At 41.5% G+C, this 144,179-nt stretch overlaps 3 protein-coding genes across 5 annotated transcripts in view; 1 reads left to right on the top strand and 2 right to left on the bottom strand.

Moving 5' to 3' along the window:
• smap1 (small ArfGAP 1) overlaps positions 1 to 32,367 on the bottom strand; it is a 78,121-nt gene extending 45,754 nt beyond the window's left edge. Inside the window, 4 exon segments of the mRNA XM_046358648.1 lie at positions 17,267 to 17,342; positions 26,391 to 26,476; positions 27,136 to 27,269; positions 32,071 to 32,367. Coding sequence (XP_046214604.1) covers positions 17,267 to 17,342; positions 26,391 to 26,476; positions 27,136 to 27,269; positions 32,071 to 32,188 — 414 coding nt within the window. The 5' untranslated portion in view covers positions 32,189 to 32,367.
• Positions 32,368 to 46,947: 14,580 nt separating this feature from the next.
• On the top strand, positions 46,948 to 100,951 carry LOC124041264 (apoptosis-stimulating of p53 protein 2-like). Its single transcript, XM_046358646.1, is given in 21 exon segments — positions 46,948 to 47,477; positions 71,597 to 71,744; positions 73,601 to 73,714; positions 75,464 to 75,534; positions 76,116 to 76,217; positions 82,040 to 82,238; positions 82,393 to 82,574; positions 82,885 to 83,049; positions 83,335 to 83,376; positions 85,571 to 85,618; positions 86,564 to 86,753; positions 91,889 to 91,999; positions 92,215 to 92,339; positions 94,483 to 94,606; positions 94,609 to 94,887; positions 95,946 to 96,784; positions 97,979 to 98,116; positions 98,430 to 98,563; positions 98,850 to 99,016; positions 99,155 to 99,354; positions 99,489 to 100,951. Coding segments are annotated over 21 exon segments (3,447 nt in total). The 5' UTR covers positions 46,948 to 47,450; the 3' UTR covers positions 99,531 to 100,951.
• Positions 100,952 to 102,594: 1,643 nt separating this feature from the next.
• LOC124041263 (polymeric immunoglobulin receptor-like) lies at positions 102,595 to 115,604 on the bottom strand. Of its 3 annotated transcripts, none has more exons than XM_046358644.1 (10): positions 115,474 to 115,604; positions 107,665 to 107,976; positions 107,112 to 107,441; positions 106,171 to 106,219; positions 104,381 to 104,469; positions 104,181 to 104,221; positions 103,747 to 103,815; positions 103,488 to 103,559; positions 103,057 to 103,110; positions 102,595 to 102,900 (listed from the first exon to the last, which is right to left on the bottom strand). In XM_046358644.1, the coding sequence occupies exons 1-9, from the start codon at positions 115,529 to 115,531 to the stop codon at positions 103,057 to 103,059; spliced, it is 1,074 nt and encodes a 357-aa protein (XP_046214600.1). In that variant the 5' UTR covers positions 115,532 to 115,604; the 3' UTR covers positions 102,595 to 102,900. The 3 variants fall into 3 exon arrangements, with proteins under 3 accessions (XP_046214600.1, XP_046214599.1, XP_046214601.1); XM_046358643.1 differs by having other exon boundaries at positions 102,595 to 102,897; XM_046358645.1 differs by having other exon boundaries at positions 103,777 to 103,815.
• Positions 115,605 to 144,179: the final 28,575 nt, after the last annotated feature.

Raw genomic sequence — 144,179 nt, 5'->3', positions numbered from 1 at the left:
GATCAGAGTACTCCTGCTGGCAGAGCCAGAGAGAGAGACAGACCCTAGATCAGAGTACTCCTGCTGGAAGAGCCTGAGACAGACCCTAGATCAGAGTACTCCTGCTGGCAGAGCCTGAGAGAGAGACAGACCCTAGATCAGAGTACTCCTGCTGGCAGAGCCAGGGAGAGAGACAGACCCTAGATCAGAGTACTCCTGCTGGAAGAGCCTGAGACAGAGACAGACCCTAGATCAGAGTACTCCTGCTGGCAGAGCCTGAGAGAGAGAGAGACAGAGCGAGAGACAGAGCCAGAGCCAGACATTGAGAGAGAAGCACGAGACAGAGAGAGGCGCGAGACAGAGAGAGGCGCGAGACAGAGAGAGGCGCGAGACAGAGAGAGGCGCGAGACAGAGAGAGGCGCGAGACAGAGAGAGGCGCGAGACAGAGAGAGGCGCGAGACAGAGAGAGGCGCGAGACAGAGAGAGGCGCGAGACAGAGAGAGGCGTGAGACAGAGAGAGGCGCGAGACAGAGAGAGTACATGACTACTAGTGGTGGTATTATATTTACTGTTATATTAACACATGACTACTAGTGGTGGTATTAAATTTACTGTTAGATTAATACATGACTACTAGTGGTGGTATTATATTTACTGTTAGATTAATACATGACTACTAGTGGTGGTATTATATTTACTGTTAGATTAATACATGACTACTAGTGGTGGTATTATATTTACTGTTAGATTAATACATGACTACTAGTGGTGGTATTATATTTACTGTTAGATTAATACATGACTACTAGTGGTGGTATTATATTTACTGTTAGATTAATACATGACTACTAGTGGTGGTATTATATTTACTCTTAGATTAATACATGACTACTAGTGGTGGTATTAAATTTACTGTTAGATTAATACATGACTACTAGTGGTGGTATTATATTTACTGTTAGATTAATACATGACTACTAGTGGTGATATTATATTTACTGTTAGATTAATACATGACTACTAGTGGTGGTATTATATTTACTGTTAGATTAATACATGACTACTAGTGGTGGTATTTACTGTTAGATTAATACATGACTACTAGTGGTAGTATTTACTGTTAGATTAATACATGACTACTAGTGGTGGTATTTACTGTTAGATTAATACATGACTACTAGTGGTGGTATTATATTTACTGTTAGATTAATACATGACTACTAGTGGTGGTATTATATTTACTGTTAGATTAATACATGACTACTAGTGGTGGTATTATATTTACTGTTAGATTAATACATGACTACTAGTGGTGGTATTATATTTACTGTTAGATTAATACATGACTACTAGTGGTGGGTGGTATTATATTTACTGTTAGATTAATACATGACTACTAGTGGTGGGTGGTATTATATTTACTGTTAGATTAATACATGACTAGTAGTGGTGGTTATTATATTTACTGTTAGATTAATACATGACTACTAGTGGTGGTATTATATTTACTGTTAGATTAATACATGACTACTAGTGGTGGTATTATATTTACTGTTAGATTAATACATGACTACTAGTGGTGGGTGGTATTATATTTACTGTTAGATTAATACATGACTACTAGTGGTGGGTGGTATTATATTTACTGTTAGATTAATACATGACTACTAGTGGTGGTATTATATTTACTGTTAGATTAATACATGACTACTAGTGGTGGTATTATATTTACTGTTAGATTAATACATGACTACTAGTGGTGGTATTATATTTACTGTTAGATTAATACATGACTACTAGTGGTGGGTATTATATTTACTGTTAGATTAATACATGACTACTAGTGGTGGTATTATATTTACTGTTAGATTAATACATGACTACTAGTGGTGGTATTATATTTACTGTTAGATTAATACATGACTACTAGTGGTGGTATTATATTTACTGTTAGATTAATACATGACTACTAGTGGTGGTATTATATTTACTGTTAGATTAATACATGACTACTAGTGGTGGTATTATATTTACTGTTAGATTAATACATGACTACTAGTGGTGGTATTATATTTACTGTTAGATTAATACATGACTACTAGTGGTGGTATTATATTTACTGTTAGATTAATACATGACTACTAGTGGTGGTATTATATTTACTGTTAGATTAATACATGACTACTAGTGGTGGTGGTGGTATTATATTTACTGTTAGATTAATACATGACTACTAGTGGTGGGTGGTATTATATTTACTGTTAGATTAATACATGACTACTAGTGGTGGTATTATATTTACTGTTAGATTAATACATGACTACTAGTGGTGGTATTATATTTACTGTTAGATTAATACATGACTACTAGTGGTGGTATTATATTTACTGTTAGATTAATACATGACTACTAGTGGTGGGTGGTATTATATTTACTGTTAGATTAATACATGACTACTAGTGGTGGTATTATATTTACTGTTAGATTAATACATGACTACTAGTGGTGGGTGGTATTATATTTACTGTTAGATTAATACATGACTACTAGTGGTGGTATTATATTTACTGTTAGATTAATACATGACTACTAGTGGTGGTATTATATTTACTGTTAGATTAATACATGACTACTAGTGGTGGTATTATATTTACTGTTAGATTAATACATGACTACTAGTGGTGGTATTATATTTACTGTTAGATTAATACATGACTACTAGTGGTGGTATTATATTTACTGTTAGATTAATACATGACTACTAGTGGTGGTATTATATTTACTGTTAGATTAATACATGACTACTAGTGGTGGTATTATATTTACTGTTAGATTAATACATGACTACTAGTGGTGGGTGGTATTATATTTACTGTTAGATTAATACATGACTACTAGTGGTGGTATTATATTTACTGTTAGATTAATACATGACTACTAGTGGTGGTATTATATTTACTGTTAGATTAATACATGACTACTAGTGGTGGTATTATATTTACTGTTAGATTAATACATGACTACTAGTGGTGGTATTATATTTACTGTTAGATTAATACATGACTACTAGTGGTGGTATTATATTTACTGTTAGATTAATACATGACTACTAGTGGTGGTATTATATTTACTGTTAGATTAATACATGACTACTAGTGGTGGTATTATATTTACTGTTAGATTAATACATGACTACTAGTGGTGGTATTATATTTACTGTTAGATTAATACATGACTACTAGTGGTGGTATTATATTTACTGTTAGATTAATACATGACTACTAGTGGTGGTATTATATTTACTGTTAGATTAATACATGACTACTAGTGGTGGTATTTACTGTTAGATTAATACATGACTACTAGTGGTGGTATTATATTTACTGTTAGATTAATACATGACTACTAGTGGTGGTATTATATTTACTGTTAGATTAATACATGACTACTAGTGGTGGTATTATATTTACTGTTAGATTAATACATGACTACTAGTGGTGGTATTATATTTACTGTTAGATTAATACATGACTACTAGTGGTGGTATTATATTTACTGTTAGATTAATACATGATTAATTACATGACTACTAGTGGTGGTATTATATTTACTGTTAGATTAATACATGACTACTAGTGGTGGTATTATATTTACTGTTAGATTAATACATGACTACTAGTGGTGGTATTATATTTACTGTTAGATTAATACATGACTACTAGTGGTGGGTATTATATTTACTGTTAGATTAATACATGACTACTAGTGGTGGGTATTATATTTACTGTTAGATTAATACATGACTACTAGTGGTGGTATTATATTTACTGTTAGATTAATACATGACTACTAGTGGTGGTATTATATTTACTGTTAGATTAATACATGACTACTAGTGGTGGTATTATATTTACTGTTATATTAATACATGACTACTAGTGGTGGGTGGTATTATATTTACTGTTAGATTAATACATGACTACTAGTGGTGGGTGGTATTATATTTACTGTTAGATTAATACATGACTACTAGTGGTGGTATTATATTTACTGTTAGATTAATACATGACTACTAGTGGTGGTATTATATTTACTGTTAGATTAATACATGACTACTAGTGGTGGTATTATATTTACTGTTAGATTAATACATGACTACTAGTGGTGGTATTATATTTACTGTTAGATTAATACATGACTACTAGTGGTGGTATTATATTTACTGTTAGATTAATACATGACTACTAGTGGTGGTATTATATTTACTGTTAGATTAATACATGACTACTAGTGGTGGTATTTTATATTTACTGTACTAGTGGTGGTATTATATTTACTGTTAGATTAATACATGACTACTAGTGGTGGTATTATATTTACTGTTAGATTAATACATGACTACTAGTGGTGGTATTATATTTACTGTTAGATTAATACATGACTACTAGTGGTGGTATTATATTTACTGTTAGATTAATACATGACTACTAGTGGTGGTATTATATTTACTGTTAGATTAATACATGACTACTAGTGGTGGTATTATATTTACTGTTAGATTAATACATGACTACTAGTGGTGGTATTATATTTACTGTTAGATTAATACATGACTACTAGTGGTGGTATTATATTTACTGTTAGATTAATACATGACTACTAGTGGTGGTATTATATTTACTGTTAGATTAATACATGACTACTAGTGGTGGTATTATATTTACTGTTAGATTAATACATGACTACTAGTGGTGGTATTATATTTACTGTTAGATTAATACATGACTACTAGTGGTGGTATTATATTTACTGTTAGATTAATACATGACTACTAGTGGTGGTATTATATTTACTGTTAGATTAATACATGACTACTAGTGGTGGTATTATATTTACTGTTAGATTAATACATGACTACTAGTGGTGGTATTATATTTACTGTTATATTAATACATGACTACTAGTGGTGGTATTATATTTACTGTTAGATTAATACATGACTACTAGTGGTGGGTGGTATTATATTTACTGTTAGATTAATACATGACTACTAGTGGTGGTATTATATTTACTGTTAGATTAATACATGACTACTAGTGGTGGGTGGTATTATATTTACTGTTATATTAATACATGACTAGTAGTGGTGGTTATTATATTTACTGTTAGATTAATACATGACTACTAGTGGTGGTATTATATTTACTGTTATATTAATACATGACTACTAGTGGTGGGTGGTATTATATTTACTGTTAGATTAATACATGACTACTAGTGGTGGGTGGTATTATATTTACTGTTAGATTAATACATGACTACTAGTGGTGGTATTATATTTACTGTTAGATTAATACATGACTACTAGTGGTGGTTATTATATTTACTGTTAGATTAATACATGACTACTAGTGGTGGTATTATATTTACTGTTAGATTAATACATGACTACTAGTGGTGGTATTATATTTACTGTTAGATTAATACATGACTACTAGTGGTGGTATTATATTTACTGTTAGATTAATACATGACTACTAGTGGTGGTATTATATTTACTGTTAGATTAATACATGACTACTAGTGGTGGTATTATATTTACTGTTAGATTAATACATGACTACTAGTGGTGGGTGGTATTATATTTACTGTTAGATTAATACATGACTACTAGTGGTGGTATTATATTTACTGTTAGATTAATACATGACTACTAGTGGTGGTATTTACTGTTAGATTAATACATGACTACTAGTGGTGGGTTAGATTAATACATGACTATTATATTTACTGTTAGATTAATACATGACTACTAGTGGTGGTATTATATTTACTGTTAGATTAATACATGACTACTAGTGGTGGTATTATATTTACTGTTAGATTAATACATGACTACTAGTGGTGGTATTATATTTACTGTTAGGTATTATATTTACTGTTAGATTAATACATGACTACTAGTGGTGGTATTATATTTACTGTTAGATTAATACATGACTACTAGTGGTGGTATTATATTTACTGTTAGATTAATACATGACTACTAGTGGTGGGTGGTATTATATTTACTGTTATATTAATACATGACTACTAGTGGTGGTATTATATTTACTGTTAGATTAATACATGACTACTAGTGGTGGTATTATATTTACTGTTAGATTAATACATGACTACTAGTGGTGGGTGGTATTATATTTACTGTTAGATTAATACATGACTACTAGTGGTGGTATTATATTTACTGTTAGATTAATACATGACTACTAGTGGTGGTATTATATTTACTGTTATTATATTAATACATGACTACTAGTGGTGGGTATTATATTTACTGTTAGATTAATACATGACTACTAGTGGTGGTATTATATTTACTGTTAGATTAATACATGACTACTAGTGGTGGTATTATTATATTTACTGTTAGATTAATACATGACTACTAGTGGTGGTATTATATTTACTGTTAGATTAATACATGACTACTAGTGGTGGTATTATATTTACTGTTAGATTAATACATGACTACTAGTGGTGGTATTATATTTACTGTTAGATTAATACATGACTACTAGTGGTGGTATTATATTTACTGTTAGATTAATACATGACTACTAGTGGTGGTATTATATTTACTGTTAGATTAATACATGACTACTAGTGGTGGTATTATATTTACTGTTAGATTAATACATGACTACTAGTGGTGGTATTATATTTACTGTTAGATTAATACATGACTACTAGTGGTGGTATTATATTTACTGTTAGATTAATACATGACTACTAGTGGTGGTATTATATTTACTGTTAGATTAATACATGACTACTAGTGGTGGTATTATATTTACTGTTAGATTAATACATGACTACTAGTGGTGGTATTATATTTACTGTTAGATTAATACATGACTACTAGTGGTGGTATTATATTTACTGTTAGATTAATACATGACTACTAGTGGTGGTATTATATTTACTGTTAGATTAATACATGACTACTAGTGGTGGTATTATATTTACTGTTAGATTAATACATGACTACTAGTGGTGGTATTATATTTACTGTTAGATTAATACATGACTACTAGTGGTGGTATTATATTTACTGTTAGATTAATACATGACTACTAGTGGTGGTATTATATTTACTGTTAGATTAATACATGACTACTAGTGGTGGTATTATATTTACTGTTAGATTAATACATGACTACTAGTGGTGGTATTATATTTACTGTTAGATTAATACATGACTACTAGTGGTGGTATTATATTTACTGTTAGATTAATACATGACTACTAGTGGTGGTATTATATTTACTGTTAGATTAATACATGACTACTAGTGGTGGTATTATATTTACTGTTAGATTAATACATGACTACTAGTGGTGGTATTATATTTACTGTTAGATTAATACATGACTACTAGTGGTGGGTGGTATTATATTTACTGTTAGATTAATACATGACTACTAGTGGTGGGTTAGATTAATACATGGTATTATATTTACTGTTAGATTAATACATGACTACTAGTGGTGGTTAGATTAATACATGACTACTAGTGGTGGTTATTATATTTACTGTTAGATTAATACATGACTACTAGTGGTGGTATTATATTTACTGTTAGATTAATACATGACTACTAGTGGTGGGTGGTATTATATTTACTGTTAGATTAATACATGACTACTAGTGGTGGTATTATATTTACTGTTAGATTAATACATGACTACTAGTGGTGGTATTATATTTACTGTTAGATTAATACATGACTACTAGTGGTGGTATTATATTTACTGTTATATTAATACATGACTACTAGTGGTGGTATTATATTTACTGTTAGATTAATACATGACTACTAGTGGTGGTATTATATTTACTGTTAGATTAATACATGACTACTAGTGGTGGTTATTATATTTACTGTTAGATTAATACATGACTACTAGTGGTGGTATTATATTTACTGTTAGATTAATACATGACTACTAGTGGTGGTATTATATTTACTGTTAGATTAATACATGACTACTAGTGGTGGTTAGATTAATACATGACTATTATATTTTACTGTTAGATTAATACATGACTACTAGTGGTGGTATTATATTTACTGTTAGATTAATACATGACTACTAGTGGTGGTATTATATTTACTGTTAGATTAATACATGACTACTAGTGGTGGTATTATATTTACTGTTAGATTAATACATGACTACTAGTGGTGGTATTATATTTACTGTTAGATTAATACATGACTACTAGTGGTGGTATTATATTTACTGTTAGATTAATACATGACTACTAGTGGTGGTATTATATTTACTGTTAGATTAATACATGACTACTAGTGGTGGTATTATATTTACTGTTAGATTAATACATGACTACTAGTGGTGGTATTATATTTACTGTTAGATTAATACATGACTACTAGTGGTGGTATTATATTTACTGTTAGATTAATACATGACTACTAGTGGTGGTATTATATTTACTGTTAGATTAATACATGACTACTAGTGGTGGTATTATATTTACTGTTAGATTAATACATGACTACTAGTGGTGGTATAATTTACTGTTAGATTAATACATGACTACTAGTGGTGGTATTATATTTACTGTTAGATTAATACATGACTACTAGTGGTGGTATTATATTTACTGTTAGATTAATACATGACTACTAGTGGTGGTATTTACTGTTAGATTAATACATGACTACTAGTGGTAGTATTTACTGTTAGATTAATACATGACTACTAGTGGTGGTATTTACTGTTAGATTAATACATGACTACTAGTGGTGGTATTATATTTACTGTTAGATTAATACATGACTACTAGTGGTGGTATTATATTTACTGTTAGATTAATACATGACTACTAGTGGTGGTATTATATTTACTGTTAGATTAATACATGACTACTAGTGGTGGTATTATATTTACTGTTAGATTAATACATGACTACTAGTGGTGGTATTATATTTACTGTTAGATTAATACATGACTACTACTAGTGGTGGGTTAGGACTATTATATTTACTGTTAGATTAATACATGACTACTAGTGGTGGTATTATATTTACTGTTAGATTAATACATGACTACTAGTGGTGGTATTATATTTACTGTTAGATTAATACATGACTACTAGTGGTGGTATTATATTTACTGTTAGATTAATACATGACTACTAGTGGTGGTATTATATTTACTGTTAGATTAATACATGACTGTGGTGGTATTATATTTACTGTTAGATTAATACATGACTACTAGTGGTGGTATTATATTTACTGTTAGATTAATACATGACTACTAGTGGTGGTATTATATTTACTGTTAGATTAATACATGACTACTAGTGGTGGTATTATATTTACTGTTAGGTATTATATTTATTTACTGTTAGATTAATACATGACTACTAGTGGTGGTATTATATTTACTGTTAGATTAATACATGACTACTAGTGGTGGGTTAGGACTATTATATTTACTGTTAGATTAATACATGACTACTAGTGGTGGTATTATATTTACTAGATTAATACATGACTACTAGTGGTGGTATTATATTTACTGTTAGATTAATACATGACTACTAGTGGTGGTATTATATTTACTGTTAGATTAATACATGACTACTAGTGGTGGTATTATATTTACTGTTAGATTAATACATGACTACTAGTGGTGGTATTATATTTACTGTTAGATTATTATATTTACTGTTAGATTAATACATGACTACTAGTGGTGGTATTATATTTACTGTTAGATTAATACATGACTACTAGTGGTGGTATTATATTTACTGTTAGATTAATACATGACTACTAGTGGTGGTATTATATTTACTGTTAGATTAATACATGACTACTAGTGGTGGTATTATATTTACTGTTAGATTAATACATGACTACTAGTGGTGGTATTATATTTACTGTTAGATTAATACATGACTACTAGTGGTGGGTATTTATTTACTGTTAGATTAATTATATTTACTGTTAGATTAATACATGACTACTAGTGGTGTTAGATTAATACATGACTACTAGTGGTGGTATTATATTTACTGTTAGATTAATACATGACTACTAGTGGTGGTATTATATTTACTGTTAGATTAATACATGACTACTAGTGGTGGTGGTATTATATTTACTGTTAGATTAATACATGACTACTAGTGGTGGTATTATATTTACTGTTAGATTAATACATGACTACTAGTGGTGGTATTATATTTACTGTTAGATTAATACATGACTACTAGTGGTGGTATTATATTTACTGTTAGATTAATACATGACTACTAGTGGTGGTATTATATTTACTGTTAGATTAATACATGACTACTAGTGGTGGGTGGTATTATATTTACTGTTAGATTAATACATGACTACTAGTGGTGGTATTATATTTACTGTTAGATTAATACATGACTACTAGTGGTGGTATTATATTTACTGTTAGATTAATACATGACTACTAGTGGTGGGTGGTATTATATTTACTGTTAGATTAATACATGACTACTAGTGGTGGTATTATATTTACTGTTAGATTAATACATGACTACTAGTGGTGGGTTAGATTAATACATGACTACTAGTATTATATTTACTGTTAGATTAATACATGACTACTAGTGGTGGGTGGTATTATATTTACTGTTAGATTAATACATGACTACTAGTGGTGGTATTATATTTACTGTTAGATTAATACATGACTACTAGTGGTGGTATTATATTTACTGTTAGATTAATACATGACTACTAGTGGTGGTTATATTTACTGTTATTATATTTACTGTTAGATTAATACATGACTACTAGTGGTGGGTGGTATTATATTTACTGTTAGATTAATACATGACTACTAGTGGTGGTATTATATTTACTGTTAGATTAATACATGACTACTAGTGGTGGTATTATATTTACTGTTAGATTAATACATGACTACTAGTGGTGGTATTATATTTACTGTTAGATTAATACATGACTATTATATTTACTGTTAGATTAATACATGACTACTAGTGGTGGTATTATATTTACTGTTAGATTAATACATGACTACTAGTGGTGGTATTATATTTACTGTTAGATTAATACATGACTACTAGTGGTGGTATTATATTTACTGTTAGATTAATACATGACTACTAGTATTATTTTACTGTTAGATTAATACATGACTACTAGTGGTGGGTTAGATTAATACATGACTATTATATTTACTGTTAGATTAATACATGACTACTAGTGGTGGGTGGTATTATATTTACTGTTAGATTAATACATGACTACTAGTGGTGGTATTATATTTACTGTTAGATTAATACATGACTACTAGTGGTGGTATTATATTTACTGTTAGATTAATACATGACTACTAGTGGTGGTATTATATTTACTGTTAGATTAATACATGACTACTAGTGGTGGGTGGTATTATATTTACTGTTAGATTAATACATGACTACTAGTGGTGGGACTACTAGGTATTATATTTACTGTTAGATTAATACATGACTACTAGTGGTGTTAGATTAATACATGACTACTAGTGGTGGTATTATATTTACTGTTAGATTAATACATGACTACTAGTGGTGGGTGGTATTATATTTACTGTTAGATTAATACATGACTACTAGTGGTGGTATTATATTTACTGTTAGATTAATACATGACTACTAGTGGTGGTATTATATTTACTGTTAGATTAATACATGACTACTAGTGGTGGTATTATATTTACTGTTATGACTACTAGTGGTGGTATTATATTTACTGTTAGATTAATACATGACTACTAGTGGTGGTGGTATTATATTTACTGTTAGATTAATACATGACTACTAGTGGTGGTGGTATTATATTTACTGTTAGATTAATACATGACTACTAGTGGTGGTATTATATTTACTGTTAGATTAATACATGACTACTAGTGGTGGTATTATATTTACTGTTAGATTAATACATGACTACTAGTGGTGGTATTATATTTACTGTTAGATTAATACATGACTACTAGTGGTGGTATTATATTTACTGTTAGATTAATACATGACTACTAGTGGTGGTGGTATTATATTTACTGTTAGATTAATACATGACTACTAGTGGTGGTATTATATTTACTGTTAGATTAATACATGACTACTAGTGGTGGTATTATATTTACTGTTAGATTAATACATGACTACTAGTGGTGGTATTATATTTACTGTTAGATTAATACATGACTACTAGTGGTGGTATTATATTTACTGTTAGATTAATACATGACTACTAGTGGTGGTATTATATTTACTGTTAGATTAATACATGACTACTAGTGGTGGTATTATATTTACTGTTAGATTAATACATGACTACTAGTGGTGGTTAGATTATTATATTTACTGTTAGATTAATACATGACTACTAGTGGTGGGTGGTATTATATTTACTGTTAGATTAATACATGACTACTAGTGGTGGTATTATATTTACTGTTAGATTAATACATGACTACTAGTGGTGGGTGGTATTATATTTACTGTTAGATTAATACATGACTACTAGTGACTACTAGTGGTGGTATTATATTTACTGTTAGTGGGTGGTATTATATTTACTGTTAGATTAATACATGACTACTAGTGGTGGTATTATATTTACTGTTAGATTAATACATGACTACTAGTGGTGGTGGTATTATATTTACTGTTAGATTAATACATGACTACTAGTGGTGGTATTATATTTACTGTTAGATTAATACATGACTACTAGTGGTGGGTGGTATTAAATTTACTGTTAGATTAATACATGACTACTAGTGGTGGTATTATATTTACTGTTATATTAATACATGACTACTAGTGGTGGTATTATATTTACTGTTATATTAATACATGACTACTAGTGGTGGGTGGTATTATATTTACTGTTAGATTAATACATGACTACTAGTGGTGGTATTATATTTACTGTTAGATTAATACATGACTACTAGTGGTGGTATTATATTTACTGTTATATTAATACATGACTACTAGTGGTGGTATTATATTTACTGTTAGATTAATACATGACTACTAGTGGTGGTATTATATTTACTGTTAGATTAATACATGACTACTAGTGGTGGTGGTATTATATTTACTGTTAGATTAATACATGACTACTAGTGGTGGTGGTATTATATTTACTGTTAGATTAATACATGACTACTAGTGGTGGTATTATATTTACTGTTAGATTAATACATGACTACTAGTGGTGGTATTATATTTACTGTTATATTAATACATGACTACTAGTGGTGGGTGGTATTATATTTACTGTTAGATTAATACATGACTACTAGTGGTGGTATTATATTTACTGTTAGATTAATACATGACTACTAGTGGTGGTATTATATTTACTGTTAGATTAATACATGACTACTAGTGGTGGTATTATATTTACTGTTAGATTAATACATGACTACTAGTGGTGGTATTATATTTACTGTTAGATTAATACATGACTACTAGTGGTGGTATTATATTTACTGTTAGATTAATACATGACTACTAGTGGTGGTATTATATTTACTGTTAGATTAATACATGACTACTAGTGGTGGTATTATATTTACTGTTAGATTAATACATGACTACTAGTGGTGGTATTATATTTACTGTTAGATTAATACATGACTACTAGTGGTGGTATTATATTTACTGTTAGATTAATACATGACTACTAGTGGTGGTATTATATTTACTGTTAGATTAATACATGACTACTAGTGGTGGTATTATATTTACTGTTAGATTAATACATGACTACTAGTGGTGGTATTATATTTACTGTTAGATTAATACATGACTACTAGTGGTGGTATTATATTTACTGTTAGATTAATACATGACTACTAGTGGTGGTATTATATTTACTGTTAGATTAATACATGACTACTAGTGGTGGGTGGTATTATATTTACTGTTAGATTAATACATGACTACTAGTGGTGGGTGGTATTATATTTACTGTTAGATTAATACATGACTACTAGTGGTGGGTGGTATTATATTTACTGTTAGATTAATACATGACTACTAGTGGTGGTATTATATTTACTGTTAGATTAATACATGACTACTAGTGGTGGTATTATATTTACTGTTAGATTAATACATGACTACTAGTGGTGGTATTATATTTACTGTTAGATTAATACATGACTACTAGTGGTGGTATTATATTTACTGTTAGATTAATACATGACTACTAGTGGTGGTATTATATTTACTGTTATATTAATACATGACTACTAGTGGTGGTATTATATTTACTGTTAGATTAATACATGACTACTAGTGGTGGTATTATATTTACTGTTAGATTAATACATGACTACTAGTGGTGGGTGGTATTATATTTACTGTTATATTAATACATGACTACTAGTGGTGGTATTATATTTACTGTTAGATTAATACATGACTACTAGTGGTGGGTGGTATTATATTTACTGTTATATTAATACATGACTACTAGTGGTGGGTGGTATTAAATTTACTGTTAGATTAATACATGACTACTAGTGGTGGTATTATATTTACTGTTATATTAATACATGACTACTAGTGGTGGTATTATATTTACTGTTAGATTAATACATGACTACTAGTGGTGGTATTATATTTACTGTTAGATTAATACATGACTACTAGTGGTGGTATTATATTTACTGTTATATTAATACATGACTACTAGTGGTGGGTGGTATTATATTTACTGTTATATTAATACATGACTACTAGTGGTGGTATTATATTTACTGTTAGATTAATACATGACTACTAGTGGTGGTATTATATTTACTGTTAGATTAATACATGACTACTAGTGGTGGTATTATATTTACTGTTATATTAATACATGACTACTAGTGGTGGGTGGTATTATATTTACTGTTATATTAATACATGACTACTAGTGGTGGTATTATATTTACTGTTAGATTAATACATGACTACTAGTGGTGGTATTATATTTACTGTTAGATTAATACATGACTACTAGTGGTGGTATTATATTTACTGTTAGATTAATACATGACTACTAGTGGTGGTATTATATTTACTGTTAGATTAATACATGACTACTAGTGGTATTATATTTACTGTTATATTAATACATGACTACTAGTGGTGGGTGGTATTATATTTACTGTTATATTAATACATGACTACTAGTGGTGGTATTATATTTACTGTTATATTAATACATGACTACTAGTGGTGGGTGGTATTATATTTACTGTTAGATTAATACATGACTACTAGTGGTGGTATTATATTTACTGTTAGATTAATACATGACTACTAGTGGTGGTATTATATTTACTGTTAGATTAATACATGACTACTAGTGGTGGGTGGTATTATATTTACTGTTAGATTAATACATGACTACTAGTGGTGGTATTATATTTACTGTTAGATTAATACATGACTACTAGTGGTGGTATTATATTTACTGTTAGATTAATACATGACTACTAGTGGTGGTATTATATTTACTGTTAGATTAATACATGACTACTAGTGGTGTGGTGGTATTATATTTACTGTTAGATTAATACATGACTACTAGTGGTGGTATTATATTTACTGTTATATTAATACATGACTACTAGTGGTGGTATTATATTTACTGTTAGATTAATACATGACTACTAGTGGTGGTATTATATTTACTGTTAGATTAATACATGACTACTAGTGGTGGGTGGTATTATATTTACTGTTAGATTAATACATGACTACTAGTGGTGGTATTATATTTACTGTTAGATTAATACATGACTACTAGTGGTGGGTGGTATTATATTTACTGTTATATTAATACATGACTACTAGTGGTGGTATTATATTTACTGTTATATTAATACATGACTACTAGTGGTGGGTGGTATTATATTTACTGTTAGATTAATACATGACTACTAGTGGTGGTATTATATTTACTGTTAGATTAATACATGACTACTAGTGGTGGTATTATATTTACTGTTATATTAATACATGACTACTAGTGGTGGGTGGTATTATATTTACTGTTATATTAATACATGACTACTAGTGGTGGTATTATATTTACTGTTAGATTAATACATGACTACTAGTGGTGGTATTATATTTACTGTTATATTAATACATGACTACTAGTGGTGGTATTATATTTACTGTTAGATTAATACATGACTACTAGTGGTGGTATTATATTTACTGTTAGATTAATACATGACTACTAGTGGTGGGCGGTATTATATTTACTGTTATATTAATACATGACTACTAGTGGTGGGTGGTATTATATTTACTGTTATATTAATACATGACTACTAGTGGTGGTATTATATTTACTGTTAGATTAATACATGACTACTAGTGGTGGTATTATATTTACTGTTAGATTAATACATGACTACTAGTGGACAAAAGACAAATCACTGGATTAGGTTGCACATCAAATGATCTTGAACCATCCATTCCTACATGGACATGTTAGATGAAACAATTTATTTTTGTATTGTTTTTTTAAATAGCCTACAATCTCAATAGTCTATTACACACAGTCTAAAGCACTGCAGATTACTTTCCAAGTTGAATGACAAATGTTTTCCATTGCGTGGTGCCGCTTCGTTTTCTACTGGTGCGACAAAATCATGGGCTGGAGCCACGGAAACCGTTGGAGCCCTGTTAAGAGGTCAGATTTATGTGTTCTTCTGCCAATTTGGCTGTTGGGGAGAAAATCGTGCGATAGGAAGTCATGCAGAAAAAGATGTTGGTAGGACAAGGCTGTGTATGTTTGTGCACAAAGACTACAGATTCATGGGGCAATACAAATGTGACGTGACTAATATGTTACTAGTTGACTAAAATGGCCCGTTTGTCATTTTGACAATAACTACACGAAATCAAAACGACAAAAATGTGATTTCATTCTAATTTTAGACAAAATGACTAAGATTTGTTTTTAAAGGGTGCCAAAATGAACACTGCTGTATATGCAGCCAGCCACACAAACATGCCTCTCACAAAGAACTCCCATTCACATACAAACCCCACACAAATAATGTTATGTACACAGACACACACCAATTATTTGTGCCAATTGCTGTGTAACAGATCAGTGTGTGTGTGTGTGTGTGTGTGTGTGTGTGTGTGTGTGTGTGTACACACTTACTGAAGCTGTTTTGAGGCCATTATGGTCGTAGTATTTCTTCCTTTCGTACTTATCCCGGATGAAGAACTCTACTGCTCTGAGGTCAGGGGTTAAGGAATGACACTGTAGTACACACACACACACACACAATCCCAGTCACACACTGCTATGTCTTACTATACTTGACCTTTTTCTACATTTTGTAGACTGATTTAATTGAGATTGTGTGTCACTGGCCTCCACACATTACCCCATAATATCGAAGTGGAACTATGTCTAAAGACAGTCAATAAGTATTCCTGTGTTACAGCACGCCTAAATAAGTTCAGGAGTAAAAATGTGCTGAACAAGTCACACAAGAAGTTGCATGGACTCACTCTGTGTGCAATAGTGTTTAACATGAGTTTTGAATGACTACCTCATCTGTGTACCCCACCACATACAATTATCCGTAAGTTCCCTCAGTCAAGCAGTGAATTTCAAACACAAAGACCGGAGACGTTTCCAATGCCTAGCAAAGAAGGACGTTATTGGTAGATGGGTAAAGAAAAAGACAGAAGAATATCCCTTTGAGCATGGTGAAGTTATTAATGACACTTTGGATGGTATGAAAGTTCCAGACGTCCTTCCTTAGTCAGTTGCCGGAGAGGACGATAACCGCTCAGGGATTTCATCACGACGGCAATTGTGATCAACAGTAGTTCGTCCACAACACTAACCAAAATGAGAGACTGAAAGAAAGGAAACCTGTACCGATTTCTCTTTTCTTTTCCAAAACATGCATCCTTTTTGCAATAAAGTGACAAAGAAATTTACTGTGTGTCCTCAATAAAGTGTTATGTTTGGTACAAATCCAACGACACATCACTCTTCATATTTTCAAGCATGGTGGTGGCTGCATCATGTTATGGGTATGCTTGTAATCAGCAAGGACTAGGAAGTTTTCCAGGATTAACAGAACTGGAATACAGCTAAGCACAGGCATAATCCGAAACAAAAACCTGGTTCAGTCTGCTTTCCAACAGACACTGGGAGACAAATTCACTTTTCAGCAGGACAAGAACCTAAAACAAGGCCAAATATACACTGGAGTTGCTTACCAAGATGGCATTGAATGTTTCTGAATGGCCTAATTACAGAGGCAGGGGAGGAAAGAAAGGGAAAGACTGAAATTCACAATGCAGAAAAACAAGCGAAGGAAGGGAGGTCGCTGTCGAAGCAGGCCCAAATACCCTCAAGAAAAAGTGGTGTGTGAATATATTCGGATGCTGCTCCTGTAGGCACATCTTTATTCATGCTGGAATTTACATGGAGACGAGTCAGAGGCCAGAGCTGAAGGGGGAGGGGGAAAGAAAGACTGCAATGTCAGTAATATTTGCCAATATGTTTTGGCTTTCATACCATGCCATGAGGCCTTTCAGTCATATTGAGAGTTCCCTACTACTAATGATTTAGTTTATTATTATTATTCACATTGTTGTTGCTGTTAGTGGTAATACTATTTCCACAACTACGATTATTACTGATGTCTTATTGCGGTTAGTGGTAATACTATTTCCACAACTACAATTATTACTGATATCTTATTGCTGTTAGTGGTAATACTATTTCCACAACTACGATTATTACTGATGTCTTATTGCGGTTAGTGGTAATACTATTTCCACAACTACAATTATTACTGATATCTTATTGCTGTTAGTGGTAATACTATTTCCACAACTACAATTATTACTGATATCTTATTGCTGTTAGTGGTAATACTATTTCCACAACTACAATTATTACTGATATCTTATTGCTATTAGTGGTAATACTATTTCCACAACTACAATTATTACTGATATCTTATTGCTGTTGCTGTTAGTGGTAATATTACTGATATCTTATTACTGATATCTTATTGCTGTTAGTGGTAATACTATTTCCACAACTACAATTATTACTGATATCTTATTGCTGTTAGTGGTATTACTATTTCCACAACTACAATTATTACTGATATCTTATTGCTGTTAGTGGTAATACTATTTCCACAACTACAATTATTACTGATATCTTATTGCTGTTAGTGGTAATACTATTTCCACAACTACAATTATTACTGATATCTTATTGCTATTAGTGGTAATACTATTTCCACAACTACAATTATTACTGATATCTTATTGCTGTTGCTGTTAGTGGTAATACTATTTCCACAACTACAATTATTACTGATATCTTATTGCTGTTAGTGGTAATACTATTTCCACAACTACAATTATTACTGATATCTTATTGCTGTTAGTGGTAATACTATTTCCACAACTACAATTATTACTGATATCTTATTGCTGTTAGTGGTAATACTATTTCCACAACTACAATTATTACTGAGGTCTTATTGCTGTTAGTGGTAATACTATTTCCACAACTACGATTATTACTGATGTCTTATTGCTGTTAGTGGTAATACTATTTCCACAACTACAATTATTACTGATATCTTATTGCTGTTAGTGGTAATACTATTTCCACAACTACAATTATTACTGATATCTTATTGCTGTTAGTGGTAATACTATTTCCACAACTACAATTATTACTGATGTCTTATTGCTGTTAGTGGTAATACTATTTCCACAACTACAATTATTACTGATTCTTATTGCTGTTAGTGGTACTATTTCCACAACTACGATTATTACTGATGCCTTATTACTGATGCCTTATTGCTGTTAGTGGTAATACTATTTCCACAACTACGATTATTACTATTTCCACAACTACGATTATTACTGATGCCTTATTGCTGTTAGTGGTGATACTATTTCCACGACTACAATTAATACTGATGTCTTATTGCTGTTGCTGTTAGTGGTATTACTATTTCCACAACTACGATTATTACTGATGTCTTATTGCTGTTAGTGGTAATACTATTTCCACAACTACAATTATTACTGATATCTTATTGCTGTTAGTGGTAATACTATTTCCACAACTACAATTATTACTGATATCTTATTGCTGTTAGTGGTAATACTATTTCCACAACTACAATTATTACTGATATCTTATTGCTGTTAGTGGTAATACTATTTCCACAACTACGATTATTCCTGATGTCTTATTGCTGTTAGTGGTAATACTATTTCCACAACTACGATTATTACTATTTCCACAACTACGATTATTACTGATGCCTTATTGCTGTTAGTGGTAATACTATTTCCACAACTACGATTATTACTATTTCCACAACTACGATTATTACTGATGCCTTATTGCTGTTAGTGGTAATACTATTTCCACAACTACGATTATTACTATTTCCACAACTACGATTATTACTGATGCCTTATTGCTGTTAGTGGTGATACTATTTCCACGACTACAATTAATACTGATGTCTTATTGCTGTTGCTGTTAGTGGTATTACTATTTCCACAACTACGATTATTACTGATGTCTTATTGCTGTTGCTGTTAGTGGTATTACTATTTCCACAACTACAATTATTACTGATGTCTTATTGCTGTTAGTGGTAATACTATTTCCACAACTACGATTATTACTGATGTCTTATTGCTGTTAGTGGTAATACTATTTCTACAACTACGATTATTACTGATGTCTTATTGCTGTTGCTGTTAGTGGTATTACTATTTCCACAACTACAATTATTACTGATGTCTTATTGCTGTTAGTGGTAATACTATTTCCACAACTACGATTATTACTGATATCTTATTGCTGTTAGTGGTATTACTATTTCCACAACTACAATTATTACTATTTCCACAACTACGATTATTACTGATGTCTTATTGCTGTTAGTGGTAATACTATATCCACAACGACGATTATTACTGATGCCTTATTGCTGTTAGTGGTGATACTATTTCCACGACTACAATTAATACTGATGTCTTATTGCTGTTGCTGTTAGTGGTATTACTATTTCCACAACTACGATTATTACTGATGTCTTATTGCTGTTAGTGGTAATACTATTTCCACAACTACGATTAGTACTGATGCCTTATTGCTGTTTGTGGTAATACTATTTCCACAACTACGATTATTACTGATGCCTTATTGCCGTTTGTCCCACCATTGTTGTGTGTGTACTTTGACAACGTACAGTACCAGTCAAAAGTTGACAACTACTCCTTCAATGGTTTTTCTTTATTTTTACTATTTTGTAGAATAGTGAAGACATCAAATCTATGAACACATATGGAAACAAGTAGTAAAAAAGAAAAAGTAGTAAAACAAATCTAAATACATTTTAGACTTTAGATTATTCAAAGTAGCCACCCGTTGCCTTGATGACAGCGTTGCTCACTCTTAGCGTTCTCTCAACCAGCTTCACTCAACCCATCTCAAATGGGTTGAGGTCAGGTGATTGTGGAGGCCAGGTCATCTGATGTAGCACTCCATCACTCTCCTTCTTGGTCAAATAACCCTCACACAGCCTGGAGGTGTGTTGGGTATTTGTCCTTTTGAAAAACAAATGATAGTGGGACTAAGCGCAAACCAGATGGGATGGTGTATTGCTGCAGAAAGACACGGCGGTTGGAACCAACAATCTCAAATTTAGACACCAAAGACCAAAGGACGCACTTCCACCGGTCTAATGTCCATTACTTGTGTTTCTTGGCCCAAGCAAGTCTCTTCTTTTTATTGGTGTCCTTTAGTAGTGGTTTCTTTGCAGCAATTCGACCATGAAGGCCTGATTCACAGTCTCCTCTGAACAGTTGATGTTGAGATGTGTCTGTTACTTGAACTCTGTGAAGCATTTATTTGGGCTGCAATTTCTGAGGCTGGTAACTCTAATGAACTTATCCTCTGCAGCAGAGGTAACTCTGGGTCTTCCTTTCCTGTTGCGGTCCTCATGAGAGCCAGTTTCATCATAGCGCTTGATGGGTTTTGCGACTGCACTTGAAGAAACTTTTAAAAAGGTCTTGAAATTTTCCAGATTACTTTAAGACATGAAGGTCAGTCAATGATACTGTCATTTCTCTTTGCTTATTTGAACTGTTCATGCCATAATGTGGACGTGGTCTTTTACCAAATAGGGCTATCTTCTGTATACCACCCCTACCTTGTCACAACACAACTGATTGGCTCAGACGCATTAAGGAAAGAAAGAATTTCGACAAATGAACTTAAGGCACACATGTTAATTGAAATGCATTCCAGGTGACTACCTCATGAAGCTGGTTGAGAGACTGCCAAGAGTGTGCAAAGCTGTCATCAAGGCAAAGGGTGGCTACTTTGAAGAATCTCAAATATATTTTGATTTGTTTACTACATGATTACATGTGTTATTTCATATTTTCGATGTCACTATTATTCTACAATGTAGAAAATAAAGAAAAACCATAGAATGAGTGTCAAGCCTTGGTCTTAGTATTTTGTGTTTTCTTGAATTATTTGTTCAGGCCAGGGTGTGACATGGGTTTATTGTATTGTCGTATTGAGGTTTTTGTAGGCATTGGGATTGTGGTTGATTAGGGGTGTGTCTAGTATAGGCTTGGCTGCCTGAGGCGGTTCTCAATCAGAGTCAGGTGATTCTTGTTGTCTCTGATGGGGAATCGTATTTAGGTAGCCTGGGTTTCACTGTGTATTTTGTGGGTGATTGTTCCTGTCTCTGTGTAGTTTCACCAGATAGGCTGTAATTAGGTTTCACGTTCCGTTTGGTTGTTTTTGTATATTACGTTATTTTCATGTATCGCGATCTCTTCATTAAAGACATGAGTAACCACCACGCTGCATTTCGGTCCGACTCTTTGACAAACGAAGAAAGCCGTGACAGAATCACCCACCACACACGGACCGAGCGGCGTGGTTACAGGCAGCGACAGCAGGAGCAGCGAAAGGAGGATGAATTATTCGGAGAATGGACATGGGAAGACGTGTTGGATGGCAAAGGAGGAGATACTGGCCAGAAGAGATCGCCTCCCATGGGAACAGGTGGAGGCACTTAGGAGAGCAGAGGCAGCAGGAGATAGGAGCCGACGATACGAGGGAACACGGTTGGCAAGGAAGCCCGAAAAGCAGCCCAAAAAAAATATTGGGGGGCTTAAAGGGAGTATGGCTATGCCAGGTATGAGACCTGCGCAAACTCCCTGTGCTTACCGGGGGGCTAGAGAGACCGGGCAGGCACTGTGTTATGCTATGGAGCACACAGTGTTTCCAGTGCGGGTGCATAGCACGGTGCGGTTCATACCAGCCCTTCGTATTGGCCGGGCTAGAGTGGGCATCGAGCCAGGTAAGGTTGGGCAGGCTCGGTGCTCAAGAGCTCCTGTGCGCCTGCACGGTCCGGTCTATCCAGAGCCAACTCTCCTTGTTTATCGTGAGGAGCCAAGGAGGAGACCAGAACCAGAGCCGGTGTTAGAGGTGAGCGAAGCAGAGACTGAAGGAGTTAATGGGGAAAGTGGAGGAGAGAGTAATGAGGGAGTTGCTAGTATGGCGCTATAGGTACGATATTCGTCCGACGGAGCATGTCGGGGATTTAATGGCACCTGGGTCAGCGCTCCATACTCGTCCTAAGGTGCGTGTTAGTCGGCTGGTGAAAAATGTGCCAGCCTCACGCACTAGGCCTCCTGTGTACCTACCTAGCCTTGCACGTCCTGTGCCAGTCCTGCTCTCAGGCTCTCCAGTACACCTTCACGGTCCAGTCCATCCTGTGCCACCTTCACACACCAGTCCTCCGGTAGCAGCTCCCCAAACCAGGCTTCCTGTGCGTGTCCTCGATCCTGTAGCACCAGTTCCAGCACCACACACCAGGCCGTCAGTGCGCCTCGCCTGTTCAGCACAGCCAGAGCCTTCCTTCCCTCCTGCGCTGTTGGAGTCTCCCGCCTGTTCAGCGCTATCAGAGCCTTCCTCCTCTACAGCGCTGCCGGAGCCTCCTGGAATGGAGCAGTCAGAGCTGTCAGCCTGCATGGAGCAGCCAGAGCTGTCAGTCTGCATGAAGCAGCCAGAGCTGCCAGTCTGCAAGGAGCTGCCAGTCTGCAAGGAGCTGCCAGTCTGCAAGGTGCTGCCAGCCTGCATGGAGCAGCCAGAGCTGTCAGTCTGCATGAAGCAGCCAGAGCTGTCAGTCTGCATGAAGCAGCCAGAGCTGTCAGTCTGCATGAAGCAGCCAGAGCTGTCAGTCTGCATGAAGCAGCCAGAGCTGTCAGTCTGCATGAAGCAGCCAGAGCTGTCAGTCTGCAAGGAGCTGTCAGTCTGCATGGAGCAGCCAGAGCTGTCAGTCTGCATAGAGCAGCTAGATCCGCCAGTCAGCCATGATCTTCTAGATCTGCCAGACAACCAGATTCTTCCAGATCTACCAGTTAACCAGATTCTTCCAGATCTACCAGTTAACCAGTCTCTTCCAGATCTGCCAGTCAACCAGAATCTTCCAGATCTGCTAGTCAACCAGAATCTTCCAGATCCGCCAGCCAGCCAGGATCTACCGGAGCCGACTACCTACCTGAGCTTCATCTCAGTCCCGAGCTGCCCCTCAGTCCCGAGCTGCCCCTCAGTCCCGAGCTGCCCCTCAGTCCCGAGCTGCCCCTCAGTCCCGAGCTGCCCCTCAGTCCCGAGCTGCCCCTCAGTTCAGTGGGGTTCTGGGTGAGGACTATTAGGCTATGGTCGGCGGCGAGGGTGGATTATCCCAGGACGCGAAGGGGAGGAACTAGGACATTTGTTCAGGCCAGGGTGTGACATGGGTTTATTGTATTGTCGTATTGGGGTTTTTGTAGGCATTGGGATTGTGGTTGATTAGGGGTGTGTCTAGTATAGGCTTGGCTGCCTGAGGCGGTTCTCAATCAGAGTCAGGTGATTCTTGTTGTCTCTGATGGGGAACCGTATTTAGGTAGCCTGGGTTTCACTGTGTATTTCGTGGGTGATTGTTCCAATCTCAGTGTAGTGTTCACCAGATAGGCTGTAATTAGGTTTCACGTTCCGTTTTGTTGTTTTTGTATATTACATTATTTTCATGTATCGCGATCTCTTCATTAAAGACATGAGTAACCACCACGCTGCATTTCGGTCCAACTCTCTTTTGACAAACGAAGAACGCCGTTACAATGAGTAGGTTTTTGACTAGTACTGCAAGTCATTTAACTTGCCATGTCAATAAAGTCGACTGAATTGAATTTGAAAAGAGAGACAGAGAGACGAGTCAACCTGACAACGGAGAAGAAACAGAAAAGAAGAGACAGACAGACAAAAGGAACCATGAAAAAGGAAAGGCACTTTAACAAAAAAGGTGAGGGGGAGAAGGACAACATGAAAGCAAAGAAGCACACCGCCTTATTTAAAATACGCCAACTCCCCACACAATGAATACGTAGCCCTACACATTTGACCTACCTACCAATTAGTCGAGCTAGCTCGACCCCTACTGCTGTGAACTACTGTGAGTACTAGCAGGAGCCATCAAAAAGGCTAAACTGATGCCCATCCCCCGAAAAGGCTAGATACTAGATGATTTATTAGACTTGAACCAGGCAGACCGTGTGAATTCAGTCAGAGTTTGAACAGGAACAGCTGTTATTAAGAACACACAGCTGTCCTGTCAGAACAGCAGGCAGCCCAGCTCCCATGCTGCCTTGCACTCTCCAATACAACCCAGGCACGCAACGGTGCCGTGTTCAAATGTGTGTCTCATCACAACTGGGTCCAAAGTGACATGGGAAGAGGAACTGTGTTGTGATGGGTGCTGGTCAAATGCAGATGCACACAGTGGTTCATTATTACTGAACACACACACACACAGGGAGAAGAGAGGATACTGGTCGGTCTGTGGACGTCTGAAGGTGTCTGGGAGGTGGGCTTCATACAGCTGTTTGGCCTTGTTGTTCCCCATGTCTACCATACTCTACACACACACGCACACACACACAGGGAGAAGAGAGGATACTGGTCGGTCTGTGGACGTCTGAAGCTGTCTGGGAGGTGGGCTTCATACAGCTGTTTGGCCTTGTTGTTCCCCATGTCTACCATACTCTACACACACACACAGGGAGAAGAGAGGATACTGGTCGGTCTGTGGACGTCTGAAGCTGTCTGGGAGGTGGGTTTCATACAGCTGTTTGGCCTTGTTGTTCCCCATGTCTACCATACTCTACACACACACGCACACACACACAGGGAGAAGAGAGGATACTGGTCGGTCTGTGGACGTCTGAAGGTGTCTGGGAGGTGGGCTTCATACAGTTGTTTGGCCTTGTTGTTCCCCATGTCTACCATACTCTACACACACAGGGGAGAGAGATAACAGCCTTCAATATATCATTAGACATCTCTAGCTTCATAATGCATCACATATTCAAGCAGAGGGCAAGGTCTTCAAAACAAATGGAATTTAAAGGAAATGAGAAAGTGTCACCACAACTGCTTTGAAATGTTAGATTTACATTCCATTCAGTTTGTATTTGGTAATGACACACATACACAAACAGGCAGGCAGGCAGGCAGGCAGGCAAGCAGGCAGCCCCCCCCCCCCACACACACTGAAGGTAAATGCCACAGGGAGATGAGGAGAAAGATGGATTTGATAGGAGGAATGAATGAATGATCTAAAGTTGGAATAATTACCCATTGGGAATTAATTAGCCATTAAAACAGTAATTAACATTCAGAGAGAGACGCAAGCTCCTACCCTGACAGACAAGTCCTCAACAAACCAGACAGACAGACCTACACTTTGGGTTTAATTTAACCCCCCCCAATCACACAATTTTTTTCTTCATCTGTCTAATTCTCACACACACACACACACACCACACACACACACACACACACACACACACACACACACACACACACACACAAACACACACAACAACCAAAACACAACACCCCAAAAACCACCCACAGACCTCATTGCCCATCACACACCCCCATGGTACCTGGATTTGCTCTTGGGTCCATTGGTCCAGGTTGACAGATTTGACTCTGGAGATGTGGACGCCCAGGTTCCTGTGGATGCCAGCACAGCGGATACACATGAAGACCCCCAGGTTCCACGACGCCCATCTCGGTCCTACACAGAGGCAGACACACACACCGTTATTATTCTGCTACTGTACCAACTCCAGGAGTGTAATAGTTTTTGTTACAGCCCAGCACTAAAACACTGATTCATTCAATTAGGCTAAGCGTGGTCCAGACTAAAGAGCATTGATTAGCTGATTAGTCAGAACCCCCTGCCAAAGATCAGCCACTGACTGACTATAGACCTGCCCTGCCAACCCTACAACCCCCCCCCCCAACCCCCCACCCCCTGGAGCCTCGGTGAGTGACAGTGTAGCTTTCAAACTAGTGGAGACAAGCAGCCAAGCTTGAAATTAAGGCCACTGCCGTCAAACTGAGGACAGGGCTTGGTGTGTGTGTGTGTGTGTGTGTGTGTGTGTGTGTGTGTGTGTGTGTGTGTGTGTGTGTGTGTGTGTGTGTGTGTGTGTGTGTGTGTGTGTGTGTGTAGAACAGGGAAGCTGGTGGCTGTAGAAGACAGCTCTCCAGAAGACACTGACAGGTCATCTCAGCAACTTCCTGGACTTGTCTGTGTCACCATTGTTCAAAGCTGTAAAATTAAATCCACCCAATCAATGACAAAAGTGCTTGAGGAACAAGTTGCAGTAGATCAAGTTGCACTCAACCACTGATTTGTTTTATTTTACCTTTATTTTAACTAGGCAAGTCAGTTAAGAACAAATTCTTATTTTCAATGACAGCCTAGGAACAGTGGGTTAACTGCCTGTTCAGGGGCAGAACGACAGATTTGTACCTTGTCAGCTCGGGGATTTGAACTTGCAACCTCCCGGTTACTAGTCCAACGCTCTAACCACTAGGCTACCCTGCCGCCCCAACAGAGTTAGGCTAGATATTTGTCACCCCCCTGACCTGATCTAAGATCAGATAGGCCTAATACTAACCTTTAGGCCCTATCTGATCTTAGATTTGTGGGTAGGGGGACAACTTCTACCTCTAGCACTGGAGAACAGCACTCTGCTGCTCCCTGGTGGTGGCTGGATGCAGTGCAGTCCAGATTAGATTGCTAGGCTGTGGCACTAGTCCCCAGAGAAGGCCAGCCGTGTTCAGAGAAGGACTGCAGCTACTCACACAGCATACACATATTCTACAAGCATGAATGGAACATGGGTAAACACTAGGGGTGAGCATCCTCCGTTTCAAGGGTTATTCCATACGCATCTAGATAGATGGCCTCTGATATGATACAGGAACGATACGTTTTATTTCGAAAGGGTTTCATTGGAGGAATGAAAAAATGCATTTTGGTTCGATGTATTAACATTTGTTGCATAAAGACATTCACTTAATCCATTGCTGACGGGCCTCAGAGCTGGATCTGTCGGAGCCGACTGAGCTGTGTGTGTGTCAATGAGGTCTATGTTGAACGCAGGCACCTGGTCCTGTATCCACAAAGCATCTCAGAGTACCAGAGCTGATCTAGGATCTGTCTATATTAGTCTTATTCATTATGATCTAAAAGGTAAGACTCATCCTAGATCAGCACTGCTACTCAGATGCTTTGTAGATACTGGCTCTGAGCCATAGGGCCGACTGGGCATCTACCACCCCGTTATCAGATAACATTCAAATTACTAGGTTACTTCTGTCCTCTGAAGAAAATGAAGTAACACAAAGTATTGGGTTGAGAGATCATAAAATGAGGCTTCCTCTCCATCGATTCCCTGACTTTCACCCACTGAGTTATTGGGATTCTGGCACCACCTATTGGTGATAAGAGGAACAGCCGACAAATTCTTATTTTCAATGACGGCCTAGGAACAGATTTGTACCTTGTCAGCTCGGGGGGTTTGAACTCACAACCTTCCGGTTACTAGTCCAACGCTCTAACCACTAGGCTACCCTGCCGCCCCACAGCGAAGATGGGAGAAGTTTATATATTTATGGAGCACTTTCTCACAAATGTTGAGAAATGTTGCTAATCCCTCTTGCAGAAACACTGGATTTCCTGAATAGTGGCTCACAAACAGGTGCTTCACAAAAACATGCAGGATATCAAATCAAATGTATTTATATAGCGCTTCTTACATCAGCTGTTATCTCAAAGTGTTGTACAGAAACCCAACCTAAAACCCCAAACAGCAAGCAATGCAGGTGTAGAAGCAGACTAGGCGTCATCGTGTGAGGCTAACATACAATATATGGGCTTTGGCTCCCACAGGCACGCAGAGAGGGGTATCCGGGGGGGGGTCAGAACAACCCTCTGTGCCCATCTGGCCTTCCTGCCATGCCAACACAGAGAAAATCAAGCCAGCGCAGAGACAGTGCCTCTGCCATGCCAGATGATAGCCTACCAATAAACACATGCTACGGTCCCAGCACAAGTAGGCAAGTCTAATGATCGAAAAGGAAAGCACTCTGTTCTAGCCGAGGTTTATGTGCCTTGAGACACAGCAACGGTAGAGGTATACACTAACATTTGTTCACACACACCCTGAGAATTTAGGGCAGTGTGCACACAGTGTTTACAGGCACAGACACACAGGCGGGCAGGGTGGAATTACAGCTGAGCAGCTCAGGTGAGTCACTCGTCACACGGCAGTAGTCAAAGCTACGGGCCAACACCCCACCTATTCACCATTATTGCAGGTCTGTCACACATAGTCCTGGCTGTCTAGGAACACACACAACCTAGGCCCCCTCTACCCGTTTCACTGCAGAGGTGGAAATGAAACAAGAGGTATTCTTCCTGTGAGGTCTGGGTTTAGTAGGCTAGGCACAACAAAGCCAACTGATAGTGTGTGATCAGATGGAGCTTGATGATGTAACCTATGAGCCGCACCCACCCGGCCTGGGCCAGCCTATCAGAGGGCTGCTCTACCAGTCATGGGTTAACATGCCTCTGGGGTGTGTGTTGAGAGAGATGCCATCTCCCTCTTGCTAATACTAACTTCAGCACTAGCACAAAGGGCAGATACGTGGTATTGAGAGACATATTGACAGAAAGAGAGACAGTGCAACACGTCTGTGCCAGCTTGCGTATTTGACTAAATAGTGAGTGAAGCGAGAGCGCCTCAGGCCCTTGTTACTCAGTGACGTCTGAAGTCAAATGACTATCAACCCTTACTGCAGCATGACAACACGGAGGAAGAAAGCAGCTGGAAATATCTTCCTCTGATTGCAGAGAAGAGTTGACCCCTAAGCCTGATGAAGGTCTTACCACTAATTCCCAAGTGTATAGTCCAGACTCCAAACAACCCCAGCTCTGATCTCAAAGGCATGGATATTGGTAAAGCAACATGGTGGAGACTGTCCTGAAACCTGAGTTGTAGGTGGGAAGCCATTAAAACAGAAACACACTTCTTTGCCCCATCTTGTAGGCCAAGGAAGGAGAAGCAGTGAAGGGTGCTGGGTAATTTTCCATTCCCATTGTGTGGACACTGGAGAGATAGAAACCAGAGCTTAGGCAATGAGAAGGTAGAGAGAGAGACAGAGGCAGTATGGGGAGAGGAGATAAGCAACACCCGAGTATGGAGCGAGCCCTCTCTCTCTCTCTCTCCCACTTTCCTTCCATTTTCTCAAACACAGTGCTAACAAATGAGCTGACAGCATCATCTCATAACCCATAGGCTATGCACACGCACAATTTACAGGAACAAATGCCTCACACACATACACACACACACAAACTCAGTCACATATAAAGCACCCAAGGATGCAGCTTGAGTGGAGCCTTCACTTAATAAACAAACACTGACACTTCCTTTTACCTGACTGAGCTATAATGCAGTGTTACATAAAGCAGGATTACATAGGCTAAGAATAGAAAACAAATAGAACCATTCTACAGATTAGAGCCTGTCCAGGATATTTAGCAATGGGTGGGTGTATAGTGTACAAATTGGACAACACACTCCTGGGATAATACCCATGTAGGCTATACAATATATTGTATTCAGATGGAGGTGAATCTGGAATTTGAAAGAGCAATGTGTAGTGTGTGCCAGGTCAACGTTTGTGTCTGACAAAGGATAGTGCAAAGTTGTTGTCAGTTGTAATCCTGTCCTCTTCCTGGATGTATCCCTCATTTTACAGCATCATCCATAAACTCTGCTGTTCATTGGCCCTATTTGTCAATCAAACAACCAGCATCCCCCAACCACGTGAGGACCAGTCTGGACTCTCTCGGAGCTATGGCAACTAGTCACATCTCAAAAGCCTAACAGACCAACCAGAGAAACTCTCGAGGGCAAAGCAGATAAGGACCCAGTGGTATGAAATATGGACACGTCATGCTGTTGACTGATCAATGCTCGCATGGTCATGGTCAACACACTTGTAGCTGATAGTGAAATGGAAATAGGGACTGTCCATAAACGAAAGGTAAATGTTAGCAAAACACGTCATCATGACGCAAGAGGCATTCATTAATCACAGATGGGTGGTTCGCTGAACTGAATCAAAACCTGCTTGACAGTCACTGCTACATCAGGATTGTATGATCCGCCCTTATTGACTTGTGTGCTGGCAATACTGGAGACTGATTACCCTCCGTTATCGTAGACTGGTCTCCGACATTGTTTTTCCGCTCATAAATAAATTGGAGAGAAGGACATCGGAGCCAATACCTGCTTTTTGTGTTGCTTCCATCGTGCTAGGCTAGCAAGCTATCAACCCTGTCAAATGGAATGACCGGTGTACCTTGGCTAGCTAGCCAATGTCTGTTAGCTTGCTCATCCACACTCAGGCAGAAGTCAAACTCCCATGTGTGGCTGGGTGGGATGGCGTATATGAAACCACAACCACTTGGTGGGTTAACCTAGCTTCGCTGTCTGTATTTCAGCAGCTGAGATTACCTTTAGCCTCGCAGTCAGCGCAGTGCTTGTTGTCGTCCTCTCGGAGCATTTTGGACAGAATGGCCTGATGCTGCTCATTCAGTTTCTGGGCTTTCTCTCTCTCCGACCGCGTCGACATCTCTCAACAAGTTATGGTGCACTGTTCCTAAATAAAAACACCTACTGTACCCTTACCATCTGTGTCTAATTTACATGCATTAAAGGAAGACCATCCCTGGGTATGTGCAGCTTACTACAACCGTACTGCTCACAGACAAGCTCAATATGGGGGCTTGTGTTCCGCTAGCAATACCACTGAGTCGTCACTAGTTACCCCAGCCATAAATGTATAAACCACGCCCATTTCTACAATTTATATTCTTAAAACACTGATTTGAAACAAACATAACATTAACCCTAGCCTTCAACAAATTGCTAACATTGTACCGAACCTTAAATGAAGACCGAAAGGCAAATTGTTTTGTATTCATGAATGTTTACGATACAGACAATTTTACTTTGTGGCTGTGTTAACTGATGGCAACCGTACAGACGTGGGAACATCCGGCTTTGAATCTTTCAACTCCATTGACTTTTATTTGCAATAAAGTGTAACTGCAGACATTGGCTGTGTTCGAGAACATTAAAACCGTGATATATCATGGGTACATTGTGATTGACTGACTCATCTACAAATAATATTGAATAGTTATTTATGATGCAAGGTGATTTGTAGCTCAGTCAGTCTCACCTCTCGAACGCGCCCATCATCTCTCAGGCTCCTCACTATACTGCCACCTACTGGTGGGATAAGTTTAGACCTCATCCCTCAGGCCCCTCTCCACACTGCAAGCTACTGGTGGGTAAGTTTTAGACCATCTCTCAGGCCTATTTCTCAGGCCTCTCCAACGGCAAGACCCCTCAATGATATGACTATACTGCCACCTATTGGAGGAATGAGTTTTCGGTTTTGAATAAAATGGTCTGAATGAAACTTATCACAGGGTAAATCCATTTGAATTAGATCCCTTTTTGACAGAAACCCTTTTGATTTAAACAAAACGTTCCATACATGTCTGCCCATGAAAGAAGTGGTCAGAAAGTGACTTTTTGAACCTGAATGACAAAACATTCAGGAGATAAAGGGGCTCAGTTGACCCATTTTGAATACTCCACCATACCCATAAGGCATCCATTTCTTCATCACCTGAAAAGATAAACGGTTGAGTTTAATATCATTTAAAAGCTTACAAACAGTGTTGTCTCGTGATTGATAGGGTTAATTGTGCAATGTTTTATCTTAAAATTGATGTGTAATCTGTTGACGTTGGAACTGTGGGAAAACAATGCTCTGCGATAAAACAGTGGCGGGGGTGAAGGACACTGTGTACCGATGTCCTAGCCGAGCTAGCTAGCTCCTTCCCTCGTTGTAACATTAACAGATCTGACGGAAAACAGTGCTCGGCAGGTGGGGGCGAAGGACACTGTGTACCGATGTCCTAGCTGAGCTAGCTAGCTCCTTCCCTCGTTGTAACATTAACAGACCTGGCGGTAAACAGTGCTCGGCAGGCGGGGGCGAAGGACACTGTGTACCGAGCTAGCTAGCTCCTTCCCTCGTTGTAACATTAACAGACCTGACGGAAAACAGTGCTCGGCAGGCGGGGGCGAAGGACACTGTGTACCGATGTCCTAGCCGAGCTAGCTAGCTCCTTCCCTCGTTGTAACATTAACAGACCTGACGGAAAACAGTGCTCGGCAGGCGGGGGCGAAGGACACTGTGTACCGATGTCCTAGCCGAGCTAGCTAGCTCCTTCCCTCATTGTAACATTAACAGACCTGACGGAAAACAGTGCTCGGCAGGCGGGGGCGAAGGACACTGTGTACCGATGTCCTTGCCGAGCTAGCTAGCTCCTTCCCTCGTTGTAACATTAACAGACCTGACGGAAAACAGTGCTCGGCAGACGGGGGCGAAGGACACTGTGTACCGATGTCCTAGCCGAGCTAGCTAGCTCCTTCCCTCGTTGTAACATTAACAGACCTGACGGAAAACAGTGCTCGGCAGGCGGGGGCGAAGGACACTGTGTACCGATGTCCTAGCCGAGCTAGCTAGCTCCTTCCCTCGTTGTAACATTAACAGACCTGACGGAAAACAGTGCTCGGCAGGCGGGGGCGAAGGACACTGTGCACCGGTCATGGGTTCATTGTGTATTAGTTTAGATCTTGTGTGTTGTCAGTCGTTTGGACACCATCCTCTCTGAGGTAAAGAGAAAAACGTATCCGCTTCATGTGTCAGGCCCAGAAGTGACGATCCTGGCTTTGGAGAGGGGCCTCAGAGATGATGGGCCATAGAGTGGTCTGCATACATAGAAGTATTCAGACCACTTGACTTTTTCCAGATTTTGTTACGTCACAGCCTTACTCCTTACTCCGAATTGTTTGCCCCCCCTCGTAAATCTACACACAATAACCCTATAATGACAAAGCAAAAACAGGTTTTTAGACATTTTTGCAAATTTATATTAAAACAAAAACGGAAATATCACATTTACATAATTATTCAGACCCTTTCCTCAGTACTTTGTTGAAGCACCTTTGGCAGCGATTAAAGCATGGATTCTTCTTCGGTATGACGCTACAAGCTTGGCACACCTGTATTTGGGGAGTTGGTCCCATTCTTCTCTGCAGATCCTCTCAAGCGCTGCTCCACAGCTATTTACAGGTTTCTCCAGAGATGTTCGATCGGGTCCAGGCTCTGGCTGTGCCACTCAAGGACATTGAGACTTTTCCCAAAACCACTCCTGCATTCTGTTGTCCAAATGCTTAGGGGTGTTGTCCTGTTGGAAGGTGAACCTTTGCCCCAGTCTGAGGTCCTGAGCACTCTGGAGCAGGATTCCATTAAGGATCTCTCTGTACTTTGCTCCATTAATCTTTGCCTCGATCCTGACTAGTCTCCCAGTTCCTGCCGCTGAACAACATCCCAACAGCATGATGTTACCACCACCATGCTTCACCGTAGGGATAGTGCAAGGTTTCCTCCAGACGTGATGCTTGGCATTCAGGCCAAAGAGTTTAATCTTGGTTTCATCAGACCAGGAAATCTGGTTTCTCATGGTCTGAGAGTCTTTGGGTGCCTTTTGGCAAACTCCAAGCTGGCTGTCATGTACCTTTTACTGAGGAGTGGTTTCCATCTGGCCACTCTACCATAAAGGCCTGATTGGTGGAGTTCTGTAGAGAGGGTTGTCCTTCTGGAAGGTTCTCCCATCTCCACAGAGGAACTCTAGAGCTCAATCAGAGTGACCATCAGGTTCTTGGTCACCTCCCTGAGCAAGGCCATTCTCCCCCGATTGCTCAGTTTGGGCAGGCGACCAGGTCTAGGAAGAGTTTTGGTGGTTCCAAACATCTTCCATTTAAGAATGATGGAGGGCACTGTGCACTTGGCAACCTACAATATTGCAGAAATGTTTTTGTACCCTTCCTCAGATCTGTGCCTCGACACAATCCTGTCTCGGAGCTCTACGGACAATTCCTTCTTCCTCATGGCTTGGTTTTTTCTCTGACATGCACTTTCAACTGTGGGACCTTATATAGACAGTTCTGTGCCTTTCCAAATCATGTCCAATCAATAGAATTTACCACAGGTGGACTCCAATCAAGTTGTAGAAACATCTCAAGGATGATCAATGGAAACAGGATGCACCTAAGCTAAATTTCGAGTCTCATTGCAAAGGGGCTGAATACTTATATAAATAAGGTATTTCTGTTTTTAATTTGTAATACATTTGCAAAAAATCTAAAAAAAACTGTTTTTTGCTTTGTCATTATGGGTTGTTGTGTGTAGATTGCTGAGGATTTTCATTTATTTAATCCATTTTAGAATAAGGCTGCAATGTAACAACATTTGTAAAAAGTCAAGGGGTCTGAATACTTTCCGAAGGCACCGTATGCAGCTGGACCCCTCTCCTTTTCTTGAGATAGCCAGTGCTCCCAAATGCTGCTTGCAAAACACAGCAGCAAAGGACCGTTTCCAACTATAGGACCCAATCACAGTAATGGTTCCGAGACAGCTGACAAGAGCCCTGTTCAATAACATAAAAATCTTTCCTCTCCAGGAATTAAGATAATTGATAAGATGACAGCAAAGGAACCATCCTCCAGGTTTCGCCAATTCAAACTTTGAGATATTCATATTTATTATTTTGAATAAATGAATGTGCCATTTTATTTCAGAATCTATATACATAGTCCATATTTAAAGCACAATATAAAGAGTATAATGACACCAAGATATTGTCTATGTCACAGATCATATCAGAATACATTTTTTATTTTATTCTATTGAGCCATTTACTTCATGTTCGTATTCTCATCTTTTATTATTTCCTGTGGTTGTTTTCATTGTCGAGAAGGAACCTGCAAGTAGAGCATTTCGTTGGACAGTGTATACCATGTGTATATTCTGTAGGCTATATAAGTCTAATAAAAACTTTAAACGTAACTATAAGTCTACAAAGGGCCTAAAATGAGCAAGATCTACTCAGGGTTTTCTAAAGCTAGGCGGCTTCAGTTCGCATTCCAGCTCAGGCTTCATCCGTACGACGACGGTGGACATGACTCGCTTAGCAGGTTTGTAACTGTGCATGAATGTCGCACATGGCTCGTCGAATGCGGAACTTTTTTATTGAGACAGTGATGAAACGTGAATCCGTGGGCAAGTCAGTGACACATTTGTGCCTAAATTAAAGTTATCTTGAAAATGTAGCGATGCTATCGTGTGAAGTAGACTTTTAGAAGTGCCATCTTCATTTTATTACTTTGGTGTGCTTTGACGTGGTATCAATGCACAAGCACCCTTTTTCCCACTCCTATGTATCCATAAAGTCGTACAGAAGTTTTACTGTGCGTGAAGTTTCAAATGCATTTGTAATCACTAAATGATTCATGTGATAGATATTTGATCATGACTATTATTTAACACACAAAACACATTTGATTAATACAATATTTAATCATTTGTCTTACTCAAATGAAGTAGAGGATGACAATCTGATTTTAAGGCAGGGAATCTGATTTCATTGGTCCTCAACTGGTGGCACAGACACTTCATAGAGCCCCACAGTGGAGGTGTCACAATGTTCATGAAACCTAGTGGTCAAACAGGGACATTTTCCCAATTGTTTTTCCACCTTTCATTTTTCCCATAGGGGATTCTGGAAACACCTCAAATAAGGGCTCTGTTTCATTTAGGCTTACCCTGGCGTGGTATGTACATCTCTCTCGGACAATGTAACTTTTATAATATATTCGGCTCTATTTACTTGAAAACGCTAATTAGCATCAAAGTAGACATCATGCAAGACTACAAATCCCTGCAAGCTCCTGAATGTCATCTCTAGCTGACACCTTTGCTAACAGGTACTGTGTCAATATAAAACTTCCACAAGACAGTTCACAGAATTGTCCATTTAAAGACATTTAGCCAATTTATTCATTACTACATTTAGCCAACATTCGATAGTTAAACCAGAGATTCTTACCTTTTGCCTCGATTTGGCAGTCTCATCCAGATCATCATGGCATTTGTAGCTCTGGAGATTCTTACCTTTTCCTCGATTCGGCAGTCTCGTCCAGATCATCATGGCATTTGTAGTTCTAGAGATGGGGGGGTAAATTTAGGCGACTATATTGATAAGTCACCTTGTCCGAGAGAGATTTACACGGTTATCAAAACCTCATGCCAGGGTAAACCTACACAAACACAGCCCTTATTTTAAGTGTTTTCTAAACATTTATGGTGAAAAAACAATAGGAACCATTTCCCTGTTCGACCACTAGGTTTTATGGGTATTATGACTACTATTATTCAGCATAAATGTACTAATGCTGCCTTCAAAACAACTGGGACCTCGGAAATCTCCGGTCATCCAACCCGGAATTCCACTCAGGCCTCTTTCTAGAGCTTCGACATTCAGTCCTGAAGATCACGGATGTCATGATTTGACCTCATCTTGAAAGCACCATAAGCCCTGAGTTAGCCTGCCCTGGAGCAGGTTAGATCTGAAGGATTCGTTGCCATATAAATGTACCCGGCTCAAAGGTGAGCCACTTTCGTGGGACCGGTTATCCCAAGTTGAACTCAGTCGACCAAGGTTACTTTGCCTACTCTTCAAACTACATTCGTAGAATATGGCTCAGGATGCATCGGTTTCCAAAATAGCACATACTGACAGATATACTGTAGGGTAAACACAGAGATACTGTAGGGTATAAATATTACCAGGGCAAGCCTATGCCACATACACACAGGGTAATAATACACTGCTCAAAAACATAAAGGGAACACTAAAATAACACATCCTAGATCTGAATGAATGAAATATTCTTATTAAATACTTTTTTCTTTACATAGTTTAATGTGCTGACAACAAAATCACACAAAAATTATCAATGGAAATCAAATTTATCAACCCATGGAGGTCTGGATTTGGAGTCACACTCAAAATTAAAGTGGAAAACCACACTACAGGCTGATTCAACTTTAATGTTATGTCCTTAAAACAAGTCAAAATGAGGCTCAGTAGTGTGTGTGGCCTCCACGTGCCTGTATGATCTCCCTACAATGCCTGGGCATGCTCCTGATGAGGTGGTGGAAGGTCTCCTGAGGGATCTCCTCCCAGACCAGGACTAAAGCATCCGTCAACTCTGGACAATCTGTGGTGCAACGTGGCGTTGGTGGATGGAGCGAGACATGATGTCCCAGATGTGCTCAATCGGATTCAGGTCTGGGGAACGGGCGGGCCAGTCCATAGCATCAATGCCTTCCTCTTGCAGGAACTGCTGACACTCTAGCCACAAGAGGTCTAGCATTGTCTTGCATTAGGAGGAACCCAGGGCCAACCGCACCAGCATATGGTCTCACAGGGGTCTGAGGTTCTCATCTCGGTACCTAATGGCAGTCAGGTTACCTCTGGCGAGCACATGGAGGGCTGTGCGGCCCCCCAAATAAATGCCACCCCACACCATGACTGACCCACCGCCAAACTGGTCATGCTGGAGGATGTTGCAGGCAGCAGAACATTCTCCACTGCATCTCCAGACTCTGTCACGTCTGTCATGTGCTCAGTGTGAACCTGCTTTCATCTGTGAAGAGCACAGGGCGCCAGTGGCGAATTTGCCAATCTTGGTGTTCTCTGGCAAATGCCAAAGGTCCTGCACGGTGTTGGGTTGTAAGCACAACCCCCACCTGTGGACATCGGGCCCTCATACCACACTCAGTCTGTTTCTGACTGTTTGAGCAGACGTGTGTGGCCTGCTGGAGGTCATTTTGCAGGGCTCTGGCAGTGCACCTCCTTGCACAAAGGCGGAGGTAGCGGTCCTGCTGCTGGGTTGTTGCCCTCCTACGGCCTCCTCCACGTCTCCTGATGTACTGGCCTGTCTCCTGGTAGCGCCTCCATGCTCTGGACACTATGCTGACAGACACAGCAAACCTTCTTGCCACAGCTCGCATTGATGTGCCATCCTGGATGAGCTGCACTACCTGAGCCACTTGTGTGGGTTGTAGACTCCGTCTCATGCTACCACTAGAGTGAAAGCACCGCCAGCATTCAAAAGTGACCAAAACATCAGCCAGGAAGCATAGGAACTGAGAAGTGGTCTGTGGTCCCCACCTGCAGAACCACTCCTTTATTGGGGGTGTCTTGCTAATTGGCTATAATTTCCACCTGTTGTCTATTCCATTTGCACAACAGCATGTGAAATTTATTGTCAATCAGTGTTGCTTCCTAAGTGGACAGTTTGATTTCACAGAAGTGTGATTGACTTGGAGTTACATTGTGTTGTTTAAGTGTTCCCTTTGTATATACCCTCTCTGTTCGATAGGCAGTGGCGAGGTACAATAAAGAAAATAATAATGACCAAACTGGTTCCTATTTATTTCATGACAATGAATGCAATTTTTTTCTTAACATTACAGCTGAAAGTGTCAGGTAAACTCTTGTCAAGTCGGGATCAACTTCAGCACATTATTAACACTAAATGGGACCACAAACTCTTCCCTGTCAATCAATTCTTGACAATTAAAACAGCTGAGGAATGGGGCTGGAGAAACATTCCCACTTTCAAATTCATCGGCATAGCTATGGATGCAAGGACTGACCAGCCATAAGATGAAAAGCCTATACAGAGTTCGTAAACAAGCATTGGTATAAAAACAGGTTTCTGATGGGTCACGACAGTTGAACTAAGCTCATTAGGCATTTATAAGTTATATTTAAGCAAAAAGGCACAAGAGGGTGTGGTATATGGCCAATCCGTTCTCGTTGTCTGTGCCGTTCTCCAGGGGTAATCCTAAAACTCAGGTCCTAAACCAAACCGGTTTAGTAGACAGTGGGGGTAAGCAGACAGTCCAGGTCACAACAGGAAATCACACAGATATTTCTCTCACTCGTCACGACTCACTCTCTGCCCCTTTGTGCAGGCCGCTTCCTCTTTTATCCCCAAGTATTCCCTGGCTTAAAGACCCACAGGCTCGCCTCGTTGGGGTAGGAAGTCCATATAAGGCTCGAGGGTGGAGCCAGCGGGCTGAAGACATCTCCCTTCAATAACCACTCCCCTCACCTCTCCCTGCCATCTGCCACAATATATTTCATATTTTAGATTCTTCAAAGTAGCCACCCTTTGCCTTGATGACAGATTTGCACACTCTTGGCATTCTCTCAACCAGCTTCATGAGTAATGTATTTCCAACAGTCTTGAAGGAGCACTTGTTGGCTGCTTTTCCTTCATTCTGCGGTCCAACTCATTTCAAACCATCTCAATTGGGTTGAGGTCGGGTGATTGTGGAGGCCAGGTGATCTGATTGAGCACTCCATCACTCTCCTTCCTGTTCAAATAGCCCTTACACAGCCTGGAGGTTTGTTAGGTCATTGCCCTGTTGACAAACAAATTATAGTCCCACTAAGTGCAAACCAGATGGGATGGCGCATCGCTGCAGAATGCTGTGGTAGCCATGCTGGTTAAGTTCTCCTTGAATTCTAAATAAATCATTGACAGTGTCCCCAACAAAGCACCATCACACCTCCTCCTCCATGCTTTACGGTGGGAACCACACATGCAGAGATCATCCGTTCACCTACTTTGTGTCTCACAAAGACACGGCGGTTGGAACTAAATTCTCATATTTGGACTCATTAGAACAAAGTACAGACTTACACTGGTCTAATGTCCATTGCTTGTGTTTCTTGGCCCAATCAAGTCTTCTTATTGCTGTCAAATAGTAGTGGTTTCTTTGCAGCAATTCGACCATGAAGGCCTGATGCAACCGATCTCAACTGAACAGTTGATGTTGAGATGAGTCTGTTACTTGAACTCTGAAAAGGATTTGTTTTAGCTGCCATTTCTGAGGCTGGTAACTCTAATGAACTTATCCTCTGCAGCAGAGGTAACTCTGGGTCTTCCTTTCCTGTGGCGGTCCTCATGAGAGTCAGATGGTTTTTGCGATTGCACTTGAAGAAATTTTCAAAGTTCTTGAAATTTTCCGAATTGACTGACCTTCATGTCTTAAAGTAACAATGGAATGTTGTTTCTCTTTGCTTCCTTGAGCTGTTCTTGTCATAATATGGACTTGGCATTATACCAAATAGGGCTATCTTCTGTAGACAACTCCTGCCTTGTCCACAACACAACTGATTAGCTCAAATGCATTAAGAAGGAAAGAAATTCCACAAATGAATTTTTAACAAGGCACACCTGATAATTGAAATGCATTACAGATGACTACCACATGAAGCTGCCAAGAATGTGCAAAGCTGTCATCAAGGCTAAAATCGAATCAAATGTAATTTGCCACATGCGCTGAATACAACCTTACAGTGAAATGCTTCCTTACAAGCCCTTAACCAAAAATGTGGTTTTAAGAAAATACAAAAATATATGTATTTAAAAAAAAGAGATAAGAATAACAAATAATTAAAGAGCAGCAGTAAATTACAATAGCAAAGCTAGCAGAGCTATATACCAGTACCGAGTCAATGAGTGGGGGTACCGGTGTCGAGGTAATTGAGGAAATATGTGCATGTAGGTAGAGTTATTAAAGTGACTATGCATAGATAATAACAGAGAGTAGCAGCAGCGTAGAAGGGGGGGGGGGCAATGCAATTAGTCTGGGTAGCCATTTGATTAGCTGTTCAGGAGTTTTATGGCTTTGGGGTAGAAGCTGTTTAGAAGCCTCTTGGACCTAGACTTGGCGCTCCGGTACCGCTTGCCATTCGGTAGCAGTGAGAACAGTCTATGACTCGGGTTGCTGGAGTCTTTGACAATTTTTTGGGCCTTCCTCTGACATAGCCTGGTATAGTGGTCCTGGATGGCAGGTAGCTTGGCCCCGGTGATGTACTGGGGCATACGCACTACCCTCTGTAGTGCCTTGTGATAGGAGGCCGAGCAGTCGCCATACCAGACAGTGATGCAACCCGTCAGGATGCTCTCGATGCTGCAGCTGTAAAACATGTTCAGGATCTGAGGACCCATGCCAAATATTTTCAGTCTCCTGAGGGGGAATAGGTTTTGCCGTGCCCTCTTCACGACTGTCTTGGTGTGCTTGGACCATGTTAGTTCGTTGGTGATGTGGACACCAAGGAACTTGAAGCTCTCAACCTGCTCCACTACAGCCCCGTCGATGAGAATGGGGGCATGCTCGGTCCCCCTTTTCCTGTAGTCCACAATCATCTCCAATGTCTTGATCATGTTGAGGGAGAGGTTGTTGTCCTTGCACCACACGGTAAGGTCTCTGTCTCATCGATGTCGGTGATCAGGCCTACCACTGTTGTGTCATCAGCAAACTAAATGATGGTGTTGGAGCCGTGCCTGGCCATGCATTAATGAGTGAACAGAGTACAGGAGGGGACTGAGCACGCACCCCTGAGTGGCCCCCGTGTTGAGGATCGGCGTGGCAGATGTGTTGTTACCTACCCTTACCACCTGGGGGCGGCCCGTCAGGAAGTCCAGAATCCAGTTGCAGAGGGAGGTGTTTAGTCCCAGGGTCCTTAGCTTAGTGATGAGCTTTGAGGGCACTATAGTGTTGAACGCTGAGCTGTAGTCAATGAATAGCATTCTCACGTAGGTGTTCATTTTGTCCAGGTGTGAAAGGGCAGTGTGGAGTGCAATAGAGACTGCATAATCTGTGGATCTGTTTGGGCAGTATGCAAATTGGAGTGGGTCTAGGGTTTCTGGGATAATGGTGTTGATATGAGCCATGACCAGCCTTTCAAAGAATATCATTGCTACAGACGTGACTGCTACGGGTTGGGCAGGTTACCTTAGTGTTCTTGGGCACAGGGACTAAGATGGTCTGCTTGAAACATGTTGGTATTATAGACTCAGACAGCAAGAGGTTGAAAATGTCACTTACCAGTTGGTCAGCGCATGCATGGAACTGCTGATGCTTTCATGCATGTTTCAGTGTTTCTTGCCTTGAAGCGAGCATAGAAGTAATTTAGCTTGTCTGGTACGCTCGTGTCACTGAGCAGCTCTCGGCTGTGCTTCACTTAGTAGTCTGTAATAATTTGTGAGACCTGCCACATCCGATGAGCATCAGAGCTGGTGTAGTACGATTCGATCTTGGACCTGTATTGACACTTTGCCTGTTTGATCGTTCGTTGGAGGGCATAGCGGGATTTCTTATAAGCTTCCAAGTTAGAGCCTTGAAAGCGGCAGCTCTACCCTTTAGCTCAGTGCGAATGTTGCCTGTAATCCATGGCTTTTGGTTGGGGTATGTACGCACAGTCACTTTTGGGGGGACGTCCTCGATGCACTTATTGATAAAGCCAGTGACTGATGTGGTGTACTCCTCAATGCCATCAGAAGAATCCCAGAACATATTCCAGTCTGGGATAGCAAAACAGTCCTGTAGTTTAGCATCTGCTTTATCTGACCACTTTTTTATAGACTGAGTTACTGGTGCTACCTGCTTTAATTTGTGCTTGTACGCACGAATCAGGAGGATAGGATTATAGTCAGATTTGCCAAATGGAGGGCGAGGGAGAGCTTTGTATGTGTCTCTGTGTGTGGTGTGAAGGTGGTCTAGAATGATTTTCTCTCTGGTTGCACATTTAACATGCTGATAGAAATGAGGTAAAACTGATTTAAGTTTCCCTGCACTAAAGTCCCCAGACACTAGGAGCCCCGCCACTTTGAATAATCTCAAATATAAAATATATTTTGATTTGTTTAACACTTTTTTGGTTACTACATGATTCCATATATGTTATTTCATTATTCTACAATGTAAAAAAATGTTTAAAAAAATAAAGAAAAGCCATTGAATAAGTAGGTGTGTCCAAACTTTTTACCAGTACTGTAATTAAAGCAGTAAAAATAAATATTTTGTCATTCCTGTGGTATACGGTCTAATATACCACGGCTCTCAGCCAATCAGCATTCAGGGATCGAACCACCCAGTTTATAATCTTTAAGAAACAATGGGTATATATCATTAATTCAATAATATATACTGCTATCTCTGGCTGCAAATGATAGACAACAGTTTGAGGTCTGAAAAAGCTCTATGTTGAAAATTGGTCAAAGATGAGGTTAGAGATACCTCTCTGATAATCAGTGATTGGTATGCCATGCTTATGCTATGCAGGATGTTTAACTTGTGTGGATATATCCAACTCTCCATAGATGGCTTGACAACATCACGGACACGATGTTCTTGGGGCAGAAGTCAGTGTGTTGTTGTGATTCTGGATGGCCAGATTGCTAGCAATGACTAGAATAACAAGAAACTGCCATGTGGGCATCGTAAATGGCTAGTTTTATCTTGTTATTGATAACATGTCTTGTTTTGAGGTGTTTTGACTGATTTCCCGTCAATGCTAATATGGCTAAATTTCGCTAGCTTACCAACAACTTGTAATGATGTATTTTCAAAGTTTAATTCATGTATGTTTTCAATAAACATACAAGACGGAATACAGCTTTCATGTTGTCAACAATCTAAGCCAACCCCATCTCTTTTGCCCCATGTTAGCATGCTACTCGTTTTGGTTGCTAAACAACCAACCCGTCTAATATACAAGTCATATTTTTTCTCACCACTAGGCGTCTCTCTTTATGATGACACTAGCTATTCCTATTCCACTCCTTTCAACAGTTTCTATCTGATGTGTCAATGTAAAAAAATCCGTTTCCATTCATTTATACTGCAAATTCAAACAAATGCAGTAGCCTCCTTTTGTAATTAGGCATACTCCATTAAAAACATTCCACGGCACAATCTGAAATATTTCTTGACATTCACTGTCCATCAGTGATACATGTATAATGGATTATTGAAGAATTATTATTATTGAAGCCTCATGACCATAGTACAACAATATAGAGCGTGCCAACTTGAAGTCTTAAAAGCCGGGAAATGACCTCTGGTTCGTTCAGCCATTTCTATGGGGAAAATTAATGGGAAAATAATAGGGTTTTGAGATAAACACTGAAAATAAGGTATGAGGTTAATACAAGCTTAGGAGATCTAATACGTTTTGTTCTATGAGATAATATCAGTCAGTTAACATGATCTTATGTTATAAAGCCTTTATGTGCTTTTTAAAATTACGTAAATACTTCAAAATGTTTACAAAAAGTGATGTTAGCTGATGAAGATGATCTCATAGAACAAAACGTATAAGATTTCATAAGCCTGTGTTTACCACAGACCTTGTTTTCGGTGATTATCCTAAAATCCTCCAAAACCCCCATTAATTCCTACATAGGCTTTGTCCAACGAACCATGGCGGAGTTAGCGAATGGAACGAGCTGCAACAAACACTCAAACTCAACAGTTTTATCTCAATTTCTCAATCATGGACACTCTTACTGACAGTTGTGGCTGCTTTGCGTGATGTATTGTTGTCTCTACCTTCTTGCCCTTTGTTCTGTTGTCTGTGCCCAATAATGTTTGTACAATGTTTTGTGCTGCTTCCATGTTGTACTGCTGCCATGTTATGTTGCTACCATGTTGTTGTCATGTTGTGTTGCTACCATGCTGTGTTGTCATGTGTTGCTGTCATGCTATGTTGTCTTAGGTCTCGCTTTATGTAGTGTTGTGTTGTCTCTCTTGTTGTGATGTGCGTTTTGTCCTATATTTATTTATTTATTTTTTAATTTTTAAATTGCTGGCCCTGTCCCCACAGGAGGCTTTTTGCCTTTTAGTAGGCCGTCATTGTAAATACGAATTTGTTCTTAACTGAATTGCCTGGTTAAATAAAATAACATTAAAAAAAGTTACATTAAAACATTTTAAAAAGTAATTTAACTAGGCAAGTCAAAACAAATGTTTATTTACAATGACGGCCTAGGAACAACGGGTTAACTGCCTTGTTCAGGGGCAGAATGACAGATTTTACCTTACTGGCCCAACACTCTAACCACTAGGCTACCTGCCACCACAGGTAGCACGTACTATTTGTCTATTACCACAACACAATCCAAAATAACATTTTAGAAATATTACATAGGCCTATTTTGAAGCTACTGATTTGTTTTAATGACAAAAACATACATTATGAGGTTGTATAGTTTATGTTTTTGTCATTTAAAAACATCAGTAGCTTCAAAATAGGCCTACGCAATATAATTTAAATCTCTGTCTGGCTATCTGTGAAACAGGTGGACAAAGGAAGGTTCTGTTCGGCAGGAATGATCAAGCGGGGAGGTCAAGGTGGTCCAACCATAGAGGTCCAACTCAGCTGACTCCTGGGCTGAGAAGATGTCATGTCATGTTGACTGGCCATGGAAAGGTGAGATTCATTACACTCTCAACCCAGTAGGTGGGGATAGATTCACAGTCCGAAACCAGGCGGAGTTTACATTCCAATGGGATGAGTTACATCCCCCTACGTCACTCCTGGGAAAACTGCGATCACTCATTCGAACTACGCTGTTAGCGGTGTTTCAGGGCTGATAGGCACCTACAGCTTCAGGAAACTATCGCAAAAAAAATCAAAAATCAAATACATCGTACATTATCGTGTTATTTGATCGGTTTGGGTAATGGCAATAATTTAATAGAGTTTTGAACGCAACGCGTTTCCGAATGCGACTACCAACTTCCAAGCGATGCAATCGCCACTGAAAACTTTCATTTCAAGGAGGCCTTGTATATTTTTTTTTACAACAGGTCCACGGCATATGCCGAGAGGAGACTGATTAGGCTATACAGCCTACGAAATACATGTAGTTATCTTTGGTTTATTTTACAGCCAAAGTTACTTAAGTTACTTTCAATAACAAGAAGAGACAACTCATCGACTGATTTATCGGACAGGCTACCGGACAGGATTAGGATTAAAAAGCAATCGAACGCCTTCAGTTTTCCTCGATACTACGAGCCAGGGAATTCCATATCTGGTTAAATGCGGTACGAGGCTAAAATGATGCCGGTGAGACTTTCTGCTTTTAATTGCTTGAAGAAAAAAAGCCGTGACACTGTAGTATTACAGGGATATTTGCTTGTCATAGGTTGAGTTTCTACAGCAACATAGGCTAGTTGATAGACTACGCAACGTCGTAGCGCACTCCAGTTGCAGGTATTACATTGATGTACTTGCTGGTTACTTTTTTGCGATATCCATTTTCAATAAATGTGTTTTCAGCCATAAAGGAATACTCAAGTTACACTACACATTACAATATACACTTGGGGATGATGCAACCTAAGGTTTGGCTACCAAAGACTCATGAAGGAAACTATAGAATTTCAACAGATTATCAAATATGGTTTCATCTCTAAGAAACGGATAATTTTTTTTTTTGTATAGCCTCTTATAAGCTAAAATATTTTATGCCGGAAACCTTTTTAAATGTTGTATTCACTAGGTAGTAGTTGTTGTTGTTCGCATTGAATAACCCATCCTACACAGCTCTGAGGATTTGCATAGTAGTCTAATTTGATGCCCAATCACCCCAGTGTCTACATGTATATGTCCATGTGCAAAATAATTTTTTTCAAAATATCATTATATCCTAAAATCAGATAGTTTTGACACAGAATTTGAATATTGTGGTTACTGTTTTTCCTTAAACAAGTCACCCAGCAGCTTTGAACCTGGACCCCTGCCAACATAATGAGAGGTCTAGTCCTTTTGCTGCAGTGCTGAGCTCATCTCTCAGTATTTCTTTTAAATCTAGAGAAAAAAGAGGTGCAGAGCTAGGAGCAGGAGGCGTTATAAAAAACATCTTGACATTATGTCGGGGACTGTTGTATATTTAAATGCCAGGCTCAGTTCTGAACTGACACTGACTGTATATGTACCTAGGTTCTGGTGCCAAGTCCACGCGTGTCTGTGACCACTCTGGATGGCACCAGCAGGTAAAAATTCAGGATGAAAGGAAAGTTCTTAAGGTTGTGCTTGATTGTCCCCCAGGAGTTGTCAGGACCTGTAGTCTTAGGAATGCTTCTTTTCTGATGGGAGTTCCCTGAAATCCACTGCAAAACTACGTACGTGGATGTCAATGCCAGAAGTAAAATGTTACTGTGATTAAGATGTTTCACCGAATCACTTTGTCATCATTTGTGTGTAATCATGTGAGTGTGGATCCGTGCGTGTGTGTACCTAACACGCGTACAAATACTACTGTGTTTATCTTAGTATGACTGTACATATTGGGAGCCTACAGTGTGTGTTTCTCTCCCCCTCATTTTCCAGTAACGTATCTGGATAACTGGATGAGTCATGTTCTCAGGCGGCAGTGACCGAGTGCTCTCAGAATGACTCCTGTCTGCGAAGATATGACCTAGCTCCACTATTCACACCCAGCCATTTGTTATCGCCAACCTCCATTCACATGGACATCAATATAAATCCTTATCCTTACCATGCCATGTTTCCATGGCGGAGACCTTTGCCCTGTTGCTGTGTGTGCGCAAGCGTGTGTGGTGTGTTACCTAGTCCTTTAACGTGTCTACTCCGTGCTATCACCTCTTCCACCTGCACATCGACTCGGCACCGGTACCCTGTGTACAGTCACAGTCAGAAGTTTGGACACACCTACTCTTTCAAGGTTTTTTTTTGTGTGTGTGTATTTTCTACATTGTAGAATAATAACATAGATGTAACAACTGTGAAAATACACATGGGATCATGTAGTAACCGACAACTGTTTGAGAATCTTGAAATTAGCCACCCTTTGCCTTTGATAGATTTGCACAATCTTAGCATTCCCAGGAATGAGCGGGTGTGTCCAAACTTTTTACTGGTACTGTATATAGCCAAGTAATCGTTACTCATTGTGTATTTTCTTCCTCGTGTTATTATCATGTTTCTATTCTTTTTTTATATATTTTTTTCTCTGCATTGTTGAGAAGGGCCTGTAAGTAAGCATTTCACAGTTAGTCGAGCATTTGTCAAATAACATCTGATTTTATCAGTACGTTTAGCACAATCGGCACAATCCCCATCACAATAGAACCACATTGGAACAAGAAGTATTGTCTGTGCTTGCACAATGAATGTCCCCTGGACCTGTATGTACTGTTCAGTGCTCTGTTGTAGATATAATGTAGCAGCGTCATGGGTGGCTGGGGATGGGGGGAGGGCGGTAAAGAAGGCTCCCTGTTTTCGGAGGACAATGGGCCCAGGGACTCTTTATGACACGGTGTAGAAGAGGACTTGGTGTCCTGTCTCTCTATGATAAGAGATGCTCTCTGTTTTTTTTCTTGTACCATTGTGGATGCAGGCTAGTTGTAGACGACGGTTTTACTATGATGTTTCTTTATCTCCTGTCCAGCCAAGCTCTGTGTACAGCTAGCAGTGATTTACACATTTGGTCTTGAGCCGATGTTTACATTTACATTACATTACATTTAAGTCATTTAGCAGACGCTCTTATCCAGAGCGACTTACAAATTGGTGCATTCACCTTATGACATCCAGTGGGACAGTCACTTAACAATAGTGCATCTAAAACTTAGGGGGGGTGGGGTGAGAGGGATTACTTAACCTATCCTAGGTATTCCTTAAAGAGGTGGGGTTTCAGGTGTCTCCGGAAGGTGGTGATTGACTCCGCTGTCCTGGCGTCGTGAGGGAGTTTGTTCCACCATTGGGGGGCCAGGGCAGCGAACAGTTTTGACTGGGCTGAGCGGGAGCTGTACTTCCTCAGTGGTAGGGAGGCGAGCAGGCCAGAGGTGGATGAACGCAGTGCCCTTGTTTGGGTGTAGGGCCTGATCAGAGCCTGGAGGTACTGAGGTGCCGTTCCCCTCACAGCTCCGTAGGCAAGCACCATGGTCTTGTAGCGGATGCGAGCTTCAACTGGAAGCCAGTGGAGAGAACGGAGGAGCGGGGTGACGTGAGAGAACTTGGGAAGGTTGAACACCAGACGGGCTGCGGCGTTCTGGATGAGTTGAAGGGTTTAATGGCACAGGCAGGGAGCCCAGCCAACAGCGAGTTGCAGTAATCCAGACGGGAGATGACAAGTGCCTGGATTAGGACCTGCGCCGCTTCCTGTGTGAGGCAGGGTCGTACTCTGCGGATGTTGTAGAGCATGAACCTACAGGAACGGGCCACCGCCTTGATGTTAGTAGAGAACGACAGGGTGTTGTCCAGGATCACGCCAAGGTTCTTGGCGCTCCGGGAGGAGGACACAATGGAGTTGTCGACCGTGATGGCGAGATCATGGAACGGGCAGTCCTTCCCGGGAGGAAGAGCAGCTCCGTCTTGCCGAGGTTCAGCTTGAGGTGGTGATCCGTCATCCACACTGATATGTCTGCCAGACATGCAGAGATGCGATCGCCACCTGGTCATCAGAAGGGGGAAAGGAGAAGATTAATTGTTGTCGTCTGCATAGCAATGATAAGAGAGACCATGTGAGGTTATGACAGAGCCAAGTGACTTGGTGTATAGCGAGAATAGGAGAGGGCCAAGAACAGAGCCCTGGGGGACACCAGTGGTGAGAGCGCGTGGTGAGGAGACAGATTCTCGCCACGCCACCTGGTAGGAGCGACCTGTCAGGTAGGACGCAATCCAAGCGTGGGCCGCGCCGGAGATGCCCAACTCGGAGAGGGTGGAGAGGAGGATCTGATGGTTCACAGTATCGAAGGCAGCTGATAGATCTAGAAGGATGAGAGCAGAGGAGAGAGAGTTAGCTTTAGCAGTGCGGAGCGCTCCGTGATACAGAGGAGAGCAGTCTCAGTTGAATGACTAGTCTTGAAACCTGACTGATTTGGATCAAGAAGGTCATTCAGAGAGAGATAGCGGGAGAGCTGGCCAAGGACGGCACGTTCAAGAGTTTTGGAGAGAAAAGAAAGAAGGGATACTGGTCTGTAATTGTTGACATCGGAGGGATCGAGTGTAGGTTTTTTCAGAAGGGGTGCAACTCTCGCTCTCTTGAAGACGGAAGGGACGTAGCCAACGGTCAGGGATGAGTTGATGAGCGAGGTGAGGTAAGGGAGAAGGTCTCCGGAAATGGTCTGGAGAAGAGAGGAGGGGATATGGTCAAGCGGGCAGGTTGTTGGGCGGCCGGCCGTCACAAGACGCGAGATTTCATCTGGAGAGAGAGGGGAGAAAGAGGTCAGAGCACAGGGTAGGGCAGTGTGAGCAGAACCAGCGGTGTCGTTTGACTTAGCAAACGAGGATCGGATGTCGTCGACCTTCTTTACAAAGTGTTGTGATCAAAGCTAATGTTTTTTTGTTGTTGTTGTAAGGTTTCTGTTAGGGAGGTTGGTGTGATGTGAATTGATTACAACCAACCTATGACAGTTTTGGAGGCCATTGAGGTGAAACTCTGGTTAGGCTATAGGCCTATCCTTTAATGGCCAAATGTCTTATTTTTTTTAAAGGGGACAAGTATTTTGTCACAATGACTTCTTAGACCTATACACATTTGTTCCTTAACAGTAATGTGTTCAATGTTGACCTAAACATATTGTTTTAATCAATAGCAACCACACAAGACTAATGGGGTGACGTTGTGGGCAGCCCTGCTTGACTTTGCTGTGTGTCAACAGAGACCTGAAGAGATTTTCTCTCTGTGTGACCACTGACTGGCTTTGTGTTGACTCTCTGGGAGGGCCCCTTCTTACGCAACACCTGACATTCACACCAGTCAGGTGGAGGTTGGCTCAGTTATATGAGGGAGATCCAAGGACATGCAGTATGTCCATGTGTACACAAGGACCTCGCTTGGAATGATCGCTGGACCGTAACGAATCAACTCCTTAAGGCTAGTGGTAAGAAATGCCTTTTAATAGAAAAATGGGCCTAGTGCTGGATGGATGTGGTTTGTAGAGGAGTGAGTTTATTAGGCCTTATATGCAGATATATTCAAATCTAAAGTCTCCAGCTGTACAGTACATGACACACTGAGATATGGCGTCAGTGATACATGTTCTGAGCGGGTGTCCTCTTTGTAGTGGCTTATTGAGAGTGGATATGGGTGTAACTTCTGAAGCAGACCCGTCAGAGGAAGAGCGAAGGCACAAGCACCATAGAATCACCTGACCTGGCGTCCTCTTACCTGCGCCAGAATCCAGAGTTGATTGACTTGCCGTCCTTGGTGGATCCAGGTGAAAAGGGGTAAGGATGTTTAGAGTGGCTGTACTGTAGAGCGATTGAGAGACAGTGAGGATATTGTGTAATGTCAGGGGCAGTAATCCTAGGCCACCCATAGGGATGAGAGAGGTCAGAGTAGAGCACTGTAGCAGCCAGGGGAGGTGGGAGGATTTACCTGAAACTAGGCCTACGCTTCTGGGAAACGCATTGTGTCCCTCGCTCACTCACCTGCACCAGTGATCTCTTTAAACTTGCCCCTGCTCATTCCAATTGGGCCCTAATAAATACATTATAACGTGTCCCTTCTAAAACATGGGAGTGTGTTTGTTGCTCAGCTTAATACCAGTTTGTCAAGGATAGGAAAGGGAAGATTATGGATTGAAGTTGGCTCATTCTGCTTAATGTGGCCCCCATTTCTCTCATCTCTCACAGGAAGCTCATAGTTGGATCTCTCATCACAATACGATATGCAGGTTGGAGAGACCAGGAAAGGACGAGTTTAGAGGGAAACATGGTGCAGTGCAGACCTGGATGGGAGGTTATGCTGAATTTAAGTAGGGAGTGATGTAGCCTACTGCAGACTACAGCACAAGCTGTTGCAGCGGAGTTGTGTACCACAGGCTACCGCTCTCACCAATGACATTTTCTCCTCCGTCTTCCTCTGTAGTGGAGGTAGATTAAAAGGAATAATGTATAGAGGATTCTGCCTTGTGTTTTGGAAGTACTGCCCGGCTGGAGCGGAGTCAAGTCTTCAGGCCCAGAGTTCTGCAGAGAGGACTGAAGGTAAGACTGACAGACAGACAAAGGCACGGAGATGCCACCTGTCTTGATGCAGTCTCTTGACTTCCTTAGAGTGGGCTCACTCAACAAGACCTAGTTGGCTCATTTGCTTACCCCAGCAATATCTGTAATGGACAGAGAAGGGTGTGTGTGTGTGTGTCTGTGCGCTTGCATGTGTGCTCGTCTAACATCTCAATCCAGAATCTTGGGCAGTAATATGGAGTTTGTCCTCCCTTTGCGGTTATAACAGCCCCCACTCTTCTGGGAAGACTTTCCGCTAGATGTCGAACATTGCTGCGGGGACTTGCTTCCATTCAGCCATGAGTGAGGTCGAGCACTGTTGTTGGGCGATTAGGCCTGTCTTGCAGTTGGTGTTTCAATTCATCCCAAAGGTGTAAGATGAAGTTGAGGTCAGAAAAGTGCCTTCCCCAAACTGTTGCCACAAAGTTGGAAGCACAGAATTAGTCTAGAATGTCATTGTATGCTGTAGCTTTAAGATTTCCCTTCACTGGAACTAAGGGGCCTAGCCCAAACCATGAAAAACAGCCCCAGACCATTTTTCCTCCTCGACCAAACTTTACAGTTGACACTCTGCATTTGGGCAGGTAGCGTTCTCCTGGCATCCGCCAAACCCAGATTAGTCCGCCGGACTGCCAGATGGTGAAGCGTGATTCATCACTCCAGAGAACACATTTCCACTACTACAGAGTCCAATGGCGGTGCACTTTGCATTGCGCATTTTGATCATAGGCTTGTGTGCGGCTGCTCAGCCATAGAAATCCGTTTCTTGGAGCTCCTGATTGAACATTTCTTGTGCTGACATTGCTTCCAGATGCAGTTTGGAACTTGTTAGTGAGTTTTGCGATATTTGTAACACTAGGGCACTCGGCGGTCCCGTTCTGTGAGCTTGTGTGGCCTTCCCCTTGGCGGGTGAGCCGTTGTTGCTCGTAGATGTTTCCACTTCACAATAACAGCACTTAACAGTTGACCGAGGCAGCTCAAGCAGGGCAGATATTTGACAAACCTTGTGCCAGGTTGAAAGTCACTGAGGTCTTCAGTAAGGCCTTTCTACTGCCAATGTTTGTCTATGGAGATTACATGGCTGTGTGCTCGATTCTTAACACCTGTCAGCAACGGTGTGAAAGTATTCAGATCCCTTGACTTTTTCCACATTTTGTTACGTTACAGCCTTAATCAATTTTAGAATATATAGTTTTCCCCCTCTTCAATCTACACACAATACCGCAATGACAAGCAAAAACTTTAAAAATGTTTTTGCAAATGTATTAAAAATAATCTGAAATATCATGTTTACATAAGTATTCAGACCCTTCACTCAGTACTTTGTTGAAGCACTTTTGCAGTGATTACAGCCTTGAGTATTTTTGGGTATGATGCCACAAGCTTGGTACCCCTGTATTTGGGGGGGTTTCTTCCATTGTTTACATAAGTATTCAGACCCTTCACTCAGTACTTTGTTGAAGCACCTTTGCAGTGATTACAGCCTTGAGTATTTTTGGGTATGATGCCACAACCTTGGTACCCCTGTATTTGGGGGGGTTTCTTCCATTATTTTCTTCAGATCCTCTCAAGCTCTGTCAGGTTGGATGGGGAGTGTCGCTGCACTGATATTTTCAGGGCTCTCCAGAGATGTTTGATCGGGTTCTGGCTGGTCTACTCAAGGACATTCAGAGACTTGTCCCAAAGCCACTCCTGCGTTGTCTTGGCTGAATGCTTAGGGTCGTTGTCATGTTGGAAGGTTAACTGTCGTCCCAGTCTGAGGACCTGAGCACTCTGGAGCAGGTTTTCATCATAGACCTCTCTGTACTTTGCACCGTTCATTTTTCCCCTTGATCCTGACTAGTCTCCCGGTCCCTGCTGCTGAAAAACATCCCCACATCATGATGATGATGATGCGGCCACCACTATGCTTCACCGTAGGGATGGTGCCAGGCTTACTCCAGACGTGATGCTTGGCATTCAGGCCAAAGAGTTCAGTCTTGGTTTCATCAGACTAGAGAAACTTGTTTCTCAATCTTGTTTCTCATGCCTTTTGGCAAACTCGAAGTGGGCTGTCATGTGCCTTTTTCCTGAGGGGTGGCTTCTGTCTGGCCACTCTACCACAAAGGCCTGTTTGGTGGAGTGCTGCAGAGATGGTTGTCCTTCCGGAAGGTTCTCACATCTCCACAGATGAACTGTAGAGCTCTGTTAGAGTGACCATCGGCTTGTTGGTCACCTCCCTGACCAAGGCCCTTCTCCCCCATTTGGCTGGGTGGCCAGCTCTAGGAAGAGTCTTTGTGGTTCCAAACTTCTTAAATTGTAGAATGATGGAGGCCACTGTTTTCATGGGGGCCTTCAATCGTGTACAATTGTTTTGGTACCCTTCCCCAGATCTGTGCCTCAACACAATCCTGTCTCGGAGCTCTACGGACAATTATTTCGACCTCATGGCTTCGTTTTTTTTTCTGACATGCACTGTCAACTATGGGATCTCATATAGACAGGTGTGTGCCTTTCCAAATCATGTCTAATCATTTGAAGTTAGCACAAGTGAACTCCAATCAAGTTGTAGAAACATCTCAAGGATGATCAATGGAAACAGGATGCACCTGAGATCAATTTCAAGTTTCATTGCAAAGGGTCTGAATACTTATGTAAATCAGATATTTATTTTTTTGTTTGTTTTTTTGCAAAGATCTCTGAAACCCTGTTTTTGCTCTGTCATGGGGTGTTGTGTGTAGATTGAGGGAACAAAAATTGTTAATCCATTTAAAATAAGGCTGTAACGTAACAATGTGGCATAGGGGAAAGGGTTTGAATGCTTTCCGAAAGCACTGTATAGTGTATTTATGCACACACAGTGGTATTGACATTTGATCTTTATGCAAGCCTTTCATTTTGCTAGTTACTTTGACATTGAAGTCTAACTCTATTACTGTGCCTCATGTTGAGCCCTGAGGATCTTATAATGAAAACTGCCAAGGGGACAGTTTTGATACCTCCCCATCTCGCCCTCTCTCTCTCGTGCTAACTCAATAAAAGAGACATTTAATTTCGTACTAGAGGAGAATGACATGCACTGGTATTGGCCCCTACAGGTAGATGGTAGTGTGTGTGAGGAAAGGTTAAAAATGGACTGTTATAATGATATCAAATTTCTTGCGAATGCGGTTAGGCTACCCTCACCTTTTTACAAATCATGTTGTAGATTACAAATTGAGTTTGTTTCTATGTGTGTGTCTCTCTCTCTCTCCCTGTCTGTCTGTCTCCCGCGCTTCTATGTAGTAGAGCACGTGTGCGTTATCTGTTTGAGTGGCATGCACACACACTAACCTCCTACTTCCTGTAATTGTCTGTGTTGTGTGTATGTTTATACAGCATGCCTAAACAACTGGAGAGGCCTGATAAGCCCGTTCCCACCCAGGAACCTGCCCAAAACCACTGGTGCAGGGTCAACTCATTTCCCATCCCTTAATGGTTAATGTTAGGATTGGGGTTGAGTCAATCTGATGTTAGAGCAGGGCACTCCGTACCTCAAGCCCCTTGGTCTAGACAACATGACAAGCTCAATGTAGTTGAAAGTTTACGCACGCACGCACGCACGCACGCACGCACACACACACACACACACACACACACACACACACACACACACACACACACACACACACACACACACACACACACACACACACACACACACACACACACACACACACACACACACACACACACACACACACACACACACACACACACACACACACACACACACACACACCCCAGGGTCATGTTTGAAGGGTTACATTAGTGTCATCAGCTGTGGTTGCTCTCAGAAGTGCTTTCATAGAATGAATCCCAGACGGACAGGGTTTGATGTTGTTTTGCTACCATTGGCTTTCATCAGGCAGACCAATGCCTGTCTAATCACAACAGGATGTTGGGTGCACCTGCTCTCTATTTGACTGGCAGCTGGCACTCTTAGAAACGACCCTTTTTCCTCAAGCGGGGAATGCAGCACAGCATGTGGTCTGGGTAATGCTGACGCTACTACGCTCTCTATCTTGGGTGAAGGTGTCAAGGTTTAGACTAGTATATAGCAAGGATTTTGTGGCGTGCTTTTATATGTCTTGGGTTAATTGTTTTATTACTGAATAGGCATATCAGTTGACTTTGGCCGACTTGTCTTAGATCTTTTTCCTGTGCTTTGTTATACAGCTGGAGTTATTGTTGCTTAATAGTCTTCTCAGGTTTTATTGACCTGTGTTTGTTTCTCTGGCTGTGGTGTTTATGACTTACAATTCTGAGTCCATACATTTTCATACTGGTCCCCCTTGGCAATCAAATCCACAACCCTGGCGTTACAACCGCCATGCTCTACCAACTGAGCTACACAGGACGATGAATATTTAATACACTCTAGGGTAGTCTCAACACCACTCTCCGTACTTTAGTTTAACATTCTCCTCTAGCGTTTGTATGAACTTGAACATGATTATAGGCAATGTTGTATAAAAGAGAAATGAGCGTAATAGAAAATAGTTTCATGATATTAAGGTACATAAATTGAATATGTGCTAGCTGTTGGTAACGGCTTTCCCATTACAACAAATGGGCAATTTACTAGACATTTTATGCCAGTACAGTATATTTCTATGACCCACCCCTCCTCTCTATAATCTCTCACACCTCTCCTTTATGACGTTTTCTCAGCTGGTTATTGTCATGGAAAAGACTGCTGGTCTCACAGTAGTATCTCCAGGCTTACACACACAAAAGCTGCATACAAGCCTCTGATGCGCGCATTTGGAACTTCTACATTTAAAAGGAATAATTTAATATACACCGTCACAATAAATCCGTTATTGATTTTAGTCCGGTCTAAAGAAACATTATGATAGGAAGAACATGTATTTCAAAAGAACAGAGTATGAGTTGGCCTACTGCAGGGGTCGGCAACCAAATATTTAATTTGACCTTTATTTAACCAGGCAAGTCAGTTAAGAACACATTCTTATTTTCAATGACGGCCTGGGAAGTGGGTTAACTGCCTGTTCAGGGGCAGAACAACAGATTTGTACCTTGTCAGCTCGGGGGTTTGAACTCGCAACTAGGCTAACCCTATAGAGTAGCAGTCAAAAGTTTGGACACCTACTCATTCCAGGGTATTTCTTTATTTGTACTATTTGTTACATTGTAGAATAATAGTGAAGACATCAAAACTATGAAATAACACATGAAATCATGTAGTAACCAAAAAAGCAAAGAACAGCTCAAATAAGCAAAAAGAAAGGACAGTCCATCATTACTTTAAGACATGAAGGTCAATCAATCCGGAAAAGGTCAAGAACTATGAACGTTTCTTCAAGTGCAGTCGCAAAAACCATCAAGCTCTATGATGAAACTGGCTCCCTAGAGGACCGCCATAGGAAAGGAAGACCCAGAGTTACCTCTGCTTTAGAGGATAAGTTCATTAGAGTTACTAGCCTCAGAAATGGCTGCCCAAATAAATGCTTCACAGAGTTCAAGTAACACACATTTCAATATCAAAACCTGTACCTGAAAAACAGGCCTCCATGGTCAAATTGCAGCAAAGAAACCACTACTAAAGGACACCGATAAGAAGAGACTTGCTTTGGTCAAGAAACACGAGCAATGGACATTAGAACGGTGGAAATTTGTCCTTTGGTTTAATGAGTCCAAATTTGAGATGTTTGGTTCCAACCGCCATGTCTTTGTGAGACGCAGAGTAGGGTAAGGGATGATCTCCGCATGCGTGGTCTCACCATAAATCATGGATTAGGAGGTGGGATGGTGTTGAGATGCTTTGCTGGTGACAATGTCTGGGATTTAAAAAACTATTTTTTTTAAAATTCAAGGCACACTTAACCAGCATGGCTTCCACAGTATACTGCAGCAATATGCCATCCCATCTGGTTTGCACTTAGTCCCACTATCATTTGTTTTTCAACAGTACAATGTCCCAACACATCTCCAGGCTGTGTGAGGGTTATTTGACCAAGAAGGAGAGTGATGGAGTGCTGCATCAGATGACCTGGCCTCCACAATCACCCGACCTCAACCCAAATGAGAGGGTTTGGGATGAGTTGGACTGCAGAGTGAAGGAAAATTAGCCAACAAGTGCTCAGCTCGTGTGGGAACTCCAAGACTGATGTAAATACATTACTCATGAAGCTGGTTGAGAGAATGCCAAGAGTCTGCAAATCTGTCAAGGCAAAGGGTGGCTACTTTGAAGAATCTAAAATATTAAATATATTTTGATTTGTTTAATACTTTTTTGCTTACTACATGATTCCATATGTGTTATTTCATAGATTTGATGTCTTCACTATTATTCTACAATGTATAAAATAGTCCAAATAAAGGAAATCCTTGAATGAGTGGGTGTGTCCAAACTTTGGACTGGTACTGTATGTTCCTAACCAGTTTATATTTGCAATACGACACCTCGGGGGGTTTGTGGTATATGGCCAATATACTACAGTTAAGGGCTGTATCCAGGCACTCCGCGTTGGCTATATACCACACCCCCTCGGGCCTTATTGCTCAAATAAACTTATAAATGCCTCATTAGACTGTTGGTTAAAAATTCCAGGTGAAGCTGGTTGAGAGAATGCCATGCGTGCGCAAAGCTGTCATCAAAGCAAAGGGTGGCTACTTTGAAGAATCTTAAATATAAATAATTGTTTAAACACTTGTTTTACTACCTGATTCCACATGTGTTATTTCATAGTTTTGATGTCTTTACTATTATTCTACAGTTTGATTTTATAAACTGGAGAAAATGATTGAAATTTCATGCATTCGTTTTGAAATTGCATTGGTATTCACTGTAATGTTGTAGTTCCCAACGTATGTCAACCCTGATTAGCCAATAGGCTTTCATGATTTTGCGGGAGTTTCATATTATTAATTCAAAACCAAGGCACCACCGAAGATGAGAGATTTGTTTTCAGGTAGCTAGCACGCCTTTTTTTTGTTAATTAAAAAAATTCAGGGTGCAAAATGTCATCAGCAAGGAAATAAGGTAAGACACTCATTTATTGCCACTTAGACAAAGGACTATGGATTAGTTTTACTGAAGGACCGGTCTGTTTGCTCTCTGTTCTAAAACTGTTGATTTGTTGGATATGAAGTGTACGCCATTATTTTGAAACGAGACATGAGGGAAAAGTTAAAGGATGAGGCGGACAAGGTTGAAGGAATCAAGAGGGCCGTGTCCAGGTATGAAAAGCAAAGCTTTGTGTTCACAAATCTATATGCAGTCAAAAAGCAAGCTACAGAGGGATCTACAGAGTGCGTTGCATTGAATGAATCATCACCTTAGAAAGCGCTGTTCATTTTGTCACATTAGGCTTTGAAACAACATCCACAACTACCATGTTTTACTCTGTTTCAACCTGCTGTTGAACTTATTGTTTTAAAATTGATCATCACAATGAGGTGAGTTAAAAGCATGATACTGTTTTGGTGATAAGTGTTTGATATGATTTTCATTTGCATTGATGTCAGAGGGGTTAGAGGGACAATAGAGCCCCATTTTAGGACCTGATGGTCGACTTCAATGCTGAGCCCCAGAGGGTTTTACCATATGTCACAACCTCTATCTTGATCATCTCTCTTGCTCTCTTTCTCATTCTCTCATCTCCTCTCGTTATTTCTCTATTGTCTCCTTTCTCTCTCCTAACATTAACAGGGTCCCCTGGATGTCCTACTTTCCTTTGAAGAGCGTGATGTCAGCTGCTGCGCCTATTTCTGAGTGACTTTTCTTGTCCTGCTGGGATTTAAAGCATATTATCCCTCCTGGAAAAAAGAGGCTAATCTAATGCATTAAAGCTCCATATTGAAGCGTCTGAGAACTATATATTTGTCTTACATGATTTGTTGCCCCACTACAACAAAGCAGCCGCCATCCATAAAAAGCTTAAGTATCTGGGTCACTGTTATTTGAAACCTTGCTGACCAGATCTGACCAACCTCTCCTGCAAAGATAAAGCTTATACTCTGCTAGATCAGTTGAATGAGCCACACACACTAGTCCAGTGGTATATAAAGGAGTGGAGTTCTGGCTCGGGGGTTGAAGTTTCTCTATTAGGCACAGTTCTGGGTTCAGCTTTAGGCACAGATCTGGGACCAGGACAAATAAAAACAAAAACAAAAATATCGCTGCCAGCAGCCATGGCAGGTTTCAAGCTTTGGCCTCATAGCGCAACCAATAAACATCTTCTCCAGAACCGCTCGACCAATCAGCACCAACTTTGGCATGTTGCATCTATGGATGCACGTCTTTGAATGCAATACACTCATTTTGTATGACAGTTTTTTTTTCATGTCCAACAGCGCCACTATGCAGCCAAATTGACAAACTCTACATGTTAACTAGAGCATGTGTGCATCTGTCAAATTCATTCACTCTGAGTCAAACAGATCAACAGATATTAACATGTATCCATTGTAGTGCCACTGTGTGGTCAATCTGAATGTGCTTGGAAATGTTGAGTGTTTTATTTTACAATGTGAATATTTTATTTAATTTAACCAGGAAGGGCTCACTTGAGATTTGAAATATTTTTCATTACACAGTCATTACACAATTACAGACAGACAACATGAAAAGCTATAAGTGATCTAGTAAAAACCATAGAATTCACAAGAGTATAACAAAATCATAAAACGGCAAATTAAAAACATTGACAGGTCAGGGAATCAGTCTCAAAATCCTTCATCAGTGATTTAAAAACACCAATCAGGACAAGTTCTTCCAGTTTAAAAGTATTTTGTAAGGCGTTCCAAGACTATGGCGCAGAGTACATAAAAGCCCTTTTACCAAATTCAGTTCGGACATTTGGAACAGTTAGTAGGATAAAGTCCTGTGAACGAAGAGAATACCCACCACATTTCTGAACAATACATATGTCCTAATAAAATGGAAGTAAACCCAAAATGACTTTGTAAATAAAAGTATACTAGTGACTGAGCCTGCGAGTGACTAGAAAAGGCCAGCCAACCCTGGTTTATAATGTGCAGTGGTGCGTAAGGGTTTTGCAGTTTAAAATAAATCTCAATGCGCCATGGTAAAGGGTATCAATTGATCTCAAACACTGAGCGGAAGCATTCATATATCCAATATCCCCATAGTCTAGAAAAGGCATAAATGTAGCTGATATTAGCCGACTCCTGCCTTCAAAAGAAAAACTGGCCTTATACCTAAAATAAAATCCCAACTTCAGCTTCAATTTTTTGTAAGTTGTTGAATATGCAATTTAAAAGAGGTCGTCATTAACTAAAATGCCAAGATATTTATATGAGGTTACAGTTAATCTCATTGCCCTGACAGGTAGTAATATGTGGAAAGTTCAGAGGTCTATTTCTTACTTTAGAAACACCATTAGTTTAGTTTTGTCAGTATTGAGGATACACTTCAATTGACACAAGGTATGTTGAACAGTATGAAAAGCAGTTTGCAAGTTCTGGTAAGCTTTTGTAAGAGACTAGGCACAACAATGAACAATATCATCAGCATAAAAGTGAAGTTGTGCATTTTGGACATTTTTGTCTAAATTATTTATATAAATAGTGAATAAGAGGGGACAAGTACAGAGCCCTGGGGCACACCATTACAGACAGATAATTTTAACAGACACGAGCCCATCAAATTGAGTGCACTGAGTTCTATCAGACAGATAGTTAGCAAACCATGCAACTGCATGCTCCAAAAGACCTCCACTTGACAATCTCTGCCTCAGTGTAGCATGATCAACTGTATGAAACACAGAGAGATCTGTAAAAAGTGAGACACAGTGCTGTTTTGTCAAAGGCTTCAGTGATATCATTTAAAACCTTTATGGCTGCTGTAATTGCGCTGTGCTTCTTCCTGAAGCCCGATTGGTACATTGATAAAATAGTTTGTTTTTATATACTATTTTAGCTGTTCACTCACAAGGGTTTCGAGTATTTTCACCAGGGGTGACAGCTTTGAGATTGGCCTATAATTATTTGAAAGAGATGGATCTCCCCCTTTTAAAAGTGGTAGGACAAATGCTGATTTCCAGATCTTTGGAATTTCATTACATTCCAGGGTTAGATGGAACAGAGGGGTTCTGCTATGTAATCAGCTGCCAGATTTAAAAAGCAGGGATCAAGAAGATCAGGACCTGCAGGCTTTCTCTGATCTAAGGATTTCAGGGCTCTATGTACCTCCTGCACTGAGAATGGCAAAAAGCTAAATGTTTGACCAGCTCTCACTGGTTAATCCACACAAGGTTGTACAGAGACCGAGGACACTGAATCAAACAGCCTACCAGATGATACAAAGTGCTCATTGAAAAAATTCAGCATTTCAGTTGTCAGATACAGCAACAAAGTCCTTCAGTACACATGACGGTAATTCCTTAACATTACTGTTTCCAGACGTAGACTTCACCATCAGTGGTAACAAACACAAAATATTCAGACTTGGCCTTCCTGTGAAGAAAATAACTTGTTTTGTAACTGCCCAAAAAAAGCCAATCCGCATCAGAACATGATTTATTCATATATTTATGTTTATGCAACACCACACCCACATGAATGTTTATTGGTCAGTAGCATACATGTTTGAGACGCTACCCTGGAAAATAGTGTCCATAGATGCTAAAATCAAGTTTTGTGCAGCGTTGTCATTCGGTGCCAGAGGAGTAGCGGTGTGGGTTTTTTTTCCCACAAAATCCTAAATGCTGGAAAATTCTACATGGTGGACGTTATGGAAACTTAAGACATTTGTTCCTTGTGAGGAGAGGGACATACAGTGGGGAGAACAAGTATTTGATACACTGATTTTCCTACCTACAAATCATGTAGAGGTGTATAATTTTTATCATAGGTACACTTCGACCGTGAGAGACGGAATCGAAAACAAATCCACAAAATCACATTGTATGATTTTAAAGTAATTAATTTGCATTTTATTGCATGACATAAGTATTTGATACATCTGAAAAGCAGAACTTAATATTTGGCACAGCAACCTTGCAATTACAGAGATCATACATTTCCTGTAGTTCTTGACCAGGTTTGCACACACTGCAGCAGGGATTTTGGCCCACTCCTACATACAGACCTTCTACAGATCCTTCAGGTTTCGGGGCTGTCGCTGGGCAATATGGACTTTCAGCTCCCTCCAAAGATTTTCTATTGGGTTCAGGTCTGGCGACTGGCTAGGCCACTCCAGAGCCTTGAGATGCTTCTTACGGAGCCACTTAGTTGCCCTGGCTGTGTGTTTCAGGTCGTCATGCTGGAAGACCCAGCCACGACCCATCTTCAATGCTCTTACTGTGGGAAGGAGGTTGTTGGCCAAGATCTCACGATACATGGCCCCATCCATCCTCCCCTCAACATGGTGCAGTCGTCTTGTCCCCTTTGCAGAAAAGCATACCCAAAGAATGATGTTTCCACCTCCATGCTTCACGGTCGGGATGGTGTTCTTGGGGTTGTACTTATCCTTCTTCTTCCTCCAAACACGGCGAGTGGAGTTTAGACCAAAAAGCTCTATTTTTGTCTCATCAGTCCACATGACCTTCTCCCATTCCTCCTCTGGATCATCCAGATGGTCATTGACAAACTTCAGACGGGTCAGGATATGCGCTGGCTTGAGCAGGGGGACCTTGCGTGCGCTGCAGGATTGTAATCCATGGAGGCGTAGTGTGTTACTAATGGTTTTCTTTGAGACTGTGGTCCCAGATCTCTTCAGGTCATTGGCCAGGTCCTGCCGTGTAGTTCTGGGCTGATTCCTCACCTTCCTCATGATCATTGATGCCCCACGAGGTGAGATCTTGCATGAAGCACCAGACCGAGGGTGATTAACCGTCATCATGAACTTCTTCCATTTTCTAATAATTGCGCCAACAGTTGTTGCCTTCTCACCAAGCTGCTTGCCTATTGTCCTGTAGCCCATCCCAGCCTTGTGCAGGTCTACAATTTTATCGCTGATGTCCTTACACAACTCTCTGGTCTTGAACATTGCGGAGAGGTTGGAGTCTGTTTGATTGAGTGTGTGGACAGGTGTCTTTTATACAGGTAACGAGTTCAAACAGGTGCAGTTAATACAGGTAATGAGTGGAGAACAGGAGGACTTCTTAAAGAAAAACTAACAGATCTGTGAGAGACGGAATTCTTACTGGTTGGTAGGTGATCAAATACTTATGTCATGCAATATAATGTAAATTAATGACTTAAAAATCATACAATGTTATTTTCTTGATTTTTGTTTTAGATTCCGTCTCTCACAGTTGAAGTGTACCTATGATAAAAATTACAGACCTCTACATGCCTTGTAAGTAGGAAACACTGCCGATTTTGCAGGTTATCAAATACTTGTTCTCCCCAATGTATGAACCAAATTTCATGACTAGGTCAAATGGGTGAGGGGTGTGACCTTTCAAAGTTTGCATTTTCAATTGCTTGTTGTAGCGCCACAATGTGCCCAATTGACATGGCATTGCAGGAGAGGATGTGGCCCATGGGCTTTTACCATCACGTCAAGTTGCACCCTCCTGGGTCTTAACATCTCACAGAAATTTGCCATTTTTTTAACCAAATATGCAGAGAACTGGAATAATAACGGCAACAAATATGAATTTCACCCAGATTTTATGTTTGAACCCATAACAATTCTGTATTTAGGAACTTCATTAGGTGGGATGTCCCTTTCTGAGGTGGAAGTTTGTGAATGATGGATCTGTCGATCTTAAAACCCTTTCCCTTCATCTGGGGTGGTCCTTTTAGAGGGTGTGGTGTGAACCACTGACCCTTTCATACAATACCTTGCGAAAGTATTCGGCCCCCTTGAACTTTGCGACCTTTTGCCACATTTCAGGCTTCAAACATAAAGATATAAAACTGTATTTTTTTGTGAAGAATCAACAACAAGTGGGACACAATCATGAAGTGGAACGACATTTATTGGATATTTCAAACTTTTTTAACAAATCAAAAACTGAAAAATTGGGCGTGCAAAATTATTCAGCCCCCTTAAGTTAATACTTTGTAGCGATTACAGCTGTAAGTCGCTTGGGGTATGTCTCTATCAGTTTTGCACATCGAGAGACTGAAATTTTTTCCCATTCCTCCTTTCAAAACAGCTTGAGCTCAGTGAGGTTGGATGGAGAGCATTTGTGAACAGCAGTTTTCAGTTCTTTCCAGAGATTCTCGATTGGATTCAGGTCTGGACTTTGACTTGGCCATTCTAACACCCGGATATGTTTATTTTTGAACCATTCCATTGTAGATTTTGCTTTATGTTTTGGATCATTGTCTTGTTGGAAGACAAATCTCCGTCCCAGTCTCAGGTCTTTTGCAGACTCCATCAGGTTTTCTTCCAGAATGGTCCTGTATTTGGCTCCATCCATCTTCCCATCAATTTTAACCATCTTCCCTGTCCCTGCTGAAGAAAAGCAGGCCCAAACCATGATGCTGCCACCACCATGTTTGACAGTGGAGATGGTGTGTTCAGGATGATAAGCTGTGTTGCTTTTATGCCAAACATAACATTTTGCATTGTTGCCAAAAAAGTTCAATTTTGGTTTCATCTGACCAGAGCACCTTCTTCCACATGTTTGGTGTGTCTCCCAGGTGACTTGTGGCAAACTTTAAATTACACCTTTTATGGATATCTTTAAGAAATGGCTTTCTTCTTGCCACTCTTCCATAAAGGCCAGATTTGTGCAATATACGACTGATTGTTGTCCTATGGACAGAGTCTCCCACCTCAGCTGTAGATCTCTGCAGTTCATCCAGAGTGATCATGGGCCTCTTGGCTGCATCTCTGATCAGTCTTCTCCTTGTATGAGCTGAAAGTTTAGAGGGACGGCCAGGTCTTGGTAGATTTGCAGTGGTCTGATACTCCTTCCATTTCAATATTATCGCTTGCACAGTGCTCCTTGGGATGTTTAAAGCTTGGGAAATCTTTTTGTATCCAAATCCGGCTTTAAACTTCTTCACAACAATATCTCGGACCTGCCTGGTGTGTTCCTTGTTCTTCATGATGCTCTCTGCGCTTTAACGGACCTCTGAGACTATCACAGTGGAGGTGCATTTATACGGAGACTTGATTACACACAGGTGGATTGTATTTATCATCATTAGTCATTTAGGTCAACATTGGATCATTCAGAGATCCTCACTGAACTTCTGGAGAGAGTGTGCTGCACTGAAAGTAAAGGGGCTGAATAATTTTGCACGCCCAATTTTTCAGTTTTTGAATTTGTTAAAAAAGTTTGAAATATCCAATAAATGTCGTTCCACTTCATGATTGTGTCCCACTTGTTGTTGATTCTTCACAAAAAAATACAGTTTTATATCTTTATGTTTGAAGCCTGAAATGTGGCAAAAGGTTGCAAAGTTCAAGGGGGACGAATACTTTCGCAAGGCACTGTATACAACCCCCATCATCATAGGACTCCCGAGTGGCGCAGCGGTCTAAGGCACTGCATCTCAGTGCTAGAGGCGTCACTACAACCATGGTTCGATCCCGGGCTGTATCACAACCAGCCGTGATTGGGAGTCCCAGAGGGTGGTGCACAATTTGGCCCAGTGTCGTCCGGGTTAGGGGAGGGTTTGGCCGTGGTAGGCCTTCATTGTAAAATAATCATTTGTTCTTAACTGTCTTGCCTAGTTTAAGGTTAAATAAATCAAATCACAGGGCGAATCATGCTTGCCTTACTTACCAAGCATGATGTATGGCTAATTACTTAATCATTCAATAAAGTGTCCATTTGCGTCCGTATTTAACCAAACTACTGGTTAGGTCTGGACCACCTAGATTGCATTATCGGCGGTGATATTAACTGTGTGTATTGTGAGATCGCTTTTGATATCTTAGTCCTGAGCATTTAAAAAAGGCCAGAAGAGAACAGTTTTATGGTTAGAACGGACTCTTCGAAGGATGGCTACTAGGGCTGTGACAATAATATTATTCCATGGCAAAAAATTGTCCTTTAAAAACCTGCTGTATGTAAAATGTTGTATAGTATAGCTTGGAAAATAACTACATGTGACTCTGGATGGCAACATCATTTGGTTCCCGACATTAGGGCTGTTTTAACTGAAGAAGTGAAATCAGTTTTGTGTTTTGTTTCCTTGTCAAAATACTAACAAGTATAACTAACCAAATGTATTACATTTTTTAAATTGAACCTTTATTTAACAATACGGGTATCATCCAGACCCTACTGGCTACCTAGTTAGGACAATGTAATAAGAACCTTGGCGTGATCCTGGACAACAAACTGTCGTTCTCAACTAACATCAAGGCGGTGGCCCGTTCCTGTAGGTTCATGCTCTACAACATCCGCAGAGTACGACCCTGCCTCACACAGGAAGCGGCGCAGGTCCTAATCCAGGCACTTGTCATCTCCCGTCTGGATTACTGCAACTCGCTGTTGGCTGGGCTCCCTGCCTGTGCCATTAAACCCCTACAACTCATCCAGAACGCCGCAGCCCGTCTAGTGTTCAACCTTCCCAAGTTCTCTCACGTCACCCCGCTCCTCCGCTCTCTCCACTGGCTTCCAGTTGAAGCTCGCATCCGCTACAAGACCATGGTGCTTGCCTACGGAGCTGTGAGGGGAACGGCACCTCAGTACCTCCAGGCTCTGATCAGGCCCTACACCCAAATAAGGGCACTGCGTTCATCCACCTCTGGCCTGCTCGCCTCCCTACCACTGAGGAAGTACAGTTCCCGCTCAGCTCAGTCAAAACTGTTCGCTGCTCTGGCTCCCCAATGGTGGAACAAACTCCCTCACGACGCCAGGACAGCGGAGTCAATCACCACCTTCCGGAGACACCTGAAACCCCACCTCTTTAAGGAATACCTAGGATAGGATAAAGTAATCCTTCTCACCCCCTCCCCCCTTAAAATATTTAGATGCACTATTGTAAAGTGGTTGTTCCACTGGATGTCATAAGGTGAATGCACCAATTTGTAAGTCGCTCTGGATAAGAGCGTCTGCTAAATGACTTAAATGTAATGTAAATGTAAACAATGTCAGTGTTCTGAAAATGCAGGTTAAGTGAATGCAGTGTAGTTGATACCATTTTGGAATCTACTCTAACCTTTCTGGTGCTCTCACATCCAAGCGACAAGGAGGGGAATCCACTTTAGACCATTGAGATGCAGTGATGTGGAGCCCACTGTGCTGAACCTATACTATAGCCTGCCTTTGTCTTCACTGAGAGGGCTTTAGCTGCACTGCCCTCAGCCTTTGTGCCTGGGTGACCTGTATGACCCAATGTCCCTAATGTAGCCCTCCTAGGCATGGCTGGGCTGCGTATTCTTTACTGTGGCAAAGGGAATAGTATACTGCTTCTACATCGCTCTTATAGTCTAACCAAGGGGCATGAGCTGGAGAACAAACTGGATCTATAAAGGATGTTATTCTATTTAAGTTAGCTGACATAACAGTACTAAAGTCGACGGGAATGATAGAATGATGTTCCTTGGGCCGGGTTGGGTCAACGAGGGATGACGTACACACACACACACTGAGTGTATTTAGTTCACCTTGTACCATAGGTTTATCCACAGGAGACCTCGGAATGCGTTGTTTATTTGATAACAGTTTCATTTCAATCTGACACGCCAATATCTGTGCAGATTACTGCAGAGCGCATATTCCACGAGTGGCCCAAAGATTCTGAAACACGCATCTGTTTATGACAACAGGGGGTTTTCAGCGTGGAGGGTCAGCATCTGTAAAGGGCTTATTGAACCAAGTTCACTGAAACATTACAATGGGATTGAGGCTGGGTTCTATTCATTTAGTGGCGTGTGTTTTTAGATTAATCCAATGGGTTTTTAGTGGCATGCTTTCTAGTAAACTATCAAAGACTTGAGTCCAATCTCGCAGTCATTCTCAGTGTTAGATCTCACCGTCTTGAGGCCAATGCAGGGGCAGCCTCGGCAACAACTTCAAATTTTCAAATTCAGTGAAATTTGTCAGATAAATGATTTTGGCTGAATAGATAGCCCTTCAGCCAGAGCTACAGTATTTCTACCCTTCAAAGTGCTCTGCTTGTTAGCAGTAGGGCTGTCATCGTGCCGACAGCCTTGGTTAACATCAGGCCATCAGCAGGGAAAAATGCGAGATACTCAACTCCGGTTTCCATGTGGATACAGAGGAACGAGGGTACAGACAATATCTGTTTTATTTTTTGTCTGATTCCATATAGTCTTTTCCCCAAATAATTTACAGTTTTGTTTTTCCAGGTTTCTGTTTTTTCTAGTTTCAAGTTTTCAATCTCAAAATCACAATTTATTATTTATAGAAAAACAACAAAAATGGATGTTCTAAGTCCACAACGATGCTTAAACCACATCAGGAGACCACTTTTGAGGTTTGTGAAAAATCAAAGAAATGTAGAGTCTTGGGTGTAGTTGCTCTTTAATTAAACTGTGCTCCTGCCAGAGACCATTATTTGGTTAGCTACGTTTCTGTAGCGCTCATGTGATTGCAGAGTTTGCAAACCAAATGGCTACTGGATTAATGCAAATAATCCCGATACAATTCTGCCAGGTCGGCACAGGCTACCTTGTAGTTAACATTTAATTGAGAAGGTTTTTGGCAAAGCCTTTCCATCTACCAGAAGACGGTTATCATTACATTAGCATCGCTGACGACTACCCAAAGTGGTAGACATAAACAGACGCACAGACATGCAGGCTTGTGCTGATGCCTCCAGAAAGTGAAGGGAATTGCAAATCATTGATGCAGTTTATTCATGTCATATGATCATCTTGGACAAATGAAAGCATTTTCTAATAATATCAAAACATTTTAGTTAATTTCCTACTTAAGATCAATACACTTAGTTCATTTCCTCCTAAGTTCAATACATTTGAGAATATTGTTGAATTCCGGCCGTGTTCTCCGCAGCATGTTGCTATCAGTGTCGTGCAGGCAGGTGCGGGGCTTTTAGATAACCATCACTGAGAGTTGCATATGCAGGTTTGATAGCCTTGAAGTTGTCACTGTCTTACAATATTGATTGTGTTTTTAGGATAACTATGTTTGCCATGTGTCTTATGCCTCAGTGGGCATCTCTAGCCTTCATCAGTCTGATCATAACATTTGTGAAGTTGTTTATGTGAACAGTAGACATTACAATAGGGTGCGATTTTCAAATGTTGAAGGATGTCCTCATTCTAATACCCCATGGTTTGTCTCTTGTCTGTCCCTCAGATGTTCCTGACAGTGTACCTCAGTAACAATGACCAGCATTTTACAGAGGTGCCCGTTACCCCAGAGACGCTGTGCCGGGACGTGGTGGAGCTATGTAAGGAGCCCGGAGAGACTGAATGCCACCTGGCTGAGATGTGGCGTGGATCTGGTGAGCCTTCTCCCCCTTCACGCGCTTATATGCCTGACAATTACCACCCCCTATGCGTGTTATTTAGGCACCTGGACTAGTACCAATGTATATGATCTACTGGTTACTTGGGAAAAACACATCTTGTCTTCTAAACAAACCCCAAGATGATATAGAACATAGGGAGAGTTTTGAGAGAACATACTATTTTGGAAGGGACACAGAATAAAGGCTGGCTGTGTGCCAACTGGCCAGATCTTTGTCTGTGTTGTCTCTGACGCTGATATGCTGGGTGTATTGTCTTTGTAGCCCACCACACAGATAACACATCTCTCACAAGTCTCTCTCAAGTGGAGAAATACGACTTCAGCCTTGCACAATCCCCACAGCTGCTCTCCCAAGAATTCTTAGAACTCAAGTACCTGTGGTTAGAAGTGGACCGTTTCCATGGTTGTGTGTGGTTGCCATGAGAGACGAGACTGGGTGCCTGTGTTCAGGCTGGAGTACCTCTATGTCCTTGAGGGGAAGATTTTATAAGTGCTCAAGTGAAATCAGATTAATTTTGCACCTCTTTTTACAAAGCTGTTTTATTCTTTAGGTTTCGATAATTCCAACAAGAAAAAACAGGCCGTGCGTTAATACTGTCCTGATTATTTCACAAAATTTTTTGTTATAAGAGAATCAAATCAAATGTATTTATATAGCCCTTCTTATATCAGCTGATATCTCAAAGTGCTGTACAGAAACCCCAAACAATCTAAAATCCCAAACTGCCAGCAATGCAGGTGTAGAAGCACGGTGGCTAGGAAAAACTCCCTAGAAAGGCCAAAACCTAGGAAGAAACCTAGAGAGGAACCAGGCTATGTGGGGTGGCCAGTCCTCTTCTGGCTGTGCCGGGTGGAGATTATAACAGAACATGGCCAAGATGTTCAAATGTTCATAAATGACCAGCATGGTCGAATAATAATAAGGCAGAACAGTTGAAACTGGAGCAGCAGCACGGCCAGGTGGACTGGAGACAGCAAGGAGTCATCATGTCAGGTAGTCCTGGGGCATGGTCCTAGGGCTCAGGTCCTCCGAGAGAGAGAAAGAAAGAGAGAAGGAGAGAATTAGAGAACGCACACTTAGATTCACACAGGACACCAAATAGGACAGGAGAAGTACTCCAGATATAACAAACTGACCCTAGCCCCCCGACACACAAACTACTGCAGCATAAATACTGGAGGCTGAGACAGGAGGGGTCAGGAGACACTGTGGCCCCATCCGAGGACACCCCGGACAGGGCCAAACAGGAAGGATATAACCCCGCCCACTTTGCCAAAGCACAGCCCCCACACCACTAGAGGGATATCTTCAACCACCAAGGCATGAGCAATGTGGTTGGAACGTTTTAAATACATTGGTGCACTAATCAACCATGTGTTTTAGTACTTCTGTGTAATGAAGAGAAGACGCAAGATGTGTAGCGGTTGGAGTGGTTGTGTAACGGGTCAGTTGAAAACATCAACAACAGGCCATTGTCCTTCCCTGGGGCAGCACCTCTCAGAGAGATGAAGTGAAAACGGAAATCTTGATTTAAATGCCTCTCCTTAGACTGTAGCCTAGTCCAGTCAGTCAGTGTGGACTGACCGGATTAACAAACCACACAACACGTCATACGACACACACCTTGAGTTTTCCTTCATTTTCGCTGCGCTTGTCACTTTAGTCCTTGTATGTAAAACGCATTAATTACTGATAGGTGGGTCACATTTTACAGGCGGTGTCCATGTCAATATTTCTGAAGCCTGGGGGGGTGCACTGATTCTGTTCTCTAACATCCTAAACCTGTGTGTTCTCTATTCTACCCCCCCCCCCCACCCCCACCACATCAGAGCGACCTGTAGGAGTCGGGGAGAGGATGCTGGACGTGCTCCAGCATTGGGGGCAGCACAGGGCAGAGGTGCGCTTCTACCTGCGCCATGACCGAGCGCCCAGCAGAGAATCTGGTGAGTTCCCAATGACCTGACATTGGCAAAGTGCGTACAGAAGAACACAAGCACAACCACACAGATACATTTGGAATTGTTTTCAATTGACTGATTTTCTCAAAATGAACTGTACATACATCAGACAGTGTAAGGACAATCTCAGACACGTAACAAGTTGTTAGAAAGGAGAAACTCATCCCCATAAGGTTGTTACTACTTTGTTTTTCTTCAGGGACATAAAAACTAGAGTTTTTGTCCACGAGGCGGTGTGGATCCTCTGTCCCTCGTTGCATAATTCCTAAACCCTCTACCATTCACAGTTTGTGTCTGGGATTAGATGGTCGTTTTCCTTTCTGGCCATTTTAGCCTGCACTTGTTTTCCCGTACAGTTAGCTTGTTTGTTCTGAGGCCTTGTCTTCATAGTTAGTTGCCTTGTGAAGGACTAAAATTGATTAGCTTAGCATTGTGTTCCTTCCCACAGAGTTAGTTAGCCTTGTGGTACAATTAGCTAGCTAAGCAGTGTTTTCTCTCCCAATGATGGCTTAGCTTTTTTTCTGTCCTGTCTATCTAATTTCTTCTTTCTCATAAAGCTTGCTTTGCTAGCTAACTATATAGACTATATTAAGTTATGGTGCTAGGAATTGCCAGGGACCTCACGATACGATATTATCACAAAACTAAGGTGCCGGTACGATATTTACTGTGATTCTCACAATGCTATAAGTATTGCGATTCGATATTGCAATTTGATGTTCCAAACATATTGCTCACTATGTGTCTGCTGTAAAGACACACACACACACACACACACACACACACACACACACACACACACACACACACACACACACACACACACACACACACACACACACACACACACACACACACACACACACACACACACACACACACACACACACACACACACACACACACACACACACACACACACACACACACACCTACTCATTCAAGGGTTTTTCTTTATTTTCTCTACTTTCTACATTGTAGAATAATAGTGAAGACATCAAAACTATGAAATAACACATGGAATCATGTAGTAACCAAAACAGGTGTTAAACAAACAAAAATATATTTTAGATTCTTCAAAGTAGCCACCCTTTGCCTTGATGACAGCTTTGCACACTTGGCATCGAGGCAAAGGGTGGCTACTTTGAAGAATCTGTTTTAGATTTTTGTTTAACACTTTTTTGGTTACTACATGATTATATAAAATAATTTCTACTGATTCAAGGGTTTAGTTATGTGTTGTTTTTAGAAATCGATGTCCACTTCACCCTAAGACACGGCTCCCTAAGACACCCTCAACACACAGACACAAATACACACACAGTCAATGATCAGCCCCTCAGAGACCCAGGGTACTGTAGTAAATCCTGGGATTATGACCAGTCTCTGGGCGACACTGATGTCTTTGTGCTGGCTGAGTGGCTTAGCTCGTCGCTAAAGCGAGCCCGTCTGTGTTTGTGTAACCTGCTTGTGACTCCTCCCCTCCAGCCGAAGGAGCCTATTGCAGAACGTGTGTGTCTACTGTATGTGGTGTGTCAGTGTGTGGTGTATATAAGGGCGAGAGCGAGAGACGTTTGCTTCACTCATATCAGCTTTAGTTCCAATGAACACTTTGCGTGAGTTTCTCATAGTTCCCTAACAGGCTTGGTGGCTTTTAATGTTAGACAGGACAACTTTTTATGCTTTAACCTTCTCTCTGACTGTTTTTGCTGAGGTTTTGGATGTATGTTTCAGGTGGCTCACGAGGATCAGACTCCAAGAGGAACGGAGTGAAGAGCACCTGGGATAGACGGATGGAGAACGGGGTGAGTTCAGAAACCAGTGACTTTAGACAAACGTCCAATTGTTCGCCTTTTGAAACCCAGTTTTTCATTCAGTCACTGTGTAGTATAGTTGCTACACTGCTGATTGCTGAACCCCCTCTACTTTTCCTGTCCTATGAGTCATTAGATTAGTCAATTAATCAAACATTAACTTTCCCTCTGAATTGTTGTGACTCATTGATCTAGCTCTTTAAAAAAAACTTGTTTTACCATTTCCTCTGCTGCTCTTTGTATGAGTAAACTTTTAAACCTGTAACATCTAAAGCTTCCGAAGAGAAGGAGAGGGAGAGAGGGGAAAAACGAGTTCAGTTACTCCTGTGTCACCAATGACGCAAAAAACGTCCCCATATTTGAACACGAGTGTGTGCTATTTACCCACATGCAGAGACTGTGCTTGTCCTACATAGCTTCAGGCCTGTCTTGACACAGATGCAAAACACACAACATTTGCCTTGGAGTGAGAGATGATGTGTTTGTATATGTACAATATGTATGTGTGACTTACTTTGCCAACTCTTTTCCTGTGTGTGGCTGACCGTCTCTCCTTGTTGTACCCTGCTCAGGTGTCGGCCCCACGGATGGACATGACTCTGGCTGAGCTGCAGGAGATGGCTGCCAGACAGCAGCAGCAGATAGACGCACAGCAACATATCCTCGCCTCCAAGGTAACAAGGGAGGGGGGGTAGAAAGATGGAGGTGGGGGCAGTGGAAAGGAGGAGATGAGACATGGAGGAAGAAAAAGTGAGGGAAAGAGGGGGTGAGGGGGTGGGATGAAAGCGAGAGGGAGTTGCTAAGAGTGAGAGGAAGATGAAAGAGTGCAGGTAAAGTGATGGAAATAAATGGAGAGGATGGAAAACAGAGACGAGGGGGGGATGAGAGAGGGGAAGATTAAAGGCGAGGGGAAAGCGATGACGAAAAGGGGAGGCAAGGAGCACAGAAGGTGAGTTATCGGGGAGAAAAAAAATATTTTATGGAATAGAAAGAGAACCCTGTTGATGTAGTGGTCTTGAGCGGGTGACTTAAGGGTGAAGGTAATACACAAGAGAGGAAATGCACAGGTAGTGCTGAGCAATTAACCGAAATGTCGTTTTTTTTTTAAACAACTAATTGACTGACGTTGGTTAAATGATTTGAATTCCGTTTTGTATGTTTTTATTCCATGAGGTCAATGCGAACATCACACAGTTTCTATAGAAATAAATCAGATCCAGGCTGAACTGTGCGATGTAGTAGAGAGTTGTAGTTTCCAACGGGCCAATATTCTAGATAGTTTAGTGCATAAAACGTGGTAATTAACTATACTAAACAAAAATGTCAAAGATCTGACTGAGTTACAGTTTATATAAGGAAATCAGTTGATTGAAATAAATGTATTAGGCCCTAATCTGTGGATTTCACATGACTGGGAATACAGATGCATCTGTTAGTCACAGATACCGCAAATAGGTAGTGGCGTGGATCAGAAAACCATTCCGTATCTGGTGTGTGACCACCATTTGCCTCATGCAATACGACACATCTCTTTTGCATGTTGTTGATTGTGGCCTGTGGAATGTTGTCCCACTCCTTTTCAATGGCTGTGCGAAGTTGCTGGATATTGCTGGGAACTGGATCACGCTGTCGTACACGCTGATCCAGAGTATCCGAAACATGCTCAATGGGTGACATGGAAGAACTGGGACATTTTCAGCTTCCAGGAATTGTGCACATATCCTTGGTGTTTTTTACATTAGATAAAAGTAGAGGAACAATGGAGAAGTAATTCTGCTTGGAAAGTTGATTAACTTGTAACCTCACTTTTGAGAAAATGGCCCTTGAATGTTTTGGTATCTACAGGGGAGAGTTCTTTGTCTTACACCCATTCAGCATCGTTGTAACCTTTTTATTTAACTAGGCAAGTCAGTTAAAAACAAATTCTTATTTGGAATGACGGCCTACTGATGAACAGTGGGTTTACTGCCTTGTTCAAAGGCAGAACGACAGATTTTTACCTTGTCAGTTTGGGGATTCGATCCAGCAACCTTTCAGTTACTGGCCCAACACTCACACCATCTTAAGCTTTAGCCCCACCCATTTCTTTTAAGGAATTACTTGTGAAGCTATGTACGAAACAACCAAAGATTTCAAGACTAAAGGCTGGCTTATACTACGGGTGTGTTGGTAAATGTAACCTGGAGTGCCAGAGTGTGCTCTGGGCATTGGTAAACTCAGAGCATTGTCAGATTGTTTGTTCATAAATCGCTCTCGGAGCAATCAGAGTGCATGCTGGATGCTCTGGCCGAGGAGTGGGGTTGATCCGAGTGTTCTGACCTAACAGCAGCAGTCAAGCACCCAGTCTAACTGACTGACTAATGTAGGGTAGCTTGCTAGCTACTTCCAGACACAAATGAGAGAATAGCTCACTCTAACCATTTTACTCGCCCTAGCAGAGCTATTGAATTATGCTTTTTTGCCAACGTTTACTGACACCAGACATATTTAACGGGTGTTGAGGGTTCGTAAATTATTCTGCACTCTGGCACACAGACGAGTGCTCTGAAATCGGAGTAGATAGCCAGAGCGAATTTACCAGCTACGTCAATTGACAGTTGTCGCAGTGACATTCTATTGAAATAGTTACTTGCATAGTGGAGTCTTTTTTGTTACTACCCTGCATGAATCTGCAGGTAACTAACCAACCAGTTTCAATGTTATCTTCTTTGGGGTAGGGGGCAATATTTTCATGTCCTGATGAAAAGCGTGCCCAGAGTAAACTGCCTGCTCATCAGTCCCAGATGCTAGGATATGCATAAAATTAGTAGATTTGGATATAAAACACTCAGTTTCTAAAACGTTGAATGATGACTGTGCGTATTACATAACTCATATGGCAGGCAGAAACCTGAGAAAAAATCCAACCAGGAAGTGGAAAATCTGAGGTTTGTAGGTTTTCAAGTCTTAGCCTATCCATGAGAGCTGATTGAGTCATGGGTCTGCCAGAAGGCCATGTGCTCAGTCAGGCGTGCGCCCGTGAGAGTTTGCTCCGTTCCCTTTCATTTCTAAAGACAAAGGAATTCTCAGGTTGAAACATTATCAAAGATTTATGATAAAAACATCCTAAAGATTGATTATATACATCGTTTGACATGTTTCTACGAACTGTAATATAACTTTTTCGACTTGGTCTGGACCTAGTGCCTGAGCATTTGGATTACTGTACTAAATGCGCGAACAAAAAGGAGGTATTTGGACATATGATGGATTTTAACATTTATTTATTTAACATTTTAAACATTTATTGTGGAATTGGGATTCCTGGGAGTGCATTCTGATGAAGATCATCAAAGGTAAGTGAATATTTATAATGCTTTTTCTGACTTTTGTTGACTCCATAACATGGTGGGTATCTGTATTGCTTGTTTTGGTCTCTGAGCGCTGTACTCAGATTATTCCATGGTGTGCTTTTTCCATAAAGCTTTTTTGAAATCAGCGGTTGCATTAAGGAGAAGTATATCTTTAATTCCATGCATAGCAGTTGTATTTTCATCAACATTTATGATGAGTATTTCTGTAAATTGACGTAGCTCTATGCACTTTCACCGGATGTTTTGGAGGCAAAACATAACAACGCACCAATGTAAACAGAGATTTTTGGATATAAATATGAACTTTATTGAACAAAACATACATGTATTGTGTAACATGAAGTCCTATGAGTGCTATCTGAAGGTTAGTGATACATTTTATTTCTGCTTTTTGTGACTCCTATCTTTGGCTGGAGAAATTGCTGTGTTTTTTGTGTCAAGGTGCAGACCTAACATAATCGCATGGGATGCTTTTGTTGTAAAGCCTTTTTGAAATCGGACACTGTGGTGGGATTAAAAAGTTTGTCTTTAAAATGGTGTACATACATGTATGTTTGAGGAATTTTAATTATGATATTTCTGTTTGAATTTGGTGCCCTGCACTTTCACTGGATGTTGGTCAGGTGGGACGTTAGCGTCCCACGTACCCTAGAGAGGTTAACTAGCTATAACTAGCAATGCAAATGGCTCTGAGATACGAATATGATTACTACAGAGATTATACATGTAACATTAGCTAGCTAACAGTACACTTTAAATGAAAATGACTTTCTGACAGAATTAGAAACGTGTGATATCTGAACATGTAGTTAGCTAGACTATCTTACCAGTATACATGGATGTATGCTTCTCCCTCTCTGTCACGGATGCCATGGTTGCCCTTAGTTTGAAGATGTTAACCGGAGAGGTGTTTTATACAACAGCCTTCTGTGTGTTCTCTTTTCAACTCCGTCTGCATATTTGCAATAAAACACCAGAATTTTCTCCAAAACCAAAATTGAAAACCGTGATTCTTTTTTAATAATCAAACCGAACATGAACAGGCCTCAAAGAGCACTAGTCGCTCGGCATTACACACATGAGGTGGAAAATAAGAGAGAGTTCTGTAGATGAATTGTGGCACATGTAAGAACTGTCATGTCTTTGGCATCATTAAAAGTGAAGGCTGTTATTTTATCAAATCAATTATCTGTAATTATTATTACGTGATTAAACTAATCATGTAAATGTAATTAACTAGGAAGTCGGGGCACCAAGGAAAATCCTCAGATTACAAAGTTACAATTTTCCTAATATAACTCGTCAAGATATTTTAATATCTTATCAATTAATCTCCTTATTAATTCATTATTATTTACGTCATTCTCATTCCAAACGTCGTAAATTGTTGGTTATCTGCACAAACCCAGCCTTTACTATAAATCATCCATACACCAATTGGCTTAAACATTTATTTAGTAACGAACTAAATAATCACAGAAATGCATAAACAAACAAACAGATCTGTTACTAACAAATGATATGGAAGATTGCCTAGTGGGCTAAGCCAATAAGACGGCTTGGTGGACAAAGGGAAATGGGTGTGGACTGAGCAAGAACGGGAAAGACCAGAGGAGAGGGATCACTACACACTATACTACTATAATTATATTCATTTAAATGCTAATCCTTTGCACATGAACGCTCACTCATTCGGGAATAATTGCAAACAATATATATATATATTTATGCCCATTGTCGTGATGTTTTCTGTTGGAATCCGTCTGCTGGAGAGTACGTCAGTCTGTCTGTCTTTCCCTGATGATCAAAGTCTTTCGTGGTTAGAATGGTTACTTCCGAGTACCATCAGAAATGTTATCATAGAATAAATATTTCGGCGGTTGTGAGGTCACAAACGTGAAACAAAACGGACCGGGTCGTAGCTGGCTTCTCCACTGACCATTTACACTTTCTCCAAAATATGGATATTGTTGCAGTCTCAAATTCTGTAATATAGTAGAATTTGGCGGGAGTTCCTTTGTTCTACTGTTGAACTCTCTCTCTCCATACAGCATGAAAAGGGGGAGATAGTCTCTGCCAGGAATTTACGACATGAGATAACAGAACCTGGGTGTTGGAGAGAGTGAGAAGCCATGATCTTTACCCAGAAAGGGCCATGTCATCACAGGACATTATTGTAGGATGTAGTGCAGTAAGCCTTTGAGTTGTGTTTTCTCCCCCGTCTCATTAACATGAGATTCTGGTCATCAATCACTATAACCATGGTTCAAACAAAGGACTTTTTTTCAGATACAGAAGCTGTATTGACTGGATGAGGGCAATAAGCTGACACATTACAGTTTGGTTGATTTGATGGGTCTCTTTCCCTTAAGGGGTCTGTAGCTGCTGAGGCATCATGAACCATAGTTTGTTTCCGCTGGTATATTTTTTTGCTTACACTTATTTATCAAGGCTCAAGTTTCATGGAGATCAATGCTCTTGTTTCAAGAGAGACCTGTCTGCTCTCTCTCTCTTCCTTACAGACTCTGGCTGAGAAGTTTTTTTTTTACTGTCCCGCCTTTGCTTGGATCAACACAGTCGGTTCTGCGCTGCCTGCCCGCCTGGGCCGCCTGCCCACCTGTGCTGCCTGCCTGTCTCTGCTCATCGTAACTGCGTTTGTCAGGGGAAGCCAGAGGATAGCACAACAGGCTTCGGAGTGTAGCCCTGAGAGAGCAGCCTTATAAGCGTGCCGTCACATCACCACAGTTCACCTGTAAGGGAGCTTAATAAGGGCACTATTTTAGGAGATTCCTGTCACGTTTAAGGCGCAACGAGTAGATCATTGTTCGACTTTCTTACCGCAGTGATATTCGGTTTGTCAAATGTTCAGTTCTAACTAATGATATGGACTGAATGGTTCACAGGATAGCATGCCAAAAGCACATTCAACTAGAAAAACTTCATAGACATTGCAGACAAATCACAATTGACGTACAGTAGTTGTACCCCATTGGTCTATTAAAATGAGCAGTTAAAATGATCCATTATGCACTCTATGAAATTATAGTTATTCACTCTGTGCAGTGGTGGTTTCTGAAGCAAGCAGGGCTCCGTAACCATCCCGTCTTCTTTCTCCCCTACCCCTCTTCTCTCTCCCTCGTTAGGAGCAGCGCCTGCACTACCTGAAGCAGCAGGAGGAGAGGCAGCAGCAGCAGGAGGAGAGGCAGCAGCAGCAGCAGGCATCGGACCATGAGAAGCTGCGGCGTCTCAGGGAGAACGTGGAGAACCAGGAGACCAGGCTCAAGAAGGTCCGGGCCCTCAAGGGCCACGTGGAGCAGAAACGCCTCAGCAACGGCAAGCTGGGTGAGCACAGTGTTGCAATGAATGGGAAAGGAATTGGTTGTTCGGTCTATTGATTGAGTGGTGAATTGATTGGTGGATTTGTGTTAGATGACTGACTAATTGATTGGTTCTAACCTGTGAATCTTTATATTTCTCCGTCTCTCTCTCTCTGTAGTGGAGGAGATAGAGCAGATGAATGGTCTGTTCCAACAGAAGCAGAGAGAGCTGGTGGTGGCTGTGTCCAAGGTTGAGGAGCTCAACAGACAGCTGGAGATGCTCAAGAATGGCAAGATGGATGGCTTCAAAGACAACCAGAGCTCTGTTGCTGAGCTGGACCACCTCTACAAGGAGCTGCAGGTGTGTTTTCTTCGAGTTTGCACTTTTGGGACTATTGACAATTCCATTGTACCTGGAAAACTCAATCCCAGGTGCTCAATTGTTTGATAGTATTTTACATATGCGTACAATTTGACCCATGTGTGTATTTTCAAATCACATACGTTTAGCATGTGGCTCGGGTGGGACTCAAACCCTTAAATATTCCTACCACCGTGACCTAACTAATCTACTGAGCCGTCAGAACAACTAGTTCAAAGCCTCATATGTCCTCTAGCCTGTCCTCCATCCTAGCTCAGCTGTCTGGCATGTCATCTCTTGTCCCCTCTAGCTGCGTAACAAGCTGAACCAGGAGCAGAACGCCAAGCTGCAGCATCAGAGAGACAGTCTGAACAAGCGCAACCTGGAGGTGGCCTCTATGGACAAACGCGTCAGTGAGCTCCGAGACCGCCTCTGGAAGAAGAAGGCCGCTCTGCAGCAGAAAGAGAACCTGCCGGTGAGTGCACACACACACACACACACACACACACACACACACACACACACACACACACACACACACACACACACACACACACACACACACACACACACACACACACACACACACACACACACACACACACACACGGATGCAGAACACTTACTTTGACATCTCAAGACTTGGTCAAAGAAATGTAAATATTTACATAGTGAGCATACCCAATCAAAAGTGATAACCTGAGCGCCCCCTATGGGCTGGAGAGTATAAACACACTGTATCTCTGTTTACCTCTGAAAGCCACAGATGCCCTGGCCCTCAGAGCCGGCCCATATCAAAAAAGTAAGACTCCTCAACCCTGTCTCTCACTGCCTTTCTGCACTGACAAACAAATCACTGTCTCACAGGACTGAAATACCCTCTGATCTCTCCTTCCACAATTCACTTGTTCTATCTCTCTCTATTTAGCGCTCTTCAATCCTGGTCCCTGGGACTCACAGAGTGGGGAGGTTTCCCCCCCAGCCCACTACTATAACACTTGATTCAGTTATTTTAGTACCTGTCTGGAGCAACGGCCTGCACACATGGTGGCTCCCAAAGATCAGGATTGAAGGAGTTGATGTCACAGAGTTGATTTGCTATCTCAGTTTACACTCAACACTCCCTCTCTTCAGCCCAGCTTGGCAAAACAACTCCAGGAGAGGAGTGGAGACTAGAGCACAGGCAGGCAAACAGGAATTCCAGAGGAGATGGTTTCAGGCCTGAGCTCTGACATCACTGCCTGATATCCCTCTTCCTCTGAGTTGTTTTTGACTTCTGTGGTTTCCGTGGCACTTTCATAATCTATGTAAAAAATACTCGGGTTCTATCTTTGAAAGATTTTGTGAGGAAATTGTCAGGACATGTGAGATGTGCTGTAGCTATATATAAGTGGACAAGAACAACATTTATGGGTGAGGAGTGTTTAAAATGGAAACTCGAGTGGTTGAGGTTGTGGAGGATTTGCTCTGGCACTGAAACTGTTACTGAATTTATGATTTATTATCATTTCACGTTACACGTGGTCGGCAAAATATTTTCTCGATCAGAGGTATTTTAATAGAAAAACCGAACCTCTGTCAAACGAATAGACAATCCCTGGTGATTTGGTGGTCTTATTGATTCTGACACCCTTTTCTTTCATTTTGAAACTAACTTAATGTTGTGAGTTGAGATGCATCTCTCCATTGAAGTAACTTTGTGCTTACTAATCCAAGTTGTATCATTTTAATGGGACAACATTATTCTACTTCATATTCATCTCCAGCACCACCCCAACATCAACATATTATGTGAAAATGGCAGGTTTCTATTTTCTTTTTTAATCAAAAAGATGCTCACCAGATGATGATTTTTTTATTTTTTTATAATTGTTTCCCGGATGATGTCATCACAAAACACTTTTGACATCTGGAGTGTAATCATGTGATTTTTAACTAGCTACTTAAAAAGTAACCTTGTATTTAACTAGGCAAGTCAGTTAAGAACAAATTCTCATTTACGATGACGGCCTAGGAACAGTGGGTTATCTGCCTTATTCAGGGGCAGAACAACAGATTTTTACCTCGTCGGCTCAGGGATTTGATCCAGCAACCTTTCGGTTGCCGGCCCAACGCTCTAACCACTAGACTACCTGCTACTAAGCTTTGACTACTCATAGTTGGTTAAAGTCACATGATGCCCACCAGATTGTCGTAAGTGTCGCCGTATGGTGTCACCGGAAACACTTATCTACCCGTTTCCTTTTGACTTCAAACATAGACACCAGCCACTTTCACTTATGTTGATGTTGGGTTGGGTGTGTTGCTGGAGGTGATTAATAGGAATTTGAAAATGTTGTACATTTCCTTTTAATGTGTGTATGCCACTGTGATCACAATGTTCCCTGGTTAATATATCTGCAGAGAGAATGCCATAACGTGCAATGCTGTGTATCAGCTGTTTATGAGCAAATGAAAGTGTCTACTATGCAAAAATCATTCTATACCACTAGATCCCACTCCCATCTGCAGCGCTAAAACTCACTGAATTAATAATAAAGTTGTGGAATGAATCCTTCCTTTAATATCCATACTTAATCCTTTTATATAAATGAAAACCACACGTCACAAATGGAAAAGGGATTTCGTCCAATATTGAAGAAGTCTACCTCTCTCGTTTGACGAAGGGAAGAGCTAAGATGAAGAAAGGAGACGGCTGAAGAGGTGAAGGTGGAACATGTGGAAGCAGAGGAGCTGAAGGCTGAGTAGAGCAGGACTCGCTGAGGAGGTGGTTTAGTGACAGTCTCCCTGGAATCACGATGATGTCACCCGGCAGGCATGTTTCAACCACACTGGTCTGGAAAGGCTAGCCTGAGAGATACCAGCCTAGAATCACCTCGTCTTGCTCTGTCTAAACATATGGGAGGAACTGATCAATAGTAACTTATGTACTTGTATGGGGATTGGCTACCAGTGTGTTCAAACTGCTGTTGCCTTTTGTGTTTTTGTTTCTCAAGAATGGCTTCCCTGGTAAGGAGAGGGCTACTAAAGACACTCATCCGCAGGTACAGTAACTGATGACAGAGCCAAACCTGACATAGACACACACTGATCTCTTCTGCATGACTTGGCAGAGCAGCAACAGGCGTAGAATTTAATGCACCCCCCCACACACATGTTGTTTCCAGTAACGGAGTGCAGTTGATTTGATCTGTTTTTAAAGGACACTGCTTGACTTATTTAATCTGCTCTGTTGCGTAAAGACCTTGTTTCACACAGCTGCTAAAGTTATTTTTTCCAAAACAGAAGAACTTTCAGATAAAGGCTCCGGCCGTGTTAGAAAGTAAAGCGAGCTCGTTTGGTCCAAATGTGTTAGCGTTAGACTTGATCAGGATTTATGTGGGGTAGTTGTGGAGTATTTTTCAACATTGTTTATCTCCCTTAAAGATTTCCTCCAGCGATTTAAAAAAATATATATATTTTTTTTTAATCGCTGGAGGAAATCCCCATACAAGTACATATATAAATATATATATTTATATATATAAATATATGTATATTTATATATTTATTTATTTAAAAATAAAGTTTTACTGTTGAAAAGCGATATCCCAAGTATAAATTCAGTAAAGTACACATATTAAATTAAGAGATCTTTGGTTAAGTAAATCGGGTGAAGAATAAAGTGAAAAGGAGTGAACTTTAAATTAGCTTTTATCATATTTTCATCCATAACGTCAACCACTGTATTTTGGACTAGTGGCAAATGGAAGTTATAGTAACTGTCTAATCTACTACCAAGCTGAGGGAGATGCATAAGAAATATATTATTTTGGTCTTTGCGCTGTACTTTCCACTGTTTATGTACATCTTTGAGTGACCCTGTTATTCTTTCCCTCTGATGCTCCCCCACTCATAACCAGCTTGATCTGTGTGTTTGTCTCACTCTGTACTGTGTGTCTAACTCTCTCCCATTCATCCTCTCCCTCCGCCTCTCTTGCCTCCTCTAGCTGCCTTCTGATGGTCCGGTGGGTCAGCAGCAGGGTCCGTCTCGTGTGGCGGCTGTCGGCCCTTACATCCAGTCGTCCACCATGCCTCGTGGCCCAGTGAGACACGAGCTGCTGGTCAAACCTGCTGCCTACCCCGATGGCACCGCCACCCTGCCTGCACACCCAGAACCCCAGGACAAAGCTAACACAGGTGAGACGGTGACCTCGACCTTTCACCTTTCCCACTCTCTTCTTCCCTCTTAGCCCGGGCAAAGTGAGCCCGCCAACTACTCTGCTGAAGTCTCCACTTCACCTCTTTTGCTCAGTCTCTTTTAACTATGGTGGGTACTCTATACCTCAGTTGAGTGATTAACAAAGTCACGATGACGAGCTTGTGAGAGGTTTGACATGTGACTGAGTTCCCCACCCTCGGCAGGAGCCAAGGTTTCTGGGATACCCCTGTTAGTACAGACTAGCTCTCGTTGTGACGTGACTCTAAGCTCAGAAGGTAGCCTACTGCCTGTGTCCTCTGGTGGGACTGTTTCTTCTACCAATGCCCCTAACCAGAGATCTAGGATCAGTTTACCCTACTGCTAATTTTAACCTAAAACATTAAAGGAGTTGAAAAATACCTGACCTTGAATAAGTGGTTAAAGACTAATGAGGTCTCTTGACAGACGTGACACATATATTGTGCTGCGATTGAATCAGCCATGAGGCTGTTGCTGTGTTTTTCCTCCACTCAATGGAGACATCTACAAGTCCATGCTAGGTAAAGCTCCGCCTTATCTCAGTTCAATGGTCACGATGGCAACACCCATCCGTAGCACGCGCTCCAGCAGGTGTATCTCACTGATCATCCCTAAAGCCAACACCTCATTTGGCCGCCTTTCGTTCCAGTACTCTGCTGCCTGTGACTGGAACGAACTGCAAAAATTGCTGAAGTTGGAGACTTTTATCTCCCTCACCAACTTCAAACATCAGCTATCTGAGCAGCTAACCAATCGCTGCAGCTGTACATAGTCTATTGGTAAATAGCCCACCCATTTTCACCTACCTCATTCCCATACTGTTTTTATTTATTTACTTCTGCTCTTTTGCACACCAATATCTCTACCTGTACATGACCATCTGATCATTTATCACTCCAGTGTTAATCTGCAAAATTGTAATTATTCACCTACCTCCTCATGCCTTTTGCACACATTGTATATAGACTCCCCCTTTTTTTCTACTGTGTTATTGACTTGTTAATTGTTTACTCGATGTGTAACTCTGTGTTGTCTGTTCACACTGCTATGCTTTATCTTGGCCAGGTCGCAGTTGCAAATGAGAACTTGTTCTCAACTAGCCTACCTGGTGAAATACAGGTGAAATAAAAATAAAAAATAAAATAAAAACTTAACTTTGCCAGGGTGGAATCGCAACCCTCATGTTGCTGTGTCATTGTGCAGTCAGAGGTTGAACCAGGGAAAGCTCAGTGGTATCCTCTTCAGTTTGGTAACATAGCTACTATCAATTTACCTAATCTACTGTCCATTGGCACTCAGTAGTGTTCATTTCATTTTGTAATACCATATTTTATCCACCAGAGGGGGTATCGTGCAGTTTGCCTTGAGGTAGAATGATAATTTTGCCCTTTATCACATGCTTCGTAAACAACAGGTGTAGACTAACAGTGAAATGCGTACTTACGCATATTTCCCAGAGATTGATTTTTAAAAATATGAGAAAAATAACAACACAAGGAATAAATACACAATGAGAAACGATAACTTGGCTTTAAACAGTACCAGTCAAAAGTTTGCACACACCTACTCATTCCAGGGTTTTTCTTTATTTTGCTATTTTCTACATTGTAGAATAATAATGAAGACATCAAAACTATGAAATAACACATATTGAATCATGTAGTAAGCAAAAAACTAGCTTCACCTGGAATGCTTTCGCAACAGTCTTGAAGGAGTTCCCACATATGCTGAGCACTTGTTGGCTGCTTTTACTTCACTCTGCGGTGCAACTCATCCCAAACCATCTCAATTGGGTTGAGGTCAGGTGATTGTGGAGGCCAGGTCATCTGATGCAGCACTCCAACACTTTCCCTATTTGTCAAATAGCCCTCACACAGCCTGAAGATGTGTTGGGACATTGTCCTGTTGAAAAACAAATGATAGTCCCAATAAGTGCAAACCAGATGGGATGGCATATTGCTGCAGAATGCTGTGGTAGCCATGCTGGTTATGTGTATCTTGAATTCAAAGTAAATCATGTGTCGCCAGCAAAGCACCATCACACCACCTCCTCCATGCTTCACGGTGGGAACCACACACGCGGAGATCATCCCTTCACCTGCTCTGCCTCTCACAAAAAGACAGAGATTGGAACAAAAAATCTCACATTTGGACTCATCAGACCAAAGGACAGATTTCCACCAGTCTAATGTCTGTTGCTCGTGTTTCTTGGCCCAAGCAAGTCTCTTCTTATTTTTGGTGTCCTTTAGTAGTGGTTTCTTTTGCAGAAATTTGACCATGAAGGCCTGATTCACACAATCTCCCCTGAACAGTGTATGTTGAGATGTCTGTTACTTGAACTTTGTGAAGCATTTATTTGGGCTGAAATTTATGAGGCTGGTAACTAACAAGCTTTTCCTCTGAGGCAGCGGTAACTCTTGGTCTTCCTTTCCTATGTCAGTCCTCATGAGAGCCAGTTTCATCATAGCGCTTTATGGTTTTTGCGACTCTACTTGAATAAATGTTCAAAGTTCTTAATTTTCCGTATTGACTGACCTTCATGTCTTAAAGTCATGATGGACTGTCGTTTATCTTTGCTTATTTGAGCTGTTCTTGACATAATATGGACCTGGTATTTTACCAAATAGGGCTATGTTCTGTTTACCAACCCTACCTTGTCACAACACAACTGATTGGCTCAAACGCATAAAGATTGAAAGAAATTCCACAAATGAGCTTTTAACAAGGCACGCCTGTTAATTACATTTACATTTACATTTAAATGCATTCCAGGTGACTACCTCATGAATCTGCATTGAGGTGACTACCTCATGCCAGAATGCCAAGAGTGTGTAAAGCTGTCATCAAGGCAAAGGGTGGCTACTTTTAAGAATGTCAAATATAACATGTATTTTGACTTGTTTAACACTTTTTTTTGGGGGGGGGGGTCTACATGATTCCAGGTGTTATTTCATAGTTTTGATGACGTCACTACTATACTACAATGTAGAAAATAGTACAAATAAATAAAAACCCTTGAATGAGTAGGTGTACATTTTTGACTAGTACTGTATATACTGTACGTATAGGAACTCAGCTGGGGTCTCAATTTACTGTTGAGCGTTAGATGAAATAATACACAAGGTGCAATTTTGAAATTTGGTTGTTCATATGCTGTCACTCAATTAGCCCATGCCAGCTATTTATTTATTGGTAAGTTAGTCTAGCGGGCCAGCTATCTAAACTTGTAGTTACCGGTGTGGGGCCCATTGATCATCAGTTATCATATAAAAAATGGCAGAAATGTGTCTCTCTGCCTCAAGGCAACATGAGTAGAATTGCAGGAAATGAACTTTAAAACTAAAAAATTTTTCTCTTCACTGTCACGAGGGAACGCCGCTAAAACGCTTACACTACGGGCTTTGATTCAGTCAGATTGAATAAACACACACACACACACACACACACACACACACACACACACACACACACACACACACACACACACACACACACACACACACACACACACACACACACACACACACACACACACACACACACACACACACACACACACACACACACACACACACACACACAACCAGTGAGAGGCCATGCACAGACGTTGGCCTGTTATTATTCTCTACTCACGCACTTGTTCACTCACTCGTTCAGTCTGCCTAAAATAACTCCCCCAGTAGAAGGAGTGTGTGAAAGAGGGAGAGGGGGTGACATTAAAAATCAATGATATGACACCAAAGCTGGTGATTTCAACTGCTAAACACAGCACCACAAGGGACCTCCTTCCCTTTTTATCTATCCTCCTTTTCCTCTTCGGTCCATCTTTTCCTTTACACGTAGTCTCCATTGGAAGCCAGGGAAACGTAGGAGTTAAAGTACCAGATTTTCCCCAGTCTGCTGTGATGTTGCATGCGATCACTTCTGCGTGATGAGCCAATATGCAGTGGGAAAGAAGAGGGGGACAGATTGGAAAGGGAAGAGGGGAATCTGCAGCCTGTCCAAACTCCTCCAGAGCTCTTCTCCATCGAGTTGTAGACTGACGGGGAGGGTCCCTGCCTGGTCCCAGATCCAGCCAGGCCATCTGCACCCCTCACCATGCCCACACTGGGCCCCCTGTTTTGGGCCTGTAACGGACCGGACCTCTGGATATCTAAGGCTCCTACCTTTTCTGGCTTGTTTTTGTTTATTTTAGAAGCCATGTTCTTGCTTAAGCATCTGAAAGACTTACGGGCTAAGAGAAAAGGTACACACTCCCTCTGGTGTTGTGCTGTGTTCTGTGTGTATGTGCTCTCTCAGTGTGTGTGTGTGTGTGTGTGTGTGTCAGCTTGAGCTTGCTGTGTGTTACCCTTTCAGTGGATGCAATATGGGCTTAGTTGTGTGTGCATGTTAGAGAGAGGGAGAGTGTGTGTGTGTGCGCACATGGGGGTATGTTTGTTGTGGGAGAACACGAAAATACATTCTTATTTAATGTTTTCATTGTCATTTATTTTTCTGCCAGATCTCCGTTTGTGTTGCTGTGAGGCGATACTGCCTGTTTGTTGAATTAAACTGTGCCCATTCCCATTTACTTTCCACGCTGCATTCCTCTGCGTTTCTAACTGGGTCAGTTGGAACAAACACATTACCTCCAGCAGAACTGAAGGTCTGACAGCCATGTGGTTTCAGACTGGCCCAGTCAGCTCTAAATCAGTTATTGAGGAGATGTGGAAGATGGGAAGAACTAGATCTACCACATTTTGCCCTCCTGTACTGCAGTGCACGTTTTGGTTTTTGCCCCGGCACGACACGGTGGATTCAAATAATGAAAGCTTGCCGACGACTTTGCTATTTGAATCAGCTGTGTAGTGCAACGGCAACAAACCAAAACGTGCACCCAAGGGGAGACACAGGACCGAGTTTAGGAAACCCTACTGTACGGTCTTCATTTTCCGGAGCAAAGGGAAGTCCCAGTCACAGGGGTTTTCCTGTATATTATAGCTTCGGCCAGAACTTGTCTAAACATATTTGACTTACCATTGGTTTGAATTGAAAGTATTGTTAGAAAACACCCCTTAAACCACAACTCCCTTACCACCCCCACCCCCTCTCTCAGGTAAGCTGGCAGAGTGGGGCACTTCTGGACCAGAGTCCAACAGCAGTAGTCATGGGTCATCCTCCATACTGCCCAGAATGACCTCTGACTCCAGCGCTAACACAGAGCAAGGTAACCACCACCTCAGCCCAACCACACATAAATGTTACTCCAAGACTCGACCACACAATGACTAGGTATGTAGTGGCCAAATCATATCCGCCTGTCCACACAAACATGGCTATCTTTGAATTAGATACACCGTCCAGATAGGGTTGTGCCATTGTTTTCCCTGTTTGTGTCTAGTTGTTATGTTATGGTAACACCTGCGGTGGTGTTGTGTGTAGGTGAGTCGGAGAGCATGAAGAGGGACCGGCGGGTGCGTCCGTTCTCCATGTTTGAGCCCACGGAGGTGCCCGCCTCCTCCCTCCGCAAGAACCAGAGCAGTGATGACCTGGTCAGAGACGCCCAGGTAAGAACAGTGCAACTGAACCGAAATGGTCGGTTTGCTGCTTTTACTGTGGACCCAAAATAGCTGGTGTCCAGGAAGTTGAAATCGTGAACTTCAATTGAACTGAATCCAATACCTGCCGACCTTCCTACCAGCAGCTTAGAGTAGTTTCTCCAATGCACACGCATACAGTGCATTTGGAAAGTATTCAGACCCCTTGTCTTGTTCCACATTTTGTTACGTTACAGCCTTATTCTAAAATGGATTAAATAGAAATAAAATAATCCTCAGCAGTCTACACACAACACCCCTTAATGACAAAGCGAGAATGTTTTGCAAATGTAAAATGTATTAAAAAACAGACCTTATTTACATTAGTATTCAGACCCTTTGCTATGAGACTCGAAATTGAGCTCAAGTGCATCCTGTTTCCATTGATCATCCTTGAGATGTTTCTACAACTTGATTGGAGTCCACCTGTGGTAAGTTCAATTGATTGGACATGTTTTGGAAAGGCCCACACCTGTCTATATAAGGTCCCACAGTTGACAGTGCATGTCGGAGCAAAAACCAAGCCATGATGTTGAAGGAATTGTCCTTGGAGCGCTGAGACAGGATTGTGTCGAGGCAGAGATCTGGGGAATGGTACCAAAAAATGTCTACAGCATTGAAGGTCCCCAAGAACACAGTGGCTTCCATCATTCTTAAATGGAAGACGTTTGGAACCACCAAGTCTCTTCCTAGTGCTGGCTGCCCGGCCAAAATGAGCAATCGGGGGAGAAGGGCCTTGGTCAGGGGGGTGACCAAGAACCCCATGTTCACTCTGACAGAGCTCTAGAGTTCCTCTGCAGAGATGGGAGAACCTTTCAGAAGGCCAACCATTTCTGCAGCACTCCACCAATCAGGCCTTCATGGTATAGTGGCCAGTCGGAAGTCAATCCTCAGTAAAAAGGCACATGACCGCCCGCTCGGAGTTTGCCAAAAGGCATGAGAAACAAGATTGAGAAACAAGATTCTCTAGTCTGATGAAACCAAGATTGAACTCTTTGGCCTGAATGCCAAGCATCACGCCTGGAGGAAACCTGGCACCATCCCTACGGTGAAGCATAGTGCTGGCTGCATCATCATCATGATGTGGGGATGTTTTTCAGCGGCAGGGACTGGGAGACTAGTCAGGATCGAGGCAAAGATGAACGGCGCAAAGTACAGAGATCCTTGATGAAAACCTGCTCCAGAGCGCTCAGGTCCTCAGACTCGGGCGACGGTTCACCTTCCAACAGGACAACGACCCTATGCACACATCCAAGACAGCGCAGGAGTAGCTTTGGGACAAGTCTCTGAATGTCCTTGAATAAGAGTCCGGACTTGATCCTGATCGAACATCTCTGTAGAGACCTGAAAATAGCTGTGCAGCAACGCTTCCCATCCAACCTGACAGAACTTGAGAGGATCTGCAGAGAGGAATGGGAGAAACTCCCCAAATACAGGTGTACCAAGCTTGTAGCATCATACCCAAGAAGACTCCATGCTGTAATAACTTCTAAAGGTGCTTCAACAAAGTACTGAGTAAAGGGTCGGAAAACGTATGTAAATGTGATATTTATTTTCTATATATATATATATATATATATATATATATATATATATATAAATTAGCAAACATTTCAAACTGTTTTTGCCTTGCCATTATCTGGTATTATGTGTAGATTGAGGGGAGGAAACAGTTCAATCCTTTTTAGAATCAGGCTAATGTAACAATGTGGAATAATTTAAGGGGTCTGAATACTTTACGAAGGCACTGTATGTACCTACCATACAAACACATGTACACAGTATACCTTCAACAGGACGTTTGATCCCCAATGGGGTCTTCCATGCAGAACTTTGAGTGGAAGCCTGTGAGTAATGGGGTTAAATGATAGGTTCTATTGTAATGGGTTAACTGTAATGTAATTATCATGAACATTAGCTCTTGACATCGTGTGTGTGTGTGTGTGTGTGTGTGTGTGTGTGTGTGTGTGTGTGTGTGTGTGTGTGTGTGTGTGTGTGTGTGTGTGTGTGTGTGTGTGTGTGTGTGTGTGTGTGTGTGTGTGTGTGTGTGTGTGTGTGTGTGTGTGTGCCTATCTGTCATCTAACCAGCTCCTCTGTCTACTCCTTTCTCCAGTCTGCTCCTAAAGCTGCAGTCAAGGTGCCCCCACCCGTCGCCAGCAAACCGAAAGCCCCCAGTTGCGCCCCCTATGGCAAGCCAGGCCTCAACACCGGTACATTCCCCAAGGCCAAGCCCCCAGCCAGCAACAGCACCCCCAGGAGGCGGCCAAGGCCCGCGTCCCACTGCCCCCCTCCCAGAGCCAGACCCTGCCTCTGCCCTCCAAGCAGGACCCCCCTCTGGCAGCCACCATAAGACCCTTCACACCAGAGCTGCCTAAGGACCTGAGCAAGCCCCAGACCCTGGCAGCCAGCTCCATCTACTCCATGTACACTCAGCAGCCCACCCCAGGCAAGCCCTACCCACCGGCCATACAGGGGTCTCTCAACAGGAGCCAGAGCCGAGGCAACGGATTTGTCAGTGGTAAGACTATCTTCTGGTTCCTCTTCATTTCCTGTTGACTGTATCTGGACTACCGTCTGTCTGGAGACATTTGTCTATTTCTCTAAAGAATGAATGAAGAGGATTGATTTCGCAATGTGACTTTGCCAATCAAGGCCGGTATGTGAACCATGGCTCCAAAGCATTTCACTGAACACCAGTGTACTAGAAACAGTGTTGTCTGCTCTTGTTATTTTCTTTGTTCTACACTGACTGGTAGATTAACTCCTAACAGAGACTTTAAAGCAGGCTGACGTCAGTCCTATGCTATGTACCTAGGAGAGTACAGTGATTCATTTAGCCAGCGGAGAGGGTCCTGACTCAGAACAAGCTGCAGTTAGTGAATCTAATTAAAGATAATAATCCCTGAGGCATGGCAACCGATAAATGAATCATTAAAGCAATCCTCCTCGTCACCCTGTTAGTGTTAACAGGTTGCACATACGCAGATATGTCTGACTAAAGTGAAGCAGAGGTCATGAACTCTCTGGAGTCTGCAGTGGCCAGGAAAAATTGTGTGGTCCTAGTTCTGATAAGATGATATACGTATAGGATATAACAAGAACCTAGAGTTTTTCCTGGTCAGGTCACATGATCAGAAGTAGCTCTTGGGTCTTTCTGACTGTGGCTGTCTCCTAATTTGTAAAAGTGAGGTATTTAGTGTACTTGGAGACTTCACTAAGAAGTCCATAATGCCAGGTTGCACGTGTCATCCCTGCCCTGTGGATCTCCCTCAAGTCAAATCCACCAACATGACCTGGCTGACGCATGGTGACACACACACCAGTGCTCAGCCATGCAGTCAGGAGAACCACCTTCTGTTACAGCTCTGATCCTCAAACACACATCCTCATATAGGCTACTCCCACTATAAACATTCTAAGCTGTGTGTTACCTGCCTCAACAACAATAGATTGAAACGTTATATTTTCGCCAATCCTTGTCCTGGAGTGTTGTTGTGTACCAGCAGGAAAATAGGTTGTCTAGTTGATGGTATCTTCAAAGACCACTTTAAAGTCTGACCTACTCTCTGTGTGTAGTGTACGGTAAGCCTGTGATCTCCGGTGGGGGCCCCCAGCAACCAGAGAACCCATACAGCGAGCAGCGGCACTCCCCAGACCAGCCCTCAGAGGTGGACCACGGGGCACAACAGGGCCCCCCCACTGAGGGCCAGCAGGGGGAGACAGAGCGCACCCCCCGTCCCCTCAGCCCCACCAAGCTGCTGCCCTTCATCTCCAACCCCTACCGCCATCAGAGTGACGGGGACCTGGAGGCCCTCAGGAAGAAGCTGTACAACGCCCCACGGCCCCTGAAGAAACGCAGCTCCATCACAGAACCCGAGGGCCCCGCAGGGCCCAACATCCAGAAGCTGCTTTATCAGAAGACCACGCTAGCTGCCATGGAGACCATCCTCACCACGCCCACCACACCCGAGGCTGTAAAGGATGCGGGAGGGGCGTTGCCTGGTGTTCCAGGTGCCCAGATTGTTGGGGAGAGCAGCCAACCGGGAAGTGTGAAACTGGAGGTGCATGACGTCCCTCCTCCCACCCCTAACCACCACCTCCCACCCCCAGCAGAACAGACTACCCCACCAGCCATCCCAGAGGGAGACAGAGAGGAGTTCACGCCCCCTCCCCATCCACCCCACCCTGCCCCTCGACCTGACCAGCCCCGATTCCCCCCACCGCCCCCTGCTGCTGCAGGCCTGGAGGAGCCCAGCCCACCCAGCCTGCAACCTCCTCCAGAGAGTTTCATGGAAGAATTCCCCCCCTACCCTCCACCACCTTACCCCAGCGGGGCTGAGCAGGAGATCCTGGGGGAGGAGGACACCTTCAGCATGCAGGCACCGGAGGTCACAGGACAGGTCACATTGCCACCGGTAAGGAACCTCATTTTAAGTACCTTCCATGACACCCATAAACACCAGCCCACAATCAGACACAACCATTCTACTTGCTGCAAATAGCTTTAACATCACAGTCCTAAGCCATATTAACAATTGCCAACTGTACTGTACTCTACAGTACTGTATGTGCCTCACTTGTTGTTTCTCATGGGGTTGTCCTGGCTGTTCAGGTTGTACAGTACATGTTCACCTCTGTTGACCTCATCTCACCCTGGCTAGCTACCCTCCACCCTCTCACAGGTTATATAAGCACAGTAATCCTGATCAAGTTTTGTAGAAAGTGGAACCTGTTCATTAGGTCCTAATCTGACATAACATGGCTGCATTGCAATAAGCATTCACATTCCCTCGTCCAAAGCTGACATTGAAATGAGCTTTGGTTATTTTCTGCCCTGTAAGTAAACAACAAGCTGCATTCCATTGTTGATCCCATACAGGCAGGTTTGTCAGTGGGGTCCTACCTTTTGGAGTGTTGATGAGTGGTCTGACCCATGTTTGTCTCCCAGTCCTTGCTCTCTGCCGCTAAACCCAATGGACAGCTGTTAAGACCCCAAAAAGAGCCCTTTCTTTCATGCGGCCAGTAATAGCTTGTCATCTGGTTGTGTAATAATCGGGATGTTTAGGAAAACCTCAGTTTGTTTCATGACTGGTTTGTCTCTGTTAGTCAGGTCAGTATTGGTCTAGTTGCAGAGGGAACAGGGCCCTTCAATCTTGAGTAGATGCTGTATTCATTCAAAAGATACTCTGGATGTTCATTCCAATCGTTTATGCATTGCATCCAGTTTCTTAATATTTTGTGGATTGGAACCCATTTATATGAACAGTGTGTCCTTCTGTAGCTCAGTTGGTAGAGCATGGCGCTTGTAACGCCAGGGTAGTGGGTTCGATCCCCGGGACCACCCATACGTAGAATGTATGCACACATGACTGTAAGTCGCTTTGGATAAAAGCGTCTGCTAAATGGCATATATTATTATTATTATTATAACAGCGAGTAGATTGTTCTACGCGACACACACAGACGTGCACAAATCAAATCCATCCAGACAGAGCACTAGCGAACACCCTCAGACACTTCCTCGTGAGAGCGTGTCATCTTGGCTGTGAGATATCACCTAGGTGTGACGTTGTGTAAAAAGTGTACTCCTCTCCGTGTGTCTGTACTAGGGGAAGAGGACCAACCTGCGTAAGACCGGCTCCGAGAGGATCGACCACAGCATGAGGGTGAAGTTTAACCCCCTGGCTCTGCTCCTGGACTCCTCTCTGGAGGGAGAGTTTGATCTGGTCCAGAGAATCATCTACGAGGTAACATTTCTGGATGTATAGGCACTGTAGTGAATACCGTATCATATTTCCTGAAGTGGACCTCTAATTTATTTTTATTCATTTTTTAAAGACTTTCACAGAGGAACAGTATTTACAAGTGCTTGTGTGTAGTGAAGAGTGTAATGGCAGGTTAGCATGGTAGCTGGTAAACCATCGTACTCAAAAAGTTTATTCTTAACGTTTTGTAGTCTTAGCTGTTAGCTGATGATAATTTGTACCGAGTGTGTATTGTGTAAAATAATGTGTGTTTGTGAAGTGAGTTGTAAAGATCCACCTCTCTCTCCTGTCTCAGGTGGAGGACCCTAGTCTGCCTAATGATGAGGGGATCACAGCCCTCCACAACGCAGTCTGTGCCGGACACACAGAGATCGTCAAGTTCCTGGTCCAGTTTGGTGTCAACGTCAACGCAGCCGACAGCGATGGCTGGTGAGTGGACGCGACCAACAGCTCTGATTCTGACTCTTAACACAAGCCAGCGAGGGAGTCTGACACGTCCATTTTTGAATGTATGCTTTTGCTTTTTCTTCCTCTCTCTCTCTCTCTCTCTCTCTCTCTCTCTCTCTCTCTCTCTCTCTCTCTCTCTCTCTCTCTCTCTCTCTCTCTCTCTCTCTCTCTCTCTCTCTCTCTCTCTCTCTCTCTCTCTCTCTCTCTCTCTCTCTCTCTCTCTCTCTCTCTCTCTCTCTCTCTCTCTCTCTCTCTCTCTCTCTCTCAGGACACCGCTGCACTGCGCGGCCTCCTGTAATAACGTGCAGGTGTGTAAGTTCCTGGTGGAGTCCGGAGCAGCGGTGTTTGCTATGACCTACAGTGACATGCAGACGGCAGCGGATAAGTGTGAGGAGATGGAGGAGGGATACACCCAGTGCTCCCAGTTCCTCTACGGTCAGTAGTTCAATGATACTGTACTAGTGATGGTGTATTTGGATGCACACCTGTAGGTGTCATCTGCATTTGGCGTTTGTGTGTATATTTCTGTGCGTGTTCTTGCTCCGCTAACACCCGGTCTCCTCTTTCCTCCAGGTGTGCAGGAGAAGATGGGCATTATGAACAGGGGCGTGGTGTACGGCCTGTGGGACTACAGCAATGACAATTCTGATGAGCTGGCGTTCCATGAGGGAGACTGCATGACCATCGTCCGCCGAGAGGACGAGGACGAGACCGAGTGGTGGTGGGCGGGCACGGGCGACACGGAGGGGTACATCCCTCGGAACCTTCTGGGGGTGAGTCGCACTGTGTCAGAACTGCGTTTCGTCAAGTTAAACAATTTACTGAATAACTTTCCATTAAGATGTTGACTGGTTGCTAGTGTTCCAATGTATCTAATAAGGTGTTTGTGTGTCTGCTTTCTCAACAGCTTTACCCAAGAATTAAGCCCAGACAGAGAAGCCTGGCTTAGACCCCTTGTCAATCCTGAACTGTAAATATATCAGGAGGCATGGACACTGGCTGCATCTCATTGGTCCAATACGTCTCCTCATCTTCATCTGCTCTGATCTGTGAAGTAATATGGGGGAAGATTGAGATGGAGCAACAATTGAGATGCAGGTCCACACAGGCTTTATTTAATAAGACCGTACAAGTAGAGGCCAACAATCACGTGAAGAAACGTTGAGACCAAACCACATGAAGGATTTTAAACTGACCCAAGAACACTACAGACGGGCCTATGACCACTGACTTTGGCCCATCTGAGGCACTTTTACATACCAGGAGAAGAGGTTTCCCACACTTATTTTCCCAGACCACTGTGTGTGTATAAGACACTAAAGGCATTATGTTTCTCTACATGTTTGTCGTATTGTTTTCCGATCAAGTATCTGCATTTATGGATATTGATCAGAATGTCTGGGGATAAATGTAAAATGGAACAAACAGTATTTTTATGTTGAAAGGGGATTTTTTACACTTTTACATAGTTTTTAAAACGGTTATTCTTTCATTTTTAACCTCGTCAGAAAGAGCTGGAGCTGAACAATGTGTTAGTCGAGTGAATGAATGAGTGTAATCCACGATGAATGTGATGAATGTTGTATGAACAGGTATTCTGTTACCTTATGTCATTTCCTGTTTTTAGTGACTGTGTCCCACTCAGTATAACTACAATAGAAGCCCATGTTTCAGCATTGACCCTACTGTACTGGCAAGGGTTAATGTCTGAGTGTGTACCACTATTACCACTGTTCAACTTATCAAACTGGGAATGAAATGATGAAATGTATGTTTGGTCGGTGAAACGTAGCCTATACCACTGTTGAATGAGCTATTTGCTTTTGACTCTTGTTCTTCGATGATGCTAAGAGAGCCTGTGGTTCAGAATATTTGAGCAGATATAAGCAGCACTCGTTATATTTCTCTACACTGGCTTAATGGTGGAGATATGACAAACGGATAAGTACTACAGTTGTGCTATTGTCACAATAGACATTCCTCGGAAACTATGACATCACTAGTGGAATCCACAAGACATCTGTTTCTAAAACGGCGTCCCTGCATTTAAATGGACCATTTAAGCCATGTAGGAAGGATGAGAGGGTTAACTTCAAGGAACCTTATTCACACGCTATGTAGCTTGGCTTGAAGAGTAAGAGATGGTAGAGATGAATGCTTATAATGTCAGACAAGGTGTCTTTCCTTAAAATCTCTCAAGCAAGTTTAATGAAAACTCAATTCTGCATCAACTCAACAGATTCAACAGATGGATTTATTTTTGTTACGTTTTATTATCGTTCTTTTTTTGTTTTGTCCCACTATAACCTCACATGTAGAATTGTAAACATTTGCAATAAAATACGGACCTTCCGGATCCGGTGGCATGCATTGAAACGTGTGGTCTTTTCGTGGCTTTCTTTTGCAAATTATAATGACTAACAGACTTTTGTTCCTAAAACTTGTCAATACTAAACATCCTATTAGGTGTGGGACAGTCATTGTGTGACTAGAAATAAGTAGCAGGTCTATGACGCTCCAGCAGCTGGAAATTGTTCCTCCCCAATTCAACTCTGGGAACACGGCGGCTCTCAACACCAGACCATGGTGCATGGTTTACCAACGGATACAGAAAACGTCATCGGAATCAAAACTTTAGAGTTCTTCAATGTATGCTACAAAATCCTTGCAACCAATAGAATGGGAGGGGGTAGAGTGCAGTTGAAGTGTGTCAATGAAAATAAAATAACTAATGTAAAATATACTGTGTCCATAAAATGTGTATACAGTTGAAGTCGGAAGTTTACATACACTTAGGTTGGAGTCATTAAAACTTGTTTTTCAACCAAGTAATCTTTCCAACAATTGTTTACAGTTGGATTATTTTACTTATAATTCACTGTATCACAATTCCAGTTGGTCAGAAGTTTACATATACTAAGTTGACTGAGCCTTTTAACAGCTTGGAAAATGCCAGAAAATTATGTCATGGCTTTAGAAGCTTCTGATAGGCTAATTGACATAATTTGAGTCAATTGGAGGTGTACCTGTGGATGTTTTTCAAGGCCTAACTTCAATCTTGGTGCCTCTTTGCTTGACATTATGGCAAAATCAAAATAAATCAGCCAAAACAATTGTAGACCACAAGTCTGATTCATCCTTGGGAGAAATTTCCAAATGCCAGAAGATAACACGCTCATCTGTACAAACAATAGTATGCAAGTATAAACACTATGGGACCACGCAGCCGTCATACCGCTCAGGAAGGAGACACGTTCTGTCTCCTAGAGATGAACGTGCAAATCAATCATAAAGTGGTGATCCTAACTGACAGGGAATTTTTACTAGGATTAAATGTCAGGAGTTGAGTTTAAATTGATTTGGCTCAGGTGTATGTAAACTTCTGACTTCAACTGCAGGTTGAGAACTTTTGCAAAACAGCACAGTTGGAAAATATATGGCAAATATAAATCAAAACTGGATGGTCTTCAGAGGTAGATGGGAGGGGTTGAGGGTAGCTGAACGCTGGGACTAAAAACAAACAAAAGGTAACTATTGTCAAATATAATATTTCCGTAAAATGTATAAGCTTGAAGTAGAAGCCTAAAGTAGAAGTATTGTTGTCCATTAGTTTACTCCAATTCCTGTACCCCCCCCCCAACAAAAACCAACAAAACAAATACAAATGTGGTCCTCCAAAAAGTAATATATCACATAGTAACGGCTGTGACTGTGTCTTGTAGACCTGGGCCATATGTATCAAGAGCCTCAGAGTAGGATTGCTGATATGGGATAAGTTTAGCCTTTTAGATGACAATAAATAAGATTACCTGGCCAGGGGGGACCTGATCCTAGAACAGCACTGCTACTCTGAGACACTCGATATGGTCCCTGATAATTATGTTTCTTGGCATTAGAATTTAGCCTACCCTCACATTGTGAAATGAAATTGTGCTCTGCATCTAGGAAAATACTATATGTAAGTATTTTAATCCCCTGTTAATGATGTTGTACATGCATTCATTTCAGGTAAGTTTCTCGTTAAAGTAGTTTATTTCAGATATGAAGCATTGAAATACACATGATCAGTGTGTACATTAAACAGAAACAGAAAATCTCAAATTACACTCAATTAATCTGCCTTTGTCTAGAATACACAATCACTGGCATAATTAAGCCAGCAGAGCCTGCTAAATGGAAAAGAACAAGACTGTGATAGACAGGCATTAGTCTTATTCAGTCCTTCCAGATCAGTAACCCCCAAAGAGGTGAGAGCTAGGGAGCAAAATGGAACAATTTGGAGGGACTTCACGCAGTCTCTGTTGTTCTGTTGCCTCCTGCTGGAGAGAAAGTGAACCTTCAGTTATCGGTGAACATACCAGTCGTACAGGTTACTAATGGACAACGATCCGTTAGTCAGAAGGTGCAGATAAAATGTCAAGTGCACCAACGGCGAGGAAATAGCAAACATGAAGGTTGGCAGTGATCACACAGACCTATCTCTGGTGTTGGGCCACTGTGCTGTAGACCACATCACCTGGTTCTGCTTCCTGTAAGAGAGGAGGAACACACACAGATTGATAGCTATAATGGTGATTTACAGAGGAGCCTATATACATATAAGCTTCTGCCAGTACAAACACATACAGGTATGAATAAGTTAAGCAAGTCATCAACACAGTAGAGCAGCTTTTTATGCAGGCTTTGGCCTTGGTGACCACAGTGTTGTATGTCACTGCATCATCAGGTAATGGGTCCTGATGGTAGACGGTTCGATAGAGTTATTCAGATAACATTTACATCCATTTTGTATTTATTGTACATTCTACAGTACATCAGGGCTGTCAATTCACGTTCTGCTTCTCAAGACAGAAAAATACTATACAAGACCAGCAGTGTGTATGTGTTTATTTAGCTTCATGTTTACCCTTTGTGCTGTCCTGTGCTGCTTAGGAATCACAGTGCTGTATAAGTCACCATGTCTCTCAGGGTTTAGGCCCTGTGTGATGGAGGAGAGAGAGCAACATGATCTCATCCACTCAGAGAGGGGGTTAGTTGGGTTGCAGAGGGGTTATGTTGGGTTGGGGGGGGGGGGTTGGGTTGGGTTTGATGGGGATTTAGTTGGGTTGCAGAGGGTTTAGGCTGGGTTGGAGGGGGGGGGTTGGGTCAAAAGGGTTAGGTTTAACCTGTTGTGCTGTTCCTCTGGTGTGACTCACAGTGCTGTAGGTAATGTTCTGCTCAGAGTCAGCAGACTGCTGAAAGAATGAAACACAAACCTTGTTAACATCAAACTTTTTTTTACGACATAAGGATGTTGTACACGTGTATATTGACACATGCATTTGCAGTTTCACTGTATTATAATGAATGTACAAAATGTGTTGTCATTCAAGTGTCAGGAGTTGTGGTGAGGGATTTGAGGAAGTCAAATATGCATACTCAGTGCATGACTACATTGAGAAACCCAGTTCTCTTTAAACTGTTTAACTTAATATTCTTGAGTCCAGTAAATCTAAGATATCGGGTTGATAATTGATGCCTTTTATGACTATCAACCAAAGACAGCCCTAGAATATCAAGAAGTGAAAGGAACAGATGTGTGAGAAGATAACTAGCTTACTACTGTGGTGTTTGGTGGTTGGTCCTTTGCCTTCTTGTCCTCTGAAATAAACAAAAGAGGATGTTGGTACTAGTGATCTTTGATGTCAAACATTTCATTTATAGTATCAACTGTCCTGTATTTATTATATTCTGCAAATGACATTATTCATTATTATTACAAACACTTTTTAATAAATTTTTATTAAAACAAATACTTACTTTGTTTTCTCAACTTCTTCAATATGACCAAGGTACCAGCTATCACCACCACCAACAGGCTCAGAGGAATGAGCAGGACAACCAGCAAACTGGAATTTAAAATGCAATTAAATAGAATATATAGATAATCACAGTCATTGATCTACATGTCATAGGCATAATTTTTGTTGCACTGTTGCGACAGAGTAGAAATACTTTGTAGCCTATCATGGTCCGAACACATTAGCTTTAGGAAGTAAGGAATAAGGAACTTCACCAAAAGAGGGAGGAGAAGAGAATGCCACAAATGCTTAAGTATGTCACAATACACGCACAAGAATGTCTAACCATGGGGAAGTGGTAAAGGAAGGTATTTTTCATTTTGTATCCACTTTCATCCATTGCCCCCACACCCTTACAGTATCACCAACCATTTGGATGACTATTACATGTTTGTCATTGAGCAGATGCTCCTATCCAGAGCGACAATTAGGGTTAAGTGCCTTGCTCAAGGGCACATCAACAGATTTTTCTGATAAGGGGATTTGAACCGCCGTCCTTACGTTTGTACTGGCCCAAAGCTCTTAACCATTAGGCTACCTGCCACTAATGTTCCATATAAGCTGTGCACAGCTCCCCCGCAGAAGAAATATCAGCCTCCACAGAAAAGCACGAGATTGAACTTCACTCAACTTTCACAAGTTTTCTTTGTTAGTTAACACTATAAACGTTTCCCTTCACTGTGGGAATTAAATCGAATCAATGCAATATTAGCCAATTTCATTGCAACAAATGAACAAAACGAACTATGCAATACTTAGTATGCAAAACTAACTATGCAAGAGATTGTCATGTAGGCAGAAGCCAGGCCCATACTCTACAGACCGGTGCACCATAACCAATAAGATCTGCAGTAGATCTGCAGTAGGCCTATATGCAAATAGACCATTGCCATATATAGATTTGTGCCATTCACTTTGAACTGGACTGTTTTACAGCATGAGCTATTATTATGTGTTTTGAGATCAAACCAAGAGCTGCATGTAGCCATGTGTTCACATTTGTTCAAATTATTTTCTAGTAAGTGAGTTACTAGCCTAGCTATAGATAATTTGTATTCGGCAATGTGGGAGTGACTGCTTCCTACAATAGCACAAAACGTGTACATTTCTAGCCATCTTTGAAAAACAAGTCAGGTAAAGAGCTTTTTTTTATGTCTTAAAGGAGCAGTATTGTATTTTGAGAGACACTTGAATAAGCTAAGTTGCCAACATGCAGAGGGTAGCATCATTTGTCTGATTCTCTGTAATAATGGTATGGGAATAATAATGAATTGTATTTTGTAAAGTGGTTTCTTGCATCAAACAACACAACAAAATGATCAGTCACCTCCTTGTCTGAAGGACAGATGGATAATTCATGTCAAGCCCTGCATGTTTTTTTTTTCAAAATTCTCATGGAATGTAGGCCTACATTGAACACCACACATTGGATGCTACTGTAGGCTGAAGGAAGTAACTGCTATTTCCATGTTAAAATGTTATCTAAGCCATAGTTTTTGATGGTCGGCCACTCTGATAGGCCTACAGTATGATCAAATAGCCACAGTAACCTACGTGGCCCCTGTTTAAACAGTAAATTAAAGCAGGTACAACCTCAGTGTTCACAGTAAACGTACGCCGGAAGTAGCACAGAATTTTCACAAGGTTCAAGTTTGCACTCAGCAGACCAGACATTTTCTCAGTGCTTAAACATTTTTAGAGGGAACATTGCCTGCTGCCCCTGTTAAAGTGAGGAGACTGAATACTGACCTCTGGATCCTTTCCTGTCGCTTCTCGTCAGTTCCCCCATTGTTCCGGTCTGTAACAGAAGTGGTGAATGTTGCCTGAGAAGGGTTACTCAGCACCTGTTCGGGAGCTTTTGTCGCTGTGAGAAGCTACAATAAATAGCTCCAATAAACTGACTGGTGTACAATGTAGATGTATATGATTACAACCAGGTAACTGGAAGGTTGATTAGCTAATCTATATAATGCTTTCTTAGCTTGTGTTTCACACATGCGTTAAAATTAAATTCCTTGAATTTTCAGTATTAATTTCAAATCTAGGTGGTAGATATGATGAACAGTTTTATAAAGATTGTTCAATTTCTTAATGAACTTTAACATGACTGACAGGATAATCTCAAGAGAATGTGTGGTCAAAAGATGTCCGTTTTGGGGCCTCCTGAGTGGCGCAGCGGTCTAAGGCACTGCTAGAGGCGATGATACAGACCCAGGTTTATTCCCTGGCTGTGCCACAACCAACCGTGGCCGGAAGTCCCATAGGACGGTGCACAATTGACCTAGCATCGTCCGGGTTAGGGAAGGGTTTGGCCAGGGGGGCTTTACTTGGCTCATCGCACCTTAGCAACTCCTTGTGGCGGTCCGGGTGCCTGCAGGCTGACCCCGGTCGCCAGATGAGCGGTGTTTCCTCCAACACATTGGTGCGGCTGGCTTCCAGGTTAAGCTGGCAGGTGTTAAGAAGCGCGGTTAGGCGGGTCATGTTTCGGAGGACGCATGACTCCACATTCACCTCCACTTTCGAGCCCTTTGGGGAGTTGCAGCGATGAGACAAGTTCGAAATTGTGAAGAAAAATGTCAAAATACAAAATATATTTATTTTCACTTTGCTTCAGAAATGTTCCTTAATCTCTAACACTGGATGAATAAACGGGACTCATACATGGTTATATGGGATTGCTCTGTACCTACTTGTGGTGGTTGTGTTACTCTGTGTTGTGGTTGATTGGTTAACAGTGATATGAACAGGCATCTGTAGATCTCCAACTGCACACCAGTACCAGCCAGTGTTCTTCATTTTTAGTTGACTCATCGTTACGATCATTACTTTTTTTCCATTGGCAAGAATCCGCTTTAATTCTACTGATGCTCCATCTAAATTCCCAACAGTCCTCTCCACGCAAGAGCCACCCAGCCTGCACCAGCAGAAATCTCCAGAGTTCCTATAGTTACAATTGACAGTGACACTCTGTCCTTCAACTCCAGTCACATGTTGTTGGTCCACATAGAGTCCTGCAGTACCTGCACATGAATGGATTTGAAAGGTCAACATTGGTGTGAATGTCAAATAATCCCCACACAGAGTACATGTTCGGTCATTTTAAAAAGGTACATCTAGATCAGAAAACACAAATGGTTTAAACAGAATTATGAGGCCAGATGCTCATCTAAACTATTCAATTTTACATGGTATTACAAAACTCCATAGATGGTATTTTAATGATCAGAAAGGTAAGGATCTCACCTGTGGCAACTGACAGATATAGATGTGTGGTGTCACCGTTCTCCACAGCACACCAGAAATATCCAGAGACCCCTAGTTGCAGATTCTTCATGGTCACAGTGAAGACTCTTGTAGTAACATTATCAGCGATGGACAACCAATTAGATGCACTCTGAGAGTCCGTACGTATTAGAGTAGAGCAAAAATGGAAAAAATATCCACTACACCAGTATTTCACATGTTTTTCAGAGCCATGATGATAGAGACATGGGATGGTGATGGAGCCTCCTTCACGTACAGACACATGACTCACTGTGGACACACCGTGAATACCTGTAGACACAACAGAAAATACATATATAGATACTTTAATTTCACCCAGCTGCGAGAGAGTCCCACCAGATGATCAGCCAAACCACTTGACAAAATGTATACATTTGTGACCTCTAGAGAAAAATGATTGATACACATTGTCACACTATGTGTTTGTGACACCAGAGAAGACTGAGACATGTTAGTGCTGATGTTGTCACACCCAAATCCAGCCATGAGAACATAACGTAGCACATAACATATATAGCTTTGACACCCCTAAACTATGGAGACAATCTCTAGTTTCAATCAGATACAATTTGAAGTTAATTAAATAGTTATGAAATACTATAACTTTGACTGGATGGTTGTTCTGATATCTACTGTAGTACAATGTTGACAAAAAATGTTTGTACAAAATATGTTACTGACACTTTTGTTATTAGGCCAAAGTTGCACTCCATCCCTCAGCTGGGGCTCAGTCAACTGGGGCCCAGAGAGGGGAGAGGTCAGGCTTGTCATTTACATGTCCCTGGTGCTATGCAGAATATCAGAAAGGGAAGAGAACAGGAGGGAACATTGTCTTCATATGTGAATGTGTCTTTACCTATTCTAAACCATGTGAAGGGATGGTGTGATTAATGGGGAACAAAAATAGAACTGTTTGGCCATAATGACCATTCTTATGTTTGGAGGAGAAAGGGGGAGGCTTGCAAGCCGAAGAACACCATCCCAACCGTGAAACACGGGGTGGCAGCATCATGTTGTGGGGGTGCTTCGCTGCAGGAGGGACTGGTGCACATCACAAAATAGATGGCATCATTAGGGAGGAAAATTATGTGGATATATTGAATCAACTTCTCAAGACATTAGTCAGGAAGTTAAAGCTTGGTCGCAAATGAGTCTTCCAAATGGACAATACCCCAAGCATACTTCCAAAGTTGTGGCAAAATGTCTTACGGACAACAAAGTCAAGGTATTGGAGTGGCCATCACAAAGCCCTGACCTCAATCCCATAGAAAATGTGTGGGCAGAACTGGAAAAGTGTGCGAGCAATCAGGCCTACAAACCTGACTCAGTTACTCTGTCAGGACGAATGGGCCAAAATTCACCCAACTTATTGTGGGAAGCTTGCGGAAATCTACCAGAAACATTTGACCCAAGTTAAACAATTTAAATGCAATGCTACCAAATACTAATTGAGTGTATGTAAGCTTCTGACCCGCTGAGAATGTGATGAAAGAAATACAATCTGAAATAAATCATTCTCTCTACTATTATTCTGACATTTCACATTCTTAAAATAAAGTGGTGATCCCAACTAACCCCCAAAAATGAATTTTTACTAGGATTAGATGTCAGGAATTGTGAAACTGAGTTTAAATGAATTTGGCTAAGGATGTAGTGTACTTTTCTAGGATATCTTAAGTATACAAAACATATACTATCATAAAACTTCACACTTAAAGAACACTTTAAATTCATTGTTTTTTCAGTCTTTGTAGTATACAACAGGTGGGTAGCAGGTAGCCTTGTGGTTAGGAGTGTTGGGCCAGTAACTGAAAGGTTGCTGGTTCAAATCCCTGAGCTGACAAAGTGAAACATCTGTTGATGTGCCTTTGAGCAAGGCACTGTCATGTCTTTACTATCATTAAATTGAAAAATAAATTTTTTATCAAAGATTCTCTGTAATTAGTATTACGCAATCAAACTGATAAATCATGTAACCGTAATTAACTATGAATTCGGGGCACCAAGGAAAATATTCAGATTACAAAGTTATAATTTCCCAATATAACCTTTCAGATATCTTCATATCTGATCAACAGTCTTCTGATTAAGGAATTATTTATTTTACCTCACGTTAGTCTCATTCCAAACGTCGTAAATTGTTGGTTATCTGCACGCACCCAGTCTTCACTATGAGTCATCCATACATCAATTGTCTTAAATCATTTATTTATTACTAACTAAATAATTCACAGAAATGCATAAACAAGACAACAAAGTAAATATGGTTACAAGAAATGAGAAGGTGCCCTAGTTGGCTAAACCGGCATGGCGGCTTGTTAGACAAATGGGAAGAGGGGGTCGACTAAGAAGTCACTACAAAGTTAATGATTATAACAATTGAAATGCTAATCCTTTACACATGAACGCTCACCCTTTCGGGAACAATTGCAATCAATATATATATATTTACGCTCAGTGTGTCGTCTTGATCTTTGCTGAAAAGTTCATTTCTGTTATAGAGTTTTTGTCCTCTCTCGCTCTCTCTCTCTGTTAGAGTGAATTGTTCAGAGCGACATTCATTCATGTTGTTGTAGATTGGATGTTTCGGCGGTTGTCGTTCTTCGCGTTCAATGATACCGAATGCCTAGCTGCAGACAGTAGTAATTAATATCAAAGACTTGTTCTTATTCTGTCGGTATCGATAGTCTCAGAGTTTAACCACATGGTATGGTTAAAATATTCAGCATGGTCTGCAACCTTTGTCCTCCCGTGATTGAGAGAAACATGGTCTACTTAGAATTTCTCAAAGTTGTGTTTTATTCGGAATTGCAAAAAGGGCTGTCCCAGGATGCCTGACCCTAACTGGGCTCATGGGCGGTCCTCTGATTTAGTTCAACTCAAAAGGGAATTGGAGTTTCCTTCATTAAACAGTCCAAAATCACATTACACAATTTTACAAACAGTATCATCCTCACTCATTCATCTTATACAGCAATTAGATGTAAACCTCATATCTGAGGCTATTATATAAACAGCATTATGGTAATGCGGCCACACCGTCTCCCATGAGCTTCCCCAAGTTGTAACAACGGACCAGTTTGTCGCTGGATTCTTTACCGATCTTTTATACCTTCTCTGGAACCTAAACGTTGTTCGGACCTCAAGTTCTGTGAGGTGGAAGAAATTCCTTTGTTCTCTATGAATCTTCACTTTATTTCTATACTGTGTGGCCATGAGGCAAGGTCTTCCCTAGGAATTTAGGACCTCACTCTGACCACAGCAGTCTGGTTGTAGAAACAGAGAGCGGGGGATGGTGTTCGCTGTACCCAAAGAGGGTAACGTCATGACAGCACATAACCCTAATTTACCCAGGGTCGCTGACATTGATCCCTGGCACTGAACCCACTCCCAGGGGGAGTGGGATATGCACAAACTAATTTACGATTCACTCTTGTACATGTGTGAAATAGGACAAATTTAAGCGCCCAACTAATTATCTTATAAATATACTATCAACCTGCAATACACTTTTTAAAAGTGTAATTTAAATGCATTGTATTTCATTTTTTAATTATACTATATGTTCGCTATCATTACACTTAAACATACTCATTTAAAGTTGACTTCAATTTCATATGCTTTAATTGTAATTGAGTATATTAATACAAAATACACTTGGAGTTGTTTTTAAGTTGAAGCATCGATTTTAATTTATGGAACTCTGCTTATGAGTTATAAAGTACTATAAGGGCACGAGGCGAGACCCAGATGTAGACACAGGAGGCAGATGGTTTGAGTCTTTGATATTTATTGATTATCCAAAAGGGGTAGGAAAGAGAATAATTGTGGACAGGCAAAAAGGTCAAAACCAGTTTAGATAGAGTCCAGGAGGTACATTGTGGCAGACAGGCTTGAGGTCAGGGCAGGTGGGTACAGAGTCCAGAAAACAAGCAAGGGTCAAAACCGGAAGGACTAGCAAAAGAGAAAAGGCAGGAGCATGGGAAAAACACACTGGTTGACTTGGAACATACAAGACAAATAGACACAGACAGAAAACACCGGATTAAATGCCCAGAGGATAATGGGGAAGATGGGAAACACCTGGAGGGGGTCTTGACAAGCACAAGGACAGGTGAAACAGATCAGGATGTGACAGTAAGTCCAGGGAGATATGGGACCAGGGACAGGCAGTGGCTGAAGGAGGCCGGAAGGGGCTTGCCGCAGAGACTTATTCTAAGCACAAACAGTGCATGCGACGACGAAGGCAGATGCATCAGGAACCATTGTGGGCCACCAGAAACGTTGTCGGAGGAAGGCCAGGGTTCGACGGTAACCCGGATGACAGGTAAGCCAGATGACATGAGCCCATTCCAGGACCGGACTGAATAAGGGATGAACAAATGGTTAGCCGTTCCCCCTCCAGGGGCAGGATGGGAACGTTGTGCCTTGCGGACCAGGGTCTCAATACCCCAGCCCACAGCAGCCACAAGGAATGTGGTAGAGAGGATGGTCTCGGAGTCAGAGGATGTGGCAGGGTGACTGTACAGGTGAGAGAGGGTGTCAGGTTTAACATTCTTGGACTCAGGTGATAGGAAATGGTGAAGTTGAACCTGTTGAATAACAGAGCCCACCGGGCCTGCCTGGAGTTAAGGTGTTTGGCTGTGCGGAGATATTCCAAATTGTTGTGGCCGGTCCAAAACAAAAACTTATGTTCTGCTCCTCCCAGCCAGTTTCTCCACTCCTCCAGTGCCATCTTGACCACCAGGAGTTCTCGGTTACCCACGTTGTATTTTCTTTCTGAGACGATGGGACAGGAAGGTGCAGGTCCTGGAGCTTTTGGTCCTGGACGGAATGCTGGGACAAGATAGTCCCCATTCCAATGTCAGAAGCATCGACCTCAACCACAAACTGACGGGACGGGTCCAGATCGATGAGGATGGGAGCCATAGTGAACCGGCGCTTCAGGTCCACAAAGGCTCGTTCAACCTCTGGGGACCATGTGAACGGTACCTTGGGAGAAGTGAGTGCCAAGAGGGGGGCCGCCAGGGTGCTGTAGCCTCGAATGAAACGCTGGTAGAAATGGGCAAATCCCAGGAAACGTTGTAGCTGCACCCTGGACGTAGGTTGGGGCCAATCTACTATTACTTTCATCTTTTCCGGGTCTATCTGGACATTTACTTCACCGATGACATATCCCAGAAAGGAGAGGGTAGAACTCGCATTTCTCCGCTTTCACAAATAACTGCTTCTCCAGGAGGTGCTGAAGGACTTGTCGAACATGGAGGATGTGTTCTTGGGCACAATGGGAAAAAAACAGGATGTTGTCAAGGTAGATGAACACAAAACGTTTTGTTCACCAGGGCCTGGAAGACCACGGGAGCGTTGGTGAGTCCAAATGGCATGACCAGGTACTCATAGTGTCCACTGGCAGTGTTGAAGGCTGTCTTCCACTCATACCCTTCGCATATCCGAACCAGGTGGTAGGCATTCCGAAGGTCCAGCATGAAGAAGATGGTAGCCCCCTGGAGAGGTTCGAAAGCCGAGGAGAGGAGTGGTAAGGTGTAACGATTCTTGATCGTTATGTCATTAAGGCCCCGGTAGTCAATGCATGTACACAGGGTCTTGTCCTTCTTTTCCACAAAGGAAAAGCCTGCGCTGGCAGAGGATGCAGACAGACGGAGGCCTCCAGCAGCCAGAGAGTCCTCAATATACTCCTACATGGCCTTGGTCGCCGGGCCAGATAGGGAATATAACCGACCATGAGGCGGTGTGGTGCCTGGGAGAAAGTCAGTGGCACAATCATAGGGACGATGTGGGGGAAGAGAAGTAGCCCGTGCCTTGCTGAAGACATCCAGGAGGACATTGTACTCTGCGGGGATGGCAGATAAATCCGAGGCTTGATTTAAGCCCTGAGGAGACCATCTCAGGGAAGGCTGCGCTGCTTTGAGGCAATGAGAATGGCAGAACGGACTCCAACCCAGGATTGAACTCATGGTCCAGTCAATAATGGGTTGTGTTTTTGGAGCCAAGTAAATCTCTACACAACAGGAACATGGGGGAACACAATGAAGAGAAGCTGTATAGCCTCACTGTGATTTCCTGAAACCCACAGACTAACAGGAACAGTGCTGTGGGTAGCTCTACCAATGAATCGGAGTTGAGTGGGGATACCTAATTCAGAAACTAGGGGAGCGTCCATACAACTCTCATCCGCCCCAGAGTCAATGAGCACCCGGAGAGACTTAGACTGGTCTCCCCATAGCAGTTTCACAAAAAAAGGAGTGTGGTTGATGGGAATTGGAGGATTCACAGTCTGGCTCACCAGAGTGCTTGTACCTACTAACGAAATATTTATCTTAACCAGGCAGGTGGCTATATAATGTCCCGCAGCCCCACAGTGCAGACAACTGTTAGAACTTAGTCTAGGTGAACGTTTCCTAAGCAACAATCTACAGTAGCTCTGCCCAGTTGCATAGGTTCCGGTGTATCAGACTCACCTGTCACCGATGATAATGCTGTACTTTTATTTACACATTACATAATAAACATTACAGAAAAAACATATTGAGATACTAAAGTGTGAAATGCAACTGGTGCACACTTATAAAAAACAATGACTTGTCACTGAGAGACTAGTCAGGATCGAGGGAAAGATGAACGGAGCAAAGTACAAAGAGATGAGAACCTGCTCCAGAGTGCTCAGGACCTCAGACTGAGGCGAAGTTTCACCTACCAACAGGACAACGACCCTAAGCACACAGCCAAGACAATGCAGAAGTGGCTTCGGGACAAGTCTCTGAATGTCCTTGAGTGGCCCAGCCAGAGACGAGACTTAAACTCGATTGAACATCTCTAGAGAAACCTGAAAATAGCTGTGCAGCAACACTCCCCATCCAACCTTACAGAGCTTGGGAGAAACTCCCCAGATACAGGTGTGCCAAGCTTGTAGCGTCATACCCAAAAAGACTTGAGGCTGTAATCGCTGCCGAAGGTGCTTCAGCAAAATACTGAGTAAAGTGTCTGAAACTTATGTAAAAGTAATATTTCAGTATTTTATTTTTTATACTTTTGCAAAAATTCTAAAAAAGACATTTTTGCTTTGTCATTATGGGGTATTGAATATAGATTGATGAAGGGGAGGGAAAGCAATTTAATCAATTTTAGAATAAGAATGTAACATAACAAAATGTGGAAAAAGTCAAGGTGCCTGAATAATTTCCGAATGCACTGTACACCTGTCTGTCTACCCCTATTCTTTGTCCCCCTGATAAAGGCTCTTGTAGCGGCAAAGCGCCAGTAATCTTTTAAATTGTTGCTATAAAGCTGCAAACAATAAAGGATTTTACATTTTATTTCTGGAAGTTGGTTTGCAAAAAGGCTTTTTTGGCATTGTTTAATATCCAGCATCAACTTATTTTTGTTCTGTATTATTTCATGCCATGATCAAAGAGCACCTCATGGTATACAACTGTAACCAAATAAGTGCTTTATTCCTGTCTCTCTTCTTAATATGTTAGATCTTGATTACTGGAAGTTGTATTTAAATGTGTTATTTAAAAACTAGCTAGCTGCTGAAAAATACAACTGTTTCACAAATTAAAACAGCACTCATCAATACATCTGAGCACAACATAAATAACATCTTTAATGTGACTACAATGTCTATGGAAAAAGTAGAACGAACATTATAGTGTTATACATTTCATTATGTACTCAGTCTCAGTGTCTGACATAGAGGAACTGAGCCTAATAATGTCAAATAACAAAATGACTTCCCTCACTTACCTGACAGTCCAGTGAGGAAGAAAAGAATGTGCAGGACAAGGAGGAGATATGGAGCCATGAGTGGATGAGAGAGAAATTCTCTGGTAGCTTTTATGTTTGAATGGGCGCACTGGTGTGTGTCAGGGACCAGGGCACCCAGGCAACTAACTCTACTTCCTGATCTTCATGGATATCACTTATTTAACTCTTTCTGTTTTAATGACATTGCAACCATGCGCCCTGTGCAAGACCTTGTGTAGTCAATGTTGAGCTGTTGAATCTGACCAAGGTGCGTTTGTAAATAAATTGATTTATATGATAATTGCTTGTGGTTCTTTCCCCATCCTCAATACCCAGATAAAGTAATACATTTATAAACTCCTGTCCTGTGTTGGTCTGATATTCCTTTCTGATATTAATGAGGTCCCATACTGATTACAGTTACATGAAAAGTAAAGTAATTAGTTACGTAATCCTTTGGATTACTCAAAATGAGTAAGGGAATCCAGGTAAAGTAATTAGTTACGTAATCCTTTGGATTACTCAAAATGAGTAAGGGAATCCAATTACATTTGTCAAAAACAATTTAAACGTTCACCTCATAGAGCATTTCTTTAATTTAGTAACATGAGTAAGCCTAATTCCAAATTGTGGACAAATGTGAGAGCATAGCCTAAGATCTTAGAATTCATACTTCATATACTTTTATTACATTGTTTGATAGCTCAGCTGGTTAGCTACTGTAGATGGCTCTCAGTCTCATTGACCACCAAATGTTGCTGACGCTAGCTAGCCTGCTAACGCTAGCTAGCTTACTAGCAATGTTATGAATACAACTCCCATCTACTATCGACATCAGGATACGATTTGAGAGAACTATTTAGCTCCAAAAGTGGTTATAGCGAAGACAGTGCAATATTATGATAGGCAGAAACTGCTTCTCTAATATAATCACTAATCACAATTATAGACAATGTCATAGCGATGTTAGCTAGCTAAGCTCATGTGCAGAAACGCATCACCGCGTCTAACGGTCATCTTGCGCCAAACTGTGCATCTGCAGGCCGTCAAATCAAAGCCACTCCTTCGATATAAAGTTATTATTGACGAAAATTAAAACGCGTCAGTTTGTCACTTTTACGAGTTTGGAGTAATGTTCAACTCCTTAAAGACACTGGCTCGAAGCTAGGTTGTGCCTTTAGATTTGGAGAAAATGAACAACTAAGGAAGATTTTTTTCACTTCTCTCATTGACTTCTCCAACCCCAAACCTCGGCCTGGTCTGCTTGGTCTACTTCGCAAGCGTTCCTGCAAGTCTTGCGATGTTGCGCCTATGGAATTAGAATCTCTGTGGAGATCACTTTGACTGCATGCTGGCTGTGAATTCAGAGCCATTTATTCAGTGGCTAGCTACTCTACAATCATAATTTTACCAGGTTCATATGAAGCAATTGTAATTACAGTCCATCACACCATACCCAAGAGTTTCCTGACTGGCAAGGGCAGCCTGTGTTTAATTGAATTGTTTATTAGAAACACAGATCATTGTGAGGGGATTTCGCCAATGGTTGAATGGGGAATTGACCCCTCGCTAAGCCCTGCCCCAGGATTTTGGGCAACCAATCAAATCAAATCAAACCTAACTTTATTTTTCACATGCCCCGAATACAAGAAGTGTAGACTTTACCGTAAAATGCTTACTTACAGGCCCTTTTTCTTAACCAACAGTGCAGTTCAAGAAGAGTTAAGATATTTGCCATGTAAACTATAAGAAAAAGTAATTTAAAAAACGTACACAATAAGAATAACAATAATGAGGGGGTACGGTTACCAAGACAGTGTGTGGGGGTACATGTTAGATGAGGTCATTTGTACATGTAGGTGGGGGTGAAGTGACTATACGTAGATAATAAGATTCCTTAGTTTAATGAGATTCCTTAGTTTAATGAGATTCCTTAGTTTAATGATGAGCTTCATGTGCACTATGGTGTTCAACGCTGAGCTGTCGTCAATGAACAGCATTCTCAAATAGGTGTTCCATTAGTCCAGGTGAGAAAGGGCAGTGTGGATTGCGATTGATATTGCATCATCTGTGGACCTATTTGGGGCGGTATGCAAATTGGAGTGGGTCTAGAGTGTCCGGGAGGATGCTGTTGATGTGAGCCATGACCTGCCTTACAAAGCACTACATGGCTACCGACGTGAGTGCCACGGGGCGGTAATAATTTAGGCAGGTTACCCTCGCTTCCTTGGACACAGGGACTATGATGGTCTGGTTGAAACATGTTGGTATTAGATTCAGTCAGGGAGAGGTTGAAAACGTCAGTGAAGACACTTGCCAGTTGGTCACACACCCTTTGAGTACACTTCCTGGTAATCCGTCTGGCCCAGGGGCTTTGTGAATTTTGACCTGTTTAAAGGTTTTGTTCACATCGGCTACCGATAGCGTTATCACACAGTCATCCAGAACAGCTGGTGCTCTCGTGCATGCTTCAGTGTTGCTTGGCTCGACTCGAGCATAAAAGGCATTTTGCTCATCTGGTAGGCTCACATCACTGGGCAGCTCGTGTCTGGGTTTCCCTTTGTAGTCCGTAATAGTTTTCAAGACCTGCCACATCCGACAAGTGTCAGAGCCGGTGTGGTAGGATTCAATCTTAATCCTGCATTGACTCTTTGCTTGTTTGATGGTTTGTCTGAGGGCATAGCGGGATTTCTTATAAGCATCCAGATTTGTCTCCTGGTCCTTGAAAGTAACAGCTCTAGCCTTTAGCTCGATGCGGATGTTGCCTGTAATCCATGGCTTCTGGTTGGGATATGTACGTACAGTCACTGTGGGGATGACGTCGTCGGTGCACTTATTGATGAAGCCGATGACTGAGGTGGTGTACTACTCAATGCCTTTGGATGAATACCAAAACATATTCCAGTCTGTGCTAGCAAAAGAGTCCTGTGGTGTAGCATCTGCGTCATCTGACCACTTCTGTATTGAGTGAGGCACTGGTACTTCCTGTTTTAGTTTTTGCTTGTAAGCAAGAATCAGGAAGAGAGAATTATGGTCAGATTTGACAAATGGAGGGCGGGGGAGAGCTTTGTATGCATCTCTGTGTGTGGAGCAATGGCGGTCTGGGATTTTACTCTGGTTGCACATGTGACATGCTGGTAAAAATGAGGTCAAACTTATTTAAGTTTGCCTGCATTAACCTCTCTTGGGTAGGGGGCTGTCACGCCTTGGTCTTAGTATTTTGTGTTTTCTTTATTTATTTGGTCAGGCCAGGGTGTGACATGGGTTTATTTTGTGGTGTGTTTTTGTATTGGGGTTTTAGTAGGTATTGGGATTGTGGCTGAGTAGGGTTGTCGAGGAAAGTCTATGGTTGCCTGAGGCGGTTCTTAATCAGAGGCAGGTGATTTTCTTTGTCTCTGATTGGGAACCATATTTAGGCAGCCATATTCTTTGGAGTGTTTCGTGGGTGATTGTTCCTGTCTCTTTGTTTGTAGTCTCATTCCGTTTGTTGTTTTGTATTGTTCGTGTTTTTTTCGTCATTAAAGATATATTGAACTAACCACGCTGCATTTTGGACCGACTCTCTTTCGACGGATGAAAACCGTAACAGAATCACCCACCACACCAGGACCAAGCAGCGTGGTGACAGGCAGCGACAGCAGAAGCAACAAAGAGAGGAATGGACATGGGAGGATGAATTGTTTGGAGAAGGACCCTGGGATCAGCCTGGAGAATATCGCCACCCCAAAGAAGAACTGGAGGCGTAGAGAGCTGAGAGGCGCTGGTATGAGGAGAAGCAACAGCTGCAGCAGGAGCAACAATATCGGGACTACACTACTTGGGAGGAAATAGACAGGTGGGCGGTCGACCCAGAGAGAGTGCCGGAGCCCGCCTGGGATTCGCTGGAGCAGTGCGAAGCAGGTTATCGGAGAATGGAGTTGGCGAAGCAAGCATGGCGGCGTGGACGGAAGACCGAGAGTCAGCCCCAAAAATGTATTGGGGGGGGGCTCAGGGAGAGTGTGGCAGAGTCAGGGTTCAGACCTGAGCCAACTCCCCCTGATTATCGTGAGGAGCCAAGGAGGAGAACAGAACCAGAGCCGGTGTTGGAGGTGAGTCAAGCAGAGACTGTGAAGGAGTTAATGGGGAAAGTGGAGGAGAGAGTTATGAGGGAGTTGCTAGTTTGGTGCTTTAAATACGATATTCGCCCGACGGAGCGTGTCGGGGATTTAATGGCACCTGGGTCAGCGCTCCATACTCGTCCTGAGGTGCATGTTAGTCGGCTGGTGAAAATTGTGCCAGCCTCATGCACTAGGCCTCCTGTGTACCTACCTAGCCTTGCACGTCCTGTGCCAGTCATGCTCTCAAGCTCTCCAGTACACCTTCACGGTCCGGTCCATCCTGTGCCACCTTCACACACCAGTCCTCCGGTGGCAGCTCCCCGCACCAGGCTTCCTGTGCGTGTCCTCGGTCCAGTACCACCAGTGCCAGCACCACGCACAAGGATTTCAGTGCGCCTCGCCTGTTCGGCGCAGCCAGAGCCTTCCTCCTCTACAGCGCTGCTGGAGTCTCCCGCCTGTTCAGCGCAACCAGAGCCTTCCTCCTCTACAGCGCTGCTGGAGTCTCCCACCTGTTTAGCGCAGCCAGAGCTGCAGCCAGTCTGCATGGAGCAGCCAGAGCCTCCAGTCTGCATGGAGCAGCCAGAGCCTCCAGTCTGCATGGAGCAGCCAGAGCTGCCAGTATGCATGGAGCAGCCAGAGCTGCCAGTCTGCATGGAGCAGCCAGAGCTGCCAGTCTGCATGGAGCAGCCAGAGCTGCCAGTCTGCATGGGGCAGCCAGAGCTGCCAGTCTGCATGGAGCTGCCAGAGCTGCCAGTCTGCATAGAGCTGCCAGTCTGCATGGAGCTGCCAGAGCAGCTAGATCCGCCAGTCAGCCAGGATCCACCAGTCGGCCAGGATCCGCCAGTCAGCCATGATCTTCCAGATCTGCCAGTCAGCCAGTATCCGCCAGTCAGCCATGATCTTCCAGATCCGCCAGTCAGCCAGGATCCACCAGTCAGCCAGGATCTTCCAGATCCGCCAGTCAACCAGGATCCGCCAGTCAGCCAGGATCTGCCAGAACCACCAGCTAGCCAGGATCTGCCAGAGCCAACTACCTGCCTGAGCTTCCTCTCAGTACTGGGCTTCCCCTCAGTCCCGAGCTTCCCCTCAGTCCTGAGCTTCTCCTCAGTCCCGAGCTTCCCCTCAGTCCCGAGCTTCTACCTCATCAGTCCCGAGCTGCCCCTCAGTCCAGTGGGGTCCTTGGTGATGGTTATTAGGCCAAGGTCGGCAGCGAGGGTCGCCAATCATAGGACGCGTTACAGGGGGACTAAGACTTGGTTGGAGTGGGGTCCCAGTCCCGAGCCGGAGCCGCCACCGTGGACAGACGCGCACCCGGACCCTCCCCTATGGGTTTAGGTGTGCGGCCGGGAGTCCGCACCTTGGGGTGGGGGTGGGGGGGGGGGGTTCTGTCACGCCTTGGTCTTAGTATTTTGTTTTTTCTTTCTTTATTTGGTCAGGCCAGGGTGTGACATGGGTTTATTTTGTGGTGTGTTTTTGTATTGGGGTTTTAGTAGGTATTGGGATTGTGGCTGAGTAGGGTTGTCAAGGAAAGTCTATGGTTGCCTGAGGCGATTCTTAATCAGAGGCAGGTGATTTTCGTTGTCTCTGATTGGGAACCATATTTAGGCAGCCATATTCTTTGAGTGTTTCGTGGGTGATTGTACCTGTCTCTGTGTTTGTAGTCACCAGATAGGCTGTATAGGTTTTCTCATTCCGTTTGTTGTTTTGTATTGTTCGTGTTTTTTTCGTCATTAAAGATGTATCGAACTAACCACGCTGCATTTTGGTCCGACTCTCTTTCGATGGAAGAAATCCGTAACAGGGGCAGTATTTTCACGTCCAGATGAAAAGCGTGCCCAAAGGAAACTTCCTGTTACTCAGGCCCAGAAGCTAGGATATGCATATTATTAGTAGATTTGAATAGAAAGCACTCTAAAGTTTCTAAAACTGTTAAAATTATGTCTGTGAGTATAACATAACTGATATGGCAGGTGAAACCCCGAGGACGAACCACCCCCCCCCAAAAAAAAAAAAATCTGCCTACCTTTAACGGTTTTCTTCTGGGGAAAGAGAGGCAGACCAAAATGCAGTGTGGTTATTTTTGTACGTCTTTAATGAAGATGAAAATACAACAATCTACAAAACAAGAAATGTGAAAAAAACCGAAACAGTCCTATCTGGTGCCACAAACACAAAGACATGAACAATCACCCACAAAACCCAACACAAAACAGGCTACCTAAATATGGTTCCCAATCAGAGACAATGACTAACACCTGCCTCTGATTGAGAACCATACCAGGCCAAACATAGAAATAGACAAACCAGACAAACATAGAATTCCCACCCAGCTCACGTCCTGACCAACACTAAAACAAGGAAAACACACACGAACGATGGTCAGAACGTGACACTACCACTGTTTTCAATGGCTGTCACGTTTATTATAAGGCAACATCCTCCCAGATTGCAGTTCCTAGGACTTCCACTAGATGTCAAGACTCTTTAGAAAGAGTTCCCATCCTGGTTTTGGGAAAAATGAGCCAGAAATGGTAGTTTTTCTAGGTGGCTCCCATTTTGGCTGTAGTGTTTCCAAGTGCGTGAAAGAGAGCGTGTTCTTTGGTATTTTTCTCCGGTAAAGACAATAACGATTCTCTGTCTTAAATTTTATCGTTTGTTTACATATTAGGGTACCTAAGGTTTGATCATAAACAGAGTTTGACCTGTTTGGAAAAGTTTATTACTAATGTTTGGGATTCATTTTGTATGCCTTTTGATGGAGGGAAACTGGGTGGATTATTGACTGAAGCGCACCAGCTAAACTGAGTTTTTATGGATATACAGAAGGACATTATCGAACAAAAGGACCATTTGTGATGTATCTGAGACCCTTTGGAGTGCCAACAGAAGAAGATCATCAAAGGTAAGGCATTTATTATTTCGCTATTTCTGACTTTCGTGGCTCACCTGCCTGGTTGAAATATGTTTTTCATGCTTTTGTATGCGGGGCGCTGTCCTCAGATAATTGCATGGTGTGCTTTCGCCGTAAAGCCTTATTGAAATCTGACACAGCAGCTGGATTAATAAGAAGTTAAGCTTTATTGTGATGTATTACACTTGTGATTTTATGAAAGTTAAATATTTATTATTCTGTAGTTTGAATTTCATTCTGCAATTTCACCGGATGTGGGCCAGGTGGGACGCTACCATCCCACCTGCCCATAAGAAGTTAAAGTCACCAGCCACTAAGAGCGCCGCTTCTGGGTGAGCATTTTCTTCTTTGCTTATGGCCTTATAGAGTTGGTTGAGAACGGTCTTAGTGCCAGCTTCATTCTGTGGTGCTAAATAGACAGCTAGGAATAATGTAGATTAGAACTCTCTTGGTAGATAATGTGGTCTACAGCTTACCATTAGGGACTCTACCTCAGGCGAGCAATACTTTGAGACTTCTTTAATATTAGACATCATGCACCAGCTGTTATTGACAAACACACACGCCCACCCCTCATCTTACCAGAGGTAGTGTCTCTGTTCTGCTGGTGCATGGAATTTCCCGCTAGCTCTATATTGTCTGTATCTTCGTTCAGCCACGTCTCGGTGAAACATAAGATGTTACCATTTTTAATGTCCCGTTGATAGGATAATCTTAATCGTAGGTCATCAATTTTATTATCCAATGATTGCACATTAGCAAGAAGAACGGTTGGCAGTGGGAGTTTACTCGCTCGCATATGGATCTTCAGATGGATGCCCGATCTGTGGCCCCTGTGTCTTTTCTTCACGCAAAAGGTGGGGGATCTGGCCCTGTTCCAGTGAAAGCATATCCTTTTCGTCTGACTCGTTAAAGGAAAAGGTTTCTTCCAGTCCGCGGTTAGTAATCGCTGTTCTGATGTCCAGAAGATATTTTTGGTCATAAGAGATGGTAGCAGCAACATTATTTACACAATAAGTAAAAAAAATAAGTATAGGTCTAAAACTTCAGTCACCTGCCAACATGGCGTTCATGTTTATTGCCTGTTACAACTGTTTTATTGACCAGTTGGCCAGGTGTCAATGTTTCAAAAGCCTTACCTATTCATTCAACTAGTTTGAATACAAAAGAAGCCATCCACCCTTGATGGGCGATCAGCAGAACAATAGAATCTGAGAGCATGTGAGAAGTCTTGATAGTGCGCTAAATGACAGAAATGATGACTAACATTTATCACATTTTTATTTTGATATTAGATGAAGTAATCCCAAATGTAATCAACTGTTTTAAAGAATGTAACTGTAATATGGAGTGATTTCAGTACGAACAGCAATTTTATTTGAATACCATAAATTAGCATTTGTATTAGTATATTTTTGAATTTGTAATGCACAAATTGAATCATATAATTCATAATTTGAACTTTTATTTCATGATTTGAAACTGAATTGAATGAATATTGCATTCAGTTATATCATTCTATATAATTTCAATTTAATTATAATTCAATATATATATATATATTCTGTTTCAATATAGTAAATATTGCATTCATTGTCTGTGTATCAAGTTTACAAACTATTATTTGATCAAAGTTTCATATTGAACTTTCAGTTTTCACATCCAGTTCATTCAAGAGACAACATCCTGGTACAACAGCCAGAGTGAAATGCTCTCTGTGGTAAACAGAAACGCCTGGCGGTCTCTGAAGACAATGTGGCATGTTGAATTGATTTACTTCCTTTGAATTTGGCTTGAGGGTTTGAACCGTTTTGGCTGTCAGCTACCCTATTCCTGAAGCCTAGACTCTCTGGAACATGGGCGAGCCTTCTGTTCCCCTCTATGCTGATCTCAGGCCATGCAGGACTCGTTAGAATGGAGTGTCACAAAAAACGCAATTTGGCCCCCGTAAGAAGATAGTTGAATGGCCCTAACATAGCCCTTCTAAGGATATCCTTTCACTCCCTATTTAATCTTGCTCTTGTGACTTGACTGGGTTTGAACCAGGCCTCCTGCATGTCACAATACTGTGTTAGCCCACTTAGCTGAAGTCCATAGGTATGAGTTCATGAAGCTAACACAAGTCTTCAAGTCTCCAGCAAGGTTGCTCATCAAAATAGCATGGTTCATCAAACCACCTCAGTTACATTTCACCCCCCTTTGACCTCATACATCACAACACCAATTTAACTGTGTGCTCCTCTACCTTTCCTGTCTGGCAAAGTATCAGGATGTTGTCTATGGTTTTGAATCTGAATGAAGAAGTTGAATAAAATGTAATGGTTCATCTCAATCTCTCAATCTCACTTGGCAGTGAAGGGACAATGTTTTTGATCTGCATTAATACTAATAATTTAAAAAAAGATCTAATCAGAGTCAGTTGTTCAAAGACACCTTCTCACTGACCCAGGGCATGGAAAACAGCAAGTGCCTTGGAATAGGCTTATTAGGCCTTAATAGGTACAGTTACTATATACTGTATGTAAGATATCATAAGGCAGTGTTTAAAGTGTTTTTTTTGCTGGTTATTAAATGCAGATGTAACATTAAAACCTCTACTGGATCGGTGTCCTGAAATCGGGACAGTTGTTGTTCAAAATGCGATAATGTGACTAGAATGATGCTGTAAACAACAGCCAACTTTCCGGGACATTGAAATGTCTTATGTGGGCAGAAAGCTTAAATTATTGTTAATCTAACTGCAGTGTCCAATTTACAGTAGCTATTACACCGAAAAAATACCATGCTATTGTTTGAGGATACAACAACAAAACACTATTAACAAATCAAATCAAAATAAAATCAAATGTATTTATATAGCCCTTCGTACATCAGTTGATATCTCAAAGTGCTCTACAGAAACCCAGCCTAAAACCCCATACAGCAAGCAATGCAGGTGTAGAAGCACGGTGGCTAGGAAAAACTCCCTAGAAAGGCCAAAACCTAGGAAGAAACCTAGAGAGGAACCAGGCTATGTGGGGTGGCCAGTCCTCTTCTGGCTGTGCCGGGTGGAGATTATAACAGAACATGGCCAAGATGTTCAAATGTTCATAAATGACCAGCATGGTCGAATAATAATAAGGCAGAACAGTTGAAACTGGAGCAGCAGCACAGTCAGGTGGACTGGGGACAGCAAGGAGTCATCATGTCAGGTCGTCCTGGGGCACGGTCCTTGGGCTCAGGTCCTCCGAGAGAGAGAAAGAAAGAGAGAATTAGAGAGAGCATATGTGGGGTGGCCAGTCCTCTTCTGGCTGTGCCGGGTGGAGATTATAACAGAACATGGCCAAGATGTTCAAATGTTCATAAATGACCAGCATGGTCAAATAATAGTAAGGCAGAACAGTTGAAACTGGAGCAGCAGCAAGGCCAGGTGGACTGGGGACAGCAAGGAGTCATCATGTCAGGTAGTCCTGGGGCATGGTCCTAGGGCTCAGGTCAGTTGAAACTGGAGCAGCAGCATGGCTAGGTGGACTGGGGACAGCAAGGAGTCATCATGTCATATATAAAGGCAACTGGTTTGATACACTCACCTCTGAAGGTAAATAATGTACATACATTCAGTAATCGTGCTCTGATTTGTCATCCTGACAGTCCCAGAGATACAATGTAGTGTAGTTTTGTTTGGTAAAATACATTTTTATATCCTAACATGATCAATGTTGTATACAGCATTTTGCATCAATTCCAACTCTTTAACTTGCAACAAAACAATCTATGAAATATGACCGCTTAACCTTGTTTCACCCAGTCAATTTCAGTTTCTGTGCAATCCTCAGACACTCTGGAAGGCAACCAAACTTTGTTTCATCATTCCATATTACGAATTGGCTACACAACACCTCTTTTAGCCCACGAAGGACAGACATCATTACGCACCAATGAGATGGGCTGTGTTCACTTGATTGACAGTCTCTTAGTCCAATGACCACCTATCGTTTTGAAACAAAGCTAGCTAGATAGCCAACTTTCCTGTAGAATGTGAATGTCCTTTGTCTGACAAGCAGCCATTATGCTTGAGCTGTGTGTAACGGTGATCATTCCTTACATTTTTGTGGAATACAATATATTAGTATAACCTATGTGTATGTTATTTTGGCTATGACTTTGTGTGGCTGTGCATTTTTTAAATGTCTTATTGACTATTGATCCACATATTTCATTATATTGATTGTGTTCCCAGTACTTTATAAAATATATATGTTTGTAGATATGTGTTGTTTATTTGATGTATTGATGCAGGGCTCATCCATAAAATGAATGATGTAGAGCTCATCCATAAAATGGTTGATGCAGGGCTCATCCGTAAAATGATTGATGCAGGGCTCATCCGTAAAATGATTGATGTAGGGCTCATCCGTAAAATGATTGATGCAGGGTTCATCCGTAAAATGATGGATGCAGGGCTCATCCAGAAAATGATTGATGCAGGGCTCATCCAGAAAATGATTGATGCAGGGCTCACCCCCGGCTAAAATAAAGGTTAAATCAAATAAGTAATAGTAAACTTGAGTTCTGACTGAATAAAAATAGTGGTAGACTCCACCATCCCCCACCTATTCAAACATAGGACCTGGATCCTCCAGTCTGACCCCTTGGCTTTTGGCTTTCTCTGGCTCCACACCCACCCCACTCGGCCATCTAGGTGTGTGAAGGTCAGTGTCTTCTATATAGGGAAGCTAATGATCCATCATGTATGACATTCCTGGGAGTATGTAAACTTAAATGTTTTATTACCATAATATTCTTTGTATATTCTCTATAGTTATGTACTTGGGAATGTATCAGTTGACCAATTCGGCCACTTGGGTACATTTGGGCAAACTCATGAGGGACACCTGGGAGACTTGATACAAAATATTATGTAGAGGTCTCATCCAGTCTGAAACTTTGCACACCCACTGCTGCCACTCTTGTGGACAACATCTAAATATTTTAGATGTTTTACAGGATTTATGTAATAAAAAAAGCATTATTCTCTCATTAATTCTCCCCATGGGAATGGCGAACCAGGGGTTATTCACCAAAGGTAAGTCAAGCACCAAACATTCTTCAAGAGTTTCATTTCACAACACATACATATTTGAGTAGAATAATGATTATAAAATGAAACAAACATAATGTACAGATAAGTACACACATCAAGTATTTATTATTGGTATAGTGTGGTATTTAGACACATTTTGGATATAGAAAAATACAATGTGTTGTTGGGAATAGAATCTGATACCCACATTTACAGCATGGCATACTGCACGTAGATCTAAGAATGAAGATGTATAGCTCTTACTCCCAGAAGGAATTAAATATTGAAAGTATATAAAAATGTAGAATGAAGGTTACGATAAAGAAAAATACATTTAAAACTAATGGCAGCTGGATGTTTGAGTAACTTTGCATTTAGTACAAACTGTTGGTAAACTGGACCCTTTGATGGCTCCAGAAACAACTCTCTGGTTTCGATGCATCCTTGGTATCATCTTGATTTTGGTTTTCCCTGAACTTCACCACAGAAACGATGGTGCACAGGAGGAACAGCAGTGCATTACCAACTTTCACCAGGTAGAAGAATGTGTTCCAATCTGTAGAAGAATACAATTATTTTGTCATGTCATTATGAAAATTGCAGTCAGACAGAGACAGGTGTCCAGGGGGCACTTCCTGTATTTAAAAGAGAGGTAACATAAGCTGTCCTACTGTACTGTCCTTCTTCAGAATACTTCTTGCATATCTATTTATTTCTTAACCACTCAACATCTTAGTTTTCACATGTGTCAAAATTTGCTGTAAAGTCATCCAAAGGCCTCCCTTAGGCAAGTCACAGGACACATGCAAAGATATTGAACCATGGTGAAGTGGTAAATATTTCAGCAAGAACATTTAAGGAAGGTGTTTCATTTTGTATACACTCTATAGCTGAAAATGAAAAATACAGATTTCTTTGTAATTTGGGCAATTAAAAGTATTATTGTTAACCCAGACACTTGTCTCTGCTCTGATCAGCCTTTCTAGTCAGGTGATCCACACCCGTACAGTATAAACAACTGTTTGGGTGGCTATTAACGCTAGGATAGGGGGACAGTCGCGTCTCACTTGGCCAAAAGCCAGGGAAAATGCAGAGCGGCATTTTATTATATAAAAATCAAACTTTCATTAAATCACACATGTAAGATACTAAATTAAAGCTACACTCGTTGTGAATCCAGCCAATATGTCCGATTTTAAAAAGGCTTTTCGGCGAAAGCACAAGATGCTATTATCTGATGATTGCACAACAGTAAACAAAGAGAGTAGCATATTTCAACCCTGCAGGCGCTACACAAAACGCAGAAATAAAATATAAATCATGCCTTACCTTTGACGAGCTTCTTTTGTTTGGCGCTCCAATATGTCCCATAAACATCACAAATGGTCCTTTTGTTCGAATAATTCCGTCCAGGGTAGCCTAGTGGTTAGAGCGTTGGACTAGTAGCCGGAAGGTTGCAAGTTTAAATCCCTGAGCTGACAAGGTACAAAGCTGTCGTTCTGCCCCTGAACAGGCAGTTAACCCACTGTTTCAAGGCCGTCATTGAAAATAAGAACTTGTACTTAAAATTAAAATAAATACATCCAAAATGTCAATTTGTTTGGCGTGTTTGATCCAGAAAAAAACAGCTTCTAATTTGTGCAAAGTCACTACAAAATATCTCAAAAGTTACCCGTAAACTTTGCCAAAACATTTCAAAATACTTTTGTGATACAACTTTAGGTATTTTTAAACGTTAATAATCGATCAAATTGAAGACGGGTCTATCTATCTGTTTTCAATAGAGGACGAGAGGAAACTAACGCTACTTTTCTAGTCTTGCCCAACTCTCAACAGTGTTACCCTATTCCAATATGACCGTACTTCTTCATTGCACAAAGGAATAACCTCAACCAAATTCCAAAGACTGGTGACATCCAGTGGAAGCGGTAAGAACTGCAAACAAGTGCCTAATTAATATTGTTTCCCCATGAGAAGTCATTGAACAGACAGTGACCTCAAAAATAAATCATTCTGAATGGTTAGTCCTTGCCTGCTACACAAGTTGTGTTATACTCACAGACATTATTCAAACAGTTTTAGAAACTTCAGAGTGTTTATCCAAATCTACTAATAATATGCATATCTTATATTCTTGGCATGAGTAGCAGGAAGTTGAAATTGGGCATGCGATTTATCCAAAAGTGAAAATGCTGCCCCCTATCCCACAGACATACATACATATACAATACAATCACATGCCTTAAAGCTAGTAACAGGACCAGGCAATGACTTCCCTCAGGCCTACAACAGCACAGGCATACATTTTCTGCTTACGTTCTGTTTTTGGATGTCTAGTGATTAACTCCATGCTGACCCAGTCTGTACATTCACCTGAGCTCAGCCCTTAGTCTGCTTACACATGTCTATTAATTAACACTATGTTTTCTGTGTCAATTCATCTGGGAGAACAGTTTAGATACTGGAAAATCAACCATGGTCATGAATTTTCACCTACAATACACATTTAAAAAATCTTGTTTATCTTATTTTCTAAAACTAGCTATTAATATTTGTAGTAATGTAGGCAATGTATGCAAAGGATATTTACCTCTCACCAGTCTCGCCATTACCAGAATAACATTATGGCAAGGAATTATTATATTAGCAAACAATTATTGTGAATCTTCCTATATTGTCCCTAACATCTTTTACTCCGTCACAACAGTTGTGGGATACACACAAACCCACACACTCATACATACACACTTATACACACTCAACCCCTTTCCCCAACAACAACCATAGACTCATATTCAGTTGCACCATCCCAAAGCCCAACTCAAGAAAGGTCTTGATTTACGAATGCATATACAGTTGCAGCTGTATGAGAAGGCCTGCAAAACTGTGTCAAAACAATGGGCAGAAATGGGGAAATTTGATTAACCATTGTCACATCCTAGATGATGGAGGTCAGACATACCCCCTTTCCCTGAAACACCCACAACATGGCCCTCCGTATTGACCATTTCCTTGTATATGATGCTCTCCCTTCTGGGGGCTTTGGCTTTGCAGGACCAACCCTGCCAAGCAGGCTCAGAATCTTGAAGGGGCGGTGCTGCTCTAGGTCTCTGATCTGTGTACTTAGGAATATGTCCTTTCCATCTATCACCAAGCATGTCCCTGAGTAAAAGACTTACGGAAAAGCCATGATGCGTGCGCGGGTGTGCGTGTCCCGGGCCAGGAGGAGTGTGTGTTTAAAAAACAAAAAGGCTATGTGGGGTGTGTGTTCAACAATACCCAGGCATCTGCATTCAAGGCCCTTTGTCTCTGTAGGGGATTGTTTGAAACCAAGATTTGCACTATCATGCATACAGTATGTCCAGATATCTGCCTACCCCCCCATCAAAAAGTGTGATGGCGTCTCTTAAAATATGCACTTTCGATTAATTAACACACAGGTCTTTCATATCCGGGGGCTAAAAAGTGGGGGCTAAAAAGTCAAACAGTCCCCAAAAAGAATACAATATGTCTAGACCAAACAAGAAGAAAAAAACACTCCCAGATGCTTCCCTTAGGTGAGACGTCATTCTGTAACGATGTGCAGTGAGAGCCAGGAAGCAAAGTCAGGGACTGAGTGATTTAATCAATAAATGAAACATAAAACAAAACAAGAAACACGAAAGATGCACAGACATGAAACGGAAACAATGACGCCTGTGGAAGGAATCCAAGGGAGTGACATATACAGTGGGGAGAACAAGTATTTGATACACTGACGATTTTGAAGGTTTTCCTACTTACAAAGCATGTAGAGGTCTATAATTTTTTATCATAGGTACACTTCAACTGTGAGAGACGGAATCTTAAACATAAATCCAGAAAATCACATTGTATGCTTTTTAAGTAATTAATTAGCATTTTATTGCATGACATAAGTATTTGATCACCTACAAACAAGTACGAATTCCAGCTCTCACGGACCTGTTAGTTTTTCATTAAGAAGCCCTCCTGTTCTCCACTCATTACCTGTATTAACTGCACCTGTTTGAACTCGTTACCTGTATAAAAGACACCTGTCCACACACTCAATCAAACAGACTCCAACCTCTCCACAATGGCCAAGACCAGAGAGCTGTGTAAGGACATCAGGGGTAAAATTGTAGACCTGCATAAGGCTGGGATGGGCTACAGGACAATAGGCAAGCAGCTTGGTGAGTTGGCAACAACTGTTGGCGCAATTATTAGAAAATGCATGAAGTGCAAGATCTCACCTTGTGGGGCATCAATGATCATGAGGAAGGTGAGGGATCAGCCCAGAACTACACGGCAGGACCAGGTCAATGACCTGAAGAGAGCAGGGACAACAGTCTCAAAGAAAACCATTAGTAACACACTACACTGTCATGGATTAAAATCCTGCAGAGGTCCCCCTGCTCAAGCCAGCGCATGTCCAGGCCCGTCTGAAGTTTGCCATTGACCACCTGGATGATCCAGAGGAGGAATGGGGGAAGGTCATGTGGTCTGATGAGACAAAAATAGAGCTTTTTGGTCTAAACTCCCCTCGCCGTGTTTGGAGGAAGAAGAAGGATGAGTACAACCCCAAGAACACAATCTCAACCATGAAGCATGGAAGCATGGAAGTGGAAACTCATTCTTTGGGGATGCTTTTCTGCAAAGGGGACAGGACGACTGCTCGTATTGAGGAGAGGATGGATGGGGCCATGTATCGTGAGATTTTGGCCAACAACCTCCTTCCCTCAGTAAGAGCATTGAAGATGGGTTGTGGCTGGGTCTTCCAGCATGACAATGACCCAAACACACAGCCAGGGCAACTAAGGAGTGGCTCCGTAAGAACCTGAACCCAATAGAAAATCTTTGGAGGGAGCTGAAGTCCGTATTGCCCAGCGACAGCCCCGAAACCTGAAGGATCTGGAGAAGGTCTGAATGGAGGAGTGGGCCAAAATCCCTGCTGCAGTGTGTGAAAACCTGGTCAAGAACTACAGGAAAGGTATGATCTCTGTAATTGAAAACAAAGGTTTCTGTACCAAATATTAAGTTCTGCTTTTCTGATGTATCAAATACTTATGTCATGCAATAAAATGCAAATGAATTACTTAACCTCTCTAGGGTATGTGGGACGCTAGCGTCCCGTCTGGCCAACATCCAGTGAGGTTGCAGAGCACCAAATTCAAAGACAGAAATGCTCATTATAAAAATTCAGAGAACAAAACATATTTTACATAGGTTTAAAGATTAACTTCTTGTTAAACCAATCACAGTGACATATTTATAAAATGCTTTTCGGCGAAAGCATACCTAGCCCAGAACATACCTAGCCCAGAACATACCTAGTCCAGAACATAGCCCAGTTGACAAATTATTACAAACAGTTACCAGCCAAGCAGCGTTACAAAACTCAGAAATAGAGAAAATTAATCCCTTACATTTGATGATATTCATATGGTGGCAATCAGAAGACATTAATTTACTCAATAAATGTTCCTTTTGTTCGATGAAGTCTCTTTATATCCAAAAACCTCCATTTTGTTAGTGTGTTTTCTTCAGTAATCCACAGGCTTAAATTCAGTCAAAACAATCAGACAAAAAAATCTAAATTGTATCCGTAAAGTTCATAGAAACATGTCAAACGATGTTTATATTCATTCCTCAGGTTGTTTTTTTAGCCTAAATGATCTATATAATTTAAAACGGACAATAACGTTGTCAATATAAAAGGTAAACAAGAAATGCACATGCGCCTGAGAACTCTGCGTCACATTTGGGTCCACTCGTTCAGACTGGTCTTACTCCCTCATTTATAAGAATACAAGCCTGAAACGATTTCTAAAGACTGTTGACATCTAGTGGAGTCCTAAGTCAATGGATACTGTAATGGCATTGAATAAACTACAAAACCCCCAAAAACAACTTCCTGAATGGATTTTTCTCAGGTTTTTGCCTGTGAAATCAGTTATGTTATACTCAGACACTATTTTAACAGTTTTGGAAACTTTAGAGTGTTTTCTATCCAAATCTACCAGTTATATGCATATCATATCTTCTGGGCCTGAGTAGCAGGCCGTTTAATTTGGGCATGCTTTTCATCCAAAATTCCGAATGCTGCCCCCTACCCTAGAGGTTAAAAATCATACAATGTCATTTTCTAGATTTTTGTTTTAGATTCCATCTCTCACAGTTGAAGTGTATCTATGATAAAATTGTTGTAGTTGGGGATGGGAATTTCAGAATTTTTGGTGGTCTTCCTAAGTCAGGATTCAAACACAGCTAGGACATCATGGTTGGCGGAGTGTGCTAAAGCAGTGAATAAAACAAACTTAGGGAGGATGTTCTGATGTTAACATGCATAAAATCAAAGCTTTTACGGTTACAGAAGATGACAAATGACAATGCCTGGGGAATAGGAGTGGAACTGGGGGCTCCAGGGCCTGTGTTAACCTCTACATCACCAGAGGAACAAAGGAGGAGTAGGATAAGGGTACAGCTAACGGCAATAAGAACTGGTCGTCTAGTGCATTGGGGACAGAGAATAAAAGGAGCAGATTTCTGGACATGGTAGAATAGATTCAAGGCATAATGTACAGACATGGGTATGGTAGGATGTGAGTAAAGTGGAGGTAAACCTATGCGTTGATGAGAGGGGTTTCAGGTCAATTAGGTACATGCAGGACCTGAGTTGGAGGCTGGGGCCGACAGGTAAACAAAATGAGGTACTGTGTTATTGAAACAGTCCAGGGGGCATCAGCTATGTAGCAGAGTGATCATAGGGTCATAAGAGCAGCAATAGGTGAGTCAGGGTGCTGCTCGGTAGTCGGGACAAAGGCGTTAGCTAACAGTAGCCGCTCGTTTGCAGCTAGCTAGCGGCAATGATCTGGAGTAATGATTCAGTGTAATAATCCAGAGCGGCAGGAATCCAGTGATATTTGTTTTTGTGATATTTGCTTTTGTTTGGGTCCTAATGCCCCCCTCAGCTGCAGATAGCAACAATTGCATTTAATGGGCTAGTTTTGACACAAGGCTCTTATTCTATATTTATATAAAGACTAAAAAATAAAAAAATATTTATTTGATATCCTTTATTGAAAAACAAAGTTAAGTGTCAACATGGGCACAGTTTATTACAAGTACAAGACGTTCAGTCTTTAAAATATGCAGATTAACAAGATAGAACAATAAAGTAATGAGGACAAAGGGTTGGGGCAGGTGACAAATAAAACAACTTTATATGTTACTCAATCTGGAGACTTTTGTTCTGATGCCCTAGTTCACTGAGATCCTCCAGTATTTCCCCCAACATCTCATCTGGTTCTTTGCGACCTACTGTATCTCTGGTGTTGGGCCACTGTGCTGTAGACCACATCATCTGGTTCTGCTGCCTGTAAGAGAGGAGGAAAATAAACACACACGCACGTACACACGCACAAATAACTTAGTCAAATCATCAAGACAGTAGCGCAGCTTTTTATGTATGTGCCAATGCAAGTTCTGCTTTTTTGCTTTTCAAGACAAACATTTTCTATAAGACTAGCTGTGGTTATGCGTTTATTTAGTTTAATGTTTACCCTTTGTGCTGTCCTGTGCTGCTTAGGAATCACAGTGCTGTATAAGTCACCATGTCTCTCAGGGTTTAGGCCCTGTGTGATGGAGGAGGGAGAGCAACATGATCACTTGAACTTAGTGAGCGACAGACCATGTTAACTTTCACTTTGAGTTGGGTTGTGGTGGGTTAAGTTGGTTTGCAGAGGGTTTAGGTTGGGTAAAAGGGGGGTTGGGTCAAAAGGGTTTGGTTTAACCTGTTTTGCTGTTCCTCTGGTGTGACTCACAGTACTGTAGGTAATGTCATTCTCAGGGTCAGCAGGCTGCTGAAGGAATGAAACACTAACCTTGTTAACATTTAACAGTTTTACAATACGCCATAGAAGGATGTTGTACCTCATGCATAGTGACATGATTTAGAAAATGTTTTGATGTTTCATTTTTCTCCAATGACAACACAAAATGTGTTATTGTTCAAGTGTCAGTAGTTGTGGTGAGTGATTTGAGGAAGTCTGTTCTGGTCAAAGATGTACACTTAGTGCAGGACTAAACAAAACAATTAAATGATCTTTGAACTCTTTATTTTTAATACTACACATAAGCGATCGGGTTGATTTTAAAATGCTTTTTATGACTAACTACTAACCAAACAGAGCCCTAGAATATCAAGAAGTGAAAGGAACAGATGAGTGAGAAGATAACATTATCATAGCTTACTACTGAGGTGTTTGCTGGTTGGTCCTTTGCCTTCTTGTCCTCTGAAATATAGAAAAGAGGATGTTGGTACTAATGATCTTTCATGTCAAACCTTTCATTTGTAGAAGCAACAACCCTTCTGTATTTTAATATTCTACAAATGACATTAGTCATAAACATTATACATTTTAAATAGAATTTAAAAAATACTTACTATGTTTTCTCAACATCTTCAATGTGACCAAGGTAACAGCTATCAACACCACCAACAGGCTCAGAGGAATGAACAGGAATTCCAGCCAACTGGAATATAAAATACAATCAAATTGAATATATAGATAACCACAGGCATGGTGGTAAATGCTTTAGCAAGAACATTTAAGGAAGATGTTTAATTTTGTATAGATTTTTCTTTATCTGAAAATGAAACAGACAGTTTTGTAATGTGGGGAACTACAGTTATTATTGTTAACCCAGACACTGGTCTCGGGTTTGATCAGCCTTGCTAGTCACAGGTGTCTCCACCAAGGTTATTATAGTTTTGTGTTTTGATATATATTTTTTTATTTCTATTGGTTGTAATATTTTTATTTGAAATTCAGTTTAGTTTCAGGAAGTTTTACTATTTACTATTTTTATTTAGTTTAATGTTGATAAAAACATTCATATTTCGTTTTTTATATGATTTAGTTTCATTTGTAGCTTTAGTGTTAGGGACAGAATGTAGCTAATGCATGGGAGGTTAGGAGACATTTATGTATAGTGTTGTGGTTTTTGGGGATGTCACTTGTCTTGCAACTGTGGGGCAGTAATGCACAAGGTGAAGGGACAGGTCATAGGTTAGATTGGATTTAAAGGTAGACTCAGCGAGATGACGTAGCTGCACAAAGGTAGTGTCAATAGCCACAACAACCAGGTATGTTGAAGTGCGAGGCTAAACTTCTCTGTTTGTTGACACATGCAACAATTTAGTGGGGGAACGCGGCCGATATCTGCGTTGCTGCAGGTGGCAACAACATCTCGCCGAGTATACCCTTAAAGGCTACCCTGGGGAGGCAGTTTAGCCTAGTGGTTAGAGTGTTGGACTAGTAATCGCAAGGTGGCAAGTTCAAACCCCCGAGCTGACAAGATACAAATCTGTCATTCTGCCCCTGAACAGGCACTGTTCCTAGGCTGTCATTGAAAATAAGAATTTGTTCTTAACTGACTTGCCTAGTTAAATAAAGGTTAAAAAAGTCAGTCTCAAAGTGACCTGTCAGATTCAGAAGCTATAAAACAACATTAAAAATACAGTTACATTTTTTGCCCCAAAACAAAAACTGAACATAATCATAATGGTTTCTATTATATTTTAGTTTGCTTTGGAGTCAAAGAAAATAGTTTCAGCATAGAATACATTTTTCAAACAGGTGTGTTTATTATTTTATTTCAGAAGATCACTAAATAGTTTCTTCATTATTCGTTTGTATTTACTATAATAACCTTATCCCCAACACCCTTACACTATCACCAACTATTTGGATGACTGTAAAGGTGAGGGAAATAGTGAAGAATGAATACTGACCTCTGGTGCTTCTCATCTGTGTTCTTGTTAGTTTCAACATTGTCCCTGTTTGTAACAGAAGGGGTAACTGTGGGAGGAGAAGTGTTAGACTTAGCACTGGTTAGTGACGCTTGGTGAGTGGATGGAGCTTGTGTTGCTGTGAGAGGCAGAAATGATTAAGTAGCTTCAATAAACTTACTGTTGTATCATTAACATTTATATTTTTAAAACCAGGCCATTGTGATGTTGATTGAAACTAATCACTATCATCCTTCTTATTTAATATGTGACATGCATTAAAATCCAATTCTTAGAATTTTCAGTATTAATGTCAAATATAAGTGGTCGATATGATGAAAGGTTGAATAAACAATGTTCATTTTCTTAATGATATTTAACATGAATGACCGGATAAACTCAAGAGAATGTGTTGTCCAGAGATTTCCACTTTGTTTCAGAAAAGGTCTTTCAATGTTCCTTAAACTCTAACAACACTGGATGAATAAAAAGAGAATCAGACTTGGTTATGTGGGATTGCTCTGTATTTACTTGTGGTGGTGCTCTGCGTTGTGGTTGGTTGATTGACAGTGATATGAACAGGCATCTGTAGGTCACCCTTTTCGCTCCAGTACCAGCCAGTGTTCTCCATCATCAATCCACTCATAGTCACCATTAAGACATAACCGTTGGTGGTTCGGCTCTGGTCCTGCAATAACTTCACACATGTTCAATCTAAAACCCCAATCTAAAACCTCCCATCCTGCACCACCCCCCTGTGCTTCCTTGTGAACTATAGTAACAGAGCACAGTGACACTCCCTCCTACAACTCCAGTCATATGTTGTTGGTCCACATACAGTTCTGGAGTACCTGAACACAATGATAGAGGCTGTGAATGGATGAGTCTGACAAAGAATACACCAATATATATATTGGCTACTACCTAGCCACAACCTAGTAAGTTGAAACACTGGTTCAGTCACTGATAGTATGTACAATAGATGTCAACTAGAGCATTCAGTGTGTTTGATGATGAAACAGCAACTTGTGATTCTATCAAACACATAGTCTGTTCTGACCCAGGAGGTGCACATAGATGTTTGTAATCTGCCAGAATAATATCCTCTATGGATTTAATTTGGTGAAAATATGTATGACTGCTTTGTAGAGGGAATAGTAAAACACTCATCAACAGAACAATTATGGTTCATTACTTTATGAGATATTACTGAGCACTACTGTTAATTCTGCTTTAATGGACACAGCAGTGTTTGGATCTTACCTGGAGTAACAGATATCTGCAATCTAGCCCCATCATCTGCCTCCTTCTTCCTCTCCACATTACACCAGTAATAATCAGAATCACTAGGACTAAGACTTGTCATGGTCACAGTGAAGACTCGCTGGTTGATGTCATCAGAGACGGAGGTCTTTCCACTGGTCTTGGGAAGGTCAGTGCGTACTACAGTAGAGCAACCAAACCAATTATATCCCCTACACCAGTATTTCACATTGTTTCTATATCTCTGATTATAGAGACATGGGATGGTGATGGAACCTCCTTGCTTTACAGACATATGACTCACTGTGGACACACTCTGTGCATCTGTAGACACAACAACAGAGAACACATTTAGATGATTTTATTTTATCCAGCTGCTCATAAGTCCCATCAGATGATCAACCAAACAATTTGACATACAGTGGGGCAAAAAAGTATTTAGTCAGCCACCAATTGTGCAAGTTCTCCCACTTAAAAAGATGAGAGGCCTGTAATTTTCATTAAATGTACATGTCAACTATGAAAGACAAAATTAGAAAAAAATCCAGAAAATCACATTGTAGGATTTTTTTATGAATTTATTTGCAAATTATGGTGGAAAATAAGTATTTGGTCACCTACAAGCAAGATTTCTGGCTCTCACAGACCTGTAACTTATTTTTTAAGAGGCTCCTCTGTCCTCCACTCGTTACCTGTATTAATGGCACCTGTTTGAACTTGTTATCAGTATAAAAGACACGTGTCCACTACCTCAAAAAGTCACACTCCAAACTCCACTATGGCCAAGACCAAAGAGCTGTCAAAGGACGCCAGAAACAAAATTGTAGACCTGCACCAGGCTGGGAAGACTGAATCTGCAATAGGTAAGCAGCTTGGTTTGAAGAAATCAACTGTGGGAGCAATTATTAGGAAATGGAAGACATACAAGACAACTGATAATCTCCCTCGATCTGGGGCTCCACGCAAGTTCTCACCCCGTGGGGTCAAAATGATCACAAGAACGGTGAGCAAAAATCCCAGAACCTCACGGGGGGACCTAGTGAATGAGCTGCGGAAAGCTGGGACCAAAGTAAGAAAGCCTACCATCAGTAACACACTATGCCGTCAGGGACTCAAATCCTGCAGTGCCAGACATGTCCCTCTGCTTAAGCCAGTACATGTCCAGGCCCGTCTGAAGTTTCCTAGAGTGCATTTGGATGATCCAGAAGAAGATTGGGAGAATGTCATATGGTCATTTTTTGTAAAAACACAACTCGACGTGTTTGGAGGACAAAGAATGCTGAGTTGCATCCAAAGAACATCACACCTACTGTGAAGCATGGGGTGGAAACATCATGCTTTGGGACTGTTTTTCTGCAAAGGGACCAGGACGACTGATCGGTGTAAAGGAAAGACTGAATGGGACCATGTATCGTGAGATTTTGAGTGAAAACCTCCTTCCCTTAACCAAGGCATTGAAGATAAAACATGACTGGATCTTTCAGCATGACAATGATCCCAAACACACAGCCCGGGCAACGAAGGAGTGGCTTCGTAAGAGGCATTTCAAGGTCCTGGAGTGGCCTAGCCAGTCTCCAGATCTCAATCCTATAGAAAATCTTTGGAGAGAGTTGAAAGTCCGTGTTGCCCAGCAACATCCCCAAAACATCACTGCTCTAGAGGAGATCTGCATGGGGGAATGGGCCAAAATACCAGCAACAATGTGTGAAAACCTTGTGAAGACTTACAGAAAACGTTTGACCTCTGTCATTGCCAACAAAGGGTATGTAATAAAGTATTGAGTAACTTTTGTTATTGACCAAATACTTATTTTCCACCATAATTTGCAAATAAATTCATAAAAAATCCTACAATGTGATTTTCTGGATTTTCTTTCTCATTTTGTCTGTCATAGTTGAAGTCTACCTATGATGAAAATTACAGGCCTCTCTCATCTTTTTAAGTAGGAGAACTTGCACAATTGGTGGCTGACTAAATACTTTCCCCCCCACTGTAATTCTTGAAGTTGTTGAAAAATTTGGCAAACTGTGGTTGTAACACCACGTGTTTCAGACAACAGACAGTAATTGATACATGTAAGTGCTGATGTTGTCATGCCAAAGTCCAGCCATGAGTACAGAGGCAGCAATTAAAGTAACTTTGACATGGAAATTACTACACCCCTAAACTATGGAGACAATCTATCGTTTCAATGAACATTTCTGTTTAATACATTTGTATATAGTAAAACATTTGAATGAAATGTTCTTGATATCTACTGTATGTTTGTGCAAAATAAGTTACAAGCACATTTGTTAATTGATATTGATAATAATATGTTAGTTATCTTTTACTTGAAGTCTTACTTAAATGTGTTTCGCAACAACTAGAAATGTAGAACTGTTGAAAGGAAAAACTGTTTCACAAGATAAATCATTAAAAACAGCACCCATCAATCACAAATTGTAACCTTTATTTTACTTGGAAAGTGAGATAAGAACAAATTCTTATTTACAATGACGGCATAGGAACAGTGGGTAAACTGCCTTGTTCAGGGGGAGAACAACAGATATTTAACTTGTCAGCTCAGGGATTCAATCTAGCAACCTTTCAGTTACTGGCCCAACGCTCTAACCACTAGTCCACCTGCCACCCTAATACTGAAATCCATAATGTGACTATAATGTCTATGGGCAAAGTAGACAGAACATGACAAGTGTTATGACTTTCAGCATGTTTTCAGTCTCAGTGTCTGACTTGGAGGAACTAAGCCTAATAATATCAAACAACAAAATGTCTTCCCTCACTTACCTGAGAGTCCGATGAGGAAGAAAAGGATGCGCAGGAGAAGGAGGAGATGTGGAGCCATGAGTGGATGAGAGAGAACGACTCTGGTTGTATTTATGTTTGTATGGGCAAACTGCTGTGTCAGGGACCAAGGCACCCAGGCAACTGACAACTTCCTTATACACATAGACATCACTTCAAATCAAATCAAATCAAATCAAATTTATTTATATAGCCCTTCGTACATCAGCTGATATCTCAAAGTGCTGTACAGAAACCCAGCCTAAAACCCCAAACAGCAAACAATGCAGGTGTAAAAGCACGGTGGCTAGGAAAAACTCCCTAGAAAGGCCAAAACCTAGGAAGAAACCTAGAGAGGAACCGGGCTATGTGGGGTGGCCAGTCCTCTTCTGGCTGTGCCGGGTAGAGATTATAACAGAACATGACCAAGATGTTCAAATGTTCATAAATGACCAGCATGGTCAAATAATAATAAGGCAGAACAGTTGAAACTGGAGCAGCAGCACAGTCAGGTGGACTGGGGACAGCAAGGAGCCATCATGTCAGGTAGTCCTGGGGCACGGTCCTAGGGCTCAGGTCCTCCGAGAGAGAGAAAGAAAGAGAGAATTAGAGAGAGCATATGTGGGGTGGCCAGTCCTCTTCTGGCTGTGCCGGGTGGAGATTATAACAGAACGTGGCCAAGATGTTCAAATGTTCATAAATGACCAGCATGGTTGAATAATAGTAAGGCAGAACAGTTGAAACTGGAGCAGGAGCATGGCCAGGTGGACTGGGGACAGCAAGGAGTCCTCATGTCAGGTAGTCCTGGGACATGGTCCTAGGGCCCAGGCCAGTTCAAACTGGAGCAGCAGCATGGCCAGGTGGACTGGGGACAGCAAGGAGTCATCATGTCAGGTAGTCCTGGGGCATGGTTCTAGGGCTCAGGTCCTCCGAGAGAGAGAAAGAAAGAGAGAAGGAGAGAATTAGAGAACGCACACTTAGATTTACACAGGACACCGAATAGGACAGGAGAAGTACTCCAGATAAACAAACTGACCCTAGCCCCCCGACACATAAACTACTGCAGCATAAATACTGGAGGCTGAGACAGGAGGGGTCAGGAGACACTGTGGCCCCATCCGAGGACACCCCCGGACAGGGCCAAACAGGAAGGATATAACCCCACCCACTTTGCCAAAGCACAGCCCCCACACCACTAGAGGGAAATCTTCAACCACCAACTTACCATCCTGAGACAAGGCCGAGTATAGCCCACAAAGATCTCCGACACGGTACAACCCAAGGGTTCTTCAACTCTCTTGTTTTAAAGACATAATGCAACCAGTGCCCTGTGCAAGACCTTGTGTGTTCACTGATGTTGAACAGTTGAAAACCTGACCAAAGCTGAAATGGTCAAAAGATTGTAAAAAGTCTGCTAATACATACAGCATGCTTGTTTATACGATGATTATTTGTAGTTTATTCCCCATCCTCAATACACTGATCATCTAATGTATTAACTCCTGAGTCCTGTGTTCTGTCCCTGTCTGATAGTAATGAGCTACGAATGCAGCCTTCACTGGTGTTACTGCTAAGAAGAACCTGTCAATATTACTGATCCATACTCTCACAGATGTTTATAAATGGTGTATGTCATATTGCTTGATTCAACCCATTACATCCTTGGCTATAGCCATCGAATGAGTTACAATGGTACAGATATATGTACAAATGTAATTTTGCTGGTTGGGTCATTCCTATATTGTGGTGCCTTTTCTGTCCTCAGGAAAAATCACTTTTTATTCAGTGTTAAACAGTGTAAAATGTGGATTCCAAAAGGCTTTGCATTTACATGTTTTTATGTATTTTGAAGTATAAGTTTTTACCATGTCCCAGAGTGTTATTAATCAAGCAATAAAATAATAACATATAAAAAATCTTCATTTTCATAGTCCTAGTTAAATTCTCTCATCAATTACATTTTTTTTCAGGATTATAGTATGTAATCTTATTTCAGATTTTCTCTATCACTGATAGCAAATCAAATCAATTTATATAGAACATTTTAGACATGAATGCAATTGTCACATGGAATGACGCTGGATAGACGAAGCAGTAAAACATTTAATGAATAACGGACATGGAACGAGACAGGAACAGCGTCAACAAACTAGTGATACAAACCAATCAATGCAGCAGCAGGGAACAGAGCAGGGGACCTGACAAATATAGGGGAGGAAATAAACAGGTGATGAATGAGTCCAGGTGAGTCCAATAACGCTGATGCGCGTGACGAGGGAAGGCAGGTGTGCGTAATGGATAGCAGGAGTGCATGATGCAGGGAAGCCTGGCACCTTCAAGCGCCAGGGGGGGAGAGCGGGAGCAGACGTGACAGTACCACTCCCCCCCCCCTTGGGGTACCAACCTGCATCCCACCTGGGCAAACCGGCCGAGACGTGGGCGCTGGGCAAGCCGGTTGGAGAGTGGAGGCCCGACGAACCGGTAGGAGCGTGAGAGCCGGCTGAGGCACGGGAGCCCGACGATACGGCTGAGGCAAGACACCTGTCAATCCCGCTGCAGAGAGGGAGCCCGATGATCTGGTGGAGAGTGACGTGGGATGGGGAGCCACCGAGCCAACTGAACAGACCATCTGGGGAAGGTTACTAAAAATGTCTGTAGAATTGAAGGTCCCCAAGAACACAGTGGCTTCCATCATTCTTAAATTGAAGAAGTTTGGAAACCACTAAGACTCTTTCTAGATCTGGCTGCCCGGCCAAACTAAGCAATCGGTGGAGAAGGGCCTTGGTCAGGGAG

Source organism: Oncorhynchus gorbuscha, linkage group LG08 (assembly GCF_021184085.1).
Source record: "Oncorhynchus gorbuscha isolate QuinsamMale2020 ecotype Even-year linkage group LG08, OgorEven_v1.0, whole genome shotgun sequence".
In the NCBI taxonomy this organism is placed as follows: domain Eukaryota; kingdom Metazoa; phylum Chordata; class Actinopteri; order Salmoniformes; family Salmonidae; genus Oncorhynchus; species Oncorhynchus gorbuscha.
Note: the sequence above shows the minus strand (reverse complement) of the source record. Positions and strands in the feature narration are given on the sequence as shown.

What these genes read in the sequence shown, in the direction of transcription:
- LOC124041263 (XM_046358644.1), bottom strand. Translation starts at nt 115,531, where the DNA reads ATGGCTCCATATCTCCTCCTTGTCCTGCACATTCTTTTCTTCCTCACT. An exon ending in CTTCCTCACTGGACTGTCAG is followed by an intron (nt 107,977 to 115,473) that starts GTAAGTGAGGGA and finishes TTGTGTCTACAG; the next exon opens with GTATTCACGGTGTGTCCACA. An exon ending in GAAGAAGTTGAGAAAACAAA is followed by an intron (nt 104,222 to 104,380) that starts GTAAGTATTTGT and finishes TGTTTATTTCAG; the next exon opens with AGGACAAGAAGGCAAAGGAC.